Raw genomic sequence first — 144179 nt, forward strand, 5'->3', positions numbered from 1 at the left:
AGCACTTTCTGATCACAGCAGCAGTTATTTTAGTTTCTGCTGAAACAAAGGTCAGACCCAGAACAGATTATTGTGGTATCCTGCAGCAGTAGAGGGTTAAAATGCTCTTCACCAGGATCAGAGTGCGAGCAGGGACTCTGGGAGGTCTAGCATATCTCCTAGCTAAATCATGCAAAGCTCAGTCATTTCCTCTCCCAAATATTTTTCCTTGATGTGACGTTCTCATGGGAACTATTAGAGTTTATGGGATAAATTGAGGTGCCACTCATTTCGTTAGCCGAGTATTAGATTAGCAGGGATACCACAGGGAATGAAAACTGCAGTGAAAGATGTTCCCTGTCAATCATTTCAGCGTGACTGGCACGGCTGAGACAATGTGCCTTTGCTATCTATTTAGACATGATTTCCTGAAATTCTCATTTCCCAAAAGAAGGGAAAGAATTCCCGAAATCTCTAACCTCTCTCCTCAAATGATCTGCCTTTTCTATCCTGTCTTGCCTTTCAGGAGTGGACTAAGAATGATCTGAAGGACATTCTATCCCAGCTCACCCTGCCAGAGTCAGAGTTTCAGGAGAGTGACATTTCAACTCTGGGGACAAAACAAGACCTGACGGTGGAATTAGAGCGATCTGCAGAGGAGCCCAACAGCCTCCCACCTCGAGAGCGAAAAGCAGGATGCAAGAACTTCTACTGGAAAGGATTCACTTCCTGCTGAGGTTCTGCCGCTCTAGTCAAATGAACCCAACCCTGGCCACTCCCGGGTCGCTGCTGCTGATTGACCCCGCCCTCGCCTGTGAGGTCCAATCAGTCGCTGGTTTCTATCATTTAATCATATCGATCAGATTCAACTGTAAGTTTGTGATTGAGAAGAAATAAAGATGAATGCTGCATTTGATTTTACGTTGTGTGGATATGTGTGTAAATGTGATACAACTCAGTCAGGACGCAGCTTCAGGGGTGCCAAAACGTATGGTTTTTAACGCTTTTTCTAAGGCAGTGTGCTAGTTTATCTGCTTTTTCACACCAAACATTAACCAGAAGCTAGAACGCTAGCCTTAAACCTCTCTGGTGAAGGCTAACGCTGTCTAGGGCTGGCTAGTTGCCTAGACAACAACAACAAACAACAGAAACAGCATTCCAGCTCATTTGGTGCTAAAAAAAAGAGAAGAAAGACAATAAAATTTGATCAAATATGCAAATTAGTGAACTAAACATTGCTAATGTGTAGATAAAACAGAAAATAGTCACTGTTTGTCTCACTAAAGGTCACTCTTTACTTGCACACTTTTTTTACGCTACGTAGTTCAAAGCTAAGCACTGAGATCATAAAACATATATTATGGTATGTGTTTGTGTGTAAGTGTGTAAGTCTGGTAATTCTAGCTCCTTTTTACCTGATTAATGAAATCACCGGACATGAGAGACTTATCCCAAGATGGAAAAAGGACGTAAGAGGCGGAGGACAGTTAGCGTTAATGGTCATCCGTAGCAACATCTGGAGCTGTTAGCAGACGTGGTAATGGACCCCGTGAACTGAGCACGAGCGAGGTGTGAGGACACACACATCAGTCTGATGTATTTTTCATTAGCGCGTTATTAGTTGTGAAAGCTGCGCCGGGCTTCGGTGCTCCATCTCCAGAGGCTCACGCAGAGACGTGGAAAAGCCTGTTAGTCAGCAGTAATTGTTATTTAATTATGCTCCTGAAAGCAGCACAAATATTTAAACTCATCTGCTCTGTTTGATTAACAAGCTTGAGCAAAGACTTTGTCAGGCATTAAAATTCACTTTCCACTCACTTGTTTACAAAGCAGAGGTTTTTATCTTTCTTAACCATAGAAGTCTGTGTGTGTGTGTGTGTGTGTGTGTAGGTTTAACGGATCTGAGCATGTCATTTAGACGTCTGTGTCAGTAACACCATCGCTTCTAGACCAGCTCCAGTTCCATAAGATTCTCTGCCTTAAAAGCTCCACATAAGCAGCATGACAGAGGTTTTTATTTTATTAAAAGCGCAACCGCTTTGTTTGTCAAAAAAATTCAGTTTTGTGGTTCCGCAGTCACACCATCGCCTCGTCAGATTCAGATGTTCCATGGGATTTTTTCTCTCTTCTCAGGTCGTGTTTTTAAGCATTGTTTTCATTGTCAACACTGAACTCATGTCTCAGACCAGAAAGTGCAAAACTTCTTTAAAAAGTCGGTGAAGATTGTGTTCACTTTCTGACCTTTGACAGAAAAATACATATGTATATTCCAATGTCAATGAAAAACATAATTACTGATTACTTAGTTAAAAAAAACGTATTCATTAATTAAATAATAATAATAATGTCATAGTAATAACAATATTTAAAAAAAACTGTCTATGGTACAGTCAGAAGTAAGGAGTATTAAAAGGTCAAAATGCCTCTCACATGCAGAAATGTAAATGACCAATCCCAAAATCTCTCTCCTAATATCTCCTCTTACCAGTAGTGTACAGTATTCCCGCATGATTGTTTCCCTGCCTTGAATTCCAGACTCATTAATGCTCTCTTGGACCTAATGAGCCGCACAGCCTATCTCTGCTGTCCACGCTGTCGCTGCAGTAAAATCTCCCTGACAGTTCCGTGTGGATATATGTGTGTGTGTGTGTGTGTGTGTGTGTGTGTGTGTGTGTGTGTGTAAAAAAAACCCACCCTTATTACCTCTGTGACTGCCCCCGTCTCCGTGCGTTACGGTTATGAGGGGAAAATATCTACACGGAAGCCACAAAGCCACTTTCTTTGACGTCTATTTCATATGATAATGCGCAGCTTTCGGGACTTCATTGTGAAGAAACGCTGTCTGTTAGGTCTCATTGTTTAAAAATGTTCGCCTGTGTCCGTCTGCTCAGATGGAGATAAGCCCTTACTGTCCGCCAGCTGTTGAGCCGTCAATCAAACAGCCCGCCGGTAGGCTAATGCTAATGCCATAGTGATGAGTCATAGTTCTAGCATAATAAACGGATGGGTAAAAAGTGTTATTCTTCGGAAACGTCACTAAAATTGGCGATATTGTACAAACACAAAATAAGAACCTATATAAAGTACCTAATTGAGTTTGAATGGAAGTTTTTTCGAACCATTGTGCATGCATACCCATTAACCTCTCTGTGTGAGACTGATTCTTGTGGAGCCATCAGTCTAAGCACGATGCAAGGCATAACTAATCAACCATCACGAAATTAGCCAAACACCACAAGCAACAAACAACCAATCAGCCAGTTCAAAGACAAACAGCAGGACATCCTCTCTACAAGTGTGCATTTGCATGTGTATGTTCTCAATAAAACAGCATGGTGTCAACACACCAGGCGAGTCTATTAGCCCATGTGGCCCTCTTCACGATTCATCCCATTAAACACCATTTACCACTCTTCCCACTGCTAGACCATAATAAGTGTGCGTCTGTGTGCCTCTGCACATGTGTGTTTGTATTTATCCCATTGCAAGGACCAAAGTGACCAAATACTCTTAAAACATACAGGTTAGCATCCTTGTGATGTTATCCTCTCATTGTGAGCATGTGCTACATGATCCTTTTTTCTTTTTTTTATCACATTGGACACTACTTGATACACATCCCAATGACAGAGTATTATCAATAGTCCCCAAAACGATAGGATGGTATTAAGTCACCTCACACTCACACAGAATCCAATGTACCCAAAAAATGAAGAAGAGTGTCCAAAAATTAGAGAATTATAGAGTAGCATTCAATCATCAAAATTATGAGATACAAACCATCAATTGTCCTCACAAGGACAGGTTAGTGTCCAATGTCCTCAAAAGACAGGTTAGTGTCCAATGTCCTCACAGTGTCCTGGTCCTGTCGAGTGTTCACACAATGTCCTGGTTATTACAGTGACAGCATAATGTCCAGTGTCCTCACAGTGTCATCACAGTAGTGTTTAATGATAGAATAGCACCAGATGACTTGACAATGACAGAATAGTGTCTTCACAATTATCCAGTCCACATAATGATCTAATGGTGTCAAATAAGCACACAACAACGTGAAAATGTCTTCACAGTTACAGGACAAGATAGTGTCTAAAGTCCTCACCATCAGTTGATAGGAGACCACAATGTCCTCAAAATGATAGGTTAGTGTCCAATGTGCTCACAGTGATAAGAATCAAGATTCAAATGATGGTATTTAAAACTAATTGTAAAAACACATGAAGCAATATTTTCTTCTGATTACTAAGGTCAAGGTTAGATAATAATTATGCGCATGGAAGGTCCTCACAAAAATAGAAAAACAAACATGTGTGTGTAATAATATTCAAATATTTATAAAATACACTATAATCTTGTAAACCAAATGGGAATAATGCCTTCAGTTAAATAGAATTCAATCCTGCCTGCACATTAACTTAATTTCATCAACAATACTGCATACTCTTAACCAGGAAAACGCATTAGAGAAATGAACCGGGTCAAATGGAGAATTCCGCATTCTGATCTCCATTTAAGTTAATTTGAGCAGTCATTTAAAAAATCACACTTCTCCAGCACCATGCCGAAAGACAAAATGAGCTGTAGCATCATCGGGATTAATAAAACTACATTATGGATTTTCTTTTTTTTTAAATGGACAACTAACAGCGAGTGAACACCAGGGTTTCTAATTAATAATATGTCATATTTACAGCATGTGTACATATCGACCAGCCTAGAGGACTAGCAATATAGCTGTAACATCAGCCTTATGTAAAGCTTTTCTAGAGTCCAGGGTTTTTCTGTCCAAATCACTAGATGAACAAACAGAACTGGTCAATTAAACAAGTGCACACAGTGACAGGACAGGGCGTGAGACAAGACTAGAATCACAACAAAAGACAGATGTTAGACATCATCCCATGACATAAATAAAACACAAAGCAAATGCAGCACTGAGTGGGGCTGTAAACTGCCCCATATAGAGGTGAAATCCATGTCAGGACCCCACTGCTTGAGCAAGTGTGGCCCCTGACAAGAAACACTATAGATGTAAGAAGTTCTTGGACCCTTTGGTCGAATGTCAGTGATTTTCTGGAGGCCTTGAGATAGGCTCTAAGTGAATTCCTCATATCCTCCCAGGCACACAATCCTCAAGACCTCCAACAACTCATGCCCAAAGATCCAGGAAGGGAGGCATAGTCTGAGCAATCTCAGCGTCCTCTGGGAAGATGGGGTGAGGTGAAATGGAAACTGATGGTGCAGAAGAAATTATATCCACTGTGGAGACAGATGTCCTCTGTGAGGCCAGGAGGTGGACCCATGTCAACCAGGCAGGAGACCATCATATCAGCCGGTCAGGATTGAAAGTCGGGTTGCAGAATGATGACATCATCAGCAAAGTCAGCAGGAGGCAGAATGATGTCATCATCCTCAAAGGCAGGTGACAAAGTGTCCTCTGTGGAGCAGGGAGATTCTGACCAGAGTGAGTAGATGCAGCAACAAGGTCCTCGCAGGGGTCAAAATGAAGATCAACAACATCTTGCCAGAAGGAGCGACGATGACCTCGCTGGGGTCTAAACACTATGGGTTTACTTTACAGATAGAACAAAAACAAGTTGTATCAGAAAGACTGGAAATGATTGGAGAAAGGAAGGAAATGCTAATGATCCAAAGCATGTCATTTTTATCATTATTAATGCTGCCTTCACACACTGCTGTCTGTATTATAATAAATATGAATTTCCCACTGCAACGTTGCAGATGAATGACCCCTCATGGCATTGTGGGAAACTTGAAGATTTTTGAAGAAGTTTGATACCTGGGATGGTATCAAAAAGGAGAGTAATGCGGATGTATAAATAAACCTTGTGTCACACCTGAACACAAAAAAAACTTTTATTATTATTATTACTACCTCAGCTTGCACTTTACCTTGATCCTCACCCACATTCTCAGCCTGTTCCTTACCCTGATCTTCATCCAGATGTTCATGCTGATCCTCATTTCGATTTTCATCCAGATCCTCAACCTGATCTTCACCCTGACCATCACTCTGACCTTCATCTTGATTCCTTACCCTGATCTTCATCCAAATCTTCAGCCTGTCCTTACCCCAATTTTCATCCATATACTCATCCTGACCCTTATGCCACATTTCAACCAGATCCTCATCCTGATCCTCATCCCAATTTTCATCCAAATCCTCAACCTGAACCTCACCCTAACCTTATCCTTATCCTCTCCCCAATTCTCAGCCTGTTCCATCCAGATCCTCACCCCTTCCCTAATCCTAATCCTCACACTAACCCTCACCCTGATCCTCAACTTCATCCTGATTTTCACCCTTTCATCAATTCAGTCACCTGCTACTGGATCTTATATATTTACTCATATACCTTATTGCAGTAGTCCAACTAATCCCTGTCCTCAGCACGAGTGTATTATAATTCTTCTGTTTGATAATCTGTGTGAGGGTCTGGAGAGACAGTTCTACAGATGCTCCTCGCCGCTCCTCAGGATTTGAACACAGTCTGTAAAGCTCTGAATTATTTGAACTGGGTGGCTGTTTTATATAACAAATCAAATAGATTCGTTTATTTTTTACCTCATTGCAAAGACAAACAGTGCAGTTAAGGCCCTCAATCATCCCCATAAATCAGTGTAAGCTGAAGTAAGGGCTATAACTTGGCTTTCGAGGATGTGAAGGGCCTGTTGTAATGTTTACACCGATAATAATGCTGAAGCTGTTTAAAACCAGATCATAAAAACCTCATTGCAAAGAAAAACAGGAGAGCAAAGAAACAAAACTTGAGAATGAGCTGAATTTGAGGTGTTCACAGTGTTCCATCAGCTTCATGTTTATACGGTTTTTTTTATCCCTTTTAATTTTTTTTGTATTGATTGAAAAAAAAGAAAAGAAAAACTTCCTTGGCTGTCTTCTTCATTTTATTTGTCTTTTTCTAAGTAGGATTCAGATGGCAGCAAAGTTATTGAGTCTACATTTTAAGTGTGTGTGTGTGTGTGTGTGTAGTAGGTAACAGTCTTATATTGAAAGTGTCAGTAGAAGCTGATTGTGGCTCCATCTCTGAGTTCATTAGGGTTATATTTGACTCAGAAATATCTCTAGTTCAGTCGAGTGTAGTTGCGCATCAGTAGGCGCTGATTGTGAGCGAGGCGGCGTATAAGTGTGTGTGTGTGTGTGTGTGTGTGTGTGTGGTCATGTTTGTCAATAGGCGATGATTCTGATGGCAGGTGCTCTTTTCTCTTTTCACGGCCTCTCTGAGTCATTTCTGAATACCACTGATTCTGCACCTCGCTTTTTTAGATACGACTCACAGAGATGCACAACGCGACGATCGCCTGCTCTCTCTCTCTCTCACACACACACACACACACACAGATACACACACATACCTTGAATTTACCGAGAGTCTGGCTCGGTGTGTTAAAATGTGTTGATTGGTCTCACTGTCTGTAAAACTTCGCAGGTCAGCTATAAAGTGTTTTATCATTTTTTCCCTTTAATTATGTAAAACAGACTGAATAAGATGATGAGTGGAACGCTAGACATGAGAGGAGATCAGAGCGAGAGGATGAGAGAGAGTGACAGACAAAGAAGAGAGAGGGAAAATGTCGATAAAAAGGTTTGATTTCAGTTAGGGACGTGACTCTCCCTCCCCCATGGCGTTATTCATACAAAATGTCTGCGCAGTGGTTTTTTTCCAATTAGCCACAGATTTCTGTAAGGCGAATCGATGATGATGATGATGACGATGATGATGATGATGATGATGATTCGAGGATTGGCATACTTACAGCTTCTCTGACTGTTTTATACAATAAGCATAATCTCTCTGCTCTAAAGTCCTTCACTTCACACTGGAGAAGTGGAAAAGCTCAAAAAGCTCTGAAAGCAGAACACACAAGGTGATTGATGATCGGTGTCGGATTCTTGGGAACACTGAGCTCTGAGCTCATCATCACTCTTCATCAGGAGGAATCTGCTATAATAATTGCTGTTTCTTGTCTAAATCTTAGCCAGATGGTGACAATCAGGTGACGAGCTGGTCATCAGGGACGGAGTTAGAAGAAGTAAGGGTGTGCAGTTAACAGAGGCTCTGACACACACACACACACAATCCACTGTATTTGTATTAAACTTGACACATTAAACATGTCTTTCTCCTCTGTGCATAATATTATAAACAAATGTACTTTTGCTTATTCCATATCAACTGATCAAAAAAGCAAAAAGAAGCTATATATGTAAAATGAAATTTTATTCTTCTTACACTCTTCTTACATCATGTGTTTCAACCTGTGTGTATTTAATGCTGCAGGCTCTCCGGGTTTGATCCAATGCTTGAACATTGTATCTCTCGTGCGGTTTAGTTATTTCAGATGTGTAATTTCTAGCTGTAACATAGGTACATTTTCTTTCCAGACCTTTTTTTATTTTTTTCAAATATAACTTAATAGGGCTGTAAAGAAGACATCCCAAATGTGAAATAGTGAGACACATGAAGAGCAAAACTTTCCAAAAAAAAAAGTTGATTTCCCTATAAAGTGCATGGAAAAGTAGATCCAAAAACTCAACTCATTTCACTACAGAGCACTTTGAGGAAGAAGAGCCTTTAATTATTGAATTGAATTATTATTCCTACACTTTAATGTTTGCCGTCCTGCTCTCTGAGCTTCAGAGTCGGTCTTCCAATCAGAGTTCGTTTCCTGCCGTTTCCATTCCCTTTTCTCATTAAAACTAGGAGCCGTGTCAATACATCAGCTTATCAAATGACTGCGTCGGCTCCTCAGCTCTCGCATCAACATCTTTCAACTGGCCAGAAGAACTCTGTGTGTGTGTGTGTGTGTGTAACCCCTCACTTAACTGCAGTAGTTAGTTTGCTTTTTAACTCCTGATATAATATCTATCTTGCTGGTCACTTAACACTGTATCAAGCATCACAAGTGGTTCAGTTCACACACAACCCTCATGGACCATAAGCCTGCTTGGTCCAGTTCTGGTGAGTTTGTACCCGAACAGTTTCCTGTTTTTGGTCTTCATGGTCTTCAGCTTTGAGGATCAATATGTTGTGATGCTTTTCAGCTCAGCACAGGTGCAGAAAGTGATTATTTGAGTTATTTTGGATTTTTCTGTACTTGTTTTTGCACACTATTCTGTATAAACTCTAGAGAATGTTGTGTGTACAGGAGAGCAGCACTTTCTGAAATACTGAAAGCACCAACATTCCTAATATCCAGTCTGCCATGCCACTGAGATCACATCTGATGTTTGATGTGATTCATGCATCATGCTGCTGCCACATGTTTGGTTGATAGGGTTATAGGTGAAGGAGCTATTTTTCTTTGCTCATGTGTGAACCTTTCCTTCACCAGCCATGTGAGTTCAGGCTGTAGACGATGACTAGTGCTCGATTCTGACACTTTTGCAGGCCCTCCATGGCAATAGCATGCGCACACAATCTTAGCATCACCAATGTCCCTCAAATAATCCATCAGGGCAGAACAAACTGAGTTCTATTAACATTATGCACGTGGTTGCACGCTAACTCAAACACCAGAGCTCCTATCACACCTGTCACTCATGGCAGGAGAAACCGTAGATTCAAAAGTCTTCCTGAAGAAGAGAGTTGAAAAGCTGCAACATAATAAGACAAGATAATAAAGGATAAGATGCCAGGAATTGAAATCAACATCTAATGAGTCTAGTGTATTGCCAAAATATTGCCGCATTAATATGCCTAGTCCAAGTAATCATCACATTAATCACCGCTAATTTGTCTTAATTCAACAATAAAGCTTCAGACCTTCATTATTCAGCGGCTTACAAGCGAATGCTTCTGTTCTCTTGCTTGCAAATTTCAGTAATCTGTCTTTTTAATGACATGAAAAGGCAATATTCAGACTACACTTACTTTTTTCTTTCACTTCTCCCTTAATTGCAAAAGTAATCTCTTTAAAGCAAACACCAGTGGAGTGACTAATAAAAAAAAAAATCCTTATTGAAAAAAGCGTTACAGTCAGTGGTGACAAGTCAAACACACACACACACACAGAGACACACAACACACACACACAGATTGAGACACAAAAGTAATAGCCATACTCTATACTGTGCTGCTGTGAATTTTCTCTCTTCTCAATACAAACCTAAAGATCTGAATTAGATAGAAAATATCCTGAATTTCTTACATCACCGGTTTCCACTCACGTTTCTTTTTCTGAGTATAATCCTCTAGCATGTGTGAGAAATGATTTTCAGCCATATTTATAAATGTGTATCATTTATACTGCTAATGCAATTTGAATTGAAAGGGTTTTCGACGTCATCAAATACACATTATTCTGACAGATCAGCTGATGACGCACTTGTGTCACATTTACTTTGTAAACTGCGAGTCTTCCAGCTCCATCAACTGCACTTCAGTGGATTGAATCTGAAGATTCTGGAGCTGTGCTTAAAGCTGAAATCACATTACTCCCTGGAATCAGAATATATTAATGACTGTTCTGCAGATTTGCCTTAAAAAAAAAGAAATCTCTGTTTTGTGGAGTTTTACATCACTGAGTCGGTTGTTGAACAGCACTCTTTGCTCCGTCGCCATGGAAAACCTAAAGCCTGCTTTATGCCCCTTTTACATTTCTATTGTAAGTGCATCAGTTGGTGCCATGCCAAGCAACTCAGCAGCACTTCGGGGGGAAAAATATCAATGTCTAAGCTTTCTTAGCAGTAATACCACAAAATAGTGTTGCTTTTATAGAGTGATGTGTAAATAAATATCTGGTTTTAACTGAAGATACTGCTTGACTTAGATCAGAATATCTAATAGATATCATACATTAATAACATACAAAATAACAGTCCGTAATGCAGGATACAACTGAGCAGTAGGTTAGGGGTCTGGACCTTCAGCAGTTTGTCACTGCTGGGATTTGACCACATGACTGCTCTGTGATTCAAAGCCACAATCCCCATGCCTCCACAGGTAAAGATGAAAAGTACTTCAGTTGTGATTCAGCCCAAGAATTTCATTTCATTTCATTTTCCCCCTGATTGATGCTGGCCATGCCCACCTCATATGATCTTGTTGTTTCTATCAAGCACTTCCACAGCTTATCAAACTAGATGCTGCCAAGCTAAACATTAAACAGTGTAAATAACTACCCTGCACGGGTCCGTATGTTCTGTTCCCTTCCACATCTTAAACTGGTGCTGTAATTTATGAACATGGCTGACCTTTTCCATTCTTCCACGACCTTCTGAATCCTAACAGAAGCGCGGCAGCCTGCGTGACTCTGCGTGTTCGGGTTTCTATCAACATTCATCATAAAGAGTAAAAAATAGCGGCTCTCGCTGAGTCTTCACTCATGCGCGCTGTCACCGGGTCCGAGAGGACGTAACACTGTTTCCGCGCGCTAATGAACGAGTTTTCCCTTAAACTTCGGATGACGGAAAAACGGAACCGAAAACCTCCTGCTGTAGTACACGCTCACGCAGCAGGGGAGCGCGAGGCACTTCCCAGAACATCCCACGTGTACTCACTCACTCATTCACTCCCTCACTCACTCACTCACAGTTCTCATATCGAATATAACCAATTTCACAAATTTTCACGCAGTAAAAAGGTTATCTGCGATTCACTGACTAAATCCGACACGTATTCATGCAAGCACTAATAAGTTGTGCGTTTTGGTCACGCGCTGAGCGTCAGTCCTCTTATAGGCGTCTTAGTGCTGCTTTAAATTCGTCAATAATTTTCAATATAGTCTCTTTCTCTATCTCTCTCTCTCACACACACACACGTATACATATATAAATATATATTAAACAAGTGCAGGTAAGCGATCATTTGTCTATGTCATTTCCCACGCGCGCAAAGGAAACCCCCCTCTCCTTTGACGTCAGACTGAGAGTTTAAAAAGGTGGGTTTCAGGGGTGGGGGGAAGACCTGCGGCAACTGACTGAAGCAGTAACCCCAAAAACCACAGCAGTAAGAACTGACGCGTCTCTTTGTTTTTTTTCTTCCCTCCAACAATTTTGCACCAAATCTAGATATTTTTTTGAAGATGCCCTCCACGCGGATCCAGTGCGCTCTGGCTCTCTTGGCCGTCGCGCTTGCAGTCTGCAGCGTCTCAGGCGCGCCGTCTGATGCCAAACTGCGCCAGTTCCTTCAGAGGTCGATTCTTGCACCGTCCGGAAAACAGGTGAGAGAGAGAGAGAGAGAGAGGACGCAGTAATATCTTTTTAAAAGTGTAGAAATATGTTCGGGCTGTATTGGAAAGAATGAGTTGTAGAGCTGTCCAAGGTGCTGAAATCTGAGGCGCGCGTGCACAAACGCGTTCAACTGATATTCAGTGCATTTTTTCTGAAAATATGATCACACACCTTCCTTTCTTCTAACAGCGGTCATTCATAGGAACTAAAGTCCACACTGAAAATATAATCTCTGTGTTGGAACCTTAAAGTTTAGATAATTTCTTAAAGATAATAATAATTTGTTGTTTTCTTTTCTTTTCTTTTCTTTTTCTTTGATTTTTTTCCTACGCAGGAGCTCACCAGGTACACGCTCGCAGAGCTGCTCGCAGAGCTCGCGCAAGCCGAAAACGAGGTCCTGGACTCAGACGAGGTGTCTCGCGGCGCGGAGAGCGAGGGCGCGCGCCTGGAGATGGAGCGCGCCGCCGGTCCCTTGCTGGCTCCCCGCGAGCGCAAAGCCGGCTGCAAGAATTTCTTCTGGAAAACTTTCACGTCGTGTTAATCGTTTTGTCGAGATATTATCTTCAAGGTCTATACAAATACTTTTTTCTCTTCCCCATATATATTTTTTGTTGTTGTCCCCCCCCCCGTTGGTTTTCAAGCTCAATCCATCATGTCTACATAACATGTAAATAAGAAAGAAATGAAAAAAGTAAAATAAAAGCTGTTCCATTTATCACGTGTTTATCAATTTAAGGTTTTATGATGCAACGTTTTACGGATGTATGGAAATTCTATTAGAGATCTGTGCTTTAGATGGCAGAAAATATTTTTAATTGTTTGAATAAAATCTATGTTTCACAGCCAATGAATAACGCGGATTTTTTAACTATTAAATGTGTATTCTGTCCATATAGAAAAACAAAAAAATTATCCGGACAAAAAGGTTTAGGCTAAGTTTTGGCATAATATTGTCTAGAGAACTGTAATGACGAGAATTAAATTCCTAAAAAAAGTTTAAGTAAAAGTAAGAGAGTGAGAAGAAGTTTGTGTGATTTGGTGAGTTGATAAACTAGCAACCTAACTGATTTAATTAAGTTAAACTAAACTAGTTTATTCTCTTCTCTACATAGATCAAGTTTGTCTCAGTGCCATAATCATTTACCACTAAACAATTTTCACACATGCCCCTGGAGAAGAGACTTGTTTTTCAGACAGATGATGATGATGATGATGATGATGTAAGGCTTGGATGAAAAACTTAATAGGATATAAGACAGTGTGTATAAGACAATGGCTGTGTCCCAGAGAATTTGTAGCAAAAGTTGGAAAAACATGCTAACATTCTGTAAAAATCAGCTTTTGAACAGGATTTCTACTAAAGCACTTTGCTATCTACTAAATACTTTCCACCAAAATGTTGAGGAAATATTTTTTTATTAGATGGCTGCCTTCCTATGAAGCTAACACTGTCTAAGGGGGCAGTTTATTAAAACAGAGTACACACAAACCCATGACTGGATCAAGCTTTGAATGACAACCAACTCATGACAAGTTTTTGCTTTCAAAATATTTTCCATCTTGCTTTCTACAGATGGAAAAAAGAAAGTTGTTAAATGGAGTAAGTGAAGGAAACGTCCACAACGGTGTCTGTAAAACATTAAACCTCATCATCGTCTCTGCACTCAACTGATCACTCCTCATACTACATTCAGTGACCAAAATAATCAAAGCATTGTACAAAATATTGTATATTGTATTCAATACTTAGATTTGATGGCACATAAAGAGGTCAAGACGTTTATTAAACTTGTGGAATGGCTTGAAACACTGTGGAGATGATATATTGTGCCAGTGCCAGCCCTGTTTCCAGTGAGATCTCAGTCAGCATGTGGAATGAGAGCCAGCTGGCAGGTCAGTGACAAGCTGTTTTGGAGAGAACCATAAACCAGCTGAAGACAGGTTAGCCCACTGGGGAAAGGATGCGATTTATCAAGTGTACTTGAACACAGGAAGAGGAGAGGGTTCTTATATTAAATGTTATCTGAGAAATGGTATAGCAACCTCTCCGGGCATGAGCAGCACTAAGATCAGGGTCACTTGGTTCTCTTGGATCATGGTTCTCTTTTCTGATTAGAACAAACTTCTTGACTTTGGCAAAAAAAAAAGAAGCTAGTTTTGATGGAATTCCAGTGAAACATGGTGGTGGTAGCATCATTTTGGTCAATGGATAAAGCCAAATACAGGACAAACCTAGAAGAAACATAGTACCTGCCCACATGAGACTTGAGTAGATCAAAAGCAACAAGCTTAATGTCACAGCTGAATGTTACAACCAAGATCTCAGAGTGATGAAGATTTGTGGCCAAACTTTAGCTTACTCTATGAGACATGGTGTTTTTGAAATAATTAGAAATAGTTTAATAGTTAGAATTTAGAAATAATTAATGTTTACATTTGAATGGTGATTGTTAAAGGCATTATTGTAATGCCTTACTGTCTGGATGTTCCAGTAGGAGCATAAACAAGCTCCAGTTAGTACAGAATGCAGCAACTAGAGTACTAACTAAAATCAGAACATATGAACACATCACTCCTATCTTAGCCACACTGCATTGGCTCCCAGTCAAATTTTGCATTGATTATAAAATACTATTACTGACCTATAAAGCACTAAATGGTCTCGCGCCACAGTACCTGAGCAATCTTTTTACTCTGATCAAAGGGTGCTGGTTATTTGGTAGTACCTCGAATAGCAAAGGCTACAGCAGGGGGCTGAGCTTTTTCTTACAAAGCCCCACAGTTATGGAACAGCCTTCCAATTAGTGTTTGAGATTCAGACACTTAGTCTCAGTGTTTAAGTCTAGGCTGAAGACATATTTGTTTAGTCAAGCTTTCAATGTATAGTTTTTTAAGTAAAGGAAGTTCCATGGGTATACAATGTTTGGTGTACTGGGATGTTTGGATGCTGTCACCTTACCACCCTCGCAAGTCACTCAGGTTTGCTGACTGTGAAGTGGTTGGACGCTTTATGTCCCGGAAAGCCTTCATGTATTTCACATTCTGGCTCTCCCTTTTAGTTATGCTGTTATAGCTAGTCTTGCCAGAGTCCCTGACTGCACTTTACACATAATCCACATTGTCTTTAAACATCACATGATCATAAGCATATTTAATATCTCTTAATATCTGTCTCTGTCTTTCTCTGTCGAGCTGTACATCCCACTCCCAGTGTTCTGAGTTTCCAGTGTGACCAATGGCTCTACCCCTGTTCAGAGTCTTGTCCCTTGCTGGTGCTCACTGATGCTGTGGATGGATCCGTGTGGACAGCCTGTGACCACAGACAGAGCCACTTGGGGACTTTCACACCGTCACTGATCTGCAGTTATATCTGTCAGCTTGAGACAGCAAGGAATTAGTGCCTAGAATGAACTCAGAAACTACACTGACCTAATAGTTCCTCATAAGCCCTGGATTGCTGAAAGGACATTATTTATAGTTACATTATTTACTGTCCAGTGTCATCCAAATGAGGATGGCTTCTGAGCCTGGTTCCTCTCAAGGTTTCTTCCTCATATCATCACATGGAGATTTTCCTTGCTTGCTCATTAGGGATAAAATTGGGACAAAATAAAAATGCTTTGAGACAATGTTTATTGTTAAAAGTGCTATACAAATAAACTGAATTTAATTTAATTTAATGTAATTGAAAAGGCGATTGTAGTGTGTGTCATGGGTCTATACCACACAACTGTATATTACCATTAAATTTAATGGCAGTCTGCTGTTATTTCACTCAATAAAAGCATAAAATTTTACAATATGTTACAGCATTTTAGAAAAAACAGTATGTTGCTGTTAGAATTTGGCTGTAATATTACAGTAATTGGTTACAGTGTAAATAATATGACAAAGCAAACAGAAGAAATGTGTATTAGTGTGTATTACTTTTTTTTAACTAATTATCTTTTGCCATGTCATTTTAATTACACTGAAATGATGCATGAACAAACCCACATGAAATCTGTCATTATTTCTGACATTTTCTTAAAATGGTTTGAAAAGTGCAAAAGGGAAACAGGTCATTGTATGTTTTCTCTTTCTCTTTCACCTCACACGTGCATTTTACTTTATTTATCTCTTTCTCTCCCACACACACAGGAAACATTTTGTGCTTTGTCTTTTAACTATACTTTTATTTCTACAGCTGTGCCCTCTGTAGTAGATTTCCAGCACCAGTCTCTGAAAAGTCTCTGATCTTCCACAGAGAGTGAGAGTGTGTGACTCTGCACCCGGATCTCAGCACTTCTTTCCTTTAACTGATTGGATATCTTGATGTAAATGTCTGCTTGGAAGAGCTTTCCTAGTCACTAGAAAATCTGAAGAGCCCGATTCCAGCCAGACGATGGACAGACAAGATGCTGAGCAACCGATCAACTCGAGCATGTTCAGCTCTGCTCTTTATTAAGAAATTACAGCATTTGATCAAAATGAGAATTTTGTCCTTAGAACATCATCCCTCATGGTGAAACATGGTATTGGGAGCATCATGTAGTGAGAATGCTGCTGGATGGATAGGGCCAAGGGTTAGAACAACAAATGTGGTCATAATACAGTATAGGTAAGAAAATCACATCATACACTTACTGTTATCTTTGATAAAGGAAAAAAAAATCCTGCATGAGACCTATTTAAATAATAGCCAGCTTTTGAAATTACAACAATGTGTCATGTGCCAAAATCTGTGCTAAACTAGATTACCCATCAGCCCCAGGATCAAGTGAAGAAGGTTGATTCTCATTTCAACCACATATACCTGACGCAGTACATAGTGAAATGAAACAAGGTTTCTCCAAGACCCTAGTGCTACATAACAACATAACAACAACACAGAGCTAAGGACAGAAAGTATGTCCTAGCTGAATAAAGTGCATAAAGTGTATGTGTGTGTGTGTGTGTGTGTGAGAGAGAGAGAGAGAGAGAGAGAGAGAGAGAGAGTTGATACAGTTTCAGTTCTGGGTGTTGAGGAACCTGATGGCTTTAGAAAAGAAACTGTTACACAGTCTGGTTGTGAGGGCCCGAATGCTTCAGTACCTCTTTCCAGATGGCAGGAGGGTGAAGAGTGTGTGTGAGGGGTGTGAGGGGTCGTCCACAATGCTGTTGGCTTTGCGGATGCAGCGTGTGGGGTAAATGTCCGTGATAGAGGGGAGAGAGACTCCAATGATCTTCTCAGCTGTCCTCAAGGGTCTTGTGATCCGAGACGGTGCAGTTCCCAAACCAGGCAGTGATGCAGCTGCTCAGAACGCTCCCAATGGTCCCTCTGTAGAAGGTGGTCAGGATGGGGGACGGAGATGGGCTTTCAGCCTCGGCAGGAAGTAAAGATGCTGCTGGGCTTTCTTGGTGATGGAGCTGGTGTTGAGTGACCAGATGAAGTTCTCTAAACACCAAGGAATTTGGTTCTCTTGACACTCTCCACAGAGGATCTGTCACATGATCATGTCACATGTCCCCTTGATCACTCCCATCTGCTTCCTGCTACTTCTCTTTAGCCTCTCATTAAGTTCTGGTTTCTGTGTTCATGTGTGGACTGGTTACGTGTGTGAGATATAAATAATGTGATTAAAGCATGAGAATAAAAACACGGCATAATCCAGTAGGAATATGATATTTTTTATTTGGATTTATTTATCAGATACATGATATTCAATATCAGGGCAACACTTTCTTGCGTTTTTTTATATATTAATTAGGAGATTACTAAAAACCTCCTTTAATCTTTTTGTTCCTGTGTAAATGGTGATGTTTAAAGGGAAGTAGTCAAAGGTGTTTAACAGATTACATGTGGGACACGTCACTGAATAATTGAATGTTGATGTATTAATATTTCTAGCAAGTTCCACTGTGCTCTTAAGTGTTATGCTATGCTTTTAGGTGTCTGGTCTTCCTCTGGATTTGTTTGCTGAAGTATATTTATGATTTAAAACAGCTGTATAAAACCAACTTTGACAACAATTCAACAGAATTTAAAAAAAAAAAAAAGTGGAGCGCCATATTTCACTTTAAAAAAATGAACACACTTTTACATCTTAATCTACAACACATTCAAATGGTCCCTATTATGTTAAAAAAAACATCTTGATTCTTTTATTTGCCCTAAACAGAAACTCTTTATTAAGATGTCTGCATTGCAATTAGCAAGTGACGTTGTGGGTGGTCTGGATCCTTCAACTAAGTGCTCGTTTACGATATATATAAATGACTGAAAGCATCATGCTGGCTCCTGTACATGTGTGCATAAGCGTTGAAATGTTCCCACTCAAGATTCAGGATTCAAGATTCAAGAAGCTTTATTGTCATTTCAACCACATATAGCTGACGCAGTACATAGTAAAATGAAACAACGTTTCTCCAGGACCTGGTGCTACAGAAACATACAACAACAAAGAGTTCAACATAAAAACAACACCACAGAGCTAGGACAGAAGATTGTCATTAGCCACGTAAAGTGCACATTGTGCAGCTCAAAGCTGTCGATAAGCTCTGCGATAATCATAACAGCTAAATTTCAACCTGCTGAATCCAGATTTCTTACCAGGTGTCATATGTGCACGATTCTAGTGCAGTAGATATTTACATGGAACATCAGTTATGGTTATCTTATTAAAAATGCACACACTTTCTTAATGATATACAAACATTTTGTAGTGCTGCACCAACCGGCTGTTTGGCCTTCCAGGAAATATCCCTATTTCTTTTTGATGTTGTTTTAGGTTTTAAAGTTCAAGATATGTCATTGTGTGCCTTCTAAGCTCCTGGTAGGGCAGTGGTAGCTCAAGTGGTTAAGACTCTCGGTTATTGATCAGAGGATTGGGGTTCGGACCACCAAGCTCCACTGTTGGGCAATTGAGCGAGGCCCTTAACCCTCTCTGCTGCAGCGGCACTGTATCATAGCTTTGCTCTTACCCCAACTTGTGGTGATAATAAAGGCTTCATGCCCTCAGATCTTCTCCTTCTTCTTTTCTGCTCACCATGGTTGCAAAGAGTGAATTATGACCGTTCAACATCTTCTGAAAAAAGCATCCAGTCCTTCTGGCATCAACAACCCAGTCACTGAGGTCATATTTTCCCCCTATTTCTGATCACTGTAAAAATTAACTGCAGCTTTTTTCTTTTTTTTTTTTGTAGTTTTTATGAGTTGTGTCGCTAATTGAATAATTGCATGGGATGTACAGGTGTACCTATTAAAGTGGCCATAAATGTGTAAATACCTGATTTACACATTTACTCTGATTTTTTATTCCACTGATGCAGGCAGTACAGGTGTGTGTGTGTGTGTGTGTGTGTGCATTCAGTCCTACTTAACGTTTCCAGCTGACTATTTTCTTTAATACACTTTAACTCTAGTCTTGTGGTGACGTGACCACATTTGCCTCAATAGCTACTCAGAACACACACAGGCGCAGGCACACACACACAGCCTTTTATTTTTTCGACTTCACACGTCATGGCACTAACATCCGCCGCCAGGCTTTTAAGTGTAATTAGCAAGGCTTCAGCAGATTAAAATAGGGAGCACACGTCTTCTATTAAATGCCTCGCAAGGAAGCCGTAAGAACTCAGCGGCTTTAATCTCAATCTTTAATTCACACAAATTGGGTGATATTGTGCTCGCACCGACTCTTTTCTTCAGCTTGAAAAGGTGGTTACGTCTCGGAGCTTTTCGCTTTCCTGCCTTTCCACGGTTATTTCCTGTGCCACCGGCAATAGCAGAGTTACATAATTCTTTTTTTCTCTCTCCGTCCAAGCCCAGAGACATATTTTACATATTTACCTACATACTGTACATATTACTACTTTCATTCCAACTGTAGCAATAATTCCATAATGACGGTATGAAGGTTCTAGATAAAACTTTCTCTTTTTCTGGCAAGAGTTTTATTTGTTTTTTTATTTGTTCATTTGTTTTATTTATTTTTTTAAAATCTCAAATCAGGTTGTCTGATGTGAAGCATGAAGGTGGTAGCATCGTTTTTGAGCCTTCCCCTTGGCCTCTTGGTTCTGACTAATTCCCTCCTTCACAGGTAACTGCTCTTTAATTGAACTTGATGTAGAATCACCCGGGTGTCTCACATAATAGGACTTTTATTTTTTATTTTTTCAGAACAAAAACAAGCTGACCATTAAAGCAGTGCACAAATATTACACAGATTGGTAGAATGTTGCCCTAAGTTCTGATGGTACAGTAGATTCTCCAGAGTATATAGGATATGGAGGAAAGTTGGAAGTTTCCTTCGAAATTTGGTCGTAGGTTCTCGTAATGCAGTATGCTGGTGACAGGTGGAGGTTCCCCAGAGAGCTGATGCTTCCACAGCAGTATATAAGAGAAAGATGGATGTTGATATCTGGTGGTAGATTCTCCCAGTATACTGTAGAAAGGTGCTAGTCACCCCCCAGTTCTGATGGTAGGTTCTCCCAATGCCATATGCTGGTGATAGATGGAGGTTTGCCAGGGATCTGATGCTTCCAGAGCAGTATGTGGGACAAAGGTGGACGATTCCTCTAACATCGGGTGGTCGATTCAACAAGTATGCTGTAGTTTGCAGCAGAAAGGTGGTAGTCACCCCCCAGGTCTGATAATAGATTCTTCCAATGCAGTAGGTTAATGATAGATGGAGGTTACCCAGAGATCTTATTGAAGATGCTTCCATATCCCCACGCGAAGATTGTTGGAAGTGTAAATGCTGATGGATTCACACACTGTATTATTCAGGACTATGCGGTCTGAGGTCTTCTCTGAGATCTGATGGTTTATTCTCTTGAGATCGCTGTAACTTCCTCTCAGATCTGGTGGTCATTTTTTTTCTTCCATACAGAATTCCAGAAAAAATCCTCCCAGAACTTAGGAGTCACAATCTTTTTGTACTCATGACCATATTTTAAGCTTTCACTGACCAGATAATAACAAAACAAGGTCCAGTCCTTTACTCTTTAAACCAACCGTAAGGGCTAAGAACAAGGCTTGGTCACCAGTTACCCCAGTGGGATTCTGAGAATCTTGCTGTTGGACCAAACTTGTGTAGAATTTGATTCGGTAGTAAGACAGACAACATGCACAAAAGGAATCAGACATTTCTAATATGAAACACTATGTCAGAAGTGTATAGTTTACTAGATATAATACATCAACCTGGTTAAGATTCAGTACAGGTTCAATTTGACTGGATCAAATTATTCCTTGAGATACAGCAGGTACAAATTTGCAGGAGAGATGATCCACTAAGGCAAGATGAGTCCTTTGTTTTTGGGAATCTGTGTATGTTGAAGCAAGAGAAGATTCTGGCAGGTCTGTAGTAGAAGAGAATCAGCTGGGGGAAATTTCTGCTCTTCTCTCTTTTCTCTCTAATTCATGTTCTACCCAAATCCATCTAAACCCCATGGAAGGAAGCGAATCTGTATTTACATACGATTTACATATCCCTTCGTCATAGTAGATTGGCGAGGCGTTCGTGTGAGGAGACGAAGCGGGAGGCGAGGCAGTGATTGCTGAACGCCTCGTTTTTGCACAGTATGTGTGGCCAGTGAAATCTCTGTGTGTTTAACTGATAGAGACTAAGATTGAGAAGTAATGGAGTTTAGATTTGTCCTGATATCTCCTCTCAAAAAATGATTATTACAGAGCATTACCAACCAACCAGACAACCTACACACACGCGCGCTCGCACACGCACACACACACACACACACACACACACTCACTCACTCCAAGGTTGCAAAATGAAAATGAAAATCCATTTATAAGTCTAATTTTGCTTTTCAGCAGCTCAACATTCCACCATGCAACAATACGCACACTTACATATCCACACAAATCTTACAAACACCTACAATATGCTATAAAACTCCCAAAGGAATGGTTAAAAAAGTTTAAAAAAAAAATGGACACATGTTTTTCTGTTTTACTCAAGAAATTAAACATCCAGAAGCAGTTTGTAAGTCTACAAAGCAGTATATAAGGGGCGTGTCTATACATTAAAAATCAAACTTAATACCAAATCCTAAAATGAACTACAAGCCAATAAAAAGATAATATTCTTAATCTTCTTCGTAAACAAAGAAGCTATTTAGCAGAAATCTAAACTTAAAAACAGACCAATGTCATAAAAGTGTTTTTTTAGGTGATATAAAGAAAGAAATGGTTTAATGTTGGTGATTAATTTGAGCTGCAAGAAGCTGCTTAGAACAACTCCGGTGATTTACTTTTTAACCTTTTGTGATTTTGGTCAAAAATGACCCCAGGATTTTAAGATTAATATTTAAGTAGGTTAACTATTATTCCCCAAATTCTGTGTCTATGCTACATTCGAGTCTCAATGCAAACAGAGGGTCTGTGACTGACACATGCTCTTTATTTTCAACATTATTTACCATATTGAAACCTGTTTGCTCAGCAAAAGCACATAAAAATATAATTAAAATAAAATAAAATGAATAAAAATAAAATAAAAAATAAAGGAAAAATAATAATATTTAATTATAAAATATTAAAAATATAAAAATCAGTAATTTCATCTCCTGAAAAGCTGTGAGGTTTCATCCAACATCTCTTCATATCTAACTTACATAGAAGTGATTTCTCAAGGAAACATCATTTGAAAACTTCTGCATGATTAATAAACAAGAAAATTCATAGAAAACAATTGAGTCCTAAATTGCTGTTATTTTTCACTGTACCATTTTCTATTTGCAGATTTTGTTCCTCTAAATTCAAAGTATGCTTTGGAATTTGACTGACCCTCCCTCAAAAAGGTGACCACCACTGAAATTAATCAATCACTCCCTTTAAAGCGAAAGATTAAAACCTGAGTCATCAAAAAAAAATGGAAAAGATTGTGTATTTTTTGTTATGTTTTGTTTTGTTTTGTTTGTTTGTTTGTTTTTACAAAAAAGTGGTTATTAAGGCATCATGTTTTTCCTTTAAGGTGAAAGAGAGGCAGATGTACCGCATACTGCAGAAGTATGGTATAAAAAAAAAGGAAGGAAGGAGAGAGGGAAAGGGAGAATGGGGGGAAGATGGACAGAGGGAGGAGGGAGGGATGGAGGGATGGATCTGTATTGTTATGCTGTCTATGTGAAGGAGGCTGTTATCCTCACAAAAGGAGGCAAAGTCCTTTAAATCAGTTATTCCCAGGACAATAAGACAGCTGCACGGACAGAGCAGATAGCAGAGCCTTTTTAACCTCTTCCACACTGTCTGTGTATGTGTGTGTGTGTGTGTGTGTGTGTGTGTGTGCGCATGTGTGTATGGGCATGATTTGATGCCTACACAATGTTAATCAGCCTGCTTTTGGCCATGGACTCAGTCACCCTACAGTAATCCATATCGACTAAGCGTAAGTTGCCTTTTCGTGGCATTAAAGCCGTTATCAGCAGCCGTTGTTTGCACACTAGCGAAGCAATTATTAGACAAATCAACCCCAGGAAGTGAGAGTATGTAGCTGTATTTGCTTTTCAGAGAAGTATTGACTAGCAGGCAGTCACTGGATTACTAAACTGATAGCATTAGACAGCAGTGACTACATGATTTATTGTACTCAAGTTGCTCATTAATCACAATTAACATAGCAAAATGAAAATGGATTTGTGTGTGTGTATGCTTACTCACTCCTCAATAATTTGTCTGAGAATTATTAAAAGAATTATGTTGAGGTTGATATTAATAATGGCACCCACTGGCTTGCATAAGTATTCACTCACCTTGATGTTTTCCATATTATCCTGGATATGGGATTTAATTAGGATTACAGCTCTGGGGAAAAAAAATAAGAGCCCACTGCCCAATCTCCAGATTTGAACCCTATTGAAAACCTCTGGAATGTCATCAAGAGGAAGATGGATGGTCACAAACCATCAAGCAAAGCTGAGCTGTTTGCTTTTTTGCAAAAAAGAGTGGTATAAAGTTCCCCAACAGCAATGTGTAATACATAACAATAGTTATTTTTTGAATTTAGGAGAAATATTGTCAGCAGTTCACAAACAATGAAACAAAACTGTTCATCTCACCAATACATGTACCTGTAAGAAAAAAACATAAGAAACTGGTTATTTTGCAGTGGTCTCTTATTTTTTTCCAGAGCTGTATGTGTCATGAATCTACAGAAAATAGCCCAGAAATGTAGGCAAAAATATTTACAAATAAACAAACAAAAAAGAAAGGTTACATTTAGTGGAATTCCTTTATCTGGAGAACACCATCCCTACAGTGAAGCACTGTGATGGATGCATCATGGTATAAAGAATGGTTTTAATTAAATAATGGTGGAAATTGGAGGACTAACTGCTCAGGACTAATAAAAAGATGGAGGGCAAATATTTCAATGGAGTGGAGACTAAACCATGAACTGGAGATTCCCCAGTCGAAGTACAGAGCTCAATTTGTTGCAAAATCAGGATTTGAGCAATGTTGCCAAGATGAATTGGTGAAAAATATCAAGATCCAGAGGTGTGAAGCTGCTAGAGAAACCAGGAATTACTTCAGAGAGGTATAAGGTCAGTATGCCTTTCATATTCTAAGGTGGACTTTTAGTCATTGCTAATTAGGGACTAAAAAGTGTTTAATAATTCACTGTGTGAACCATATACTAGGGCCAAGACCAATTAATATCTCCTTCTGCAAACCACTGAGCAGGAAGTCACTGTCTAACCTCCTATATCTACAGTAAGGATTAATGCAAACTGCAGGTACACATCCATTCTTTGGCATTTCTTTTTTAAATTTAAGTAATATAACCACCCGTGGCTTTAATCTATCTGTATAGTGTTTCCACTGAGTCATGCTTTAGACTCTGTTGGGTTTAGATTAGTTCACACTTCAGCTTGGGGAGAAATGTGTCGGAAGATGACAAGCTCGTCCATTTATTGTTCATGTTAGTATTTATTTAGTTGGCATATAAGCTATTTTAACACCAAGATGAACAGTGAGAGTTCTTAAAGCCATAAAAAAAGAAACTGTGGGCATTTCCTGTTACATAGAACCTTACCTTCTAAACAGAACATCAATTCCAATTCTGTATTTAAACACAACTGTGTATTATCGTACCTAATACTGCAATTATTGGTCTCTTTTATATAACAGAATAAAAACCAAAGTATTGTGAATAAATCTTAATTGTGTTCCTTAAAATGAAGGCTGTATTCAGTGTAACTGATACTAGGGTAAAAAATCTAGCTAATGTGTTTGATGGAAGGAGCAAATGAACAAACAGAATGGACCATACATTGCTAGTACTAACTATCCATAACCCCAAAACCTATAGTTTCACAAATTATTCATATAACCTTGCTTCAACCAGGAGATCTGAACCAGAAACCTGCGGCTCGATGAATTTGGTGGTGACAGGCCAACATCTCCCTCTAGTGGTTAGCAAACTAGTAAATGTCAACGCTTGAGAATGGGTTATTCTAAAATTCAGGTTTCTAAAACACACAAGATGTGAAAGCAGGGATTTTTCTACTACTATAAACAAAACAGTAGAGGAACTAGCAGACCTCATACAGTACCTTTGAACAATGAGACATAACTATAACCTTATATATAACACAGAATAAAACCCTGGATTTGATAAAGTCTCTTATGTTTGTAATGACACGAGAAAGCCTTGAGGCATTAACCAGCCAATGGGAGAAGGTTGAGTGTTCAAACTGTGCCAGCTTTCTCTCTTGCAGTTAATCACACCACATACACCACAAACCACCCACAGCCTACAAAACTGTTCCGCCGATAAGCCAATTAACATTTCGTCTTGTCCCGCAGAAGGAGACAGCTGCAGGCCGTGATGGATCACCAAAATGAAAGGGCTTTTGAAGGTCTAAACTGCTCCTCGCTAGCTGTCAGGCATTAATCCTTTCCTAGGGGGTATTCCGTAAAAAGCACCTCTGCAGACAGCACCTGTCATCATAAAGGAGGCCGCAGTGTGATTTGGTCGCGGTTGCTTTAAGAACCTCTGATGGTTTTATTCCAACACCAATCTACGTGACGTCTTCACACCTTATTTTTAATTGGAGCTTCTGGACATCTGCTTGAAGGTTGCATCACTGTGGGGGCCAATGAAGTCTGGGTCTGGGATTTAAAACCAACTGGAGTTGAGTTGATGGGTTTGGTGTTCCCACATTGTCCAAGTTCACCAAATAAGAAGCAAGTTTTATGTAAAAGTGAAATTTATAGAGCAAAATTCACCTTTTTCAAAATTCAAAACACACTCCACATACATTGTCCACATGGTGTAACTTTGACTTCAGGGCAAATTTTAGTGGAAAAAACATTGTGTAGGACAAAAATGTTTGCAAAATATGCAAGTAATTAAAACAAATTGATAAAAATTGTTAAAAATAACAACAGCCTAGATTTTACTGTATGAATGAAATATTTGCTGATTATTAACAAAGCTACGAAAGATATTCAGTCAAGAGAGTCAAGAGCAGTGAGTTATTTTCTTACTGTCTTGTGTATTGTTTTTTTAATTAGCATAATGACTTAGCATATTAGTCTGAGGCCACGTTAAGGCCTAATAGAAGGAGTTAATATACTGATACATCCAGCATCTGTTAATGTTTACTAAAGATATAAACGTCCTTTTCTGTAAACCCAGCATGTAATCCACACACAATGTTTACAGAACAAACTGTAAGACGTGAAAAAGATCAGTATTCACACTGCGGGCTTTTTTTTGCTTGTGCAGAACCTAATGTCAGAATAGCATGCTAGTAAAATTGTTTGAAAAGTTTAAACTAGCATGGCTAAAAACATACACACATAAAATTCCATGATAACGAAGAACTGCAGTGTTACACAAGCATAACCCTGTCTATAGATATACATCCAGAACTACCCCTACGATGTGATTACGAACATACCTCGTGTCATACAGTATGTTGGTAGGAATATAACAGAACTGCCCCTGACAGATTGTGTACTATATCACAACACTACGATCAAAGAAAGATCGTGTAAATTTTGGTCTCACAGAAGGTCTCACACATGCGTTCATTCAAAATCTATTAAAATGAAAAAATTTAAAATATTTAGAATATTTGATAAAGAAAAGCTTTGCTTATTTCACATAACGTTTATAGTTGCTTACCTTCACCGTGGATGAACAGTCATTGGCTGTAAGCTCGGCTTGTGTAAAATGGCCGCAGCAAATTGCTAGATTCAAATCCAGTTCTGCATCACGTGGTAACCTGAATGGATCTTAAAATATTGTACTAAAATGACTAAACACATTAGTGTTGACTTTGCTCAAAATTTTTCTTTATTATTCAAAGTAAACCATACACTCAATATATTATGTAACAACTGCAGATGTAATGCTCAAAGTGAATTTTGAAGTAAAATCTATTCGATTTAATAAGCCATATTTGCTGAGCGCAGAAATCAGTTTTCACAATGTAGTGATTAAAAATATTGATATTTCATTCACTTTAGTGATTTCTTTCCTTACGCAAAAAAGCAGCCGCTTTTTTTCTGCAGATGATTACGGCCTTCAGTGTGGCTTGTTTTTCGTTTTATTTAACCCCCTAGCAATAAAAGTGTGTTATTCCACCTCTTCATTTTGTCTCGGTTCTTTGTAGAATTTTAAATATTTTATAATTTATTAATGATTAATCTATTTATGTGTTTAATGTAGTGCCATCGCCAAAGATCTCTACTTTCCAGAAGAAATAAGTGTGAATCAACTCTGACAAAACTTTGTTTTATTCTAAATGACATCTTCACATACTCTGCTGTTATGCGATATGCAGACGATCCTGACTAAATCAATGAATATGCAAATTAGGATTTGACGCCATCCAGCGTCTTCTTGGAGAGTTTTTTCGGCGTGTATTTGGTACGAGATACTTTCCCCTGAAAATGTTTTTGCTGTCAGGATACATTTTTATTTTCTGCGCTGTTTCTTCTGCTTAATAAACATTTTGAGTAATATAAAAGCGAAACACGAGTTCAGGAGAGTCTCTCTCTCTCTCTCTCTCTCTCTCTGTGTGTGTGTGTGTGTGTATGTATGTGTGTGTGTGTGTGTGTGTGTGTATGTGTGTGTGTGTGTGTGTGTGTGTATGTGTGTGTGTGTGTGTGTGTGTGTGTGTGCGTTTGTGTGTGTGTAGGAAACCCTTTTCACGCACCGCAGCTCATGGATCTAAGACGGTAAAAAGCCTCTACTCTGTTTTTCACTCCAGTTTTGTGTATTTCGTTTCTTTGCGTATTAACAGCTATATAAAGGCAGCAGTTATCGGTGTGATCAGATTTGTTTGCGTGTAAGTTAAAGGGAAAGACGTGTAGAGCTTCAGTGGGTTCACTTTAACCCCGGGGTTTGTTTGTTTTTATACAGAAACTGTATTAAAACTGCGCTTTTTAGTTTAGAATTTAAAATTCATTTTTTAACTTAACATAAACCACTGGGAACGTATTACAAAGTAAACAGTTGTCGTTGCTGCTGTTGATATATTTATTATTCATTATTTATTAAAATTATGAATTTATTATTTGTTTAACGTGTCAGTGATAATAATAATAATAATAATAATAATAATAATAATTATTATTATTATTATTATTATTATTATTATTATAATAACTATAATAATGTTGCTCCTTTGTAGTTAGATGTAGTATGTCGTTGCTGTCGTTAATGCTACTACTACTACTACTACTAATAATAATAATAATAATAATAATAAGAAGAAGAAGAAGAAGAAGAAGAAGAAGAAGAATCAGTATAGCTAATAGCTATAAAAATTTAATAAAAGTTAATACCTATAATTATTAAAAAAAATAATATAGCAGTAGTAGTACTGTTGTATTGTAATTATAATGCATTCTTCTTCCTCCACTTCTTCTTCTTCTTCTTATTATTATTATTATTATTATTATGTTGTTGTTGTTGTTGTTGTTGTTGTTGTTGTTTATGCAGTTTTTCATGCAGTGGGTTTTGTAGATAGATAGACATATAGATATAGAATGAGTAATAATAATAGTAATAGTTTGCATTAACTGAATTATTAATTGATAATATAATCTCTACACACCTCCTCTGTACATGTTTATGTGATCAACATAATGTTTAATGCATTTATTCAGATATTATTTCAATGTGTACAATATTATTTTGACTATTTAACAGAGACAAAGAGTGGTTTTGAGCTTTAAGTTTTTTATTCCATTTGTCATTAGATTCATTGCTGCTTGTTTTGAGTCACTGAGGTTTAAAATACAGACAGAAACTTGATCTTCATTCTCTCCTTCATCTGGACACTAAGCAGGAATGAGCTTTAGATTGGATTGAGCAAGAACATTCTCCTGTTTTCATACAGCATCACAGTGGCAGTGCTTCTCCTGTGTATGAGTGCAGCGTGGGCCCGAGTGCTCCTGCTCTCAGACATGTATGGAACCATGCACTCGCCGGGCTTTCCTGAGCCGTATCCAAAGGACAGTGAGGTCCAGTGGAATATCAGCATTCCGGAAGGATATCAGATTCGCCTCTACTTCATGCACTTCGACATCGAACCATCTTACCTGTGCGAGTACGATTATGTAAAGGTGAGTTCGTTTGGATTGTTTGACCAACATCTATTCAGCATTAGGTGTGTAATGGAATGCTGGATCTCATTAGTGGTTTAAACCAGAGGGGTGTTTTTTTCCCTATCATTAGGAGATTATGAGTTCAAATCCCAACAATGACACAGCAATCCATGGGCAAGAGCCAAAGAAGAAAAACTGGCCATTCTCTTTCATCAGTCAAAGCAACACTAGACAAGTGTGTGTCTGTGAGTTAGCAGATAGCTTTCTACTCCGAATGTGTTACAGTGCCAAGACCAAATTATGGAGGAAAATCAAAGAAACACTGAAAAAATGGGATAGAAATGAAGCACAGTCAGTACCATGTGTGTGTTCTGTCAGTTCCTCGACCTCAGCTCATTACTGCTCTCAACTTTTTTTTTGTATGTTTGGGGAAAAAACACATTGGTACATGACGTTTTCAGAAATAATCAACATTGGGTTAGTAACAAGAACTTTATCTTGCGTCAGGCCGCATTACTCCACTGCATTGTTGATTATTTTCCTATGACAGCATGACACCAGCTCTTTTATTCCTCACTTACATCACAGGGCCTTTTAACCACAGGGGTGATGTTTATATTCAAAGGGTAGAACAACCCACCAAGCTACCCTCTCACTGCCCCTACACTCACACACACACCTCAAAACAAAACAGGTGGAATGACAGTGAAAAATGGTGTTGTGATAAGTTGGTTCTGTGTGTGTGTGTGTGTGTGTGAGTTAGTCATGCATGACCCATCGTTCACTGACGCTTAGTGTAAACACCCAAACGAGGCAGACAGATAAGGGAAGTGTGTGTGTGTGTATTAAAATAACTTCCAATTTGTTAAAATAAGAAGCTTCCAATATTTTTGAATTTTATGGTAATATATATGACTATGTTTGGAATTATTTGTGTGTGTATGTGTGTGTGTGTGTGTATATGTGTGTGTGTGTGTGTGTGTGTGTAGGTGTACTCACAGAGCGAGGAGCTAGCAGTATTTTGTGGAAGAGAGAACACGGACACAGAACGGGTTCCTGCTGACGATGTTATCTTATCACCAGGGAACATTCTCAGTGTGGCATTTCGCGCCGACTTTTCCAACGAGGAGCATTACTCTGGGTTTGAAGCGCACTACAGTGCAGTGGGTAAAAAAAATAAAATCACACACACACGCACACACACACACACACACATACACACACACACACCTTACAGGGTTACAGATAACTGGGCCTCAAATGTGAAATTCCATTTAGTTTGGAAAAACGTTCATATCTTATGAGCCTAAGTTTGTGGACATTTTGATCGGCTTCATATTCATTTCTCTGATTCTGATGTTTCATATTACTGACTTGAAAAGAAATCTGTAAGTTAAGAAAAAGAAATTCCATTAAGACAAAAGTAATGGCACCCCTGTAAAAAAAGTAGCTGATGCTCTGGAGTAGCTGAGCTGCATTACTGAAATATTTAGCGCATGCCCTGTTTATGAGACACTCTTTCACCATTTAGTCTTCTTGTTTTCAGATCTGTTAGCTTTGCCTTTTATGGAATTTTGTGGGCGTCACTATATGCAAATCAGTAGTAATGTGAACACACTATACAGCACTATAAGTGTGACTGGAACTTTTACTTCAGGTTGGCTAGCATGGGCTAACATAAAATGGACAATTATACACATCTTTATGAATGATTGATGCCTCGTTCTTTCTTTGTTCTGATTGTCCACAGATATAGACGAGTGTAGAGATAAAAACGATGAAGTCATGGCCTGTGATCACTTTTGCCATAACTATATCGGAGGCTACTACTGCTCCTGTCGATATGGACACCAGCTTCATTCTGATAATCGAACGTGCAAAGGTATAAAGATATTCTCGTGCCATTAAAATACACATCATTATAACACAAAGCCTTGTTGATTCCTCCAAACCTGAAGTTAAAAGGTTGGTGCATTTAGAGGAACTTGTGTGAGCCAGTCAGCTAATCACGCAGCAGGGTAATGGTCAAGAAAAAAAATGTGATCTCAGTATCATTGGTCCTAAACAGGCTTTTTAAGAAAGTTTACACAGAATGATGTTCTGTAAGACACCTTGGGAATGAAAGAAGTCAAAGGGGAATGGACAAACTGGTTAGCGATGACAGGAAACTGAAATAATCACTACAACCGTGATGAGCATCTCAAAATGCACAACACGCCAAACCTTGAGTCTGGTAGGCTACAAGAACACATCAGCTTCCACTCCTGTCTGCCTGGAAGAGGACTCTATTTAGTCTATAATGAACTCAGAAATGAAATTAATTCCTTGGGAACTCTTGGTTGCACAATTCCACTTGAGCATATTCAGTTACAGAAAGGACATTATCAACATTTACATTATTTATTGTCCAGTGTTACCCAAATAAGGAAGAGTTTCCCTTCCTAGCCTGGTTCCTCTAAAGGTTTCTTCCTCATATCATCTCAGGAGGTTTTTCCTTGCCATCGTTGCCTTAGTCTTGCACATTTAGGCTAAATATTAATTTAATTTCTACAGTTGAGTTTATATTTCTGTAAAGCTGCTTGGAGACAATGTCCATTATTAATAATAATTAGTGCTATACAAATAAATTTAATTGAACTGACTCTGCATTTAAACAGGGAACAGGTTCAGGGCATTATTTTTTTTTAAACTGGTGTACTATTTTTCCAGTGGCCAATTTAAACAATTTGCCATTGATTGTCTTTGAATACCATTGGGCTTAGACTTACACAGTTTTGTTTAATCCTTCTTTGTTTGGGGTATAGCATGTCCAAAAGCTGAAACATTTGTGAGAACAAATCCTATAAGTGTTTAACACAACTACTTTAAGAAATGTTAACTGGCTTAGTTTGACCCTGCTGACATTTAGGATTATCAGGACATGAGACCCAGCTGCTCCCACACAAGACTTTATCACTTTGGTGATTTAGTAAATTAAGTCATGTGTATGTTATGTGGCTTTTTATTCTTTCCGTTATTTTAAAATGTATACCTTTAAGGAATGTATGGTGGTTTTCTATAAATCATACGGATTATCTACCCGCGGTAAGAACTCCCGGAGACCTCGGTTTAATGGGATTAGTTGTTGGAAATTCCTAAATAAGGTCAGTGTTAAGGAAAATGAAAGCAGGGCTGTGATTTAGTTGTGTAACTCGAAGCATGTTGTCGTGTTACTTTAACCTAAAGAGCAGTCGAAATCATGCTAATGTATATGTGGGTTTGTATGGGGTGGACTGTGTGTCTGTTTTATGTCCACACTTTGGCCCAGTTGCACTGATTATATCTGAAAGATAAATGGCAAATGTTTACATTTGAGCTGCCAGTGAAATCTGAGTAATGCCTGTGAACCTCAGTCACCCTGTGAGCAGTGCAGTAGGAGCAGGGAAATCTTGTGATTCAGGGTTAAGCCTTTTGCCAAAGAAATGTTGTTTTTGAGTAAATATACAGTAAACTGACCAATTAGAGTCACTTAGATGGAAAACAGTGGCTCTGTTTCCTTCTAGGCAAACTGGTGGAGCATTCCTGTGTATTCACCTCAACATGTCACCTCATGACCTTTGCCCTATGGACAACCTCTAGACATGGAAAGATGCCACACCCAAAGCTTAACCTGAATAGCTCCCAGTTGCCTGAGCTGGTCAGTCTGGTAGACCACTTTTAGACCATCTTGTTAATGCCATGGTTCCAACATCAGTAAAGCAATTCAAAAATCTTAAACGTTAATTTGCTGGTAAATATGGCCAAGGACTGGACCAGGACTGAAGCATTCCTGTCCAGAGGCATTGGCAAACTCAAAAGGAAGTATTTGGAATGCCTATAGAACAGAAGCCGATCTGTTTGCAAACAGACAGACAGCTCACTGTCCTAACTGGACCACAGACAGGGAGGAGACCATTGCTTCGGGCCATGGTGCAAGACTGGCCGCTGTTGGCTGCTGTTGAATACTTTGGCAGACGTAGCAAAGAGGGTGTAGTAGCTTGAGTAGAGACATTAGACCAGGCCTGGTGTCTCACCTGCAGGGGTCACTGTGGCACAGTCTCTGCAAGTGACCCCAGCAGACCAGTACATCCACAATGGATCATACACGTTCTTATGCTCTACTGTGTGTAAGCAAGAGGAAAGATCTTTTATTATGGTGAATCACTATCCAGTTCAGTTGTCCAGTTTCCAACTGCAGCCTCAGATTCCTGTTCTTCCTTCTCCTGACTGACAGGAGTGGCCTTCTATTGTTGTAGCCCATCTGGCTTAAGTTTCCACATGGTGTGTGTTGTGATATGCTTTTCAGCTCATCACGGTTGTAAAGAGCACAGATTTGAGTTACTGTACCCTTTGTGTCTGTCGGAACCAGTCTGGCCAGGAACTGCCACAATTCTGAACATCTGAGATTGTTTTCCACAAAAATCCCAGGACATCAGGAGTTTTTGAAATACTCAAACCAGCCACCAAGAACCATGCGCCAGTCAAAGACACGTTATAATCTTGTTTGTATGCTCAGTGGAGTGCAGTGACAGCGTGTACACCGAGGCTTCTGGACTGATCACCAGTGCAGATTTTCCCAAGCCATACCCAAAAAGCTCGGACTGTCTCTACCGAATCAACCTGGAGAAGGGTTTCTCTGTCACTCTGGAATTTGATGACACCTTTGATATAGAGGATCATCCCGACGTTACCTGCCCCTACGATCACATCAAGGTGAGGATTTATGTCACATCCTCTAGGCTATGGTGCTAGCTTTCAGTGCTAACACACGCAAGTATATTTACACAGACAAGGCATGAGTCAGTTCTCAGCTGCATTAGTTCTAGAGTTGCTGCTGGTGTGGAATCAAGAACCAGTGATGATAGTGGCTTAGGGGTGGCACCATTTTGTCACCATAATAGTGACTTTAGTGATGCCAGTTATCCTCAAGAATGTTGTTTAAGGAATAACTTAGCTTTGCATGATTACAAGCGTGTGAATTAGCCATTACGATGGTAACAATATCTCTCTTGTATGAACATGGCAGAAGATTGTCCAATCCTGAAGCGTCAAGCTACGATGGCATCTGTGTCATAGCCTGGAGATTTTGAACACTCACTTGATCAGTTTGTTCAGACTCGGGCGTTTATACCTGTATTAAGGACATGTTGAGGTTGAAAGGAGTGTCATGTGACTTCTGTTTCTCTAACTATTAGTTTGCTAGCTCATACTGTTAAGTACATGCTTTTGTATGCTTAAAATCAAGGGGAAGGGGTTTAGACGCTTTTCTGCACTCTTTCTGAGGTTTAGTTTTTAGAGCCATTGACACATAGTCTCCGCTAGATGGCGCCAAAGCTAATAATGATTATCTGTGTTAAATCTATAATGAACTCAGGAAATTATGCTGACCTGTTGCACAATTCCACTTGACTTGATATAGCTGTAGAAAAGGACATTATTTATGCCACCCAAATGAGGACAAGGTTCCCTTCCTCTCCTGTTTTTTTCCTCATATCGTGTTAGTGAGTTTTTCCTCGTCACTGTTGCCCCAGGCTTGCTCATTAGGGATAAATATACATTTAATTTTAAAGTTTGTCATTTTTTTCTAGATTTTTATATTTCGGTAAAGCTGCCTTGAGACAGTGTCCATTGTTAAACACTCTATACAAATGAGGTTGGATCGAATTAAATTAATGATTATTAACAGATGCTGCTATGATGACCTTGGTGACGGTGATGGAATTGATTGATGATGATTTTGTTTTTGCAGATTCAGGCAGGAGAGCGAGTGTTAGGCCCGTTCTGTGGAGACAGATCACCTGGTAGGATCCAGACAGGAAGTAACATTGTGAGCATCCTGTTTCACAGCGATAACTCAGGAGAGAACTTGGGCTGGAAGCTCACCTACACTTCGACAGGTAACAGCATTTGGATTCTCTTAGGGACTAATATGTAGGAAAAATGTTTTAAAATGAAAATTTATTTCTGTTTTTATATTAATGTTGTTGTTTGTAGGCAGTGAATGTGCAGCTCCTATTCTGCCACCTAATGGACAGATTGAACCACTACAGTCTAAGTACTATTTTAAAGAGCATATCACGGTGACCTGTGACCCTGGATACTTACTGCAAAAGGTGATTATGCAGATTTGGTTTTAAAGCCAAACATACAGAACACTTTAATCTTTATAATTCAAGCTTTTTAACAAGTTCTATTTTCACTTCATACACTACCCACAATGCCATTCAACTGCCCTGTAATAGCGATGCAGTGGGATTTAGCCCTTGTGTCATTTCTACCCAAAGGCACTGATGCAGCAGTGCTTTGATTCTTTAGTCTTAGTGATGATAATGCTAACTTCTCCCAGTGCCTACTGAAAAAAGTAGCACCAGAATTATGAATCATATCACAAACATATTTTAGGGTTTTTCTTTAATAAACACCAGACAGACTTACTCAGACTCTCACTGTTCCTCAGGATGGAGAAGAGTTGAAGCATTACCAGATAGAGTGCCAGGAAGATGGGAATTGGAGCAGCCGTGTACCTCTGTGTAGAAGTAAGCAGTTAGTGTGAGTGTGTGTGTGTGTGTGTTTGTGTTCTCAATCAGGCTGTGTAGACATGTGAGCTCTCATTCCAATGCCACAAGTTTGTGGTACAATATTGTTGTTGATGTTTTATAGCCTGGGGAAAACATGGTCAAATTCTGAGATTTTCAACTAAATGTTTACAATAATTCTGAAAACAGGAAACACATTTTCCTGAACAGAAATATGATTCACTTTCACATGAACAAATGTTCTGGCATTTTAAAATGTCCAGTCCAATACAAGGAGCTCCACCTACCTGTACATTTGGAGCCGGTAGGGAAAATAATTAATTACTGATTCATTCAGTTGCTAATCTTCACTACATTTCTTTATAATAATGTCTATTTATAGCTTGTAAGTTTTTAAAACATAACTTTTTTGATGATGATGATGATGATGATGATGATGTGACAGCTTCAGAAGTCTTTTTCAACTGATATCTGATTACAAACTGAATTGATTTGACTTGCGTTTATTTTGCTAGCTATCCAAAAACCATGGGAAATGCTAGTAAGGTTTTTGTGACCAGAGTCTAAATAAAAAACATTTCCACACTGGATTTGATAAACTTTCTGTGAGTTTGTTTTCTTAAAATTGAGACGATTTCATCCAAAATTCATTTCCATCACACACAGCATTAAGAAGTTTTTACAGCCCCTATCATACAGAGTTTTAATCCAAAGCTCTGAAACTGACTTTTATTCTGTACCATTGACTTCCTGTGTATTTATTGAAACCTTTTAAACGATATAGCTTTATGATATATACCATACTCCGAGAAGTGCAAAACAAAATAATAAATAAATCATAAAACATACATAAAATTTTCAGAAAAAAAGAATATTGTTGTAAAGAAATAAAGTTAGATACACAATTTCCTACTTCCTGTGTATCTTGAGTGACAGATGTCTCTTACAATCAACAGTAAGAATTCCATTCACAAACTATACCTACCTTTTCCAGTTTGTGTGAATTGTCATTGTGTTTTCTAAATTGTATTTTGTTTTTTTATTTGATATTTTATTTTTGGATTTCTGATTTTTTTTTTCAAATTTTTTATTTAATTTATTATTGTTTTTGGTTATTTTGGGTTTTTTTTATTTGTTAATTTATTTTATTTTTTGATTTGTGCTTTTTTATTTTTTATTGTTATTTTTGTTTTATGATTTGTTAATTTATTTTATTTTTTAATTTGTTTTTTGTTTTCAAATTTGTTGTTTAATTTCTTATTGTTTTTCTGTTGTTTTCCTTTTTGATTTGTTATTTTGTTTTTTATTTTATTGATTTTTTTATTTGTTTTTTTTGTTTTCTGATTTGTTATTTTGTTTTGCACTTCTCTGCCACCATAAGTATATGTATATATACTTATATATAAGTATATAAGTATATATAAGTATATATAAGTATATACAGCAGTGTACTGCTATGTATGTCTTTACATACATAGCAGTACAATATATTTATGTCTTTACATATATTATATATGGAGATCAGTTCTGCAGTCACGTTCCCCCATTTCTGTAGCCTAAATTGAATCTAAGTTGTGTTTAATTGAGTAATTTCTACATTACACATTTTATTGAGACAGTTTTTAATAGCTGTGTACATGTCGTTAATGTCTCTTCTTCATCTCACTTTCTCTTCCCTCTTTCTCTCATACTGCTCGTCCTGCAAACCAGACAAGGAATCTCAAAGGAGCCACCATTCTGTGGTTTAACTTGTTTTTTTCCCCAGTATATTTGTAAAACAGTAAATTCCAGTGTTGAACACGATGCGAGTCTGGTCTGTTATTTAACCAGTAGTTACAGCACACACTCAAGAGTTCACTAATCCAGTAAACTACCATCAAGTGTCAAAAATGATACAAATAATAAAATGTTAATATGACTGGGATGCTATTCAGAGTGGTGTGTAGTGAGGGATTATATTCACAGAGGGAAAGTTGCTTGGATTCAGACTCGGGTTACGCCCTGACTTTAAAACAACCTGTGTGTAGGTCACGCCTACAAGGATTTTCTTGACTACAGTTTTCATTAGCGACTACACTAAATACACCAAAGATTTTACTCAACAAACATCCAGGGAGGATGGATGGATCTGCTGCTCTGTAAATATTACTGAATCAACTGCTGAACAGGTTTCTCCTTCAAAATAAAATAGAACTAGCTCAGATTGGCTCACGGTAAGCGGACATGGACATGGACATTGACAGAAGCTTCATTTGATGAGAAGGATACAGCAGAATTAGGTATGGTTATGGTTCTGTTTCATTCTGTCCATGGATTAATTCAAAATCGTCCCATCCAAATTCCCACTGGTAATCACTCCCAGCCAGTAAGCAATTACTGATCCGAATGAGTTGATTAATTAGCTTCTTAATTCAAATACATGCAGTCTAACATTATTTATCTGGTGTTAATCCTTCAAAACCTTATGTATTATATTATGCATCTCAGAAAAAAGAAATATTGACACACTCTCTCTCTCTCTCTCTCTCTCTCTCTCTCTCTAGTGATTGACTGTGGTCCTGTAGATGTATCTTTAGGAGACGTGGTGTATGCTAATGCCAGCAACAGTACTACCTTTGGATCCAGGATCCTGTACAGCTGCAAGAGTTCACCTGGAGAACAGAGTTTGTCTCTCACCCTCACTAGAAATGATCAACAAGCAGTTCAACCATTTCTTTTAAACCTTATTGTCTTCCTCGGTCAATACAGGTACATATACGTGTGATTGGAGTGGTGTGTGGAAGAATGAGGAAGGAAACAAGCTACCTACATGCTATCCAGGTGAATCTTTTCTCCGACTTTTCTTCATGCATCTTCAGCTTGTTTGCTTTCTGTGAATGTACTTTATATAGCTGAGATTCTAACATCATAAAATGTCCTCGAAAGTTTAGCATCTTGAGGAATGCCTGTTGATAAACACCAATCGGACTGCTGACTTACATTCGGCCACACCCACAAAACTCCATAAAAGGCATGTCTGATAGAACAACAAAATGACAACTAATTGGTTGAAAAATCTCCTCTAATGTGTAGTGAAATAAATCTTCTTTCTTTATTCTTCCTTTTATTTACTTTCTAATGCACTTGTTAGAGCAATTTGTCATTATTAATGGATTTTGATTAATATGAAACAGTACAAATTGTATAAATTTTGTCTAAATTAGTAAGTCTGAACTCAGGATTTCTCATAGCATTTGTGATTTTTGAATAAATTCCTTCATATCCAGTTTGATAACAGATTCAACTTTGGCACCTTCTTTATCTGGAGATAAAGGTTTCATGATTTTGTGGTTGAATTTTCTGTCAGTATTTTTTTTAAGCTTTTTGGATTCTGTGTGATGTAATAGATCTGTACAATAGCACACAGTCGGATTCTGAATTCCAGTCGCCCAGTACGACAGCTAAAGCCCAAGCAGGTAAGCTAAAACTGTGAATCGTTAAGGTTTATCTATACTGTATGTCTGCTGGTATTCATGCATTTAGGTCTGAAATATTGAAAGTTTGTATGCATTTGATTTGTGTGTAAGCATGCGGCGAGGAGTCACGGCCCTTCCCATCCATCCAGAAGCGGATTGTAGGTGGACGTGCAGCATTGCCAGGTCTTTTTCCCTGGCAGGTGCTTCTGTATGTAGAGGACACATCCCGGGTTCCAACGGGTCGCTGGTTTGGTAGCGGTGCTCTCCTGTCCCCATCGTGGGTGCTTACGGCTGCTCACGTGCTCCGCAGACAGCTCCGGGACATGTCGGTTGTTCCAGTGGCTCCCGAACACGTGCAGGCTACACTGGGGCTCACGGACGTCCGAGATAAATCACTAGCCATCAACCGCTCCATTGAGATGCTTATCCTCCATCCAGAATTTGACCCGCGCAACTACAACAACGACATCGCCCTGGTCAAACTTAGCCAAGATGTAGTACTGACTGAGCTAGTGAAGTCTGTTTGTTTGCCCCCACCGTGGGTCAAAGGTCAGACTCGTACCCCCTTGCCTAACACGCTAGGCGTGGTTGCTGGTTGGGGGATCAACATGCCTAATAGCTCTGCCTTGGACAACGGGATAACCTTTGATCTTGGTGTCGTGTCGGAGGTACTGCAGTACGTGAAATTGCCGGTTGTTGCTCAGGAAGAGTGTGAAGCCAGCTACACCTCGCGTTCTGCAAGCTACAACATCACCGAAAACATGTTCTGTGCCGGGTTCTACGAAGGAGGACGCGATACGTGTTTAGGGGACAGCGGGGGTGGATTTGTAATGAAGGATCCCCACAGTGGGAGGTGGGTGGTGCAGGGTCTCGTGTCTTGGGGCGGGCCAGAGGGATGCGGTAGTCGGCATGTGTATGGGGTGTACACCCGAGTGGCCAACTACGCCAACTGGCTGCACAAAACCATGAACACAGAGTGCTGGTGGTGACAGACGCAGGCATCCGGGGGGATTTTTCAGTCTTCATGTGTATCTTTTCTTTTCTGTCTTTGAGTGTTTTTTTAACAGCTTTTACATTGTATAGGTCACAATTTATATTTCATCGTTATTTATGACTAACTGAATCTATAAACGTTTGGACGTGTATCTGTTAACAGTGTCATTTGATTTTTTAACAAATTTACTGATTTTTTAACTAATTTACTTGTCTTTAACAGAGAGAATAATAAAACAAAATGTAAGATTTTAACTTAATTGTGATTTTTTGCATATTAATAAATTAATAATTAATAACTTCATTAATAAATATTACTTATTAATATAATACCAGAATTTTACCAGATGAGCGCTGGGTCAGCTTCTCCTTCAAACTCTTCAGGACAGAACATTCAGTTAACCAAAATGTTGGCATTATTTTATTTATTTCAAATTAAGAGCATGATAAAATAGATTACATACAGTACATGCACACACACATGAACCTGATTTAGTGTGTTACAGCTTTATTAAGTCGTCTGCATTTATAAAATAATATTTAATACATTGTCTTCTTTCCAGGAAGGTGACAGGCAGGAGAATCTTGTGTTGCTTCATCTGGTTGGGTTTCTGAGGTTGAGAAGCTTTTTAGTGCAATCAATGAATAAGTTCTGTAATTTATCCTCTGGTTAAGAAGTGTAAGACTCAAGTGATAATATTGATCATCTGATTTGGATATTGATCATCCCATTTGTTTTATGTATCAGGTAAAGTCCAGCACAGTGACGTCACCTTCGATGCTGAAGCTCTGAACTCTGAAGCATGTGTTAAAAAAGAAACTTGTTGCTTCAAAACGTTGTACTGATTAATTCTGACAAAAATTCGATCAATGATGTCTGGAAGCTTGATTTCAACATGATCAGACGTTATTGATTTGGAATTGGATTCTAGAGAATAACAAACCCTGGTGAAATTTAGTTTCAGTGATCAGAGATAATTTGTGGTTATGGACCCAACAAAGAAACGAAGGCGTTCTGAAGTTTGGGGAAAGCAAACGATCGGAATGCACTAATGAGCTATTAGAATGATGCACCGCTTCATTCTGACCACTAGATGTCACTAGCGTCACATATTTTTTTTGTTGTTGTTTCTTTAATACATTTGGAAGGAAAGTTGAATTGCTTCAGAAAGCTCTTCATTTCCCCTTACTACTCCAGCACTCTTCAAAACTTTCTCGTTAGCTTATTTTTATTGTTCTTCAGACTCTGGGATTTGACTTTTGTATGTGATTTGTGGAAAAAGAAAAGGGGCGGGGTCAGGATTTTTGGTGGGAAATGAAAAGTAGGCAGGGTTTGTTTTTTTTTTTTCGTTTAGGAGGAGACAGCTACTGCTAAGTAGGTAGTTTGTCTTGTACACATTTCTATTGTCAAGTAGCTTCATGATTTGGGAAGCTGAATCCTGGACGCTAGAAGTCTACAGATTAATGGATGAACTAGTCTATGTGGATGTGTCCTGAAAAAAGTTTAATGTGGTCAGGGTGATGATCAGAATACAAGGTGAGGTCAGTGCTTTTTCTTCCTGTTTATCAGTTTGTGACCTGGTTGCAGATTTATTTTTTGTGAGCCTGTACTTTAGAAATCTGTTTGGAAAACCAGAGGCTTTGATCGAAATGAGGCTCCATTTTCACATTCATGCTATGGTCCAGTCTAGACAGGATGTACCTAATAGAATACTACAGTGGCTTGCATAAGTATTGACCCCCTTATGAACTTTTTCACATTTTGTAGTGTTACATCCTGAAACTGTAATGGACTTAACTGGACAATCTATTGAGCAAAATTGTTTGCAAGTAAATAAATATTCACTCATTGCTGTGAAACCTCAAAGTCTACGGTAATTCTGGGAGAACTAGTTACCATGAGAATTCATGTAATTAACAGAATGTCACATCTTCTCCTTTCGGCTTTTCCCTTCAGGGGTCTCCACAGCGAATCATTTCTCTCCACGTATCCCTATGTTCTGCATCCTCAACACTTGCACCCACTAGCTTCATATCCTCATTTATTACATCCACATACCTCCTCATGATCTCAGTATAAATCTCTCCTTCAAGGATTTTACAGTTTTGTTTTGTTAGTTTTTTTTTTTTGTTTGTTTTGTTTTGGGGGGGGGGGGGGGTTGCAGCAGAAAGTTCTGGAAAACTCTCAATCAGTGATTGGTTTAAAAATATAGATATATATCCCAAACATCACATGGACACGAGTCTGTGCACCAAATATCAGTGAGCAGGTAACGAAGGCATTTATACCAAGAAGCAAACAAGAGGTTCAGGGTAACTACCAGCTGTCTACCACCACCATGCTTCACTGTGTGTGTTCCAGTGTTGAGTTTCTGCCAAGTGTAGCACAAAGATACTCCAATTAAAATGACTTTTCACAACTTTTTCTTTGTTTATTCTTAAATGGTAACCATATAAAAGCATTAAGAACTGCTTTTCAGATATCTTTTTAAAACTTTTTTTTTTTTTGAAAACGGATCATGCACATAAACTGGACATGCTTTTTCTCTCTTTTCGCACATCTATGACATGCAGAACAGCACAGTGCAAACACATTTCTAGTAACATCGAATGACCAGTTGACTCAGTGGACTGAAACGTTACATTTAAGGCAGTACATTAAAACAACACATTGAGCGTAGAGACCCGTGCTCTCTCTCTCGTTCCTTCAGTGACACAAATGAACCCTGAAACACATGTTTAATAGACAAAAACGGCTACGGTGGAGCATGGAACATACTTCTAACATTTATGTGGATCATAAATTGGGTTTTTTAAACAGGATAAATTGATATTAAAAAAAAAGAGCAGGTTTTTTTAGAATAGAATATATTTGGAAATATTTTTTCTACCTCATACAAATCTACAAATCCTGTAGAAATTTCTAACAAGGAAAATTACAGGAGGTGTGTGTGTGAGAGCGATAGGGAGATTTATACAAACAGATTAAGGGTTTAGTTTTCAGTTCAGTTTTACACTATAATTTCTTTTTAAAGAAGTCAACATACTAAGTGTACGTAATTATCTCAAACATTAATCCCAACCATTACTTCCATAACACGACCTCTAAAATGACACACATAGGAAATTTGTATTTAAAGGATTACAAATCTGTATAATTGTGTGATACAAAGACTGAATCTGTGACATAAAGGGGAAATAAATGAAACCTGATTTCTGGTAAACGTAATAAAGGCTGACATTCATCTATAAACCTGTGGAACGTGATCAATTTCTGAACATTTCTTTAACAAAGCCAATGAACACATGAATGATTATTGCATTGAGGATGATTTCTTTTTCTAAGTAATATTTTTGTACATGCCCTCAAAAAAAAAAAAAGAAAAGCGGCAGGTTTTATATTGCACTTGTTGTCTCGATCCATTTTGGTTCCTGTTGCGTCCAGAGTAAAATAGCAGAACGTATAACACCTCAGTGGTGGTACATTAGAAAAGTAACATATAACAAAATAATAAAACTTGTCCCTAAGGCAATAATCAAGTCACACAATCCTTTAAAAAAAATTCAGTAACAGTCTGTTTGAATTGATTGGACATTACGCTCAGAGCGATGACGTGATCGTTTTGGATAAATGGGTTTTAGTGAATTTGCAGGTTAGGAATATTGTACATGTATTTCTGTATTACGATTCAATTGGTGACTTTTTTTCCCCTAAAAAACACATCTCAAGATCAACATCTAATTATTACCTAAAAGGTAAAGCTTAAAATATTCTTATAAAACCCTTGAAGATAAAGGGCACTTTAAACACTTGTATGGTTTATGGCATGTTTCATTCTCAGTATAAAAAGTAGTTCCACTCATTGGATTTAAAGTTTGGAAATGTCCTTAAAACCCCAGACATGCCTTCCAAGACAAATAAGACAAGAAAACAGAGGGGGAAACTGATGTGATCATCTACTAGCAGCAGCAGTTTTCTGCAACAGAAAATGCTAAAACACCAGAATGGTCCAGACAACCATAATGCAAACAACAACAACAACAACAACATCATCAGCAAATAATTATAGTGCTTCAAAACATTTAGGTTGTATTTGAAATGGCTTTCTTTTCACTATGTACAGTGTGCTCTCAATACATAGGTTACAGCATAACGCCAGCGAATAAGCTCCAATGCCATTGTGGGCAAGAGAACAACTATGTGCCTAGGAAGAAGAAACATACTTTTAGGGCATACATATGTTTTTATTATTTATTTTTTATTTATTTTTTAGTAGATGTGTTTTCTTTTTTTTTTCTCCATTTTCTCCCTAGTTTGGTCATCTGTACATTCCCACCCATTAGCCAGCTCTCCCCTGTCTCATGACAGACACCAACCAGCCATGGAAAGGCTTCAAGCTCATAATTTCACAACAATCAGGCAAACGCTTTTCTGTTGCACCACTCAGGAGCCCTTGACAGCTCTTTTTTGTTCCATGAAAATTGTGTTTCTCGAGGCTTACATTATCAACTGACTATAAAAAAGAATGTGCTCTTAAAGATTAGATTGTGGATTTTGCTTTTGAATAAATAGATACTAGGAAAACGTAAACAGCACTGGTGGCACAGTGACACAGCTGGCAGCATTACTGCTTCACAGCTCCAGGGGTTCGATCCTGAGCTTGGGAAAATGTCTGTGCAGAGTATCATACGTTCGTTCTGTGGGTTTCCTCCAGGTTCTCTGGTTTTATCCAAAAACATGCCAGTGTGTGGACTGAAGACCAGAAATTGCCCCTAGGTGTGAATGTGTGTACATTTATGGTGCCCTGCAATGGACTAGCATCCCATTCATGGTGCCCTGTGTTACTGGGGTGATCTCCAAGCTCTACCACAACCCTGACCAGGATAAAATAGTGACTAAAGAAGAATGAGTGAATTAAATAAATAGCAACGGAGCAGTAAAAACATGGTGACTATTACGTGGAAAGTATTACCCTAGAAGTCCCTATTTGTTGAATTGTTCTACCTGTACCTCTCATCATTTGAGTTTCTACCACATGGAAGAAATGTTTTTAAACGAAGCCTGAAAATGAATATAAATGGGATTTCAAGACAAGCAGAACCAGATTATAGAGAGATGCAAATCACTGCTATTGCTAAGACCAAACTATTCAGCAAGTGCCAACCATACCTTCAAGCAATATGTTATGTGGTAAAGCATAAGGTCTCAACCCTAATACTGAAGTACCCTCTATCCTGTCTGCTCAACCACACCCACTTCAACTCAAGAACTGGTTATCATCTGGCTGAATCAGGTATGTTGGGATCATGGACTGCAATGAAAATGTGCGGGACAAAGGATACTACAAGACAAGGGTTGAGAACCTGTATAGTAGAGTGTAAAAATGTTGGACATATGGAATTATGTAGGAAGATAGATAAAAGGAAGAGTGAGTTTTAAGGACTTTTATCTTATTTTGTGAGTGTAGACCATGCAGCAACTCATGGTATGAGGATTTCCACTGCTGCTTTTTGCTAGAAAGCCAAACCCCTACATGTCTAGGGTCTAGGATATAGCGGCAGACCAACGCTCAAGCGTTGTTGGAGTTGGAAGATACTTGCTAGAAGTCAGTGCCTGGATGCTGAAGACACTGCACTAATTCCAATCCCAAATACCAACTTGTTAGAGATGGCTCTGAAATCAGTGATGGGTGATAATGGAGCCAATATGAGAAAGGCCAGACCATAGTGTGCTTTGTGAGTATCTGAACTCGAGGAAGTCGTGTAAATATTAATTTGAGGAGCAGAGCAAATCTGGTTAAAAACAGTCAAGAGTGGCACAAGTATGGTAGAGCTTGGCAAAATCTGTGACACAAGTATGGTAAGAAGGTGGGCGCAAAGGTTTGAAGGGTGATAGTGAGGACTCAGTGGGTAATTCCCTGTTGTGAGGTGAGCCCTTGATTAAAGAACTTAAGGTATGAAAGATCTGAATTTCTTATGAATGTTGGAATAAAGCAGGTACTGGTCAATAGTTGAAATACTTATATATTTAATTCTATATTTAAATGGAATAAATGGTGGCAAGTTTCAAAGGCTTGAGGCTTAGGGAGTTAGTGGAATGTCCATTATTGATGCCGTTACTAGGTAACTAGGTTATCAGAATAAGTAAGAATAAGACTACTTGTCTAAGTATATCCCCAAGGATGGCCAGCAATAATAGTGTGGTAGAAATTGCACAATGGTAATGGATAAAGCAGTATCTGTATAGATTTTAACGGGGCAACACAGCATGCTGGTAGACGAAGCTGGTAGATGAAGATATGCTTCAGTTCTGATGTTCAAGAAACCAAACCTGCATTTCCCAGATAATTTTCTGTAGTAAGGAAACTGATAAAGTCAAACTGGAAAAGTGGTATAATGTGTTACAATGCAAATTACATGTGGTGAGGTGAGGTTAAGGTTGCCCAGAGGGGGAAGACTTGTGTGTTGGGGCGGTTGAGGATGCAAGATAAAGTGAAAACAATTCAGCAGGGAGGGCTGATAGAAGACATTGGTCTAATGGATGAAGAATTACACAGAGGTAAAGGGCCTTTAGTGTTTTCCAGAGAGAGAGAGGGAATGCCAGGATGATGGAAGGCTGAGATCAAGGTGAAAAAGGCTGCAATTGGAAGGAAATGAGCTGTGATGTGTGATGAGAAATGAGATTCCACTAGAAGGTGGAAAACCGCCAGTGGGTCATTGGCAACAGATGTAGTGCAAGCAGGCATGGGGTGATTTGTACAAAGAGGCAAAGAAACCAGCAGCATTGAAGTTGTTATAGATAATTTGGATGGTGCAAAGGCCATCTGCAACTGTCATGTTCACTGGAGGTGGTTAACAGAGGCACAGCGGAGGAGGCAGTAGCAACTGGCAAAGGGGGGTGTTAAGTGGCAAATTTGGCAAAATAATGCAATACAGCACTAAATCCTAACTCTGTGTACTTTAGCTTCTGCAGAAGTAGTTCTGCCTGAAAATCACTCATCACAGAAAATTTGTTATAGCACAACTGCTATCTTTAATCTGAAACCAAGTTTGTATTTCAGCAGACAATCATCCTAAGCACACAACGAAAAAGCAATACTGGAATGTCTTAATGGTGTCCAAACATTTCTTTTCTTTTTTTTTTTCAAATAATACTCTCCATTTCAAAATTTCTGCTTAGGCTTTCTATCACCTCACCCAACTAACCTGACCTAGCTGGAAAAATGTAAGGACAAATATTGCTTTGAGCTTCAAGTAAAAACAAAGACACTTATTGCTATAATTATGCCCAATTTGTCACTGACAAAGGTGGAAAATATTTGTAAAATATACATAAATTATTTATATAATATGTTGAAATTATTCTTTTACATAACACATGGACGCACATATAGAGGTGGGGGGGGCTATTGACATTATCACATATATCATGCACCATGCTAAACTTGGAGCTAATTGTGGAAAAAGGCAAGGCAAAGCATAACAGAGGCTGTAATTGGGACTGTGTACTGATTTAGAATCTGTTGTATTTGTCACCTTGGAGGTGTATACTAGATAGATGGCCTTAAAGTCATAGAATCTGTCCTCCGGTGCAGTACATGTTGTTCATTGAACTAAATTAGCACTGTACACTTTTATACAACCACCCATGCATGTCTTTCAAGTTCTGTCAAATTGTACTCCTACATGCATCTTTATGGGACTAGCCAACAGACAAAAGACGACCAAACCACACAGGTAAAAGCCTAGCCTTGTGCAGGGAATAAAGCCTGCCAAAAGCATGGCTTAGAGCTTAGCTTAGCACACTGTTCATTACAAACAAAAATAGACAGAACTATAGATTTGCTTTATACACAATACTAAGTTGTGATACTGAGTGCTTTTATAATAGATTGAGACACTGGACCAATCAATACCCCACTTATTACATTCTACATTAATGATTCATCATGCTTAAGGGTGCCAGGAGTGCACAGAACAGATTGTGAACTACACCGCAGTTGTTACTCCGTCTACATCAGGGGTGCATGGACTTATCCAGGAAGGGCCAGTGAGGGTGCAGGACTTCATTCCAGCCAACCAGGAGCCAAATAAATAATTAAATAAACTGATGGAATCAGGTGTGGCTCCTGCAGGATTGAAATTAAAAACTGGACCCACACCAGCCCTTTGAGGATAAGATTGGACACATTCATTACTAAAATATGCTGGTGGTGCAGCAGGTAGCTTTCCCACCTCGCAGCTTGGCTATGCTAAGTTACCCCTGTGAGTATGCAAATGTGTGAGGGCACAGTGCCCAGTGATGGATCCACTGCATCGCTGATCAAAACAAAGCTGTTAATGAAGATGAATGAACATGGGTGTTCTCGCTTCACAGCTCCTGGGGCCTCAGCTCCGTTTCATGTGGTAGATTGGTGGATTAGCTATGCTAAAATGCTCCTAGATGTGAACTGAGCGTGTGAAAGTGTGTGCATGGTGGACAGTGTAATATTCCCCACATTGGATAGGTTCAAAGATGGTTAAAAGATTCAGGTCTGTTTCCCATCACCTGCAAGCTGCACCCAGAAGAGCTAATTAAGTAGGTTTGCGAGGTTTCAGCTATATTTCCAATCTAATTACATCTCAAACACTCAAACCACAAAAACAGACCTGAAACATTTGTGTTCTTCTTCTCAGTATGGGAAACAAGGTCAGTGTGTCTCCCCTTTGCAATATATCTTAAAATAGAAATAACTCTTGGCGGCAGTGGAATATTTTTAAAGTATCTCTACTTGGCATAAAAACTATGACCCTGGCAACCCTGTCGTCCCCTGTGTGATACTTACTCAGAAGGGCCTCTATTAGCATTTGTTGCAGTTGACCACTGAGAGAAAAAATAACTGCTAAATGGGGCAGTAGCCGTATGTCTTGAAAGATTATCAAATCAATGGAAGGTCAGTTTGTATCGGTCAAATAGCAACAAATATTTGGTCTCTCTAAAGCAGTAATTAGTGTTTCTAGTGTTTCAGCAGAATTTAAAATCTATGGACCTGTGAATAAGGACTTATAGGTTTTGCTGCAGCTTTGGCTCCTCTGTCCCTATAGACGAGCCTCGACTGGTTTATAAACTCAATGGTTTATAAGCTTTAAGTTTTTTTTTATGAGCTCAAAATTCTGTGTTTAAAATAGAATTGCCCAGGAAGGGTTTATGTTACAGAAAGAACTTCAGTTGCATGATTATTAGAGATAGATGCAGAAGCATTTATAAAGGATACCCCAACACACACAAGGTTTTCCAGGTCTTATACACCTGTTCAAAAGCCTTGATGCGCAGGACCGAATCAACCTCAGCTGGGTGAAATGTGCGACAAACTCCAAAACAACATTCTAATGTGAGCAGATGGCTGTGACATTAACCGCTGCGGCTCTGAACACTCTGGACCCACACTGGGGCGAGCTGTCAGTCAACGGAGAACAGTTCGTTAGCGTGTACTAGTTTCAGAACATTTATCTACACAAACACTGTTCAACATGCAAACATTTTGAGAACAGCATACAAATCCTCCCTCGTTTTGTTTTTTCCCTCTCAAAACTGGCACTCATAAAAATAAATATAAAAATTAGATTACACAATCTCTAATTGTTTTCAATAAAAAAAACAAAACACCAGATGAGTGTTGAGCTGCGTGAGTCGGGAAAATGGCGATAAAAAAACATTGTGAAATAAAAATATATTCAGTTGAACATACCATTAAGCAGTTAACTAACCTAACAGATTTTAAATTAAAATAGGACACATGAGCAGTCGGACTCCATAACAATAATAGTGGTGGAATAAAGAAGAAACCAAACAACTGACGTTTTGTGGGGTTTGAAGTTTCACAACAGCTGTACCTTCAAATAATTACAAAAAAAATACACAAAATCATGGTTTAGCAATGACTAGCTCAGACTCTGGACTTGTTCCAGCATCTATTAGTAACTGTCGTTAAATTAGTTTGAAACTAGCTTGAAAATTTTTATTTTTGGAAATAGAACTGACTGACAGAAAGGAACAAAAAGTAAATAGGTAACTGGCCTAAGAGTCTCTGAAGTACCTTTCTGAAATTTCAGTTTTGGGTTATAAATATACTCAAACAAACTTATGCATATTAAACACATAAATAGGACACAATAAATAAATGAATAGTGCTAATAATATTGAGGATATCAGAGAAGGATTGATATTATGGAGAAAAAAGTTTCTGTTATAATTATCACTCGACAGCAGATTAGTGCTCGATCAGCATATCCTTCAAACTCTGGGCATGTTACAATGGCTTTATTTGATTAATTTTATAGTGAATTTAAAGCTTGATGAAATTGATTCTATTCGATTGAGTATGTCATTGCTTCGTTTAATTGTTATTTCAAAGTTCTGCAGCTTCAGTCCATATTTTCTATCCCTGATTTTTTTTTTTTTTTTTTTTTTGGAGGCTTAAAGGCAAGTGTTTAAAGGTGGTGGTCTGGTCTAAAAACTACACACAGATCATTTGTATACCTGATTTCAAAAAGACACGCCCACAAAATCGATAGACCGTGTGCTTAAAACTATCCTGACTTTGAGTAACTTTTACTAATGTCACTTTTGGATTTTATACTAAATTAATGTTTTCTATCCTGCCTTAAAATGACAGTGAGAATGTAATTCTGGTTTGTTTTTGCATTTTGGTTTAAATCTATAAATGGGAGTTTAACATACTGTACCTTATCCACCATTTTCCTTTTTTTTTTCCTCATATCTTACTCTTCCATCGTTCTTTACGAGACCCCATGTTCAAAGTTTTTGTTCTCTCAAAGTTTTACATAATAAATGTGGGCAATATGAAGCATTCTTCATGCGTTTTTGTGTGCGTCTTACATCTGTTCTCTTAGAATTTGTGAGCAACTTTATCTTTTTTTTCTGTTCATCTTCAGAAAGTGCTCCAGGAAGCTTTGCAAGTCGCTAAGCGTATCTTCGCCCTCGACTCGGTTTATGTTGATCTGAGCCGTCTGTATAGTGTGTAGTTTGTAGTAAATATCTGATCTCCAATTTTTTTACATTCAAGAAAGATCTAGAAGCCATTGATGTGGCAGTAAGCCTCCAGGCTGGAGAAGAGAATGTAAAGAAGCCACAGACCAAAGAACAGCAACGTGGTGATGAGGCGTGGAATTCGAGGACCTCCGAGCTCACCCCCAATGGATGGCCGTCTCCGGAAGAGCAAAACAGCCATGCTGATGAAGGCAAAAATAGTGAAGAGGGTGACGGAGAAGGCCAGGGAGCCAGGTTCCACGTTAAATCTGCCGCCTTTTATTGACCAGTAGACTGCGGCGACTGACCAGGCCACACCGATGCCCAAGAAAACGTTGACCGCATTGCTGCCAGTGACATTACCAATCGATGCATCAGCATACTGGTCTTGTGTGGCAGCCACTTTACTAGCAAATGTGTCTGATAGAGAGGCAGAGTGCACAGGAAAGAAAGTGGGATGGTGTGTGTGTGTGTGTGTGAGAGAGAGAGAGAGAGAGAGAGAGAGAGAGAAAAGGATCAGTGTAGAGGAAAAGAGACATGAAAGAAAAGTTATAGGCTTGAGGTAAATCCTTCACTTCTTCTACAGATACTGAAGAGTCTTTAAATGTCGCAAGGCGGGTCAGAAAGTAGACTAAATAAAAACATAATTTTAGTAAACATTTAAGAGGAATAAAAATTTTTTGGCATTTATGTACAGCCGTATTTTATTTCTAACTAAAGCATATTGCACAGCAGGATTTCCCTGTGGGGACAGAATTATTGGCACCCTCGGTAAGCCAGATGGATGGATATTTATTTTAATCTCACACTGAAAATGTGTGAATTTGTATTAATTTAATAAAAACAAAACTATTAAAAATATATATTTTTGTATATTTTTACTTGAGCAAAATCATGTCATAATTGTTTGTGTATAAATTCATGAAGCAGACACTGAGGCAGGGTTAGAATATAGACAAAATAAAAACAATCCCAAATCATTTTGGGAAATATTTTATGGGCAATTTTTGGCTTGTTTATAAAAATTCAGCAAGTGAGGCATCTGTTTTTTCCAAGCCATCTAGCATATAGAAGTATACGCTAGTCTTAATGCTATTAATCTGTCAGATTCATAATATTTAACGTGTTTGATGTAAAAAAAGACTCACCCGGAATGGAGGTCCCCAGAGCTACAAAAACCACAGCAGTCACTGTGTCCTTGAGCCCCACGGTGCAGCCGAAGTGCGAGGCCAGGTCTCCGATAATAGCGGTCAGGAGGCCGATGACGGTGATGGACACCATGAAGCAAGCCCAGCCGTTCCAGTACTCAGTGGGAGGGACGCATGCAAACACAACCTTCCAGAAGACGGTCAGAAAGTGCATGACGTAGTCAGAGCAGGAAGGCGGATGCTCTCGTCCCTCGACTTCATCTTCTCCGTCTCCTGAAGGACACCAACACACCAACAGGAAGATTAGCAGGTAATGAAGGATTAGATTAGCTTCGATTTCCGGAGAGGAAGAGAGTAAGTGTGTGTGTGTGTGTGTGTGTGTGTGTACGTGCGTCACTGACCTGCACTGACAGTCACCGCATCCACAAATTGCTCCCTCCACGAATGGGTGCCAATCACCAGAGCCAAGTTTGTCTTCTTTATCAGCTTATCTACGGTACTCTAGCAGTGACAGGGAGGAGAAAACTGTAATACGCTCAAATCTCTCACCATTAACATCTACTACTGTGATATAATCTGCTAGTCTGCAGATTCTCTCCCGTTTTACAATCAAACCTAAGAAATAATCCAAACACACAGAATATATATATATATATATATATATATATATATATTCCCTTCCCCTCTCAAGGCTACAGCTAATACGAGCCTATTTATTTCTAAGCTAAGCATATTGCGCAGCAGGATTCTCGCGCTTACACACCACCTGTGGGGACAGTCAGGTCCAGAACTATTGGCACCCTTGGTAAGACAGATGGGTGGATATTTATCTTAATCACACACTGAAAATAATCCGAGACGTGTAACCTTTTTTGTCATTTCAAAAAAATAAATTAAGAATATTTATTTTTGTATAGGTTTAAAAAATGACAATTATTTGTGTATAAATTCTTATAAACATATATAGTGGATTACTTACATGTGGCCTTTTTTAGGCAATACTTAATAATACAAGCAAAATGCCTATTTCGCTGGAAATGATATCTTGAGGTGATTTCAGATTTCGGATCTACAGTACACACACTTTGGCATGTTACCTTAAACTCGTAGGACTCCTCGATGACCACCTCCAGTCTGCTGTGCTCGCCTAGAATCGGCTTCCCCATCTCCGCTATTCTCTTGGCTTCCTCTTCCTCGGCACTGAGCTGCCCTTCCTGCTCCTCTGGAGGGACGGAGACGGAGGAGGAAAGGACAGGGAAATCAGGTCAGGCGCAGAGAGGGACAAATAGAGCGGAAATAAGAGGTGAAAGATGTGAAGACAGAAGGACACGAGGATACGAAGCAGAGGAATAGGAAGAAAAAAACGAGAAAATAAATGAGACATGAGGAACAGGATTTTTTTTAAACAAATGTTCAAAACCAAAGGATGTAATAGAGACATTGCACACATTGGTATTCAGACCTCTGATGTAAGGTCTTATGAAGACTGGGTGGAGTTTACCAGAAAAAAGAGGCGTGGCTTAGTTACAGTTATTTTACTATTTATATTATTTTTTATTATTTCTATTTAAACCATGTTTTATTTCACTCATTTTTCATGAAAGTTAAAGCTGTGGAAGTGAAGATGAGGAGCTGAGAGAGCACTAAAGAAGTACTAAAGCTCTGCTGCATCATCCCTCTCTTGACAGATGGCTGAATTCCACTCTGGCATCAGAAGGCAGTCCAAAGGCATTGTGGCTGATGCAGGAAACAGTTAACTACAGTGCAAAAACATATGCCAATGAAAGGTGTGTGGAAAATAAATTACCTTTTGAGGCGAAGCCTTACCTTGATTCAGCAGCAGAGCTGTAGGAGCGCAAGAGTCAGAAAAGGAAGGATAAGAAGGATAAGGAAAAGGAAGTAAGTTAGTTTTGTTAGTGTATTATTGTTATTATTAGATTATTAGGTTATTGCTATTATTAGTGTGAGGTGCACTGGCTTTATATAAGCTGTTTATTAATTTTTCAAAAGTACATCAAGCACTAATGATATAAAAAAAAAAACGAGTGAGAGAGAGGGGGAGGGGTGGGGGGAGCGGGGTAGTGTGCGTGACCCAAGAGATGTCTAAATTCTATTGATTGTGCTTTCAGTGCCTTAATCTGATGTGGAGTGAAAGTAGCTGAGAGTAGCTCAGAGCTTCTCTCTCTCTCTCTCTCTCTCTCTCTCCTTCCTCTCTCTCTCTCACACTCACACACATACACTCTCTCTCTCATACACAAACACACACAGACTTGCTCACTCACTCTCTCTCTCTCTCTCTCTCTCTCTCCCTACTCACACACACACACATACACAAACACACACACTTACACTCTCTCTTTCACGCACACACACACACACTCTTTCCCCATCCTCTCTCACAAACACACACACACACACACTCTCTCTCTCTCTCTCTCTCTTTCTCTCTTCTCTCCACACCCCCACATCCCTACCAGAGATTCCTCTCTTCATCCACTGAGGTTCCTCAAGGACAATGTAGAAGTTCTCATGTTTCTCATATTCTTCATCGTCAATGATCCTTATTTGAATGGTTTGCCTAAACACAAACACACACACACCACATTACACATTCAGGTGCCTAGACTCTCTAAATGGAGGCTAAATGATGAAGAGCAGTGAACATGTACCTGCTTAATGAGACACTTTGTTCTGTTCTGTTCTGTTCTTGTCGGCAAAAAGTTGCATAAATATTGGTGCAGAAAATTTTGCACATCACATCCATTTATAAATCTACACATTTTTACTTCGCCTTGTGTACAGGAACACCTGTACACCTACAGTACTCATTCATGCAATGATCCAATCAGCCAATCACATAGCAGCAGTGAAATGCGTAAAAGCCAACAGCTTGGGGTAACATCAGATCAACCATCTGCTGCAAGGATTTCTATAACTGCTGATTGACCCCTCCAGGGATTTTCACACACAATAGTCTATAATGATACTGATGGTGCGACATGACACAACATCAAAATTAAAAACAACAACAAACAATCAACAACATCAAAGCCCATGAAACATAAAAACTACAAACTGGTTTTTATTTGCGTATTTGCGTATTTTTTTCATTGTGTTTTAAAATTTGTTGCTGTTGCTTTGTTCATTGTTGTGTTTTCTGGTTTTTTGTTTATTTGCATTTACTATAAATTACTTGTGCACTCGTATTAGGAGATCCAGCAGTGCTTAATAACACAAGATACAAGATCTTCCGATCAGCACATACACATACTCAAACACTCACGTGGTCTGGTCATTGGTGAACTCCAGCTCTCCGCTCGCATCCTCGTAGTCGTCGCCTCCCCCCTGCGCTGTCCCCGGCTCTGTGTGGTACGGCAGGATCACAGTTCCACGAGCTCCCGAGTTCCTCACCACTGTCACCTCCATGGTGCCGACGCTCTCACTCACACGTGTGATGTGTTCGGTAAACGTGAAGATGCCTGCATGGTCATCGTCCAGAATGGTCACTGTGGTGACCAACGGTTCCATTAATCGGCCCTTGGGTGCCTGGCCGACCTCGTCACTTTCAAACATGCCTTCAGCGTCGCCGACTCGCAGGTTTAACAGACGCACAAAGAAGTGCTCATCTTCCTCAAAGATATCGTCGTCTATTATCCCCACCTGAAATATTAGAATGGATTCATTAAGCCTGGTGAAACTTTTTAAAAAAAATGGACTTGATATTTAAAATATCTCTCACCTTGATCTCCTTCGTGGTCTCTCCTGGTTTAAACACCAGCGTCCCCTCGCAGTACTCGTAATCCGAGCCGGCGTTGGCGGTTCCATCCTCGGTGCGGTAGTCCACATAAAAGGTGTTCTCGCCAGTTCCTCCCTGACACACCACGGTTAAAGACACCGTGCCACAGTTCTCCATACACTGGCTGTGGTTGCTTTCGAAAGAGATGCGGCTGCATGTGGCATAATCGTCGTGCTCGGACGCTTCGACATCTTTAGCGACAGTCTTGCGTGCGTGATCCGCCGCATGCTTCTTTAGCACATTGCCTGCTCCGATCATCATACGTGTGGCTTGGACGCGATAGAAGGCACGGCTTTTCTGCTGGTGCAGCAGGGCATAATAGTTAGCGAGCTCCATTAGCTGATCCAGATCTTTTTTGGGATACTTCTGCTTCAAGTCCTTAAGTATGCGAATAACCTGAAGAGACAGAACAAGCAGGTTTGTCCTTCGTTCATCAAAATTGCATAGGAATGACACACGGTATGAAATATAGACATATTTGCGCTTATATTTAATTCTGCTGTTAAATCAGAGTTTCCTGATATTTTATATACAAAATATAAAAAAGACAATAAATTTATACTAGACCTTTTGCTTTCAGTTAGAATGTGTAATTTAATGTAAGAATAAAATAATCAGAAACATGGTTCATTTTAGGTTCATGTTCTCCTTCTCTGTCCAGTGGTTAAGAGGTCACTCTAGATCAAGTATTAAACTGTGTGTGTGTGTGTGTGTGTGTATTTCCTGCTTACCTCTTTGCGGCTCTCGTCCAGATCTTTTGTACTCTCCATGTTAATGGTGGTGCTGTTGGACTTCAGCAGGGTTGCCATGGTGCCTGCACTGTTGTTAGGCCCATCCTGGCAGTGTTCCAGGGTAATAATTCCAGCTGACGCACTTGATGGAAACTTCCCACGCATGATCATATCCCCTCCTTTAGGGGACACTTCCCCTTCGGTCTCCACGACAACCCCTGTCCTCTTGTCAGCTCGATAGCGCTTGGACATGTACTTGTAGAAGAGGAGACGGCGATCAGCGATCCAGGCCAAAATCACACAAACTGGGAAGAGGGACAGAGTGACCAGGGCCTCCCAAACCTTGCACAGTAAAACACACACACATTTGTTTTACTAGGCTTGTGAGGACTTTCCATTGGTAAAATTAGTAATGCAGATAGTTAATCAATTAACTCTGATTCTGGCCCTTATAAGTTTATACATTCTAAGTATATACATCTCTACATATCTGACTCTATCCATTCTGATTTGTTCTTTTTCTACACATCTTGATTCTATACATACTGATTCTGTGGAGTCTCATTCTATACAACCTTGCGTGTGATTCTATATATTATGAATCTATCCATCTCGATTCTAAGCCTTCTAATTCTATTCCTCATTCTGCCAGAAACGCATCCTTTCTCATTTGTACGTACCTCTACCACTCCTGGTGAGATGATGGCGAGTATAAGGTAAAGCCATATGTATGCAAAGATGCTCCAGAAGGCGGTAATGAAGAAGACTCTGAGGTGTTTGATCTTCCTCACCTCTCCATTAGGGATCACCCACACACAGATACCAATGATCACAAACATGTTGAAGGCAGCACTGCCCACGATCGTGCCGGGACCCAGTTCACCTGATTCAAAACCATGCCCGCAAACCTAGGACACGTACAAACATATGCACACACAAACACACTCTGAGTGCTACAGAAATAATCTGGCAACCCTGGAGGCATGCACGACATAATATTGTATAATTTAATTTATTATTAATTTAATTAATTAATATAATGTCTAGCCCAGAAATTTTGAGGGTCTCTGAATATGATCCATTTGCATGCTTGAGTAAAAACACATAACAAAAGACAAACAGTGATGGACATCATCTGGTGACTCACTTCGATGACAGACAGTAAGATCTCAGGAGCGGAAGAGCCCAGTGCCATTAGTGTTAAGTTGGACACGGTCTCGTTCCAGATGCGTACAGTAGCCACTGTCGTCTCTCCACTGGGCATAGTGATCGTAACTTCTTTCTCCTTAAGAACAAAGCTTGTGTTACTACAGTTGTGGTTAAATGGTAAGAAGAAGAATGAAGGATGCAGTGAAATGAAATTTGAAGGCATGGCCAAAGGTTGAAGGATCTGGAGCCAGGGATCATTGATGGAAAGCACACACATTCACAAACTTAACCATAAAAAATTTGTAAAACAACACAGGTTTGATTTTTTAATGATTTCTAATCCCACAATGGAATGTCCCTCAGACATGTAAGGTACTGGATATACTGTTTAGCAATCATTTACCTGTGATGTAATAACCTCAATTGATGCCATAAAGCGATCTGCGATGATTGACACACCCAGGAACATGTACATCAAGGAGATGAAATAGACGACAGCACGAGCAATCTTGTCTCCAAGTCCAGGGTCATCAGGCTTCCACACAGGCAGGATGATACCTGGTTTACACGTCACTGCCTCACCACAACGATTCGAACTGGCATTAGTGGACAAAAAATTATCATATGACTCCGGCACTGTGGGAGAAACTGTCGGCTCTTCCTCTTTTTGGGACTCCGGAGTGCAGGATGGAAGGAGGAAAAGGAGGAGGCACAAGGAGAGCAGGAAAACAACAGAGCGGAGAGAAGATGCCATAGTTTCTCCTTAGGCAGTGACGACGTGTTGTGAAACGGAGACAAAGGAAGCACAGGAAGCAGCCCACCTGAAGAGAGAGGGAGTAACACATCGAGAAGAATACAATGAAAATTAGCAATACCTAATCACAGGTTTAAATGAATCCCAGGTTTGTATTAATGTCCTTGTTCTAACACGTTATCATTTCTAGAGTAACGGTTCTTTCAACCAGGGACTTGGCAAGTCATTTGGTATACACACCCCAAATATGACTCTACAGTAGGAAAAGCTTGTGGCTGTGAAATATGACCCACAAATGTAGAAAAGTGAAAACAACTAAATCGATAAAAGTTTAACTGACAGTGGAGATTAGTCTTGGCAGGAATAGGGGCATGTGATTTACTTTCTGTCTCTTTCCTTTCATTTAGAGTATGTAATAAATTGCAAGGTTACTTTCCTGCGCTCTTTAAGAAGGGGGTTCTTCAAGGGTTCTTGAAGCAGAACCCTTAACCCTTAAAGAACTCTTAGCTACAAGCAGCAGTCTGTGTGGTCCAGGCACCCTTCACAAGCAGTGCTCCCAGGGGTTGGTTCTTGTCAAGTATAACCTAGGACAAGTAGGTTTTCTAATAGCTCAATACTAAACTTCTAGCATGCTAAATCTTTTTAGGAAACCAGGTTACATACATAACCTAGTTCAGTTCCCTTTCGAGGGAACTCGACGCTGTCATGGTTGACGCAATGGGAACGCTTCTTTGGTGGAAGCCATGAGACAGTGTTTACGTTTCCTTTTCAGAGGACCAGGTTACATATGATTCTGAGAGAGTTATTTGCCTCCCAAGTTGAACAACAGAAAAGCATTTATCTTAAATAGTGGTTTCAAGTTAATATCACCCCCTGTGGATGGCCATGCACCTCTACACACATGCTCAGTAATTTATCCTGAGAAGCTTTTCTGGTTTTGTTTGTTTTGTCTGCCCCACTATTAGCAGGCAGCTTTCATATCCAGGGTGAAGTATTTTGACACCAGATTTGTCAAGATATGCCTAAAAACCTAGAAGGTTACTCCACCATCGACAAATTAAGTGGGCCGAACCAAATGTTTCTTAGGGCTTTGTAGTCAATCAATATATCCACATTACATACTAGACCACAGGTTTATCTCAAACCTTTTCCTGCTCTGTCCTTTTTTCATTCCATCCATCCATTACTTATCTTCATGTGTAATTAAGATGGTTGGGTTTTGTAGCCATGCTATCAGATTGCCTTCCAGTTAGGAAATCGCTCTTATTAGAGCAAAGCCAGAAGCCATTTTAGCTCCAGTAATCAGGTCATCAATCACCTGTCTCGCTGTTAGGTACATTTTAAATCCATTCATTCCACCAAGCTGGGGAGTTAAAATCACTGCTTGAATTTATCCAAGAGACATCTGCAGCCACTCAATGGGTGAAAATTGTTTTAGGGTCCATTTATATTGGGGAGGAAATGAAGATAAACTTTATTAGAAATAAATTAACTGGTGTTGCATGAGCACCACAAGCTGTGCACCGTAGCACCTGTTCTATCCAATATGATGGATCATGAGCAGATCAGGTGTGGCCACTTACCCGTCATCAATGCTTGTGCCACATCACTGGTCATCCTACCACTTACCACTGCCCAGTAAGATATACTTACTAGGGCAATTTGAGCCATGTTACTGCCAGCATTGGCACTTAACCCCAAATCCCAAACGACAGATGCTTATTGCTGTATAATGGAGCTGACTGACACCTTGCCCCTAGTGGTAGACCAGGATAACAGGTGACAAACAAACCTAACAAGGCTACATAAAAGTTCTGCATGGCACCCTTAGGTCATGAAGGGCTCCATTTTTCAACCACCACAAGGATACCACTTTCCAGGTAATGAGTCTTATCCTAAAGTCCCTGTCTGATTGCCCTTCCTCCAACCCATGAGACAATCCCTTGATAGCACTCCACTTGCTGTGGGCTCAAGTCCTCCTCAGTATCAGGCCCAACAGTTATTTCCACGGCAAAAAGGGACTGAACCACAGGAGGTCTCCAAGGGGTTCTACTTAACTTATTCTGCTGTTCAGATGAATGATGGTGGGTTTGGGCCAGTTCTTGATTTTTAACAGGTTTGGACTGGCTTTCAAAGAACCTTCCATTTTCATATGTTAATAGTGTCAGATGTAGTTCAAGTGCAACCAAAGAACTAGTTCAAATTGTATTTCAATTAACAGAATAATAAACAGATAATAAACATACTCATTTATCAGATTTAGTAAATGACATGTTTTTGGCAGAAACAAGCTTTGGCAAATTTAGCACTTGAACTTTTTAGCTCATACTAATTTGAGTCCATAATTGCTTTTCCCGAAGTACTGTTTAGGTTTACTCAAACACATTGATGTTGCAAAATTAATCAATTTTCCTGAATAGTGCTGTGGAATTTGCACCTAAAGGTAAAACCTTGCGAATTGCAAATTTATTAGAGAAAACAAGCCAAGTCAGACAGCACAAGCTGTTTGGCTCATGCGAAAGATGCATTGCTTCGCTAACTGAAGTTCATGTAATTTCCCACTCTGGCTGTAGGAGAGGGTGCAGTTACACCGGGGGGGTGGAATCTCACACAAGACTTTCATAATCCATATACTGCACTTGGTTAATGCATGTAATATTTCATGCGTGATAAATGACAACTGGCACAAAGGACACAAGGGCTGCACACTTAATCAAATAATAATTAAGAATGCCATCATGGCTGTCTGAAGTTCAGTACTGAAATGTCAGCATTGCATTTCATCCAGAGGCAAAACTTGTTGTACGTGGTAATGTTTTCACCGACTGCTGATTACATTCTCTGTTTAAGTCTCGCTCAGGACATTTAAAACCCTAATCGGTTTAGCGCTGGTGTATTCTGCTGATCTTATGAAACATTATACCCCATCCTGGGCACTTTGCTTCTATTAATCTCAAGGGTCACTTATAGCTCATAGATTCTCAGGTTTTGGGCCTTTCGTTATGTTAAAGGTTTGATCATTTCTCATAGGTTTCTATTCAATTCATTAGTTATTGCAGATTTGTTTACTGATTTCTATGTTTAATGACACAAACTACAAATAAATGCGGTTTAAACCGGTTTTATTATATTATATTTATATAATTTTATATTTTTATTATATTATATTTATATAATTTTATATAAAGTTATATTTGAGTTGTGATTGATTATAGGTATTAATAATAATCCTGCCTCAGCTGAACAAAGTGCTCCACACTGTTTCAGAAGAATATTATTACGATGCTAGAAGCTTTAACATTTTGAATTCATATATGCAGTCAATATGAAATTTACAGTCACAGGCAGCCATTTCTTTAATGGGATTATTGAAGAAACGAGAAACGAAACTGAATAAGAGATGAATAAGAACATGGCAAGGATGTTGCGAGGCTCTGTTTAAACGGTGACTGTACAGGAGCCGCAAAAACACACTGCCTTATTAGGAGGCAAGGAATTTCATCTATACACAGACTGCAAGAAAACAACTGTCTTTCATTCACAGACAGCAAGAGGAAGGGAGGCATGGAAGGATGGAGGGTGTGACATGCTACAAAAGCCAGATGCACACAGAATAGGTTCATGGAACATGGAGAGTGTGCAGTGTGTATAGTCTATATCCTATGCTGTAGTGTCTCTTTATCTTATAGTCAGGGCTAAACCAGAGGCATTTATATCATTTTCACAGCAACACTGGCTGTTACTGTCTTTGTGTTCTCTGTAAAATTATGTCAAACACACATACACACACACACACACACACTATCAATGCATCACCAGATCTAAGATGGTGTATTAATTCACCCAGGAATCCTTATGTCTCTGAACTGTTTATCACCAACCGACTGCCTGCTCTTCGGCTTCATCTTCACTCAGTGGGCAAAAGGTCAAGACATGCGCATCAACTCTCATTACAGTCCAAATAAGACACAGAGAGAAAGAGAGAGAGAGACAGATAGAGTAAGAGAAAGAAAGAGAGAGACAGACAGAGAGAGAAAGACAGCCTAGCAAATGTTGTTATATTTCTGGGCATGCAGCCGACACAGCAGGGACTTGTAACACATTCAGGTTGTTGTTCTACTTTCTTTTTATTCAAACATTCCCATTTAACACATAATGAAATAAATAATAGAAGCGTGAACCTGAACAACGAACGTTAATATTTATTTGTTGATATATTCATGTTTAAAACTGTACTAATTTAATCACACAGTTCATACTGTTAATAATAATCTTATTTTGCTAAAATTACCTGGAAAGATGTGCGACAAAGTACACGTCATAACCAAACTCTTTGCCCGTGAGTTGATGTTGCGGGTTTAAGAACTTGTGACGACGAAGAAGAAATCTATTTAAAACTAGCGAGCATTATACGCCTAGCATACATTCACCTAGCTTTATCTGCAATGTAAATGAATTACGCTTGGCTTGTTGCGCTAACGGATTTAAGCTATGCTTAAACATGAAAAAACAAAATAATGTAAGTATTTTCTTTTTTTAAAGAAATGAGCTGTACGTTGTTACTTTGGTGCTTCAGGTAAATTTTTTGGATGTCTAATTTTACAATCAAGATCACTTTCAATCCAGTATTAATTGTCACCGGTGTGCATATATTTTTCACAATATTAGCAAAGCTACACTGTCAAACTTTCTAGCATTTGCTTTGATGAGATTTTCGCAATTTTTCACACAAAAATGATCAACTAGCCTCTTAAACAATGCAGTTTTCTGTCTAAAGCGTTCTACTGACTGCTGATTTTATTGGTAAGGGTATTTTTAAAAAGTCTCAGATGCTTCTCAGCTAGTTCGATTGATGAATTGATCAGATGTGGGATCAGTATTCTGTGGAGATCAGTATTAGAGCCACCAACATCTCAGCCATTGAGTAAATGCTGCTTGGAATAATTGAATAGAGAACGCTAGGCTCCGGGCCCGAGGCTCAGCTGGTTGTCACAGCAGCATGTCCCTGTGATGTCTCATTAACACTGGTGTTAGCACGTTAGCTCCAGGGCTCTGAAAAGGGCAGGTTCGGTAATGAGAGATCTCAGTTTCCTGTAAAGGACGCTGTGCCCAATTTAATCTCTTCTCACTTCCGGCTAACGTGGTGACGGAAAGCGACTTTGTTGTCAGGAAATAGAACATTCCGGCGTGAGCACTCTGCTTAACACGGGTCACATGATACTAATGAAATTCATTAAAATACACTTTGCTTTTTTTTAATTACATCCATGAGCTCCCCCAAAAAGGGGATGGTTGAGTGAGCACCAAATCAATTCCATTTAATTTTTGTTCAGCTGAAAGCCGTGAAGAAACCTAACGTCTGTTCAAAACAACGACATATCATTTCTCACCTGTTCAGTTTTCTAGTACTTTCTATCGTCTTCCTGATTACAGTGGAAATCTTCTGCAGGCTGAATATTTCTCTATTGATTACAAATCGATGTAGTTCTTTTTTCAGTCTCCTAACCAGCCCTGATGTCAAACACTTTAAGCTCTCGATGTTAGATAAGAGAAGGTGCGAAAGAGGAAAGTGCCACAGGACTAAAATAAAAGTGAGAGTGAATCTAAAATTATTGCACACAAGATGTACATGATTTGCTTGGTCTGTGTGTGTGTGTGTGTGTTAGAGAAAATGAGTTTGGCTTCATGCCAGCAGGTTGCAGATGGCACACAGCGAGGCCAAGTCTTCCGATCGCAGGTACGATAGATCTTTCAGATATCAATCCAAGAGACAGAAAGTAACACCTGTCCTCTGTATCATCACATTCTTTGTTCTTCTCTATGGCATCAGCTTCTCTAAGTACATGTCATCCCAGTGATATACTTCACTCTTCTAAAATTATGTCAAATTATTAAGCCAAGAGAAGCTAGATTATTTAGGTCTCTCATCCTGAAGCATTCCTCTTTCCTCTTCATCCTACCTCTTTTCCACTATTCATCAACCCCCCCCACTCATCCCAACATCCTCTCTCATTCATCCCAATCCCTTCCACTTGTTGACTTCAACCTTCTCCCTTCCACATTCCATCACCTTCAATCATCCCAAATCCATTCCAATATTCATCCCTACTCCTTCCTCTATCCATCCCAACACCATTCCTCATTTATCCCAATCCCTTCCACTTACTGACACCAACCTTCTCCTTTCCACAGCCTATCACACTTATTTGATCCCATCACCTTCTCTCTTCCCAGATCCATTCCACTATTCATCCCAACACCTTCCTTTATCCATCCTGTCCCCTTCCTCTATCCATCCCAACTCCATCCCTCACTCATCCCAACATCTTCTCTCATTTATTATTTTTTATAAACAACTGCAGCCTCATCACCTTCCTCTTCCCACTTCATCCCACCTCTTTTCCACTATTCATCCAAACCCCCTCCCTCTTTCACTCATCCTTTACTCATTCACCCCAACATCTTCTCTAATTCATACCAATACCTTCCACTTATTGACTTCAACCTTGTCCTACCACAGCCCATCAGCCCACCTTTAATCATCCCAAATTCTTCTCTCATTCATTCCATTGCCTTCTCCCTTCCATAACCCATCACCTTCAATCATCTCCCTTGCCCTACACATCCCAACCCCCTCTCTCACTCCTCCCAACACCGTCCCTCATTCATCCCAATCCATTACACCTACTTATTCTTCACTCATACCATCTCCCATCTTCACTCTCCATCAACCATTCATCCCAACTTCCTTCCTTCTTTAACTGGTAAAATATCTACTAAAACATCTCACTCCTTTCAGATCCTACAAGAGAAATAAATAATTGAAACATGTTAATATCTGATGTTAACATCTGGCTCCAGCAGTCCTCAAGCCTGCATGTTCCTAATCCTTTGCGGGCTCCATCTGTCTCTCTCTCTATACTGATATAGTAATTATAATAACTGTTATCTAATCCCTAATAGTGCTTCATTAGCGGCTATTACAATAGAATCAATTTTACATTCTTCATGCTCTTTAGGTCTGATATCGATCATGTTTTATCTCATTTTATGCAATTTAAGGTTAAGGGCCTTACTCAGGAACCCAGCAGTGTGTAATGAAGCAGCTGTAGGATCAACTTGCAGTTTAAACAGCGTTTAATAGCACAGCCAGAGCAGAATAATCAAAGAATAATCAGAAAAACAAAGCACTAAGTTTAAAGCCAGAGAAATCAGTCCCCAGAACAAACAAATCCAATAAGGGCAAAAACACAAATGCAAAAACGGCTGAAAACAAGCACAGGGTCATGCACAGAAAACACATTAAATAACAATGGAGAACATGGATTGGTACGCAGTAAACCGACAATACTTCGCATGGATGGAGCAGCGTCGTAGCGGTATTTCAGTCTGTAAAACCCAGGAATGTGAACCAGAAGTGCCCCATCATGACCCAGAAGTGTCAATACTCAGGGGAGGGTTCTCTCTGTTGGACAGGAGAGAGGTTTGTAGATGTAATACAGTGGCAGGTTAGTGGACCTCGGATTTGAACTCACAACCTTCTGATCAGTATTCCAGCACCTGAACCACTAAGCTACCACATCCCTGTACTTTTGAATCATTTAAGTTGTTGCTGTATTATTTACTTCATCTATAATCATAATTGTTCAAACTGTGAGGGATTTCATTTTTTTATTTTCTCTCCAGTCCCTTTTTTTTCCAATAGTTAACACACAACGAAATTGCATTTTTTTCCAATCCAAAATGCAATTGATATTTTAATAATCGACAGCAGATCTCATGCCAGTTGAAAATGGAAGGCCAGTGTGGGTATTAAAATGTCAGACAGGTCCACAGTCTTCTGCACCGTGCCAAGATCTGCAGCGGAGACTGACGGTTGTGGTGCCACGTTGGCACGAAACATCCTCCAGTCAGAGCAGCCAAGAAAAATGAGCCAAAAGTGTTAAGTTTTATTACTATATTGTGATAAACGGTTTCAGTTATTTATTCAGTCTGTTGGTTATTACCTAATATTATTCGAAAAATACAAACAGGCTAGAAATGATAAAAAAAATTTCACAAAGGTGAGGAATGCAAACGTCTCTCAGGTGTGAAAATGTCCCCAAGCAGAACATCACAGCAAGACATTACTCAACATGGCAACCGATGACTTTACAGGGCAAAGTATTTCAGAAAACACGTTTTAGCACCTTGTAAAGTCTGTTTAATAATCCGTACAGTATTCACTGTACTTCATACAGCCAGATAACAGCGCCAAGTCATTAAGAGAAATCGATTCTGCTTGAACCTGACCACAATGTACATTAGGGGCAAATGTGTTTTAATGTGCTGTTTTATTCATTGTGGTTAATTAGTAAGCAGCAATTAATATCTAATACTTGCTCATAAAACAGGCTCATGCTGTTTCACTGATTTTGTACGAATGACTTAAATTTTGTACTTTCATTTCATTAATAATGCACAACATGCGTTCAAACAATTGTTACAGAACCTGCTTCATGTCACAGTTCAGACGTTTTGTTTTGTTTGTTAGTGTTGCTCTATTGCGGCCACCTGTTTATGTTAGTTTGCCTATGTAAAGGCTGCTGTTACTTTGCTTTATGGCAAACTCTTACTGTGCACTTTTGAGTCTCCTACTTTTTTTTCCCCCATAATGCATTATTGCTGTTGATGTCTGCCTGAGTTTCAATCTCAGCTTGAGGACTCCAAAAGAAATACTGCACCATCACTTGCACCCTGCCTCCTTCGCTGAGATGAGAAGTGTACAATATAGTCAATTACAGTCTCACTAATTTATATAGCCGTAATAATCCTAGAGTTAAATACTAGATGCATTAAATTCTGAGTAAATACGACACTCCCTAATTTTAGCACATTAGCAGTGAGGATATTATGACTGCAGTTTATTCTGAAGGAATTGTGACTTATATTCCCTCCAGGGCTTCACCCGTTACAGTAAACTCTGAAGAGTTTCCCTCCGAACAGGGGACAAACCTATCAACCGATTTGGTTGTTATAGTTTTTACTGTTTTTAATATTTACATGTAAGATTAGAGGATATAATTATACCTATTAAAATATCATACAAAATGATGCTGGTTTGACTTTGATTTTGACTTCGACTTGTTTCTGCTGGAGCTGTATAAATCCAAAAATAATTCAAAACTGTAAAACTGGTTCTGTCAGCTCTGGCACACACACACACACACACACACACACCAGCACAAGCTCATTCACTTCCAGCAGGCATGAGGGAGTGTTTGCACAACTTCTTTTTGCTCTAATCTCCCACAGTATAAACTACACTGGCATTTGCCAGGCTGCTCTGATGCCAGAATGACACCATGATACCACTGTGTCCAGCCCAGTTCACCCAGCTGAAGGAGGTCAGGATGGATTTCATTGAGCACAAACAAACAAGTCCATTTTCTGCCTTCTGGGATAAAGAGTCTTCAGGAAACATTCCATCGCATGGATTCTTTAGATCTTACTGTTAGTTGAAGGATTGAACAAAGACCAAGATCACATTAGTTCCAGCTATCCTGACTCAGATGGTATATATCAATGACGTGCTTTTTTCTGCTTTTATTTTAACTAGTTCTCAGAGAAAACAGCTGGATGAAGCAGTCGAAGCTACACAGAACCACCTGCCTCCTGCACTTTCTGCTGAAGTGTTTTACTGTATCAGAATCACATTAAACGGTGCTTTGTGACAAAAAAAAATGTAATGTAAGCAGAATTCCAGTTTCCAGTAAACAGTTGAATTAATAAACAGCTTATCTACTGTATATGCTAAAGTTTTATCAATATATGTAAAATATTCCCTGGTAAATGTTCTTCGCCTGCATGAGCAAACATTTCAAATCGATCAAACATTTTTAAATGATTTGCTGTAAATCAGACTATGTCAGAGTATAATGATACTGAAACTGGATTCTCATCTAATCTCTGGTCAGATCTCTGCTTCTGAAAGCATCCTATAGCCCTAGTATCACTCCAGCTATCATGGTGCTATCGCCATAGCAACCGGCAGCAAGTTAACGCCCGCTGGAGTGCAACTTGAGAGACGTGAGGTGAAAGGAATCAGCATCAGGTGCGAACGCAGTGGAAGTGTGTGAAATGCAGAGGGTGAGAAGTAGCTCTGAAGGAGCGAAGCGAAACGACAGAATCAGCAACACACAAGAATCACGCTGAATAATTCAGTCGCACAATCAGGTTATTTTTTTAACATGTGCACTAGCTGTGTATTTAATGGAATAAGGAGCAGATGCATGAGCATCACACACACACACACACACATACACAGTCAGCACCAGTACACATTCATATGAATAAACACATTCTGCAGCACCTCACTGAACAACACATCCATTTATATCAATGCCAGTTTCTGGCTAACTTTTACTCATTAAAACTTTACACTATATTTTATATAAATATTTTTACTCCAATAATGTTTTCAAATCATGTTTGTTCATCTGCTAAATCTATTTTCTTTTCCTTTTTTTCATTATTTTTCTCCTTTTCTTTTATTCCTTTCTCCGCCTTTTTTATTTCCTTCCCTTTTATTTCTTCTTCTCACTTACACGCATATTTATTATTTATGAATATAAATATAAATAAAATTTAATTCCAGTAATCTTATTGTTCTACTTGTTCATAATATAATATAATATAATATAATATAATATAATATAATATAATATAATATAATATAATATAATATAATGTTTATTTAATATATTATATAATATATAATGTTTATGAATGTATTTATTTTTTTAGTGGCAGAAAAAAATTTAAAAAATGGAAAACAAAAGAATAAAATTGATGCATATAATATAAAAAAAATAATAGAAATAATTTTCTTTCTCTTCATTTTATTACCTTTTAATTTTTCTCTCTCTCTAAGGACTGGTTTAAATAGTCCATAATTATGAAACTTTATCCAGCAGGAATAAGTGGTGGAGCTTGAGGTTCTGCCTTTTTGCCCTCAGACTGTAGATCTGCCCTCTTCCTGGTGTTTAGACCAATTATAACTTTTTGTCTTCTTCCTGGAGCACAGCTGTAGCCTGGAGTCAGTCTGTAACTCAAGCAGGAATTGTCACATAATTGGCTCGACCTCTGACCTTCTTCACGCTTCCTTATTTACAAATGTTATTTACGTAGCATTTCAAACCTCTCCGCTGAGAGTGAATGGCGGTTTGAGATTCAGCTCACGATCACCACAGCATCCGTAAATGTACAAAGATCGGAAGAAAACTTGAGCTTTCACGTGTGTTTTTGAGGAATAATCACTCAGAGATCTTTACTGGGATGAAGGTGAGCGGTTTAAGAGGCAGGAGATTTATCTGGAACTCATTCAACTGATTTTAAATCTAGCTAGCTAAATGTGAAAAATGCTGCTAGCTCACTCATCACTCACACACTTCAGTACGTATACAACGTTAGCCAGGAACGGCCTAAAAACTCATTAGCAAAGATGACGGACACTGAAAACTTCCCGTTTACTTTTAAATCACTGTTTAATGATTTAGCTGCGATCATGTTATTAACAATATCTGTTCCAAATGAATTAATAAGTCAGCTAATCGGCTAGAAGTGGACGATTACAAGCACGCTTCTGTGTCAGTTCAAGAAAAAAATGATGGTTTATTAAGATATTTGGATGATTTAAAAGCTAAAATAAGAATAATTTTTAACCTTTCAGAGTTACATTAATGTCTAGAACGTTCATGAGACAATTAGCTCATGTTATCGCTTCCACTATAGCAACTGTAAACATTCACGCAATTGAAGTTGACATAAATAAATAAATAAATAAATAAATAAATAAATAAATAAATAAATAAATAAATAAATAAACAAACAAACAAACAAACAAACAAACAAACAAACCCAGCTTGTTGTGGTTTGAAGCAACTGGAAAGCACAGACTGCTGCGTCTAGAAGAAAACATCCCTATCACATTTACTGTACATTTCTGGACAGAAGTGACAGGAAGCTAACAGTGTCACAGGAAGCACTGATCCTAACTTGACATGAAAAGAAATGGACGGATCCTGACAGCTGCATTAAACAGTACATTGGTGTGAAGAATGAAGACTGGAGGATGAAGCGAAGGGAAAGATGTCACTGAGGATGAGTCAAGGGGATTACTGATGAAGACCAGTGAAGCAGAGCGGCTACAAATTCGGACAACTCCGAGCTATCCACAAAAACAATGCAGCTGATAAAATACACCTAACTACCACGCCTGCCGTAAGTATTTACCCCCTCACATCCCCCACCCCCTGAACTTTACAGCATTGTGTAGTGTTATAACACTGCAACTGAAATGGATTTAACTGAGACGATAACTCGCAAAATTAAATCCAAAATAATTTACTAAAATGGACTAAAAAAATGTCAATTTTGTGAGGGCATAAGTATTCACCCCCCTTCCACCACCATCCTCCCCCACCCCTTTAGCATTTTTACACTTGCATAAGTATTCACACCCTCCTCATCATATGCAAATCTTCCATCTTTTTCCTCAAACACTTCTTCCTCTGAAACCTGAGCTTCCCTACACAGAGTTCCTGAAAGATCTTACCTAAAGAAACCATCATGAAGATCAAGAAGTTACATAAATCCAGGACCAAATTGCTGCAAATCAGGGCTCAGAATCCAAACATCCCATGAAGTGAAATTAAATCCATTATTATAAACAAGTACAGATGCAACACACACACGACTCTGACTCGAGGAATGAGTCAGTGAGTGAGTAAAGAGTCATAAAAGCAGCCAGGTAGAAACCTGTGAAATATGATGAGCTATCTTGTGCAGCTTCATAAAATCCAATCTTAATTCAGATGAACTGTATACAGAGGAAGTGAATATTAATGCGAAGGTGTATAATGGCTCATCGTAGCTAAAACCCCGGATTAAATACACAAATACGGTGAGGTGCACCCGAGTTAAAAGATCAAACGTCGGCTGTAGTGCTCATGACTCTGAAGTGCTGGTGGGTGACGAGGGAATGCTGACAAAGAGCCTTAGAAGAGTCGCTGCTGCTGAGCTGCTTTGTGGTGAAAAGCCTGGCTGTGTATTGAAAACGAGAGGCTTTCATTAGAAAAAGAGAGATTGATGCACGAGAAACTGAGTCTACAGGCAGAGGAGGAAAATCGACGTTTGTTCACAGAACACATAAAGAAAGAAAGAAGAAGAAGCCGTTTTCTTGTTTTTATTATGTAAAGGCATTTTGTGGGATATTTGAGCCCTGTGAAGAAAAATAAAACAAGCCCCAGGACACTGTATTCAATACATAAAGCTGCAGTCGGATGGATATAGCGGCGTTATTTTGATTTTATTTTACAGGATGGTTACTGTGCACCGAGGGGAATAGGGTTAAAGGAAAATTTAAAAATATGCAGAAAGTGAAATGGTCAGGAATTCAGATTTATGTCGGTTTGAAATGCGCTCGCTGTAAATCTGATCAGTATTCATGCTGTTATCCAATCAGCCAATCACATGTCAGTGTCGCACTTCATAATCGCATGAACAAACACACACGCACAAACACACACCGCTTAGGAGGTTTCAACAATATTCACATCATGCATCAGCTCTCGGGTCTCAGTGGCTGGTTTGTGGATTTTTACACGGAATTATCTCTAGAGTTTTACGCAGAGTGGTAACAAAAAACAAAAAACATCCAGTTCTGGTGGTGTGTGACCCGGCGGAAGAATTTTCTTTATTACTTTCTGTATTTTTCTTTTATGTACAGGTTATAAAGGTATGTTTTAACATGATATATAGAATTAAGACTTATTTGGTTTTTTTTTATTGTAGTATTATTAATTTTATTAAAATTATTTGTTCATTTTTTCATTTGTTCAGTTTTTTTAATATTAGTATCATTTTAGACCTCTTGCGTGGCCTCTTGAGGTCCAGGATAAAGGTGATTTAGAAAGAGGAAGGAAGTGAGCTAACGAACAGAGATGATGGTAGATTGAGTTTTGTACCTTTATAAGATTTCAGTGTGAAAGCCTGATAATATGCATGTAAAAAAATGGGAATTTCACATTTTTAGAGTTTAAGTTCTTGAGTAGATCAGCGTAAGGAATCTTTGCTAAAATTCTTTTCTAAAACACTTTTCTTACATGACTAGGACGAGGTTTACAGCGAACACAAGTCAGGACATCAGCTAGCGCTCTGTGTTTCCAGGTGATGCTCATAGTTCCTCCTGCAGTGAGGGATTTACATCATCATCACCTTTAGGAGTCAGCGCTTTCTTCTTACAGAGGATACCTCAGTTGGAGGTATATATATATTCGCTCCACATTCCGGGATGTCTCTGATCTCACCGTCGAAGCTAACTGTCAGTTCCTGGTTTGAATCGCTGGACGATTTTTCTGTCCACTTTCATTTTTGAGTAGATAGAACACTGACTCAAGTCAGTTTTACTTACTGGTGGTGTTAACTACTTTCCAGAAAAATCTGTCAAAGAAAACTGTTTGTGAATTTGTACAAGTCCTAAACTAGAGTAAATGAGGGTTCTGGTTCTCATTCCCTAATTTATTAAAAGATAAGGAAAGCAGATAAAACTTTATTAAACTAGAACTCAGAGTTGGGCTGAGATCAGAGGAGAACGTCCTGAGCAGACAGGAAGCATAAAGTCACACAGTGGACACTCTTTACACCCGTGCTCAGCTGAACAGCATCTCAACATCACGAGGCCATGAGCTACTGCAGGACATCAGGATTCAGACGCTACGTCAAGAACAGATTTAGGACTGTTTAAGATCAGTTAATAATTTGAGATAAATCATTAACATAAACTCATTAGTTTCCCTTAATCTACTCATATTAATGCACCTAATGTATTTTGTGAACAAGTTCCACACACTGTAATACGTTATTATATTAAATTAGGTTAATTTTCATGACGCTGGAGCTTTTTCTTCTGCTGGTGGGCTGGTTAATGAATTTCCCACTTGTTCATCTCCAGTATTGATTCTAAAATGAATAATGAGTTTCACAATCTCACACAATTTTCTCTGGTTAAAACATTGGAAATGATTTTTACACTGAGCTTTTTTTCTAATAACGAATCATCCAGCATGCCCATAGACTCCGAACACTGGCAGAAACATGAGCACAAAGGCATTTTATGGGGCAGTCAGTGGCTGGAGATTGTATTGGGGCAGAAAGCGTAAGCCCCGAGTAATGAGAGCGGGGCATTATGCTTTCACACTGCTGAACTGTTGGAGTAATAGATGGTTATTACACCAGACACGTCTCCACACATCTCAGCAGCACATTAGTCTTTCTGCCTGATTCTTTCACTGCTGAGAAAAAAGAAAGATAGAAAAAAAAAAGATTTGATGTTAATTACATTTCCCTGAATAAGTGATTCCCATTTTAACTCTCGCACACTCTCAATAATCTGCTATCTCGATTATAACGTATTAAAGCATTAAGTCGACGTTCTAGTGCTCGGACACGGAGATCCCTACACAGAACATGGACATAACAATGAAGCTCGCTCTATAAAAACTGAAATCGCTCCACTGCTTTTTTTTTTTTTTTAATTCCGATGCATATTTTCTCCGCAGTCTAACAGACTGTACAACGAACAACGACGGCGATTGAGGACCACAAGAGTCACTGAGCTCTTCCCATGATTCAAGGTCCATAAATAAAAGAACAAGTCTGTTCAAGGATCCATAACTGAAATGAGACTCGAATCTGAAATCAATAACGCATTAAACTAAAGGAAAGCAAGGGGGAAAAAAACGAAGGGAAACAAGCTGAATCGCCCACACTCGATTTAGATTTTATTTGACGTTCTATATTTAGTTCTAATATTTAGTAACAGTAACATCATCATTTTGTAAATCGGGGGGGGGGGGATGACACTGAAGACATTTTGGAAGAAGGCAAAAATGTTTTTTCGTGATTTTTGTGGCATAATGTCACTGCATCTTTTATTTAAAATACAGTATGTGATGCAACTTGCAGTCTTTTTTGGGTTTTTTTGAAAACTTTTAACACCCTCTGAACATCATGAACACACGTCTCATACTATTGATTCTGCGAAATTGAGGAATATTGCACGGTTTGACACACCCACTGTTTCTGCGGTCATCGGTTCATAATGAAAGTTAGGATCACAAAAACAACACAAAAGCCTTTAACATGCTTTATTATTACACACAGTGGCAAATACTTACTCATTACCTGTTCATTCTCTGCAACGTCACTCATTTACAGCTTCAACAAAAAGAATTCTTTTTAAATATACAAATAAAAGGTTATAACACATGTAATAAAATATCTGGCTTGAAGGAAATATGCAAGATTTGGTGAGAAAGACAGGCAGTAAGGGTTAGAGATGCAATGGAGGGTGGAGCTTCTTTCAATTAAAGAAAGAGCAATGAGGCGACGCCAGTGTGATCTTTATAGAAAGATATTGTTGGTGTAGACAAATCTAGCACATTGTAAAATAATTCTTTGGTTATGAGTCATTGATACGTCAGTGTCAATCGGAGGATGGAAGAGGATTTACGCAAAACTATAAAGGTCAAAACTAACAGAATTATCCCCAATTACTCCGTTATTACCACAAGCTCATGGAGAAAAATGTTTCTGTTCCTGAACTGATGACTCAAGCAGAAGGTCATTAGTGGATCTTCTATATCTGTATAAACTGACACACACACACACACACACTGTCACACCGTTTGTTAGAGAATTCAGTCTGGATTTTAATGGAATCGTCTCCTACAGAGTGACAAGTAATAATCTGCACTTATGTGACAGCGCAGTCGGGGCAGGCAGAGGAGATGATGTGCAATCGGACTTATATATATAAATATATAAAAAAGAGAAAGCACATCTCGCTGGCTCTGCGTTACTGAAGTGCTAAGCCTCATTACATTTTATAAAGCGTGTATGTGTGAGTGTGAGAGAGAGAAAGAGAGGGGGGATTAAAGAGAGAAGGAAAGAGAGAGGGAAAGAGTAGGAAAGAGAGGGGGGGAGGGAGAGGGGAAGAGAAAAAAAATTGGAGGAAGAAAGATAGAGAGAGAGAGTAAGAGAGAACAAGGGAAAGAGAGAAAGAGGGAAAGAGATGGGGGATTAAAGAGAGAAGGAAAGAGAAAGGGGAAGAGGGAAAGAGTAGGAAAGGGGGGGAGGAAAAAAATAGGGGAGTGAGAGAGAGAGAGAGAGAGAGAGAGAGAGAGATCTATAAGACCTGATTTATATTTCCACACATACAGATGCACAGTAATACATTTACACTGAGATGGAATAAAAGGCTTCATGGCTTTATGGAATGCTCAGGAGAATTCCTAGGCATTAAATGACATTTTCTCTGTGTGTGTAATTATTCACAAGCTTGTAAATCAGCATGCACCGCTGCCACGCTTTCATTCTGCAAATTTACTGAGTAATACATTTATTAGACAGATCTCTCTATTATCTTGTGTTAATATGAAGCATTAATCAAACCTGCTTGGTTTTCCGTTCTCCTTCCCTGCAGCTGATGTTGACGGTCTACACACCGGAAAAATCACAGGGTTTTTTTGTGACGTAAGACAGATGAAAACCACAATCAGACGTTTCAGATCATTTTCCACCTTTAATGTGAGGCAACAAATATGTGAAAAAATGAAAAAGAAACTTTTTTTTCCCCCTAAACGTTAATGTTCTTCTCTCTTTGGAAAAAGCTGTTGGGAAAAATAGATATGTAGAAGCTACCCATGACTCCTTCTATCCTTTACAAGAGCCTCAATAAAGCCACAGAGAAGAAGCAGTACCATCATGCTTCACATGCTTCACTGTAGCTGTTTTGTTTAGATGCCAAACAGATCTTTAGAATGAACCCCAAAATATTCTACTTTGCTGTCATCAGACCAGCACACATTTTGCCACATGGTTTGGTGTCATCAGGTCACCTTCCTTTACTCCACCACCAGCTACATTTCCCATGACATACCGCGGCCTACAAAGATGTTCGCCCAAGACTTCAACCACAGACCATGTCACAGGGACCATGTCACCTGATTACTACAAGATCTTGTATGAGCTGATGTATCTTGGGTTTGGTTTTTTGCATCCATGATGGTTCCTGAGGTCATTTGTTGCTTATAGCATGCTTGTTCTAGTTTTCTGATGTGTGCTTTCTCATACCTGTTTGCTGTGTTTGATCCACTCAGCAACAGTTGGGGCTTCACTGGATATTTAGTAGCCATAAAGGACCTCAGAACCTCAAGACTTTGGAAACCCTCACTGATAAAACCAAAAACCAAACCCTAGACACATCGACCCATAAAAGGTCTCTATAGTAATCAGGTAAAATGTCCCTCGTGTCAAGGTCCACAGTTGCTGGGGAGTGAAGTCTTGTCTTGGGCGGCCATGTTTGAAGGCCGTGGCTGCAGGAGTTGACCTGACAGGTGTCTTCTAGGTGGACTTTTTATTTTGTTTTGTTTTTTCTTCCATAAGGACTAACTTCCGTACAGACCCCCTACCTCACAGACCAGTGAAGAACACGAGACGAGGAATGATTCTGAATGACGTCTGAACAGCCAGATGTTGCTGCAGCTCCTGTAGGTCCCTCAGCAGCTTCCTTACCAGGTTTTCATCATGTCGTTTAATCATTTCTGGAGGGACGTCCTGTTCTTGCTAACATCTCTGTGGTACTTTATCCTGTTCGAGATGGAAAATGATCTGACGTGATTTATCTTGGTTTCAATCTGCAATGTTAACAGGGGTGTGTAGATTTTTTTCGATCCACTTCAGCTCCAGGGGCTTGGTAACCGTGCTGTTGGCTGCGAGTGTGACGTGAATGTTAATGAGGTTGAGTCTCACTGAAACGACGCAGAGACTGAGAGAACACGTCCATCTCTTTACGATATGAACAAACTGCATCGAGCACATTCCAGGAACCACTTCGCCGTGCATCTTTCTGCATCTCTGTCCCGCATATGGAATATTACGCTGGCCGTTAGAGCTCAGTCTCAGTCCCTGCCGCTTGTCAGTGTTTTTCAGCCCGAGGGGACGGAAAATGTAAGCGACATTTAACTTTGGAGTCTATAAAGTACGGTGTGATTTCAGCCCTAGGTATAATTTATTCATGTACGTTCACGTTCACAAGTCCTTCAGTAAGAACTACTTCTCTGGTCAGGGTTAAGGCAAATCTCTGTGCCTTTTGTGAGAATTTTCTAGCCTCCTGATTTCTTTCACCTCAACATAATCTACTGTATTATAGAAAAGGTTGTGGAATGATTCAGTCACTGATACTGATTCCTCCACCTGAGTGACTCATACAAACCTGAAAAATAACTCAAGTGTTTCTATATTAAACTGTACTGACTGTGTAGTGAGACTGGAGTCAGCTTTTGCTTTAGATTTTACACTGAACTCTGTAATATCATAACCCTCAGTATTCCTGTAGTATATAGTCTTTAGTTGATGGTTATCTGGTACGAGCTTCATTACGACTACAGAATTTTCTCTCTCTCTCAGTGTCCAGTACAGTCCACTGACATCCCTCCTTTAGTATTTTAATATTTCTGCTTTAATCATAGCTCAAATCTATTTCCATAATCTTTACTTAAATCCCACTATTCAGTGTATGACAGAACACTTTAATACCTGAAATCATGGATAATAAATACATTTATTTGGGATTTTTACTTTTTTGATAGGATAGCTGTTATAATATTTCATTTCTTCCTATCTCAATTTTTTTGCGTAATTTAAAGATAATTTGAAAATTTCAAGGTAATTAAGGAAAAAAAAACATTATTATATTATCATATAGTATTATATGATAAAGCCAGGTTTCATTAGGATAAAAATGACAATAATAAAAACAAAAAACATAAAATCCACTTATTAAAATTTTAAACAAAATTAACAACAATATTTTTTTTTACCATTAAACTTATTTGTAAAGCTTTAGGTATAATACTTGTTGTGGTGTATACCTTTTTGTCCAACATTGCCCTAATCTCCATGGTAACAATAACTAAACCACTGCTAACAATGACTTCATACTGTGTGGTGAGGTGTAATGAGTTTTAATTTTGCTATTTTTCCAGTACCTCTATGATCAGAGACACACAGACACACAGTTACACAGACGTTTCACCAGCTGCACTACAATCCCAAACACACAAGTCAGCAAGTTTCCATCATGACCTGGAAGTGATCTGCGATCTGCTCACCGTCTTCAATTTTAAAGGTCACCGGATTCGGCTGAATCTCGCCCAGAGTAGTGCGAAACAAACAAGGAAGGGAGACACGATGCTGACAGCGGGATGAGGACACCCAATCACGATGGCCGACTGGGACACACCTGCTCCCACAGAGACTGGACGACGGCCACCGGGAGCGAGTAGGCGGAGGTGGTGGAGGAGAGCGGACTGAAGCTTAAACTACATGCCATCGCAGCGGGTTTGATTTCTTTAATCCATCACAAGCTGAAGTATGATGAAGAATGAGCTGTTACCAGAAAGGGTTGGGTTTGTAACAAAGAGCTACTGCATCATGAGATACGAGCATCCGCCAACATTCTAGTGGATTCTAGGAGGATGTGAGACTACAAATAATTCTTAAATCTGGTTACTGATTAGTTTTCCAGAACAGATGCTCAGACATTACTAGTTGTAATACCTATCTAATATATAAATCACATTTTTATATTAAAGCATTCATGGTACTATGTTGTTATGACAAACAGAGAAGTAATAAAACACATCATCACTGATAAGGTGACTTTTCTCTCATTTATATCACACACATGGAAGGAGTCTCCAGTGTCAGAGCCTTGTAACAAGTAAATACCTTTTACCACCTTTTTTTAAAATTCATAACTGGACCTTGTTCCATATATATCATACACTATACACACTTTGTCTACTGTTCAGTTAAATATTGCACTGTTCAGTACAACACAATACAACACTTCAGAAACATTTCCGCAGGCTGGTTTCATATCTGAACACACCTGTTTGTGTTGTATTCCTTATGTACATTTATTTTAACATTAATAAGATATCATGCTATAATGGTGTAAGAGTGTGTTGGGGGAAAAATTAATTAAGGGATTTAAACTCCAGGTTTTTTATATGAAGGTGAATCAAGTTGTATATGGTACTTCAATAAAGAAAAGCCACACCCAGACAGTTTATACTATACACACCAGTGTAGGTCATGTGTGTGTGTGTGTGTGTGTGTGTGTGTGTGTGTGTGTGTGTGTGTGAACAATTTGAACAATTTATTTCAAGCCAACCAAGCAAGTAATTGGTCTGATGAGGAAACCCAGCAACGGGTCCCAGTGGAGAAGGAAGAAGACAGCATTGAAGAGATGGACTGCACCACACCCAACCACTGTGTGTGTGTGTGTGTGTGTGTGTGTGTGTGAGTGTGAGTGAGAGAAGCACCTCTTTTCATATCCTTCTCAACCTACACCACAGAGCATTGTAAATGAAGGAGTCACCCAAGTGAGCAAAGACGGAAAGGATTAGAAGCAGAAGGAGATTGTTGTGGTGTAAGATGTGGATGGAGGGATAAATGGAAAGGAGGGATAAATGGAAGGGAAGGAGGGGAGGGGTAAACCCTATCCGCAGCACACTCTATATACGAGGAAAGCCCTCCTGTATGGTGTATCCCCGTCACGTCCCGGTTCCTCATTCAGCACCACCCACCACATCACATCACATCATTGCGCCAGCAAAGTGCGTAATTTCTCATCAGTTATATTTTTGCGCATTTTTAAAAAAAAAAAATCTTATTCATATCCTTAAGCATGAAGATTTCTCGCAGATCCTAAGATACAGGATACAATCCTGTACAAGTCTGCAAGGCTTCTTCCCTCTAAAAGCGGAGTGATCCAGGCTTGTGGAGCCGCGCCGACATTAAATATCCGTCACAGGGATTCAGGGATTAAATGCATAATGATCAGCGTCTCTGCAGCCCAATCTAAAGCCACCCAAACGAATTATTCAGAAATTATTCAACGCGTTCTCTTGCTTTCAGTCTACAGTGAACACGTACGACATGTACAACCAGAATAGGAAAAAAAAGTAATGTGCTAAATATGTAAAGACGCTATAATGGAGCGCGTCTCCAGGCAAACTTATAAACACCATGCAGCACCGGAGTAAGAATCACGCGCACGCACATTACACGCAAATCCCAAGCAAACTGTTGGGTCAGAAATCTAACAAACTTTGCATGCGTCTTAATTTTTGCATTAAAACGCATGAAGATCCAGGTAGTGCTGATGCTCATATCAAACCGCAATATAAACCAAAAAAAAAAATCTTACCTTAACCTTAGGAATATAACGTGCAGTTCAAGGCGAGCGGGAGCACGAGCATGGTGATGGAGCACACACTGAAATACAGCTCCGAGATTTAGTTATTTATTTAATATATATATTTTTTTTTTCCCTTTGATGGTTGCACTCGCTGTCACACTGTTGACACTCTGTGCTTTCTTGTCTACACTGTGGCTCGCGCTGACAAGCATCCGGGCAGCCGAGCACGAGGAGGGAGGGTAGTGGAGCACGAGCACGCGTGCTGAGCCAAGCAAAGTGATGAGCACGCGCATTTTCTTTCTTTCTTTTTTTTTGCCCCTGGATTTATTACGGAGAGACTGAGTGCCAGCGTAATAAAGCGGAATAAATAAATAAATAATTCATTGGGTGCAGAAAAAATACCCTAAACTAATCAGTTTAATGTGTGACTAAGTAATTAAAACCCTTTAAAGAAAATTGCATGGAAAATATTTAGTTTAACATTCAGTTGGATTAAGAGGCCTTGATGCATTCCATGATGAAGAAATGACTGAGTGGTGAATTATGTCCATCAAAACCAATGGGCGGAATCTAACCTCGGAGCCACTCGGCCTCAGTCATGACTAATCGATAGCAGACTGCTCAAGATGGGTCCACGTCAATCACCCTGATGAAAATCCAGCTTAAACTGGTTTTACTGTGTGCGAATCTAGCAGTCATTTTACGATTATTAATCAGTCCCTTAAGGATTTCACTGAGGTTTTTCTGTGAGCGCTTTATTTTGCTGCAGCTCTTTAAAAATGTGCACCTTTTTGCTTTTCTTTTTTTTTTTTCAAAACTACTTGAAATGGCGAAATTGCAAGCACAGGATCCTTCTTTTAACCTCCTGCCAGTGAAGACATATGTAATTACACATGAATGGTAGAGTACTTTGGCTGCACGTTGTGATGACGTCATACCTCAAGTAAATCTGCAGAAAACCTGATGTAATTTTGAAACATTGCAAGAACCTCAGATTATCACAGCATTTGATTGATTACGTGTTAAATTCTCTGATAACAAAATCACCAAACCCTGGGGGGACTGATTACTTGTCATATGAGTTCCCGGTAAGAATTCTACAACCATCTATGAAAAACATAAGACAGTTGATCTCAACTCACAACCCAAGATGATCCTTCAGTGTGTGCGATTGTTCCTGCGACAGCAAAAAAATATCTTACACTGTAAACCCAGCATTAGTCTGAACGGCCGAGCTGATCGATGTGGACAGCGTCTTTCTGAGCTGGTGGATTTCTGAATTATTGATACTAACGTTATCTGGTAGCCATCATAAAGATGGTCTACAAGTTTGACTAGCTCAGCCTGTGGCTTGGCAGCTGGTTTGATTGTACAGTAAAGAGAATATACACATACTGATTCAAGGCAGATTTATGCTTCCATTTGCTAAATGAATGCAGAATCTTCCAACATCTTCTCCTCCTACAGCACTTTATTACAGACTCTGCTGATCAGAGTGAATGGATCAGTGAATAGATCTGTTTAAATAATGAGATGGAGACATCAACGCTCCAAAAGTTCTTATGCAACATAAACAGTTTGGAGGCAACAGTTTAACCAGATTCAGATAATTAAACTCTACACACAAAATCAATGAATCAATTGGAACAGATCCTTCGATCAAGATTGCTCGCTCTCATTAACATGAAGGAGGATGTTAAACATGATGGATGATGCTGACCAGTTTAATTGTTTCATGTCATGCGCCAGTGCATCAGCACCAAAGAAATGAATGGTTAAATAAATAAATAAATTACTAAATAAATACATGCAGTTTAATAAATCTTGAAATTAAATACATTTTATTTTGAATATGTATGTAATTTATATAATTGTTTCATGTTTTAAATATTTCACTGTTCATTTAGATTAAATAATATTATCCCTTTAATCCTTATGACAAATAATGCTGCAAATTATGCAAATTTATCTATCTTTTTTTTTATTGAACATTAGATATTTGTAATTTTGTTTATTATTAATAGTATTAATTATTTATTGATTGATTTGTGGTGTTTTATTTATTATTATTATTTTTATTTTTTTTTGGATTATTTTTTTAAATGTTCAGAACTAGTGTAAATAGAGTAACAAGGCTTCCTCTTCTTGTACAAACCTGCTTCCTTTTTTCCCTTGTTTTCCATCTATGTAGTAATTCGACTCTTCTGCCTCACACTTTAATGACATCCTAGCAGATTTGTAATGTTAGTCATTGGCTTATTTCACTGTTGAATTTGAGAACGTCTGTTTAATCACATGTGTAAACTTCATCTCTGGTTTTAATTCCACAGGCTGCTGCTGCTGATAAAAATCTCCACTCTTTATATAACAGCCGGTTGTTTTTTGTCACTGTCACCCTGCAGATGTCATCGCGTTAGACGTGCAGGTTTCTGTAAAACTGCTTTGTGTTAATGTTTACGTTAAAAAGTGCAATAGGAATCAGTTCATTAAAAAAAAAAAGCTTTTCTACATGGTCTGTGTAACTAAACTTGTCTGAGAATGAGGGGCATTTGTCTGGATGTGTGTATAGTGGAAGTTTTATCCACACACACACACACAGGGAAATTCTTGAGCACACCAAACTACTCCTGAGAATTTTGCATTTACTTTCAGGATCCTTTCATGTCTTCACCCTATGAACTTTTCCCTATTTATGTAGCTGTAATTTTTGAAAGCAGGACACACAAGTACACAAAACTCAAGGTGATATTTATTAAGGACAATCCAAGTATCATCATCCATAGAGAAATCAGAGCGCAAGCAGATACTAACAAAATAGAGCGATTAAATCACAACACAGGGAAAAGTTTTGGTGAGACACCAAAACTAGGACACATTAAACTACAAAACACTTGGGAAATAAAGCATGATAAAAAAAGCAGTGTATAAAAATCCAAAGGATTGAAGGGCAAGACACAGAAGAGGTAAACACAATAGGATAATGAATTAATGGCAGTACAAAAGCAGAAAATGTGAGCAAAAATGTGAAACCAACATGAAAGTCACGCCGGGAGACTGAACTTGTGACAACTGATTGACAATGGGATTTTCTCACAATATCTGTGTGATTTGTTGCAGTACAAGAACCTTTGAAAGCTTGGCTGATACCTGCCCACTGTATCCAATCCCTTCCACTATGCTCCAGAACATCTTGCTTGACCTCCTGTCCTTTATCGCCACTGTCATCAATGGATCCATAGCATCTAGCCATGTAGCAAGGGTTATCCTGTCCTGAAGAAACCTGCTCTGGATCCCTCAGACATCAGCAACTACAGACCGGTATCACTTATCTCCTGTCTTTCTAAAATACTTGAACGCATTGTTTATAATGAACTATCTGTCTATCTCTTTCAGAACAACCTCTAAGATCCCAACCAGTCTGTCTTCAAAGCAGCACATTCCACAAAGACTGCCTATTTGGTTATCGCTGAGAAACTACATGCTGCTAGATCAGCCAGTCATTCGTCAACCACAAGACTCTCATCCACCCTCTGGAGTCTTGGAGTTCATGGAACAGCATGGGAATAATTTGCTTCCTACCTGGTTGGTCACTCATATCAGGTAACATGGAGGGGCTCAACATCTGCTCCACGCAGAGTCTCCACTGGTGACCCACAAGGCTATATACTCAGTTTCTTGGCAAAGTTATATTCTCACATAGGTTCTCTTACCACTGCTATGCCGATGACAACTTATCTTCTCCTTCTCTCCCTCATACCACAGCTTCTGCTCGGATCTCAGCATGTCTGACAGACATATCATCATGGATGACGGCTCATCATTTGAAACTCAATTCCAGCAAAATTGGAACTGCTGGTCATCCCAGGTGATTCATCCCCAGCCCAGGATCTCGCAATATCTCTGAACAACTCCCTGATCTCCCTTTCAGCCACTGTCAGCAGCCTTGGGATAACCACAGACAAACAACTGTCCTTTTCCTCCCATATTACTAATGTCACACGCTCAGGTCAGTTTCTTCTGTAAAACATCAGAAGGATTTGGCCATTTTTATCCACACAGGTTGCTCAAGTGCTTGTTCAGTCTCTAGTCATTTCAAGACTGGACTACTGCAACTCTCTACTGGTAGGTCTGAATGCAATTCATCCTCTGCAAATGATCCAAAATGCACCCCACTGCTGTGTTCCCTCCACTGGCTTCCGGTAGCTGCATGCATCAGATTCAAATCGTTTCTCGTCTCTTTCCACCTATCCCTATCTTCTGCATCCTCAACACTTGCACCCACTAGCTTCATATCCTCATTTATTACATCCATATACCTCCTCTTTGGCCTTCCTCTTTGCCTCCTTCCTGGCAGCTCCATGTTCAACATTCTCCTACCAATATACTCACTCTCCCTCCTCTGAACATGTCCAAACCATCTTTATCTGGCCTCCCTAACTTTGTCCCCCAAACGTCCAACATGAGCTGTCCCTTTGATGTACTCGATCCTAATACTGTCCAGCCGTGCCACTCCCAAAGAGAACCTCAACATCTTCAGCTCTGCTACCTCCAGCTCTGACTCCTGTTTCTTCCTCAGTGACACTGTCTCTAAACCATACAGCATGGCCGGTCTCACCACTGTCTTGTACACCTTCCCCTTGATTCTCACTGATATTTTTCTATCACACAGAACTCCCAACGCCTTTCTCCACCCATTCCAACCTGCCTGCACTCGCTTCTTTACCTCTTTCCCACACTCTTCATTACTCTGGACTGTTGACCCCAAGTATCTAAACTCCTGTACCTTCTTCACCTCTTCACCCTGTAATCTTACTGTTCCACTTCCCTCCCTTTCATTCACACACATGTACTCAGTCTTACTACGACTGACTTTCATTCCTCTTCTCTCCAGTGCAAACCTCCACCTCTCCAGATTTTCCTCCACCTGCTCCCTGCTCTCACTACAGATCACAGTGTTCAAGGAGACTCCTGTCTGACCTCCTCTGACAACTGGTCCATCACCATAGCAAACAGGAAGGGGCTCAGAGCCGATCCCTGATGCAGTCCCAACTCCTCTGTCTGACCTACAACACACCTCACCACTGTCCTGCTCCTCTCATACATGTCCTGCACCACTCTGACATACTTCTCTGCTACTCCTGACTTTCTCATACAGTACCACAGCTCTTCTCAAGTCTACAAACACACAGTGCAACTCTCTGACCATCCCTATACTTCTCCATCAAAATTCTCAGAGCAAAAATTGCATCTCTTGTGCTTTTTCTGGGCATGAAGCCATACTGGTGCTCACAAATTTCCACTACCTTCCTTAACCTAGCTTCCACTACTCTTTCCCATAGCTTCATTGTATGGCTCATCAACTTTATCCCCCTGTAGTTGCTGCAACTCTGCACGTCAGCCTTATTCTTAAATATCGGCACAAATACACTACTTCTCCATTCCTCGGGCATCTTCTCACTCTAAAACCCTGTTTAACAAACTAGTTAAAAATTCCACTGCTGCTCCTAGACACTTCCAGACCTCCACCGGGATGTCGTCAGGACCAACTGCCTTTCCACTTTTAATCCTCTTCAAAGCCTGCCTGACTTCATCCTTTCTAATCTTATCTACTTTCTGTTCCACAGAGTTCACCAGAGTTTTTCCCTCTCATTTTCCTCATTCATCAGCTCTTCAAAGTACTCCTTCCATCTCCTCTATACACTCTCCTCACTTGTGAGTACCTTTCCATCTCTATCCTTAATAACTCTAACTTGCTGCACATCCTTCCCATCTCAATCCCTCTGCCTAGCTAACCTGTACAAGTCCTTCTCTCCTTCTCTAGTGTCTAACCTAGTGTATCACTCATCATATGCCTTCTGCTTGGCCTTAGACACCTCCCTCTTCACTCTGCACTAGCTCCTTGTATTCCTGCCTACTCTCTTCAGTCCTGTCCATGTCTCACTTCTTCTTGGCTAACCTCTTCCTCTGAATACTATCCTGAACTTCCTCATTCCACCACCAAGTCTCCTTATCTTCTTTCCTCCTTCCAGCTGACACACCCAGCACCTTTCTTCCTGTCTCCCTGATCACTTCTGCTGTAGTTTCCCAGTCATCTGGCAGCACTACCTGACCACCCAGTGCCTGCCTCAACTTCTGTCTAAATTCCTCACAACATTCTTCCTTTTCAGCTTCGACCACTTGGTTTTCTTCTCCATCTCTATCTTTGACCTCTTCTTCATATAGACCATCAAAGTCATCCTACACACCACCATCCTATGCTGTCTGGCTACACCCTCTCCCACTACCACTTTACAGTCACTAATCTCTTTCAGATTGCCTCTTCTACATAAGATGTAGTCTACCTGTGTGCTCCTATCCTCACTCTTGTAAGTCACTCTATGGTCCTCCCTCTTCTGAAAATAAGTGTTAATGTCCATCCAGCCATGTCCATCCTCTTAGCAAAGTCCACTACCCTCTGCCCTTCAAGGTTCCTTTCCTTAACTCCAAACTTGCCCACCACCTCCTCATCACCTGTGTTCCCCTTACCCATTAAAATCTGCTCCTATCACCACTCTCTCACCCATGGGAATACTCTCTACCACCTCATCTAATTCACCCAAGAATCTGTCCTTCTCTTCTAACTCACAACCTACCTGTGGGGCATAACCACTAACAACATGCAACATCACCCCTTCAGTCTCTAACTTCAGACTCATCACCCTATCTGACACTCTCTTCTCCTCCAGAACATTCCTCACAAACTCCTCCTTCAGGACCACACCTACCCCATTTCTCTTACTATCTACACCATAATAAAACAGCTTGAATCCTGCTCCTATACTACGAGCCTTGCTACCCTTCCACCTGGTCTCCTGTACACACAGTATATCCACCTTCCTTCTCTTCATCATATCAACCAGCTCTCTACCTTTCCCTGTCATAGTACCAACAATCAGAGTTCCTATTCTCAGTCCTACACTCTTACCTTTCCTCTTCTCTCTCTGTCTACACACTCTCCTCCCTCCTTCGACCACTTCTTCGACCAACAGTAGCCCATTTTCCACTGGTGCCCTGTAGGTCAATGGCGTCGATGGCCTCGATCCGGTATGAAATTCAGAGTACTGATTAAGTTTGGCAATGTTTTACGCCGGATTTCCTTCCTGACACAACCCTTGTGTTGAACTAGTATTAATTGGTAGAGACTTCAAAGCACTCTTGTATTTCGCTCTGGATAAAAGTGTCTGCCAAATACCAGAAATGTAAATGTAAATATCATCTCTGGGAAATCTTTCTGTCAGCTTCACACATTCACATCCTGGTATTTTGGCCAGACTCCAGCTTTAGAAGGCTGGATGGAGACTGTTGGTGTACAGCAGGTTACAAACCGAGTCATTTTGTAAAACTAAATGTTTACTCCATGATTAAAAAAAAGGAAATTTATTCAGGCTTCATCTAATTAAATCCACATACATTTGCATATTTAAAAAAAAAATCCAGTTGCTGTTTGAAATTAGAATTAAAACATTCATTCCAATATGAACACACTCCAGCAAAAAGACTTAAATTTTGTCCAATCAAAAAAATCTAAATTAAACAGATTTCTATGTTGTTTGTCAGTATAAAATCCTTTTAAATCCTATTAAAAAAAAGTTTTGAAAAATTCCTCTGTAATGAATGAGGATGTAAAATGTAATGAATGCAGGTCATCCTGAGATTTTTTATCTAAACAATGTGGGAAATTGTATTTTGAAGTCTTCCATGTCTTTCCACTGTACTAAGTGAGGTTGAAATGGTGATCGATGTGATAGATGTGGCGATTCCAGCTGAAAGCAACATATAGAAGGATGGGGAAAAAAAGAAGAGAAGTCCCAGAAGCTGGGATGTGGAAGGTGAAATCCAAAGGCACACCATCTGAGGTCTCTGTCCAAAAGAGTGCAGGCGTAGAAAAGATACTGAGCAGAAACTCTCAGGACCTGAGATTTATAATGAAACATCAAGCTTTTTAGGGATATATGACATAAAATGACTAACCCCAAGAGGGTTTCATCTACATCCTTCTTCAAACTTGCTGAGCTTTATAAACAGTCATTGAAACACACAGCTACATTTTTCTGACATCTAATTGAGTAAACCTGCTGAAATTTCTCAAAAAGCATTAAAAAAATGATTAATTTCTTTGTCGTAAGAAATAATGAAGTAGGTTCTTACCAGCAAAGCTGATTAAAATATGCATATTATAGGAAAAATAATCCCCCATGAAATGTGACAGTGCTCCTCCTGGTCTCTGCTCCTTGGTCCCTGTTTCCTGCTCCCTGCTACCTAGCCCTTGCTCAATGCTCCTTGCTCCCTGCTATCTTTGTCCCTGCTCCTTGCTTCATGGTCCCTTCTCCTTGGTTCCTGGTCCCTGCTCCTTGGTTCCTGGTCCCTGCTCCCTGCTCATTGGTCCCTGCTCCCTGCTCATTGGTCCCTGCTTCATGGACCCTGCTGCCTGCTCCTTGGTTTCTGCTCCCCACTCCATGTTTCCTGCTCCCTGCATCTTGGTCCCTGCTACCTAGTTCCTGTTACCTGCTCCCTGGCTATAGCCCTGCCTCTCTGCATAGCCCTCATGAGCCCTTCTTTTAATATGTGAGTCTGCAACCTGCCACTACTTCAGCTGTTAATCTTTTATAGTTAATAACACAGGCAGAGGCGTGGGGTGAAAAACGTCATCTCGCATTCATCAGCAAGTCCTTCAACATCTTTCCACTCTGCGTAATTTAGCTTCATAACTGCCACAAGCTAAAGCTAATGTCAATCTTCATCACAGCTTTATTCTAAAAAAGTGCAGTTTAGGTTGATAAGATACTGTAGGCCCTGTGTGATGTTTATGAGATTGTGTTTACCTTACATTTAACATGAAATGCTGATGAACTGAAACAGATCCCGATGAACTAAATCAAGCGTACCTTGTAAAATTGTGATTTTTTAAAGAGGCTTTGAGGCTTGTGTGCATATATGCTATCAGCCAAGGGATGAATTGTGTTCTGTTAGCAAAACCTGTTTACTATATATTATAGGATAACGTTAATAAAACACACACACACACACACACACACACACAGAGACTGAAACAAATGCCCTAATTAAGCACTAACGGTGTCGATGCAGTGGTACAGCAAAGACATTAACCTCAATGTTCCTGCTGTTCCCAGAGCTGAATTAAGACATCCCTTCAGGAGACACTGGAGAGCTTTTCTTCTTGCTCTTTTTGACATTTTTTTTCCAATTCTGCTTCTAAAGTCTGACTTTAGCACAAGCTTTCTATGATTGGTTCCTTCACTGTTTAAGCAACGTTTCCTCATCAAATGGACTCAAAATGTAATGAAAAATATTTATTCTGCCCGAAACCACAGTTTGAACTGCACATTTATTTCCATCTGTCAGTTCTAAAAACCCTGAATGTGTTTCAGAATGGTTTAGAATGACAGTAAAGGTGGCACAGAGTCAGACAGAGACTCCAGCACAGGTTTGCACCAGGATCACATATAGAGCTTGTTCCTCAGTGGTGCTCCTCTTCATCACAGGAACAGGAAATAAATCTCGAGATTTCAGCTGACACACTCGCATATTTATACATGATGAGTATATTCGTGGTTGGATCTATGTATCTAAACAGTTCTCATTATTGTTCCTCACCCTGAGAAGTGAAGCACCATCAGTACAGTGAATCATGGTGGTGGCAGCATCACCACATAGTGAAGTTTTTTTTTTGTGATTCAAAACCAAAACCTTGAACAAGATTTCCATCAAATCTAATCTAACTGTGAATCTGTGACAAGGATCAATAACATACAGGACACTCTTTCCTTTCCCTTAGTCTGTAGGCTAATTAGCTCACAGTGTGTTATTACAGCACATTCTAGCTTAGTAAAACATGGGACCTGGTGCTTTTACTTGCCTGGTGGGCTTGATTTGCCTCCGTATTATTTTATACGGTACCGATGTGTACGACTCATCAACCAACACATCAAGCAAGGGAACAAACACCTAATCAAATTTATACAGTGAATGTAAGAAATCACGGCTCCCTACGGAGGACAGAGCGTTCAGAGCAGTGCTGAGCAGACGGAGAGCTCTGGCAGCACACCACGTATCAGCCTGTAACAATCTGAGAGACAATGAGTCACTCTCTCTCTCTCTCTCTCTCTCTCTCACACACACACACACACACACAGAGAGAGTTAATGTGATTATCACTGCTTACATTTACAGAGTAAACTTCAGGCTTCTCTCTGACCTTTTAGCTTCTATAAAGTGAACAGTGTAAGGGTATGTGTAGTGGGTTGAGTGTGTGTGTGTGTGTGTGGGTTTGTGTGTGTGTGTGTGTGTGTGTAGAGAGAGAGAGAGGGAGAGAGACAGACAGAGTGTATTTATTATTTATTATTATTTGTTATTTTCTCCTTAATGTATTGATATTTCTATCACATTATGCACAGAAATTGCATATAAACATACATGACATCATGGTAGCAATATAGGATCATGTAAAATAAGCAATAACTCTATTAAAATTATTTCTCTTGAAAGAAAAATGAAATGAGAAAGAAACAAAGCCGTATGAAATTTTTCTGTGAGAAAATATAATAAATAAAAACTTCATGGATGAATATTTGGACCTTTTTTCTTCTCCTTTTTTCTTTTTTTTTTTGTTCATTTTCACACACACACAAACACACACACCCACACCATTAGGAAACTCAGAATACATTAAACCCCGTGGTAGGTGAGACAGCGCCCTCTGGCTGCCTGAACACTGAACTCTGCATCGATCCAACAAGATACACTACATTATTTTTATTTGTTCCTTTGTTCTTGGAGGGTGTCATTACTTTTAATTTAATATCACGTTGAAATGACAATATAATAAACCAAAATAACAGATATTGACGTAATATTGACAAAATATTAATAAATTAATAATAATAATAATAATAATAATAATAATAATAATAATAATAATAATAAATGCAAATAGTTTATGATATACTGCTGTGTATCTTGAATTAACATGATATTAAGTCAAAAGATTGAGATATTGAGGCTTATCAAGGCTCATTGATGCACGTGGGGAGCAATGTGTGATCCGATCCAACAGATCTACTGTTGCTCAAAGGTGTCAGAATACACAGTGCATCACAGTTTGTTTTGTATGGGGCTACATAGCTGCAGAACAGTCAAAGTGCCCATGCTGACCAGGTGCACCGCTGAAAGCACCAACAATGGGCACTTGAGCATCAGAACTGGACCACGGAGCAATGGAAGAAGGTGGCCTGGTCTGATGAATTACCTTTTCTTTTACATCAGGTGGATGGCCGGGTGCATGTGCATCACTTACCTGGGCAACACATGGCACCAGGATGCAGTATGGGAAGAAGACATACCGGCGGAGGCAATGTCATGCTTTGGGCTGGGAAACCTTGGGTTCTGCCATCCATGTGGATATTACCATCTATGTGGATATGTGGATATTACCATCTACCTAAGCATTGTTACAGACGATGTACACCCTTTCATGGAAATGGTATTCCCTGATAGCTGTGGCCTCTTTCAGCAGGATAATGCGCTGTGCCACAAAGCAAAAATGGTTCAGTAATGGTTTGATGACCACGACAACAAGTTTGAGGTGTTGACCTGGCCTCCAAATTCCCCAGATCTCAATCCAATCCTAATCCTAATTCTCCCTATTGACCAGCCTCCACTGGTTTCAGATTTAAGCAAATGACAAGCAAATAAATAAATAAATAACCAAATATGTAAAAATTGTCAGAATGAATAAATGTACTGTGCCTAGAGTAGCTATGGAAGTTAAAGATATTTCTTCTAAATGCACTTCAGGTTAGATGCTAACTGTATTTCGTTGCCTTGTACCCACATGTGCAGTGACAATAAAGTTGAATCTAATCTAATCTAATCTAATCTAATCTAATCTAATCTAATCTAATCTAATCTAATCTAATCTAATCTAATCTAATCTACAGAAAGCAGAGCTGGCTGACGTCACTACGCTGCTTTTCAAGAACTACAGACTTCTGAGGAAAAGGGTATAATTTTGTTTCTAATCTTGTAATTTTATGTTGTAATATTTAATGTTAAATATGCATCACCCTCTGTCTGTTTTGTATCATTGTGTAATGTATTTTTGGGTTGTTGTTGCTTTATTTTTTGCTGTCTAATGTGTCAATTCCTGCTACAGCTAGGGGTTAACGTCCAAGATTGCTGGTGTCTCCCACTTGCAAAACTTTTGTGCTCTGCCGACCCAGAAGAAGAGATAATGGATGCTGCGGTTGAAATGGGAGAGCATCTTGGTATGGATAACATAAACAATATTTTAGGAACTTCACATGTTGTAATTAGATCATGAACTCTGGACTGTTGCACAGACCCAAATCCTTACATGCATGTTTGGTCTTTCATCTGCAGACTCCAAAGGACTGACCTATGCTGCACAGCTGTGCTACATGGCTGCAATGGAGGAGCTGCAGATTTTACAGAGATACAGCTTTGAGCTCATTGGCTGTGACAGGTATTGGGTGTGTGTTTGTGTGAGAGCGCATGTGTATGATTATTTTTTCGACTTGCTACTGAGACATGTTTCTCTTTATACAGTCTGCCAGTCAGCCAATCAGCTTTGAGGGAAGCGATCGAACAAACTGAGGTGTACGAATACATATGCTCGTTGACCACAGGGCTTCCCCAGCCAAACTTCCAAGTCAGACTTTCTCTTTTTCTTTCAATTTAATATTCTTTTTACCTCAGTCAAATTTAAACATGAACCTTTCTGTCTTAGATCTTCAAGTGCTATCACGCCAGCAAGCTAGCTGAGTTTGGCCTTTTCGACCAAGCCTTTGAGTACTGCAAGACCACAATGGAAATGACCATTGCCTTTAAATACAATTATCAATATTTGTAAAACAGTTCCAAGGTTTTTAATGCAAAGTATTTAGCCAGTTTACTTTCCCTGTCTGTCTTGTAACTGTCTGAGAGGCTACACCAAGGGATGGGCAAAGAACCAGAGTGGCTGCTAAACCTTCGTCAACTGCAAGCAGACAAAGTGTTTAAGATGAAGAACTCCGAATGTGGCCTTTTGACTAGTGAGATGTTCACTCTCCAGCGTCCACATCAGGAAGTGTTCATCCACCATTTGGACATAAAATTGAACTTAAAGATTCACAGTTACGAATTTACAGTAATGATTTAAAGTATAGTAAATATTTATGGCACATGCCTGTCAGATATTTTACACATTACACTGGGCCAGAATAGTCTAATCAGTTCATATATTTGCATATAAAGTTTATTAAAATGTTTTAACCTAATATGGTCATATTTACATTAGTCTTTGGGTAAGAGACAGGGGGGATCATTAAAGGAGACATTAAATATGCAGAGTCTGTAAGCTTAAATGTGTAAGGTGTAAATTTATTTCTTGAGGGTTCTCTTGTAAAAACAATTGATTTATCACAAAGAGGGTGGAAAATGTGTTTCAGCAGGTAGTCATCTTTATGGTACCTTACTATACTCTGAGACGTTGACACACTTCTTATTTGTTACTGAATGACTGTATATTTATTTACCAGAAGTGTTTGAGTCTCTGTACACTCCGGGAGAGCTTCTGGGTGAAGGAGGCTTCGGGAGTGTCTTTGCAGGAATCTATAAGGCTGATGGAAAACAGGTAACGGGACTGCATGTCTACAGTTAACTTGCACTAAACAACACAATGCATCACAACTTGTGTGCTGTATACGTCTTAGTGAGGTTTTCGATAAGAGTGTAATTACGTGTTGTATATGTGAACTGGTTGCCATTAAATATTTGGGGAAGGAAATGAATGAGGATTTCATCACCATTGTAAGTAAACTTCCTTTACTTCTGAGATTTTGCACAGAAGTTATGTGTAGAATTGTGTCAGTTGAATTGTTCCATGTAACATCATAACAAATAATCCATAGTAGATACCCGAGTCATTACTAATCCAAGCCTTTGTACTGTAACGTTTCTGTTAACCGTAATTTAGATGTAATCACTCCACACCCATGCTAATATTTCAGCCTGGAGAGACAAACAGCCTTCCTCTGGAGATTGCATTCATGAAAATGGTGTCCAAGCCATATCTCCATGAGAATGTTCTGGAGCTGATCGAGTGGTTTGAGATGTCAGACCGCTACATCTTTATCTTGGAGCGACCCAGCCCCTGCACAGACCTCCGAAAATTCCTCAAAGGTCAAAAAGGTCGACTGTCAAAACCACTGGCACAACACATCATGTGTCAGGTGGTTAAGGCCGCTCGTCACTGCTGTGACTGTGGTGTCCTGCACCGTGATATCAACCCGGAGAATATTCTCATCAACACGGACACACTGCAGCCGAAACTGATGGCTGACTGGCTGTGGTGATTTGCTGCAGGACATCCCCTACAGATATTATGCAGGTAAATACATCATGGGTATTAGAAAGAATAAAAAAATGCAATGGAGAACCATTTTTGTGACATTGCTGATGGTGCTCCTTCTCTCTTTTTTACTCAGGAACTAGAGCTTACTTCCCACCTGAGTGGATATGTGAGGGAGAATATTTGGGTGTTCCTGCTACAGTCTGCAGTTTGGGAGTTCTTCTGTTTGACATGGTGTGTGGAGACCTGCGCTTCCAGTGCGAGGACGACGTCATTGCCCGGGACATGCACTTTGCTCACGGGCTGTCTCAAGGTGAGAAAGTCCAAACCCATCAAGCTTCCTCCGAAATCCTCCGCCACAAATGGTTTGAGGATCCTCAGAAGAATATCAAGGTGAGACATTAAGAAGAGGTGGCTTAGTGGTTAGCACCTCCAGCGTCCTGGGTTCGAGTCTCGCTCCCACTCACTGTGTGTGTGGAGTTTGCATGCTCTCTGGGTGCTCCGGTTTCCTCCCACAGTCCAAAAACACACTCCTAGGCTGATTGGCCGTAGTCTGTGATTGTGTGAGTGAATGGGTGTGTATGTGCCCTGCGATGGGTTGGCACTCTGTCCAGGGTGTATCCTGCCTTGATGTCCAATGACGCCTGAGATAGGCACAGGCTCCCCGTGAGATCGGATAAGCGGTACAGACAATGAAATAAAATGAAAACAACATTGAGAAGAGAATAGACCTTAATAAATTGAGCAAAAATATGCTATAATAGTCTAGATTATATGGCTTGTACTGCTCAGTAACAGAGATGTGTGCTTATCTAATTATATTACATTACACAAATATATTCACATCGAGATTAAAAAATAAAACAGATTACTTTTTTATCCGTTATAAAATAGTTTTCAATGAGATAATATATAAGTAAAAATAAAAACCCATTAACACAAAGTAGTCTGTGGCTATAGAAATGTTAAACTCAAAATAATGCTAACAAATATATAGAACACGTTAATTTACTTCTTCTAGACCTTTTTGCAGTATCGAAAAGTGAAGAAAAGTGAAGGTTTATATTGAACTAATTTCTGAAGATGTCATCTGTTTGTAATCATTGCATGCAGTCAAATATTAGGCATATCCAATAGGATAATAAATCATATTTATGACGTGAATTTATTATGGCCAATACTTTTTTTGTACAGAACCTACGTCCTCTTCTGGAGAGCAACATTACACCATGGGGTATGTTAGAATCCATAAATGTCCAGAAATGTTACTGTAATGTCTTGCTAGTAAAATAACTCTGAACTCTAACTCTAAAAAGTTACTGTGGATTTTCTTAGTTCAACTTGATTTAAATGATCGTCTGTCTTTTTAACAGAGGTGTTTGAGTCATTGTACACTCCAGGAGAGCTGCTGGGTGAAGGAGGCTATGGGACAGTCTGTGCAGGAGTCCCTAACGCAGATGGCGAGCAGGTCATTTGACTGCACATGACATCTGTAGTTAATTTGCACTAAGCAACAAAATGCAGTAATTGAAAAGCATTAAAAATGATTGATATCCCTGAGGTTCAATGAAAGGGTTGAACAATGACACTTGCTTGATTGTCTGGGGAAAAACTATGTCAGAACAGCAGAATCAAAAATCATAGTTCTTGCAGGGAACTGTTTAGTAACTGAGTAACAATGTAAATGATACCACTGCAATTTATTTGGAAGCTTAATCTTCTGCAAATGCTGAAAACTTGTCTAATTCAGGTGTGTTTTCAGTCAACATAAAGAAACTGCCAATCATCTGCAAAGTGAGACTTGCAAATGGGAATATGAGGCTACGCAGGTCTGAAGCCTTATTCCCCAATGGAATAGTTTCATTTTATTTCTGGTCACTACAAATTGTGAATTGTATGTATATGTTCTGTTCATGTTTTACCAATATGAATGTGGATGTTTTTATATATCTGAACAGGTTGCAATTAAATATGTGGGGAAAACTCCGGACGATAAATTCATCACCATTGTAAGTAAACTCATTCCTACTAAAATAATCCTAACCAAGTTACCTTCAAATTTGAGTTCAGATTCAGATTGTATTCCCTATCATCCATAACAGATATGTGAATCATTACCAGTTTAAACCTTCCTATTGTATCATTTCTGTTCCAGTAGTTTAGAAGAATTCACTCCAATCCAGGGCTAACTGTATCTGTTCAACCTCCTGTGGAGGTTGCACTAATGAAGATGGCATCCAAGCCACTTCGTTGTGATAATGTGCTTGAGATGATTGAATGGTTTGAGATGTCCAATTGCTACATCTTGGTCCTGGAGCAACCCAGCCCCTGCATGGATGTCCAGCAGTTCCTGAAACATCACAACAGCCGACTGTCAGAAGCACTGGCTCAAAAAATCATGAGCCAGGTGGTTAAAGCTGCTCGCCACTGCTGTGATGCTGGTGTTCTTCATCGTGACATCAGGGTGGAGAACCTTCTCATCAACCCTGACACGCTGGAAGTGAAGCTAATTGACTTTGGCTGTGGAGATCTGCTCACTCACACACCCTACACAGAATATGAAGGTAAGTGTATAACAGGTACGAGATGCAGTGCAGAGGTTTTTTTTTTTTTTGCAACGGTGCTCCTTCTCTCTTTTTTTCTCAGGCACTTGGTGTTTCTCTCTACCTGAGTGGGTTTGTGAAGCAGAGTATTTGGGTTGTCCTGCCACCATGTGGGGTTTGGGAGTTCTCCTGTTTAACCTGGTCTGCGGACAGGAAGATGTACTTCGTTCCCGGCCTGTCTGAAGGTGAGAACATGTAGAAGCATCGCTATTTATAACTGCTGAAGTTGTACAACTGGCGTTACAAGTTGAATTGATTTTTTAATATGATTAATATGTATCTAAATGTCAAAACATTATCTAAAACATTTCATCACTGCACACACAGGTTGCCAGAATCTGATAAATTGGTTTCTGGACCCAGAACCTGAATGTCGGCCAACATTTGAAGAAATCCTCGGTCATGAATGGTTTCACATGTCAGGATATGAGTGAAGAAAGAAATAAACAAATGTATATAGAAATGTATAAATAAACAAATAAATTATTGTTTGAACAAATGAATTCCATTGCAGCACTATTTTTTTCTTCTTTAGCCATTTGGATGTCTGTTTGCTTGTGTGCTGTGCTTGGGATCATTGTACTGTTGCATGTTCCACTTTCACTCCAGTTTAAGCTGCTGGAGATATTCCCTTATATTTGGGTTTAAAGGTAAGATCAACTGAATAAACAGGTGGGATTAGCTGTAACTCCTCGATTAGAATGAAAACCTGCAACTACTCCCCCTGTGGGTGACTGGACACCCCTGGTATAAAAGACTGGGTCACAGCTGCACTACAGGGTCTATGTTAACTTCATCACATCACTCTGACACCTACTGGCTAATTAATGCTGTTAAAGCCAGAAATGTGATGGTTTCCCTGGAATACTCTTTGTTCATTCATTCAATACAGGCAAATATGACAAATTAAGTTGCTGTTTACATTTTAAAATAATTCTGATAGCGATAAACACACTGCTACATGAGCAAACAACACACTGTATTTATCAAATTAATGGTCATGTGCTCTACTCATTGAGAGAGAGAGGGAGAGAGAGATGTCTCTCATTCTCACAAATTATTGAAGATAAAATGAAATATGTTCCTATAACCAGTTTGGAAATAGATGTATATTCTTCCAGTTTGCATACATTTCATGGTGGGACCAATGTGGGTGACAGCATGCCCTGCACTTCGATGACGTCACTTTGGCCATCTTGGAAGTAGCATTTCCGGGTCATTGGCCATTTTCTGCTCCCCTGCACTATATAAGCACGCTTCCTACAAGACTTCCCTTGCCAGAAGGTCTTCTCAGTTTGCCTCATGCTCTGTGTAGTCATCCTACCGTGTTCCTGTTCCTGCCCTGTCTGATTCAACCCTGTTTGTTCCCATTGTTGTTTTCTGCCTGATCTGTATTGCCCTGTTTGTCTGTGCTCTGGATTATTGGGTTGCTTTTGACTCTGATTTCTGCCTGCCCTACATTGCCCTGTTAACCTGTGCTATGGATCATTGTACTGTTTGTGACTCTGCCTCCTGCATGTACCACTTTGCCCTTTGCCTGTGTGTCATGACATTGAACTTGTCCTCACATTGAACCCTGCCTTCCCTGTTTCATGCCTGTACTCATTAAAGACTGTAACAGGAGTACAAATAGGCAACATACATAAGACCCATATTAGTCCCACTTTATGAAGCCTATGTGGGATATATTAAGGCCCAGTGTTGGTTTATGATTCGGCACTGGACTTGCCTATCTTGGTATAAATGTGTTGAAAAAAAAATTGTTGTTCACAAATTTGTAGTTTACAGTCAGTATGAACTGCATTGAGGCATAGCAGGAGGTTCCTGCAAAGAAGATACAGGTAGAAAAGAACAGTACACCAGCCAGTACCATCCAATTACTGTCTCAAAAAGTGATAATTGTGATTCTTCTCCATCCAGTGGGTGGGGGAAAACCTCAACTAGCACTTTAAAACATAATATTGCATTTCCTTATATGAACTCAGGCTTAAATGGGCCTTAAACGATCCATATCTACAAAATATCTGTTTGCAACCATCTCCAAAGCACTTAAATAAACAGCGTGGATCATTTCTGTGAAGCCTTCGATAAAGTTCATACCCCTGAAAGATTTAACCAACTTTTGACAGAAATTGCAACCTAACAAGCTCAGGTAAATGTAGCTAGGTAATGCTCAACACAATGAACGCTCCATATAAAACAGCTACCTTGAAGTTAACTTTTAAGTTAACTGAGTTACCTTTAATTTAACTACCTTTAAGTTTCCGCAAGTGCAACACAAGACTGAAGACAACACAGTATTCAAAAAGATATCCTGTAACTTAACCTAGCAAATGTAAGTTAACGTTATAACAAACTGAAAAAAAACAAGTGCCAGTAAAAGACAATTTACCTCAAAAAGAGGTCCCCACGAAGTCCCCAAGAGTCAAGAGGTGCAATGTACGTATTCCCACAGACACTGTTGCCAATTCTCACGAGACAAATAAGCAACCCCAAAACAAGCCCAATGTTATTCGATTATCGATTATCATTGACTGATTTTCAATATAAAAGTGGTTGTGGACTTGATGTTTTTTTACCTTTTATCACAGTCTTAGATTTGTCAAAGATTAGTAACTGCAGTGGGCAGCACGGTGGCTTAGTGGTTAGCACTGTTGCCTCACAGCAAGAAGGTTCGAACAGGCAGGGGCCTTTCTGTGTGGAGTTTGCATGTTCTCCCCATGCCTGCGTGGGTTTACTCCAGGTACTCCGGTTTTCTCACACAGTCCAAAAACATGTACATTAGGTTGATTAGTAATTCTAAATTGCCCATAGGAGTGAGTGTGAGTCCAGGGTGACCTGTCCAGGGTGTACCCCTGCCTTTCGCCCAATGTGTGCTGGGATAGGTTCCAGCAGATCCCTGTGACCCTAATTAAGAATAAAGTGGGTATAGACAATGGATGGATAGTAACTGCAGTATTAACCACATACATGGTTAAAGTGTACGAAATGGCTGTTTGAAGGCATTCCCATTTTCAAGTTGGAACAATTTAACTCTGGGCCACAGATGCTGGGTGCGAAGAAATGGCGCTAACTGCGAGTTAAAATGTCGTCGAACGTTCACTTTCCGTTAGCGGTGCACGAGAGTTTCTTTCTTCTCCCCACTACTGAATTAGCAAATTATCCTGTGCTCTTAAGCAATATAAAAAAAAATAGGTTAGCTGCCAGTTAAAATGGCTCCAGAAGGTTATTTTCTGTGAGCGGTGCACAACAGTTTATCACTACTCCCATATACTAAAGTGTTAAAGTGATTATCACTGCTTACATTTACAGAGTAAACTTCAGGTTTATCTCCCTGACCTTTTAGCCTCTATAAAGTGAACAGTGTATAGGTATGTTTAGTGGGTTAAGTGTATGTGTGTGTGTGTGTGTGTGTGTGTGAGAGAGAGAGAGAGAGAGAGAGAGAGAGACAGAGAGAGAGCGAGAGTGAGAGAGAGAGACAGAGAGAACAGAGAGAGACAGAGAGAACAGAGAGAGACAGACTCTGTCCAGAGCAGATGTGCTTATAGACAATGAACTGATGAAATAAAATGTGGAAAAAGTTCATATTAGAGTTTCTTTATCTGGACACACTCGTCTCACTGAGGTCTGACCTTCACTTCGCTTCACACTCAGGAAGTAGCCTAGAGCAATAAAAAAACCAATATTCTAAATATTAGTTAGATTGCAGGCTTATATAAGACCTTCACAAACCAGACACCGTTTTGATGCTGTAGGTAAAAGTGTGGTGAAGATACTCTCTTCCATTCTGATCACTTCATATTTAACAAACAATAAACAAGGACTCATGCAGTTACTGAAAATACAAAAGTTTAACTAAAGTTTACAATCATTTCCAAGTACAACTTCCTACACAAAAGCCTTTAAATACTGGAGTTATCTGCCTGTATACACATATCATGATCAAAAATAAAATTTGTTTCATATGATTTAAATCTGAGAATTACAGAGAATTAGAATAGAGAGATATCATATCAAATCAAATCATATCATATCATATCATATCATATCATATCATATCATATCATATCATATCATATCATATCATATCATATCATATCATATCATATCATATCATATCGATCAGTCCCTCCAGGATTTCGCTGAGTTTTTTTGTTTTTCTTTGTTGTGACTGGAACTGCTTGATTTTGTGGCTTTTTTGTTTTGTTTTGTTTTATTTCTCATAAAGCTTTTTGAATTGGTGAAATCACAAGCACAAAATTTCTTCTTTTATAATACGGAATGTTTGCGTTTGTTTGTCTGTTTGTTTGTTTGTTTTTTTAATGAAATACTCAGCGCAGTTTTTTGTCGAAATTACCATCACTGCAGTCTGGGGCATGTGTTAATGGGGGAGTCATGTTGAGGAAATATATGAGAATTCAAGGAGGAAGTGTGTTGAGAAATGTGTTATGGCTTTGGAAAGTAAAAACGTTATTTCTTAAAAAGCGTGCCAACAAAAAAAGTGTGGAAAGCTTTATCATTTCAAATGCTTTGTTCAGCACTGTGGCCGTTAAAAGATGTGGAGTTGATTGACAGCTGAATAGCGTAGAATTGCAGGAACAAAAGTGACACAGCTATGCCCTGATGTCTGTGTCTGTGTGTGTGTGTGTGTGTGTGTGTGTGAGAGAGAGAGAGAGAGAGAGCTCCCCTGCAGAGTGAAAGGTTGTGTAATGTGATAATGCCACATTCCAAACACATTTGCCACGCGACAGCAGCAATATGATCTACGGAACTGAACAACACACACACACACACACACACATTTACATCTGATTGCTCTATCTCATTTCACAATCTCTTCCATTCTCTGCCTTTTATCTATCTTTTTTCTCTTTCTTTGTCTTCTTAACGTTCTCTCCCACTGCTCAATTTGATTCAAGTCAGCAGGAAAGAGTCCAAGTTCCAGGGCTTAGTGAATCAGCTCTGATCGTGGATTAGATTCCATTTATTTATTAAGTTAGTTAATAGTATTTAATCCAAGATTTAGCTTAAGCTTGATTTTCAAGGCCACTAGATGGTGTGCTGACATTGTGCTCGAAGGATTTTACACACTCAATTCAATTAAATGCACAGAATACAGACACTTCAGTTCCCGACTGATGAAATAGGATTTTCTTCTCAGTTTATATTTTTAAAGAATTTGGGCTATGGATCAGAACAATGTGAGTTCAAATCCCAGCACTGTCAATCTGCAAATGCTGGGTCTGTTCTCCAAAGAAAAAAAAGCATAAGCCAGATGAAATGTAAATAATACACTGAATATATCAGATATTATACACCACTTAATAAAACAACTGTTTCTGTACTTCCATAAAGCTGCTTTGAGAAAATGTCCATTCGTTAAAAGCGTTATACAAATACATTGAAATTAATTTGTAGAAGTAAAAGGGAAATCTTTTATAGTTCGGATCTAATCGACTAAACTAACTTAAAGCAACAGGAAATCAAGCTGCACTTGAATATTCCTAGGATCCGCTGTAGAGTAAATGAAGAGCTGAACGCCAAAGGAGTTGTATTTCTGAATTCCCACTATTCACTATTCAAAAAACAGCAGGAGAGATTTCTGCTAATATGGAGCTAATGCACAATGTAAAATCCCAGAATGTAACAGGACTGACGCGGAAGAGCTGTCGGAACAATGCGCTAATACAGTGCACACCTACTGTACTACATCCGCCATGTTGGCATTGTTATGTGACCTGCGATGTTATGATAATTGCAAAAACATCAGTTTACTCAGATGTTGTTGAAGCAGTACAGTTCAAAGACACATATCAACTCAGTTCAACCTCAGTTGACTGAAACTTAAATACGCTGCCTTTTAGCCCATTTATTGACATTGTTCCTTGTGGCTAAGTCATACTTGTTTAACAACATCTGAGCCTGCACAAGACTATACCATGACCTGTAAAAGTCTCAAGTCTCTCGAGCCCGTTGTACTGGCCATGGGTAGAACTGTTGATAAACAGACCAACAGGAAGGCACAAGGAGTTATGTGGAGGATGAGGTTCAGGTACAAGATAAGAAATTGACCTCTCCATAAACACCCCAAAGCCTAAAGAAAATGTTGACATAGAGGAGGTGCCTTATAAGGCAAATCCCCAGAGACCAGGGAGAAAGAAAGAGCAGTTCAACAGGCACAAGGCTGAAGAACCTACTCCAACTACTGGCCAAAAGGTGGAGAGTTAGGGGATGGGCAGTAGGAGTAGACAACGGATAGCAGAGATCCTCTTTCTAACCGTAACCCTGAGGACACTGAAGGTCAAGGTCAAATGTGGAACATCTACACCAATTCCTTTTGGATTAGTCCATAACGTAGGACTCTAATGGGATTGTGGGGGTCTAGTAACAACCTCCTGACATCTGTATAATTTAAATAGCTAAAAAAGTATCAGGCTTCACAACAAATTAACTTCTTAACTTTATAAAGTCTGGTCAAGAAGTCAAGGAACTGACTGCTGGAAACCTTGAAAGCAAGACAAAACAAGGTATACTGAAATTCTTCCAAAGAGAAGGAGCAAAGTCCTTGGTGCGGATGTACAGAGAAGTATTGTAAGAAAAAATAAAACTTTAATAACATTAGGACACTGCTGGCAGATCTCAACACCTGAGAAGGAGACCAGATCCTGTTCACAGATACCTTGAAGAAGCAACTGAAAGCCCAACAGATGTCACCAGACAAGAGAACTTATTTTGGTAATCCCCCAAACCACAGGACCAAGACTATCCATGAAGCAGCCATCTGTCCATCACAGAAGAAGAAGGGCAAGAACTCACTTCTAATGTGTGGAAGCCAAGTCAGCTTAAAAGAGGCATAAAAACTGGAGGATGTGTTGTTAAGTTTCCTCACACTATTCAAAACTGTATTTTGGAGCTTTGAGCTTTGGCAGCTGCTCAGCTGTAAACCTGCTCAAGACAGTGTGACCCTCAATAAATGTCCAAAACCTGTTGAGATTTATAAACACAGCCACCACCTGTCAATCAAGCCTAAAGAGGCGGAGCTGGTGTACTCAAGTAGCTGTAATTCCTGATTGGTCATATGGATTTGAACCAAACTTGAAATACACGTTCAGAATAAGGCTCTGAGGATATCAGTAAAGGCTGGGGTGTGGTTATCGATAAGGGGTGGGGTTGAGCTCAAATAAGCTGTTTCTTTCATTACGCCCAATTCAATTTGCCGTCAAAGTGCTAAAATATAACTGGATTTCATTTTTTATTGGTTATTTAAACTTGATATGCACACTCATCTATAGTCTCTTCATTATTTTATTGATCTGGACAAGAACTAGACACTCAGGATCCTGTTCATGATAAGTGCTTGGGCCCCGCAGATCGCTGCTTTTTTTTACTCTCCACCACTATTCCTCCCATTCCACCTGTCTTGCCTCTCTTTCCACACCAGTTTTACTTCTTCCTCTCCTGCATCAGATTATACCATGAAATTTTTTAGGAGTAGCCATGTGATGTGAAAGTGTATGTATTTTAATTTCTGTGAAAGTAAACTTGGTTTGCAGAATAATTATCAGTTTGGTTCAGATCGTTGTGTTAATTGGTTTGGAAACAGTAAACATCTTGGGTAGATGATTAAGGAAATTGAATATGTGACTGATTACTAATGTCTCTTGGCACCAAAACAGAAAAATAAAAATCACTTCAGTTACATCACATATTCTCATATACAGTATAGCATGTGTTTTCTAAAGTGATCTGAAACAAATATAATAAAGGTGATAAAAAGCTGTTCAAGGAAATTAGTCTTACACACAGACACACACACACACACATGGTAACATCATGTTTTATGTCCTCAGTGTGTCCAATGTGCATGCACGTGTGTGTGTGTGTGTGTATGTTTACACTAGTCTAGGTGAATAGATCCACATTAACCATTAAACCATCCTTGGCTTGCATTTCTGCACTCACTGGCTTATACATGACATATTACTGCAGACCAATTATGGAAGACAGTAAGAGGGCACTCTTAATTAGTGGCACGCTCTTCTTGGTCAAATTTTAACTTCCTTATCTCTCTCTCTCTCTCTCTCTCTCTCTCTAAAAGAAAACTATTCTAAGATAAGCTAGTTTATAGCAGAATTTATGTTTCTCTGTAGTCCTAGTGAAACCCTCAGTGGTTCAACAGCAAGCCCCATCTATAAGGTGTGTCATAGGTATTGTGTTTAAAGGTTAATGGCGATAGTTGATATACAAGTTTTTTGGAGGCTGCACGTTCTGTTCTTGGATTACAGTTTCTGACTCCAAAATCCACTTCTTCTCTATAGTTTAAGTAAGTATCTAGAGGAGACATATGCATTGTGCTGTTGTTATCACTTCAATGGAAGTTGTACTGCGGTGCTGAGGTCCATGGTTCAGGCCCCAGCTCAGGTTACTGTCTTGCTGTGTTGAGTTTCTCCACGTATTCACGTGGGTTTTCCCTGGTTTCCTTCCACCTCCCAGAAAACACGCACTTTATACATACATCTGTGTGTGAGAGAGTGTGTGTGTGGGTGTGTGGGTGTGCACAGATGAAAATGAAGCAGTTAATAAGGATAAATGACTGCGGTGTGAAGGTACATCTTCAGAATGAATTGTTTCCAACAGATTCATCAGAGTGGATTAAAATGAAAAGCGAATTAAAAACGCTACCCGATTAAACATCCGTTTCATTCAAGCAATTTAAAGGACGACTTCATTAAAACAGAACAGATTAATTAAAACATGAGCCAGGCTCTTTGTTTATCCTGCAGGATTTTTCATGTAACCACAAAACCACACAGAAGGTAAAGGGGGCACAGAGGGGAGGAAGTAACAAATGTGCTTTGATTAAAAAAAAAACACACACACACAATGGTGATGGATTAAGCGTGTGGATTAAAAACCCTGATGTGATTAAAAATGAAAGGATCGTTCTAATTGTCTGTCACTGAGTATTTTTATTGCTTCCTCCCTTGTTCATTGCTCATAGCTTGTGGGGAGGTTGTTTAGTTCAAACTTTATAAAATCAGGGGTGTGCTGTTGCAGGAAACTAATCAGTGACCATATGGTGTAGCGGCACATCCCAAAATATTTTATTTATTTTTTTAATGAACAACGTTGCGCTTTTCTCACACATTGGAAAGAAAGAAAAAAAAAACAAGAAACCAGAAAGTACAAGTAGTCCTGAAGCCTGAAAACTGACACTGGAGACTCCTTCCATGAAAGTTACATAAAGATTTCTTTACAGAAAACTTCAGTGTATCAATGACTATATGGTTATGACATTTTCATATAGTCTTATTATTGACTTATTATTATTTTTCTCAAAATTTTGCCAGGAAATTTGCAGTGTTTTTTCTGCTTTTCTTTGTTTGTTTGTTTGTTTTTGTAGAAAGCTACTAGAAATGCTGAAATCACAGTGACTCTGCGATGTTCCATACAAGTGAATGGAAGAGTTGTGATGATGTCATATCTCCACCCAAAATCTGCTGAATATTTGAGTCATTTGTGTCATTTTGTGAGTCATCAAAAGTGCAAAATCCTCCAAATATCACAGAGTTTGCTTATTTTTATGTCTGTTTCTGCTGTTACAGTGAGGGAAAAAATTATTTGATCCCCTGCTGATTTTGTACGTTTGCCCACTGACAAAGAAATGATCAGTCTGTAATTTTAATGGTAGGTTTATTTGAACAGTGAGAGGCAGAATAACAACAAAAAAATCCAGAAAAACGCATTTCAGGAAAGTTCTACATTGATTTGCATTTTAATGAGTGAAATAAGTATTTGATCCCCTATCAGTCAGAAAGATTTCTGGCTCCCAGGTGTCTTTTATACAGGTAAGGAGCTGATATTACAGTAGGAGCACTCTCGGGGAGTGCTCTTAATCTCAGCTCGTTACCTGTATGAAAGACACCCTGTCCACAGAAGGAAGCAATCAATCAGATTCCAAACTCTCCATCATGGCCAAGACCAAAGAGCTGTCCATGGATGTCAGGGACAAGATTGTAGACCTACACAAGGCTGGAATGAGCTACAAGACCATCGCCAAGCAGCTTGGTGAGAAGGTGACAACAGTTGGTGCGATTATTCCCAAATGGAAGAAACACAAAAGGACTGTCAGTCTTCCTCGGTCTGGGGCTCCATGCAAGATCTCACCTTATGGAGTTTCAATGATCATGAGAACGGCGAGGAATCAGCCCAGAATTACACTGGAGGATTTTGTCAATGATCTAAAGGCAGCTGGGACCATAATCACCAAGAAAACAATTGGTAACACACTACGCTGTGAAAGACTGAAATCCAGTAGCACCCGCAAGGTCCCCCGTTAAAGAAAGCACATGTACAGGCTCATCTGAAGTTTGCCAGTGAACATCTGAATGATTCATAGGAGAACTGGGTGAAAGTGTTGTGGTCAAATGAGACCAAAATCCAGCTCTTTGGCATCAACTCAACTCGCCGTGTTTGAAGGAGGAGGAATGCTGCCTATGACCCCAAGTACACCATCCCCAGGTGACAGGACAACTGCACCGCATCAAAGGGACGATGGACGGGGCCATGTACCGTTAAATCTCGGATGAGAACCTCTTTCCCTCAGCCAGGGCATTGAAAATGGGTCGTGGATGGATATTCCAGCCTGACAATGACCCAAAACACACTGCCAAGGCAACAAAGGAGTGGTTCAAAAAGAAGCACATTAAGGTCCTGTAGTGGTCTAGCCAGTCTCCTGACCTTAATCCCATAGAAAATCTGTGGAGGGAGCTGAAGGGTCAGCCACAAAACCTTAATGACTTGGAGAGGATCTGCAAAGAGGAGTGGGCCCAAATTCCTTGAGTGATGTGTGCAAACCTGGTGGCCAACTACAAGAAATGTCTGACGTCTGTGATTGCCAACAAGGGTTTGCCACCAAGTACTAAGTCATGTTTTGCAAAGGGGTCAAATACTTATTTCACTCAATAAAATGCAAATCAATGTATAACTTTTTTGAAATGTGTTTTTCTGGATTTTTTTGTTGTTATTCTGTCTCTCACTGTTCAGATAAACCTACCATTAAAATTACAGACTGATCATTTCTTTGTCAGTGGGCAAACGTACAAAATCAGCAGGGGATCAAATAATTTTTTCCCTCACTGTATGTCTTTGAGGGACTGATGACGCATAATAACCACACGTTAATATATACACTAAACATCCCAGAGACCTTCTGACCAGTCAGATTTGAGGATCCTACAGCACGTCCTACAATAAGCGCTTTGACACGAATGTTAACTGCGGAGTGAAATGAAGCTTTGTGTGGTTCTGACTGGTCAAAGTGCCACAGCAACTCAGGCAGAAGTGACATAAGCTGAAGGACAGAATGTTGAGCTTACTGACTGTTTTGTTTTGTTTTGTTTTGTTTTGTTTTGTTTTGTTTTGTTTTGTTTTGTTTTGTTTTGTTTTGTTTTGTTTTGTTTTGTTTTGTTGAAAACGAAAGGGTTACAGCTAATGTTTCTTTGCAATTCAGAAAAAACACACTGCTTAAGAAAGGTCAAAATCCTCAGCGCCACTGCCTGGCTGTGGTTCATATTCGTTTGCTCATCATCGCTGTCATTCCTGAGACCTCGTGATACAACACACTCCTCGACCCTAAAGGTCAAGCAATTGATCCAGATCAGATTTTTCGGTGCTCTCAACAGATCCTTGTAAAGGGTGGTGTTGTGTTTATACCTTTACGAGTCCCATTTGCAGCCGGTGACAGAACATATAATTATATGCTGATCGCATCATAATGAGCTGCAATATGAGAGGACGGTGAGAGCCGAGGAAGTTTCAGCTTCATCAGTCATCTAATGACCTCTTTATGACCCCTTTTGTAAACCTACAGGGTTCATCGAATCCTGAGACTCTCTCTCTCTCTCTCTCTCTCTCTCTCTCTCTCTGCTCTCTTCTTCTCCTTCCTCCAATCTGGTGGGCATCTGCAGGGGGATTAACCGTGTCATTAAACACAGACCACTCACCCGGTTCCTCGGCGGCTAGCTTCAGCGCCCCAACTTTCCCTGCCATTCCCAGTCCCCTTGGGGACGGAGTGGGTAGTACCAGGCTGAGTGAGGGAGGGATAGAGGGCTGGAAGCATCCCGTTTTAGATCTCCCCCAGGGAAGATGCGGCCCGTCTCAGACCCACAGGGCAGATCAGGGAGGGAGACTCTCCTGAGACCTGGAACCTCTGCCCCCCCTTCCCTTCTTTTGTCTTTTAGAGGCGGGAGAAAGAGAGTGGGAGGGAAAGAGTAAGGGAAAGGAGGGAAAGACTGAAACAGGTGTGAAGAAAGAAATGACAGGTTAGGGTTGACATCTAGATAGGAGTATCGAAAGAAGAATAGAGGCTGAGCTGAGCACTTTTGAGAGGGTATTTATTGTCAGATGTGCAAGAGGAGCGATTTAGATTCATTTACACACATCACTTTTTTAAGTTTTTTATAAATCAAATGCCTTCCAGGATGTTGAAAAAAGAAACACAATGCACTTGAATTATCGTTTATTAATGATTTATTTCGGCTAAGCATCTAATAGGACAGAATAGAAAAATTAATCGTGTTAATCAGTTAAATTACTCCAGAGCCAGATTTAACAAATAATATAACCAATATTTCTTCGAACATATCACATAGAATTCCTTCACATTTATTTCAGTTTCATGGCCTCATATTTATTGACTGTCAACTCTAGAACTGTATTATTTATTTTAAATAGATTAATAATTTCTCCGTCACATATTCATTTTAAGAACACTGTTTAGGCACCCAGGTGAAATTCCATCCACCTTGTGAGTCTCTGCGTGTAAAAGCTTGTCCTTGTGGGAACGTGTGGGTCTTGACACTGTTCTGTGGACTCAGCGACATGCTAAACGCTAAGTCCATTCTGCTGCGCATGGAGAACAGCATGCTCTCGTCCCCGGGTGGTCCGGAGAAGCCGTGGCTGAGCTCAGGTTGGTGTCGCACTGAGCTCGGGACATGTGAACGCTGAGGAGTTGACGCTGCTTTGGGAGGGGTGAAGTGTCCGTTAGGGATTTCGATACCTTGAAGTGAGCCTGTAGATGTGACGGTGTACATCCGTGATGTACCAAGAGTCAGATAGTCTGCGCTTTCGTCCATGCTGTGGCTGAAGCCACATGATGACTCGATGGCACTGCTGTATTCACACTGGCTGTCCGAAAAAGGGCTGTACATAGTGCTGTCCTGCAGCACAGGGCTGAAGTGCTCGGTGCTCTGTGCCGGAGAGCTGAAGAAAGTTGTGTTTTCTGTTGTAGGGCTGCTGAAGCTGCTGTCTGTGTTGATGGTGTCCTCATCCTGCAGTCCCAGTGTTTCCAGAACCCAGGAGTCCAGCGGGGGCGTGGAGGCCACCTCGTCAGCGGAGCAGAACTCCAGAGAGAGGTTACGGCATGTCCGCTTCCCCTCACCACCCTGCAGCAGCCGGCTCACATTGAGGAAGTCTCTCTCGTCATGCAGAGCTCTCTTCCTGTGACGCACTTCTGTGTTCCTCTGAACAGAGAAAAGCCTCTACGTGAGACAGAAGATGAACAAGTTAGTGACCGAGACAGACCTGAAAACATAAAGTTTAAAGTGCAAGTATTCTCAACATACCTTCGACTTGTCTTCAAGTGACTTCACATATGATGAGTTTAGAAACTCTTTGAGTTTGTTATTCTCCTCCTGGAGTCTCGCGAGTTCTTCTTCTTTCTGCATCAACGTGTCCTGAAGCTGATGAGAAAACTAGAGTTAGAATTCAAACCCAAGATTCTACATGATACACATGTCGCTCTGTTGTGTCGTGAGGAACACAGCATGGTGAAACAGACCTGCTTGTTCCTCTGGAGGTGAGGGGACAGCTGGTCAGGCCAGACGGAGTCATGCAGAGTGCCATGAGCTGGAACCAGCTGTGGAACTGAATGAGGCAAAAGAGGGTAGGGTTAGAATCATATCACTGTGATTTTCAACAAAATGCAAAAATCTGAATTTAAATGATATTGCTTGGAATTTGGATACCATTTTTAAAAAATCATGGTTTGCAAAAGAGCAGTCTAAAATCTGAAAATTAAGGATGTGTGATCAAAATTCAAAAATGAATAATGCAGATAATCAACTTCAAAAAAGAATTCAGTCCATTTCAGTCTTTTTTAGAATCACTTTTAAAATTGCTTGCAAACTCAGTCAGATGAAGATCCAATCTTCCCTCTCTCCTTCTCCCTCTCTCTCTCTCCCTCTCTCTCTCTCTCTTTCTCTTTCTTCCTCCCTCTCTCTCTCTCTCTCTCTCTCTGTCTTTCAACCCCCCCCACCCCCTCTACTCCCCCCTTCTCTCTGAGTTACTCACACACTAAAGCTTACATGTATATGTAATATAGAATATATACATTCTAAAATTTCAAAAAATTGATTGGATAAGTCGATGGGGTTCTGTGTTTGACTGCTTTTGCCTGCAAAGTTATGTTATTTTGAAAGTGACTCTAAAAAAATGTTAATTCTGTCTGAAATTGATTATACACACTTGTCATTTCAGAACTTTAAAAACACTTGAGATTGTTTTTGATTGTTTTTGCAAAGCACAAAATTCAATTTCAGACAAAATGGAACAAAATCTATGACAGTGAATCAAATGAAAATCTTAAAAGTTTGACAAAAATCTTTCAAGAATTTAACTGATTTTTTTCTTTGTAGAGGAATCTGGACAGTGAACAATTAAATCGAACGAAATGAAGATTATTGTTTCATTCCTCTCTACAGCTCCATACCAACCAGTCAGTTTTTACTGAACAAAGTTAAAGGTTACGAAAGATATGTTTTAACATTACAAATAAGATTCATTAAGATTTAACAGAGTTTAACAGAGTGTTCTGTGTGCGACTGCTTCTGCCTGCAGTCGCAAATCTTTAAAAAATGTCTTTAGAATTTGAATTGTTCTGTCACAAAAGCAAGGAATTTGGTTTCAGGTTGGAGATTGCTTTTTTAGTTTGTTTGTTTTTGCCTAAGCACAAAATTCATTTTCAGATGTTATGATACGAATTTCGAAATGTAAGTGTTGGTCAAACAAAAACCTTAAAAAGGTGACATTAATGAAATTTGCGTTCTAGAGGAATTCAGAAACCCGATAAGCGCTGGAACACTTGGACTAAACAAAACATATCTGCAACAAACAAAGCAAAATGTAAAATAAAAAAAAATAATATGTAAAATATAAAAAAAAAAAATAAAAAATTAGATTTTTTATTTGAATTAATATCAACGAATAAAATTTTTTTCTAATTCCTAATATCCCTAATGTTTCTAATTACTAAAAATTCTGTGTTTGACTGCTTTTGCCTGCAAGTTAAGATATTTTAAAGAAATTTTAAAATGGAAAAAAAATCCACAATTTCAGTTCAAAATTCAATTTCAGAGATTAGGATACAAGATCCAAATAGGTTTTGTAAAATTCTAATTTTGTTATTCATGATCAAACTCCATGACTGATGCAGTATTGTAAGCATTCGAAATAATAATAATAATAATAATAATAATAATAATAATAATAATAATAATAATAATAATAATAATAATAATAATAATAATAATAATAATAATAATAATAATAATAATAATAATAATAATAATAATAACAATGATGATGATGATGATGATGATGATGATGATGATGATGATAATAATAATAATAATAATAATAATACAGAACAGAGATATAAAAACTAATTCCTCGATGGATGGAGTAAATCTGTAACTCTAAACTAGGCTTTATATCCCTGACTATTATGATAAAAGATCAGTGAAGCACAATGGGAGATGAAAATGAACTTCGAGATGGTGAAGCTGAGCGCGTGAGTGGCGGGCAACTGCCGGGGGAAAAAAGGGGGGAAGCTCTCGCGCCTGACATCCCGCAATTTTTGTGACACTTACGCTCGCGCGGGCAGCCTGCGTCGTCCAAGCGACCGGCATCCCAGAGGGAGACGAGCGTTGCCGTGGAAACGTCAACAGTGGCGCGAGCCGACGTGGAGGCGGAGTAGGCGCAGTCGAAGCGCGCGTCTCGGCAGGAGAGGATGGAGCTCTGTTGAAAAAAAAAAAACGGGCAAAAGCGCAGCAACAAGTCAATCAGTGATTCATTTACACTCAGAGCTTCTGCTTTTAGAAGAGTTTAGAATCAAGAGTGCACAAATATCTCTAGAACTTCTACAGAACCTCTACATTGCTACTAAACAGTTTTGTTGTTGTTGTTGTTGTTATTTGTTTGTTTGTTTGTTTGTTTGTTCAACAATAGTCACAGGATTGTCACCTTGAGTGTTTTTCTTTTTCAAATGATCTCTAGCCGTGAAAGCTGCTCAGTTTCCTTTCAGACTCAGAACATTACAAAAAAAAACACTTAAACAAATTTAAATCCAGTTTAGACTATAAAGAGCTTCGACTCTGATCATGAGATGATTTTTTCTGTTGATTTGTTCTTCACAAGTCCATGATGACGGAAGCCTTTAAACTAAATGCTGTCAGTAATAAAAACTTACATGAAGCATGTCACGTTACTCAGCTTTCGCCTGTGCGTTAGACATGTCCTGTAACCTAACACTTGGGCTCTATGTCCAGCAGCATGCACACCAAACTCTAAATTCAGCGCATAAAGCAGCATGAAACCAAGTGCAAAAAAAACTTTGTATGAGAGTGTAATTTTTCTTTTAAGTAATTAGGCTTTAACACTCACCATTTCGCTGGCAGGACGTTAGGAGCAAGGCGCGAGCTCGGAAGCGCGATTGAAGTCCCGGGAGCTCGCGAGAAAACGTTTGGGGAGGTGGAGGAAAAGAGAGGGAGAGAGCGCGCGCGCTAGCACGAAAATCAGAGTTTCATTCTAGCGCCCCGATTCAGGTGGCAGAAGCGATCAGAGAGGTCACGTGACGTGCTGTGCCGTTGCACTCCAGATGCGCAACAACTGTCCTGGGCCGTGTTCTGCGCTCCGAGAGAAGGAGGGATTTAACGTATGGCTACGAGTGATCCTGCTGCAACCAGAGTGCGCGCGCGCGCGTGTGTGTGTGTGTCCAGGATGAAGATGGTAAGACACCAATGCGCACCTGTTGTACTGCACACTGACGAGTCGTTAATGTGTAAGCCCAGTAGAGACAGTTCAGAGGCGTGATGAATTCATGTAGCTGATCGGGTGAGGGGTGGAAATGCTTACTGCCACCCCCAAACTCAGGGGTAAGTGAAATGTGCATTCCTTCGAGTCACACATTAACATTAACATTACTTTTGTGCGCAAATGACAAGCATCTCTGCACACATGCATGCTGCTACGACACATTTCTGTCTCCACTACACACTTCTCCATCTTCTTTTGTGCCCACGTGCAGATTATAGTGTAAAGGAGGGTTACCTTACATTGCAAATGCGTTGGACCAAAAATAATAATCATAATAATAAAATTAGTAGACAAATGCCGCATTTATTAACACGTTTATTTATCAGCATTTATCTGAAAACATAAATTATAAGTGCATCCTACCTTGTCGCTGTGAAACCCAGGAATTAGGCTCTTTTGGAAAGAGACAAGTCTAAAAAATGTCTAACTTGCAACTAGCTGAGTCAATGGCCCTTTGAATGTTTCTGGAATTTTCTCAGAAGGGTTTCTTTGGTTGATTTTGTTGGTGTCAACACATCCAACATTTATCCTTTGTCTTGTTTCATTAGCGTGCACAGCCCTGTGTGTACTGTACTGTAAACTTTAATTAAAGAAATTGCAGTGCTATTGTGTGCAGCATCGTGGTCTCATGGTTTTGTTCCAGTGTGCAGAACTACAGAGGAATGACAATACAAACCCACTTGACTTGTAGAACGAGGAAAAAGCAAGCAAACTTTACATATAGACCAAAAGAGTCCTGAACTAGACCCTTATCATTTGTACCTGTTATATACATACATACACACATAATTGTACTTTTTTAAGGTAAAGCTTTACACAATATGCACTATTCTTTGTTAGCTTTCCGATCGTCTCAGAGGCAACTAGGTAAAAGACAGGTACTAAAGATGCACATGTGAAGAAACGGTACAGTTTAGTCCCTTTTGTGTAAAGACACACAGTACATCACATCTTTTTCCATCTCTTGTTGTACACTTGGATTCAAAGATTCAGGATTCAAGTTGTCTGTGCGTATTCATTATTTGAGGGAAAAGTTTCATACATGCTCCCCATTCCCCAAAGCATGCACCTCTATCTCTCCTCTTCAGCCATAAAACACAGCTGCATCTCACCTTATCAGTTCTTCACAAAACCCACCATAAACATTCTAATCATCATTCTTGTCCATATTGTCTGAATTGCATGACATTGTTCGATATATATCTACAAATTGACTTGTATATTTATTATAAAGGGTTTGTACATTTGTGTGTTTGTGTTGTGTATGTACGGGTTGTTTACTGAGGACCGAGCACACTGAGGATGAGGACTCCATCGTGTCTCTTTAAGTATTTTTACTTGCTTGATCGTTAAAGCTATTAATGCCAACGTCTTGGTTTCTTAGGATGTGAAGAGACGGTTGGCTTATCCATGAAGATCCACCGAACCAAACAGAGCAAGCAGCATTGTTAGCTCAGATAGGTTTCTCAACAATCTCATTGCTGAAGTGCAATAAACATTTAGAGTTATGCAAATCACACACACACACACACAGACACACACACACAAATATCTGTTTTAATATACTTATGAAGATCATTGGATATTATGAGGGCCAAGATATACAAGCATGCATGCACACACACACACACACACACAAACAGATCTGTCTTCATATACTTATGAGGACCTTACAGGGACTAAGGCATAAGAACATGCGCACAAACACACACACACACACGTCTGTCTTAAAATATTCATAAGAACCAAGATATACAAACACATACACACACACACGCACAAACACAAACACACACAAATCTTAAGTCTTAATATTCTTATGAGGACATTAGGATCTATCCAGGATCTATAACTTTAAACTGACAAGGTTTCACATCCTTTAATGTAGATTTCTGGGCTTTGTGGATATTGAAGGATTGAGAGTGAAGAGATTTTGAGAGAAAATGAGAAGCTTGAGAGGCAGGGCAGGAAAAAGGGGCAGGAGAGGCGTGGGTGTTAGTGTTTATTTCACCTCACTCGAACAATTAAACAATGTAGTGTTCTTCCTCTTTTCACCTGATACCCTGTCCTCTGTATGCAGTGGGTAGATGTGTGGGCATGTGTGGGTGGATGCGAAGGTGTGCTTGCTGGTGTGGATAAAAGATCTAGTAACGCTTAAAGTTAATACATATTGATGTATAGATGCTCAGGCTTTTGAGTAATAAATGGCCTCACTTCACTTATTCTTGTACCGCCCCATCAGCTTTACAGTTTTAGTGGCATGATATAATGACAACGTATAAACAAACAAACAGAACAGTGTTCCACTTAACACATATACATCGTAGCTTGGGTTTTTTAGATGACCAAATGGAGTTTTATTCACTGTCTCTGTGTCCTTGTGGGGTTCTTCAGGTTCTCTGTTTTCTCCAACCTCCCAAAAACTGGTGGATTATCATCTATAAATTACTCCTAATCCAAATCATGGTAAAACAGCTTTATGGTTACACTGGTAGACCATCTTGGCCAACTTGGTCAAACCATGGTGTGAATGAGTGTGAGTGTGTGTGGTGGCCTGTGACGGACTGGTGTTACCTTCAGGTTATATTCCCACCTTTTGCGGAGTGTTTCTGGAATAGTCATCAGATCCACCGAGGTTACAGGAGTTGAGTGAATGAAGCCTATACACTGCCCGTTTGAACACTGTAACTTGTTGTGGACTTACACATCTATTCCAAAAAGCTTTGAAGCTGGTCTGGCTGTTTGTGGTGTTGTAGCCTTACAAAGACACTTTTTTTCTATAATGTCTTTTAATGGATTCCAAATCATCAGAGATTTCTGGTACCGGCTCCTGAAAAGGGTTTGCCTACAGGGTTCATGCTCTCAAAGTGTTCCTTTCATCTGTCAACATTATCCCCGGTAGAGGTCAACACTCTGCAGCACTTGCTTAGATCAGCTTACTTAAGCTGTCCTCATCCCCTCCTGAGATACCAAGATGGTTTGGAGGAATATCTTAGATGTCATTTAAAAAGTCATTTTCCATGTCCCTTTTGAGCTCCTCCCATGTCCAGGATTTTGCTTCTGTAACACTTTTGCCCCTCCTACAGTAAATATACTCTATTTGCATGAGGAAGCCCTCCATGAGCATTACTCATGTATACAGAATGATAAGGCAGGTCACCAATCATACAATCAAACAAATATAAAGGCCAAAGTGTTAAACAAACAGGGTAGCATTAAAGACTTCCTGGCATCCCTGGGATTTATCTGGGCCTTATGTCATAGGAAATCCAATGCCTTTCAAAAAGTGCCACCATTTCCCAGCAGAGCCACCATTCCATTTGTGCACAGGAAAATCCAATTTAGACCAGCATGGATTCTTGGTTTAGCTCATGTACTGGTTAGGTTTAACTGGACAGAGCTGAAGAGCTGGGTGAACTGGTACTTCAGCCTAATGAATCTGGTTATGATCTGGTGTAACAGCCTGGTGAAGCTGGTGAAAGCATGACTAAAAGTGTACCAGCCTGGTGAGGTGGTGGTTCCATGGGGAAACTGGTGGGCCAGTTTGAAGAAGCTGGGAAAAGCATAGCAATAATGTTGTTAAACTGGAGGGCTAGTTTGGTTAAACTGGTGTACCAGCTTGGGTAAACCAAGGTAAAGGTGATGTAACAGCTTTGTAAAGCTAATGGTTAAACTAGTGTAGCAGTTCACACCTCTGTGAGGTAACATACACATACTGTGATACTTTGATGCACTGTCAATTTCATTAAAGGTAACAATTTTTTTAAATTTATTTACATTATTTACTTTATTTGAATGATTACAAAGTTAAAGAACAAAATATTCCACCATAATCTTATTACTACTGATGAACCTTTTCACCTGTCACTTCACTCCATTTCATTCACAACCATGTGATAATTTATGAATTAAAAAAATCAGCTTATCTTATCACTCTACAGAACAGAGATTTCGACGAGCAGAAACCAACACAATGCCGATTCTGACCTGTTCAACCAGGCTAACATACAAGATTAACCAGTTCAAGATCTAACCTGGTCTAAACTGGATTTTCCAGCAAGGATTTGGATTTCTGGGACATATTCCTGACAATTTGGCAGTGATTTATTGGTGGTAATTAATAAACAAATATTTAATAATAAAAATACAGATTCTTTTGCAGTAATAATAATTAAAATATAGAATTTGAAGCCAGTTTGGGCAATCAGATGATATCATTTTAAAATTGTGATGAATTTTGTCACTTTTCTGAGAAATCGCAGGTAATCAATGTCAAATAATTACGTACTCTGACTGGAAACAGCTGATCGAATTTTAAAGTTTTTGTACTAAACATTTAGAAATTGTAAAATCAACTTTTTATTTATTCTCAGAACTGTTTCTTGTATTTATCCTTTGCAGTTAAAGTAATTTATTTCAGCTTTTTTTAGTAGTTTATCATAGTTTGGTTTTGGAATTTTACTGGAAGTTTGTTAGCAAGTACAACTAAAAACTTCTACAGCCAAAATAATGTTTATTACACACACACACACACACACCGGATTTAAACAATATTAAACTTTTAAATTCGCTCTTCCTCGGTAGCAAAATGACGTTTGCCCAACTTCTGTTTGATGTGGCTATGTCTGCCCCATGTTAGTTTCTGCTAGACTGTGGGTCTGACCTGTTAAGCCTACAGAGAGCTGCTTTAATTAAAGGCAGAAATGGCAGCTTGGGTAATTAAGGGCAGAGCTGTTTGTCAGGTGCCCCATTGTGATATGAATGGTGGTTTTTCACTCCCCACCTTCCCTAATGCTCCAGCTTACTCCCTCACTGTCTGTCAACCAGCCTGTCTGTCTGTCAATCTGTGTGTCTTTAAGGCCTGGATGTTAACATGCAGATTAAAATCAGAGTAAACTAGTGATGGTGCGCTCGGATTAAAGCTAACCACAATCACGGATCAACTGATTGATGCTATTCTTTAGTCCAAATCTTAATATGACACATTTTTTTGAGGTTTGTGAAAGTCTGTTGCTCGGCTTTAATGATGTCCTGCTTGATTTTGGGTCCCACAGAAACTTTTTCCAATCACCCCCCCCCTTTTTTTATTTCACCTAGATGCTTTCCTACTACACACACTCTTTACTCTTTATCTCCCAGCTCAGTCCCAGTTCTCCCTCCCTCTTCTCGGAGCAGTTGGGCAGTTAATTGCTTCCACTCTGGGCTGGTAATGAGAGTACAGGTGGAGATACCTGGGCAACGAACCCAGCGCCCAAACCCCCCAGCCCAGCTGTCCTGCAGCCTGGGCCCTTTCTGCCTTAAACACTCCCACAGAGAGCCCTAATGACCAGCCGAGCCTGTTCGGGGTTTGTTGGCCAACAACCAGCATCCACTGGGGGCCTGCAACCTATGCCTCCTATGGACTCAATGACTGTGAATAACATCTCAGTGTAAAAGTCAAAACAAAGTCATCACTCTTGACTTCTTCACAGGGGTCCTCTTTTTTACCCCTTTAACTTATCCTCCCCCTTTTTTAAACCCTCATCTTATTATTAACACCATCCCCCTTGGAGAATTACACTGGAGATTACACTCCAGACGCGTGGAGAAGCAGACTCAGTGGCCTTACTACACGCGGCAATGCTAAGCCTCTTTTAGGTGAACAATAGTCTCCAGCAGAGCCTATCCTGCCAATTAAGCCCAGGGCTCTCTCCTGCTCTCCAGGCTGCTCTGGCTGCTGCACTCCTCGCCTAGTCGCGTCGCTTCGGCCCCCCGCCAGCTTCAGGCATGCTCCATACACACACCTCAGCTCTAAATACGCTCCTTTTGTGTGTGGGAAGGAAGGACATATTGGTTTGGGCAGGACGCGTGTGGACCCCCAACAGATAGAACTTACCGCCAAGTGGCATCAAAGTGCCGCCGGATAACTCCAAGAGATTTCCTCACCTCTCCTTCTGCAAGTTCATGTTCCTTCTTTACAAAACACTTCCTGGCTGTATACAAAATAGTCATTTATTTATTTTGCGTGATGGTGTAAAATGATCATGTGCTCATTTTTAACAGCATCTTTCAGTGCAGATTAAAATGTAATGAATTCTGTAGGAGAGGTCATGTGACTCTGTGGGTCAGGAAGTTTAAGTAAGGAACGGGATCAATCAATCAGTCAATCAATCAATCTTGTATCTGAGTGGATTGTCTCCTGGAAAAATCTGTGCTGGTTTTCACCTGAATTTTGGATATTAATCAAATGAGTCAAAGATCTGAAGCAGATCTGAACTTTCACTTCTGTATAACTAAACTCTAACTTTACACACATGACCCTTAATGAAGCAGACATCATAGCAATGTCCTGTTGCTCAAAACGCATTTTAAAAAAAGGGATTTAATCATCTACACATTTGCTGCACACTTGTTTGATGATGCTGGGGTAAATAATATTTCATTTTTATATTTTTTCCCAAAGAGTAGAAAAAAAGTATAAGGTAATCCTGCAAGGCTTTTGTATTTACAGTGATCCCAGTTTCTGGTAGTCGGGAAGTTTCTGTAGGTGTGTGTGTGTGTGTGTTGTGCGTGTTTGCAAAGCACGAGTAAAGATTACAGAAATGCGATCCTTCCTGAACCCTGCCACTTTACTTACATGGCAGTGTTTCATTTCGCCCCTTTGTCAGTGAGACCATTAGATGGTCAGTGAAAAGTAGGATGGCGATGGAATGTTTAAAGCCTTCCTCCTCGCCCAGTCACTTTCAGCGGCTTCAATATAAACTTTACCTGCCACCCCAAAGACAGCTCATGTGACACCCAGTGCCATGCAGCACGCCCTAACTCCCACTCACTGCAGCTCGGGAACAATAGACCTGCCGCCTAAAGATGACCTCATGTTCAGCCTGTCTGTTGAATGACAGGCCACGTGACCACAAAAAAAATCCCTCTGGACAAAACGTTGTACAGGAGCGTCAGAGCGTGTGCAATAAACACAGTAAGTGACGGTCGATGGAGCAGAAAGAGAACAACGGATTCGTTTTCAGACGGGGAGTTCAGCGGAAATTTGCGAAGGTCCAGTTTCATAAGATTCCTTGCTTGTGTTCACTGGAATCGGTCATGGAGCCTCAACAGGTTCACGTATTGGTGGTTTATATTAATAATTCAGTGAATGAGCTGCAATTTGGTGACCTAAAAATTTTTTCCTCCACATGGGGCACATCACCTGCCAGATTTTTCAGTAACTGATTATTGCCCACATGATTCAATATATAATACAGCAAAACAATGTTCACGCCGTCAAACAGCTAAACTTCTTCAGACGGGTGCGTTGGGGTTGAAGTGAACATGCAGGATTGGGTTACGTTCTGAACGAGAGGCATTTCTAATAGCTCTAATAGTTCTACCTCTGCTGTTCTCTCTCTCTCTCTCTAAAAAAAAAAAAAATATGTAATATGTTCTGATCCGCAAAAGAATGTTAAACACTTGCCCTAAAAACGTCCTGTAAATATTAGCCTGTAAAAACGTACAGTAATTTACCAGCCGCAGAGTTCAGTAGAATTTATATTTACAGTGGTGTTCAGTGACACACAGCAGGGGTGTTAAATAAATAGAGCAGAAAACTTGATTTGTACAAAAATGCGTGTTGGTTATAGCAGATTTCTCAAACCTCTTAAAGATCATACCCCCCCGCCTCCTTTTTAATAAATACATCAGAAACCGCCCTTGTGTGGATATGGTTTCTATTCATTTCATCATTTAAACCTCTTCTTTACAGTGTGAAAACTTCGTCTCCTCACCAGCATCAGGTTTTGTTTTTCTCTTTCTTGAGACAAATATATTTATAGCTTTATATAGTAACGTTACAGAGGAGCCACAACTCCACCAAAATTGTATTGAAGTCTCCTGACACTGGAGACTGCTTCCTTAAAATGTAAGCAGAAAAACTCACCATATCAACATATTTTTCATCACTGAAGTACAATAACACATATTCATGCTTGTATTGTATTGTATTGTAGGTTATGTGGCTCGTCCTTCATGCAAGAGCTTGTTACTATGGAAACCATAGTAAGACATTAATATAAACCTGTCATTTATGCTCCTGTCAGAGAGAATATGCTGCTGTTAGAGAAAAGGAATCTGTAATGTACCACTGTGGTTTAATAACAACAAGAAATCACAATAAATAATACATATGTACTGTAGGTGGTTCGAGATATATAGATAATAAATTAAACAGTATAAGAAACTGAGAGAAAGAGAGAGAGAGAGAGAGAGAGAGAGAGAGAGAGAGAGAGTGTGTGTGCATGTGAGACAGAGAGAGAGAGAGAGAGAGAGAGAGAGAGAGAGTGTGCGTGTGAGACAGAGAGAGAGAGAGAGAGAGAGAGAGAGAGAGAGAGAGAGAGAGAGAGAGAGAGAGAGTGTGTATGTCCTGTATATGTGTGTTGTGTGTGTGTGTGTGTGTGTGTGTGTGTGTGTGAGAGAGAGAGTGAGTGTGAGAGTGAGTGTGTGTGTGTGTGTGTGTGTGTGAGTGAGTGAGTGAGTGAGTGTGTGTGTGTGGCAGGGATATCAAGGACAGGAATATTTCAGTCTTGAAGGTGTGAGGACATTTTGAACATTTTAACAAATCTGGATAAAAATCTGATTTTTTAAAATACTTTTTGCAGTTAAGGTTTACATACTGGCACAGCAGTAATTATTTAATAACATCCTTGCAAGGAAAGTACGACTGTGTATGTGTGTGTGTGTGTGTGTTAGGAGGTGTGTGGTTGCACATATGCATAAGACCTTTGTCCAGTCGCTTGCTTTGAGGGGGCCGTGGCAAGAGCCCAAGTTTCAGCTGAGACATCACAACCATCACAACAATCCAGACCAAAACACAAGCAAGAGCCCCAATCTAAGCGAATGAATGAATGAATGAATGAATATTTTCCCCTGCATTCCAGTTCCTCAAGTTTTACATGGTAACATGTGCTGATTTAATGATTCATGACTGTGACATTTTGCTTGTCACTCACACACACACAGTTACATCGGCGTCACCTCTAAATGCATCACACTGAATTCTCATTCAGTTAAAAGTATAAACGTTAACCATATGTAAAACGCTTGCCTCCACTGCGTCAAAAACCAAGTGAATCACATCATAATACATCATAATGCAAAGCGAAAAGAAAACGAACACAAAAGCAGCTTGAAGTTGGGCAGGAATGTGTGTGTGTGTGTGTGTGTGTGTGTGTGAGAGAGAGAGAGACTCAACATAAACAGTGCCAACCTTTGGACAAGAGCCAAGCCTGGAGGGGTGACACTGCAGAAAGAGGGTCCTTATTGCTTTCTATTAAAAAAAAGAACCCAGAAGCTGAAAAAGTCACTCACAATACCCCAAATACCCAAATGTCCAGATTTTTAAATTCACATGGATGATTCCAGGATCAGTTTTTCATGATTTGTTTGCAGCATTTTGCTTTTAAGCAAGTTAAAGTTTAGAGGAGTTTTTTTTTTTTTTACATTAATTGTCATTAACTAGCATCACCTCTGTCATTACAGACATTCTAATGATTTACTCATTTTAAATTGTTAGGATTAATAATAACATTATCATTCTGACCTCGTTATCACAAAATTCAATGACGCAACTTCCGGTTGAACACGTGACTTGATCAACCTTACAAATATCTCACAGGGTGAACGTGTTGATTGAATATGGTGTAAATTAAAGCTGCATTTTCTTTTTTTAAAAAAAACCTATAAATGAATAAAGGGATGTTGAAAGAATAAGATGTTAAGTGAATTCACAGGTTAATAAAGTGATTTTTATTAAGAACCGCTTTGTTTATTACGTGCATTAGAAAGTGAAGTGGTGTAATAGTGAGCTGGTGCTGGTTTTATTCACATTTTAAGTTGTTTATGTGAAACATGCACATCAGGACAGTTTGTATGTCTTTAAAATGTCTTATCCTTTATATTTTACTTCACGTGCAGATTTATAAATGTAATATCAGCACCAGACGGTTTTGAAAGAGGAAACAAATGACTCAGGGCTAGTTTTCTGATTAGCAGACGGATGTGTGATGTCTGCTGCCATCTGCTGGGCAAAACGTGTATTGACACTATTCTTGATTTTCTGGAGTCTTTATTATTCCAGGAATCCTGGAGCCTAAAACCAGGGGCATAAGGTGGGGGTACATCCTGGACCATCATAGGGCACCATCATACACTCACACACATACATTCAGACAATTTAGAGAATAACATAATTCATTCAGATGTACTCAGAAGACATTTGTGGAAAAAGTATGAGTAAAACTTTAAAGAAACAGTGAGGCAGGACCATGGGAGAAGGGCGGGGTTGTTACACACACCACTACACACACACATATACCTACTATCTCACACAGCCTGCAATCATGAAAGTGCTGACTGCTCTGATCTGTGTCTCTCTCCTCCTGTGCCTCTCTGGTGAGTATCAGCTTATAAGGAAACAGCACAAAAATAAAGACTGGGCTGTTAATCAAGAAGGAGCATTAACTGAGATAGACCCCTGGCATGATACAAGATAAAAAAAAAAAATATTTCAGTTGAAGATTGTTGCCGTTTTAACTCTAGTAGAGTAACCGCTTGAATACTTCATTATGACTAGCATCAAAAATGACTGCTTAGTGAATTTTTCTATCCAGACAGAATATCTGAGATCATTTTTTACATTGCTGATTGAGATCTTAGTCTCTGTTACAGCTGCTATATAGTTTCTGGTTTATCGAAGGTTATATTTCTTTGATATTCCCAGATGGCAAATAGGAAGAAGAGCCAGGAAAAGTTTCTCTTTGAAAAGAAACATTAAAATGAAGTGAGCTCAGAGTGTCTGCTTTCTGAAAACATGCTATGACACAAATAAAGGCAGCTACAGAAAGTGAACAGGTGTCAGTCATCAGCGGCGTTCCCACCTTCTGTGTTCATGATATCCATGAGACATGTTAGTTAGGTCCTGTTATCACTTATGGCTCTAAAAACTCGTCCTTTCGTTCTCTCTTGAAGTTAAAAAGAAGAGAAACACGGCTGGGTTTGAAATATTACTGAGTAATTCTTCTGTCCTGAAGACTTTCCTATGAACGAGTGAATTAAGTTAAGTTGATTAAGCAAAACAAGCTAACTAAACTGAGGGGGGATTGAGCTAACAAAACAAAGTGAATTAAGCTAACAAACCTGAGTGTACAGGCAGAGCAGGCAATACTGAGTGAACCAAGCTAACAAAAATGATTAGCCTGAACTAAAAAAAAATATGGAGTGGACTGATCTAAAAAATACCAAGTGAACTTGGCTAAATAAACTAAGCTTAACTAGCTAACAACACTGATGGGGTTGGATTAGCAAAACTGAGTGTTCAATGCTAATAAAATATAGAGCTAATAAGGTTTGTGCTTCTAGCCTAGAAATAGCTTTATAGAGAATACACATTTCTGCCATTTCCCAATTTTTTATTCACAAGTAATCTCTCAATAAATCTGTCTGTGAATTCTGCTAAATGAAACTGCTAACTGTTTACTGGAAGATGTGAAGATGTCACGTGTCTTATAAAGCAAGAGAACATGGTTTATCTGTCCAAGCTGTTCTGAACTCTGTGTATTTTGTCCGTGCAGCTGTCATATCAGCGGATGAACGATCACAGCCCAGAGAGGTAATCTCTCAAAGTCCTCTCGCAGTGATAATTGATATTGTAAAGGAATAAAACACTTCAGGACGTTCTGTTAGAGCGGTGTGATGGAGCCTGGCACGCAGCTCGTCCTGAAAGTGTTTTATTCAGCACTTACACATGATTTAATGTCTTATTTATTCAAGTGCGACACTGTGATGTCTAACAGGCCGAGTGTGAAAAGTATCTGACTTCATCATGCACCCGTGAATTCGACCCGGTGTGCGGTGACGACGGAGAAACCTACTCAACCGAGTGTGTTCTCTGTGTGGAAAATAAGTAAGTGACAAATAATTTAAGTTAGTTAAATAAATGAGATGAGAGGAGTTTATTTTTAATGTGTGTGTGACTTCATTTTGCACTTCAACGCGTTTCATTTTGCTTGTTTTTGTGCAGAAAACGAAACCAGCATGTGAAGGTGATGCACAAGGGAATGTGTGAAAATTCTTAAATCTGCCACAAAGAAGAAAACCAGATCTCATCACTGTTTATTAATCATAACAGCTCAACATTCCAAACAAGAAAAAAAAACATGAATTTCATGTGACTAAACTGTCAATTCTGTTCATGAACGATTAAACGATAGAAGCATGATGTTTGTCTTGTTTCTTTAAGAAAACTGGTGTGAAGTTCTGCCTAAGTGTAAGCTGTAAGTGGAAGTATCAATTGTAGATTATACAGTAAAACAGAAGCTGATGGAATTACATTAATGACATGTTTGAAAGTAACTTTTGTTTCAGGTTTGAAGCAACCACATCGTTTTACCTGAAAAACATCACTAATCTCTGTATGTTTGCAGTATTTACCATTAGCTAGAATTTGACTAGTCAGCTACATTAGCTACTGGAATGGATGCTAGTATAGCCCTAGTCTGAGAAAATAAGTTTTGTTTGAGTTTTATATTTCGGCTTTTTTTTTTTCTTCTTTTTTTTTTAAATGATCCCTAATGAGCAGACCAAAGACGAGGGAAAACTCCTCGTCCTCATCTGGGTGACATCTGAAATGATTCCATTTTTTTTTGCTCATGTTTTGCTTTTCTTGTATTAGACTGAAGTTAGCACCGGTTCATTGGTGGAGATTTGAGTGTGAACTGTTCTTAGCCAGTTAACGTTAACAATGTAGACCCTGACCTTTGACTACATTAACCTTGATGAAGAGAATATCTGCACTTGCGATGCAGTTTCATAGTTCACCATCTCTCACAGCAAAAGTGCTTGATGCCAAGCTATGGAAGATCAGAGTACTGTGACTTTGGAGATGTTTCAGAAGACATGCTGAGGGACAGGTTGGTGTGTGTGTCAGCAGCAACAGCATCAGCATCAAAGGCATTTAAAAAGTTGTTCACCAGCAAGTTCCTAAAAGCAGCTGAATGTCACCAGTGTGGTGGACATTATACATCACACCCATACCACTGGGTGACCATCACACCTGACCATCATACCCACAATCCCATTCCATCATCTGGTCTCAGTGTTTTATAGAAACTCATCCGTGTCCTCATCACCGTGAGAAGACAGCGAAGCACCAAGATCGAACCAAACTGAGGGAAATCTTAGAAAGGAGTCCCTACCAGCTTGCAAGAGACTGAAGGTTAATTTTTCGACAAAACAAGAACCCAAAAGCTACTGTGGAGACTGTTAGAATTTTCAGTCTAATTAAGAACCTGTGGCTTGAACATGTGGCATCAACATCCTCCATCCATTCTGACAGAGCTTGAGTAACTCTGCAGAGAAGAACGAGCAAACAAGATCACGATCCAGATGTTGCTTTCCCATAATGCTGGTGACCCTAGCATGATAAATCATCAGGTGAAAAAACTATCCTAGAAACTATCCAAACTGACCTGTGATCTGTATTAAAGCTCGGGTTTGATTTATTTCCTGCATAAATTTTGACCTTTATTTGTCTTGATGACATTTTCTCTGATTTATTTCCTAACATTAGTCTCGTGAAGAGCTTTGGTTAAATTTCTACAAACTGTGTGGGAAAATGTAAATATTCACCTGTCTAAAGGTCAGTGATCACAGTGTAAATATACGGTTTTAAAGTCTCCCAGCTGCTGAACTGTGAACTGAGGAGAAAAAAAAACCATTTTTTACATGGGATTGTGACACAGTGAGTAAACGAAGGTATATTCCGTCGATTACATTTTTTATGAGGTGAGAAATTGATTTAATTAATGTTGAGTCACTGAATTGATCTTTTTCTACAAACATTTAAGGTTTAGGACTATAATCCTAACGCGTCCGTTTCTTACAGAAGAGTCCAGATGTCTGAGTCGGTGTTCTGTTTGGTGATATTTTTATTCACTACATACACAATCAGTCTTCAGTCAGCAGGTACTTTATACATTCAGGAATCAGCGTCTGTGTTGATGTTAGCTCTAGCGTTCAGTGAGTGTCCTGTTGTGTGTCAGTGTTTCTTAAGCACAGGGACGCTGTACGGATCCTGAGGCACCGCCGAGCCAACTACTTCCTGGAAGAAGTGATGCCCGGAGATCTGGAGCGCGAGTGTTACGAGGAGATTTGCTCAAAAGAGGAAGCTGCAGAAATATTTCAGAGCAGAGAGAAAACAGTACAGTGACCGTGTGTGTGTGTGTGTGTGTGTGTGTGTGTGTGTTGTTTATAGAATACTCTCTTAATGTCGTGTTATTAATTTTTTTTCTGTTCTTTTTATACAGACAGAGTTTTGGTATAGATACCAATGTAAGTGTGTTTAAATTTTTAATGACACTGTATGTTTTAGGTCTTGTGATATCAGTATCATGATATGTGTAATCTGTGTGTGTGTGTGTGTTGTTCAGCTCAGAGTAAGTGCCATGAAAACGTGTGTTTTAACAGAGGAGTTTGCACCATAAGTGAAGGACGTTACAAGTGTGTGTGTCCGCCACATTACACCGGAACACACTGCGAGACAGGTTCGCTTATACTCTCACTGTATACTGTACACTCCTGAGAAACTGCTTCCAAGCAATAGATGTAGATAAATTAAATGTTAGAAAGTTACACTCAGCTCTCCGATGCTAAACTTAACACCACGAATATCTTTTACACAGCTATACACCGTGCATCTGGTGAACTGGTCTCCATTAAATAAGACACAAGACACAACGCTGCAATAACACAAATCATCATCCTCTTCAATAATTCCTTATTCAACATTTCTGCATGTCATCATAAAATAAATACCACAACATGAAACATGTGAGCAGGCAGCAAATATCTAAACAACAATATTTTTTATATTACTCTGAATTACAACAGTAATAATCTGAACATCAACCTATGTCAGAAAATCCTAAAAGATTCCAACTAGAATTTGTATAAAATTTTGGAAACTTTCCTATAAAATTCTGGGATTTTTTTTTTTTTTTTTTTAAAGGGATCCATTTGGATCTATATGGATTTTTAAGAATCCTAAAGATGTACTCTGTTCCAATACACTCAGTAAAGATATGATTTCCTTTTGTATAAAATAGCAGAAGAGCTGTGATAAGATCCTATAGCAGAGCAACCTGAAACTCCGGATAGGATTTTTTGGGGGGCCAAGGAAATGGTTTCTAGCTGCAGTCACTAATTCAAAGCTTGATTTTATTTTATTACAGAACAGAATAAAACTGTTTCAAGCTTGAAATCAGTAACAAAATCTAGAGACTGGCTCAATACATCGTATTGTATCTCATGATGAGAAATATTAGGTAAATATTTACATAGATCAATATAAAATATCAGTGCAAGGACAAAACCTCATTATTTTCCATTAAAACCACACAATTATTGTTTTTCTTATAAAACCTGCCCTTCAGTCCTCTTAATTTACACTCAGTCCTGCTGTAGGTGCTGCTTTAACCAATCATCTGTAGACTCTTAGTAAATCAGCTTGTTAGTGATTTTCACATGAAAGCATTTAGAACAATAAGGGTGTGTGTGTGTGTGTTTGTGTGTAGAAGTGTTTGAGTGCGAGTACAAGAACGGTGGGTGTTTACACTACTGTAGAGACGCACAACCGGTCGGCTCCAGCGTCACCTGCAGTTGTGCTGATGGATATGACCTGGAGGAGGACGGAAAAACCTGCGAAGTGAAGGGTAAATAAATAAATAAACAATACATGAAAACAATTATCATACCCGTAAGTCACCTGATAAACCTTCACAGCACAATACCCGTGTGGAAAACAATGGACTCAAGGCTTTCTACTGCGCTCCTTACCGGATGATCTAAACCACAACCATACCTCAGAAGACCCCAAACACTACCTCACAAACAACACACAGTTCAAACCAAACCACACCCACTCTCTGGAGAACGCCACCCACCCGCTCTACAACATATCTGCGTCTGATGACTCGGATAGACGAATTGTCGGTGGCATGCTGCAGCGTCAGGGTGGAAGTCCGTGGCAGGTGGGTGGAGCCTGTCAGTCATGTGATCATGAAACTATGAGTGAAAGTGTAGCAGTGTTGAATGCACTGTGTATTTTCTAGGCTCTGCTACGCAATAAAGATGAGAATGGTTACTGTGGAGGAACGCTGATCAACCTGCGCTGGGTCATTACAGCGGCTCACTGTCTCCAGGAAACACCTGATCATGTGACCCTCGGTGAGCATCAATCATCACAGACGTCATGTACACCATGTCATTTGAGGGCTCTGAGTTTTTGGGGGTTTAGGTTTTCTTGGCTATGGATTTATTGGAGTTTAGATACTGGGTTTTGATTTCCTTGGTTGGGTTTGGACTCTGGATTTGATCGCTTTGGGTTTAGGTTTTCTTGGGTTTGGGTTCTCTAGGCTTTAGATACTCCAGATAGATTAGGTATTTTTTAGGTTTGATTTCTCTGGGCTTGGACCCTTCTGGTTTGATTTCTTTCGGTTTTGGTTCCCTGGGTTTGAATTCTTTTGATTTGGGCTCTCTGGGTTTGATTCCCTTGGGCTTGGACCCTTTGGGTTTAATTTCCTTTGGTTTAGGTTCTCTGGGTTTGATTTTTTGGGGCTTGGACCCTTTTGGGTTCGATTTCTTTTGGTTTGGGTTCTCTGGGCTTGATTTCTCTAGGCTTGGACCCTTTTGGGTTGGATTTCTTTTGGTTTGTGATTCTGAGTCGAATTTTGCGGTATTTGGGATTCATTTCTTTGAGTTTGCGTTCTTAAGGTTTCAGGGATTGTGTGTGTGTGTAGTTGGATGGGTGTAAGGAACAAACTCATTCTATCATCTGTTTGGTATGTGTGCAGGCGACTATGATAAATTTCGTCCTGATGAAGGCGAGCAGAAGATCAAGGTGGAGAAGGTTGTCGCTCATCCCCATTACCACGACTACACATTTGACAGTGACATCGCTTTGCTGTACCTGGCCAAGCCGGTGGTGTTCAGTTCAGTCGTCTCCCCTGCATGCCTTCCGAACGTTCAGCTGGCCAAGCGGCTGGAGCGACCTGGGGAGAACGGCCTAGTGAGCGGCTGGGGTGCGACTAGCTACCTCGGCCGTGCTTCTCGCTTCCTCATGAAAGTGTCACTTCCTGTAGTGGACCAGAAGGACTGTATGGATTCAACAGATCAGGTGATCACTGATAACATGTTCTGCGCCGGATATCTGCATGCAGAGAAAGATGCGTGTAGCGGTGACAGCGGTGGGCCGTTCGTGGTGAACTACAGGGGGACGTGGTTCCTGACCGGAGTGGTGAGCTGGGGCGAGCAATGTGCCGCCGACGGAAAATACGGGGTGTACACAAGAATCAGCAACTTCCTGCACTGGATAGGAGACGAGATGAAGAAACACGAAGAGACAATCAACAAGAACAACAAACAAACCAGCACCAATTCGACCCTGCGCTCTTATTCATAACCTAATTCTAATCATATGATAACTGGATGTTTTTAGTTACAATTTTTTTAATGAAGACATTGGAGCTTTTCTGTTTTGTGCAAACTGTATGGAGAAAATGTTCACTCTATTAACCTGTGATCCTATAGTAAAGTTCAGGATCAGGAACCATACACAGGAAACACTTCGAACATCAGAAATACTGAATTATGAGTGAAAGCAGTTATTAAACCCTTTTACACCACAGCACTGTTGAGTTCTTGATTCTAATTGGTCCACACACACACACGACACTTACACCCAACACTTAACTGAATTAAATCCATTTTATTGTATTAGCCAAGAAACATCAGTGTGTTGACCTATAGAGTTATAGATACATTACATTACTCAGATATGTAAATACGTCTGGATTTTAGCTCCTGGTGAGCTCCACAAGTCTTTAAAGGCCAACAATCTCTGTTTATTTCAGTAAGTTAAATACAGCAGCACGGTGTGTGTAGTATCACCGATTCAGCAATCCGTATGTTTGGATAAATCTAATGAGCTGGATGTTACTGGATCGGGCTGTTAGCTGTGAGGTTACAGTGAATGTATGTAACAAATATTTCTCTTTTTTTTTTTTTTAAATGTAAATATGTAATAAGTTTTGATCGACATATTCACTGCAGACATAATAGGCGCAAAAAAGTCATCTCATACACCTAGAAGGTCAGAATGATGTACCTCAGCAGTACAGACTAATAAACTCACATTAGACAACTAAAATACATACATAAAATAATGTATCATATAAAAAATAAACATATTAGTCTAACTTGAGACTGAAGAACAACATTAATGTAACATTTATATCGAGCTCCATCTGTAGGTCAGATTTCACCGCTCAGCTTCCGAGTCAATTAGTTTCAACTAATTGATTAGTTTTTTTTCCCCAAAGTCCGGAGTTTAAAAAAGTGTTTAATCCACAGTATCAGTGGTGATTAGCTAATACGAACGACAGCTAATGAGAGCACATAAAAATATACACCCACTAACCTCTTTATTAGGAACAAGCTGCCCATTCGTGCAATTATCCTAATAACCTAATGAACTGGTCAGTACGTGCTTATGATCTGAATATGAAATGTATTTTTTTATCAATACAGTAATCCCTTGTTGGTCCCCGTCAGTCACCAGACTCATTCAGGAAGTTATTTGACCTCTTTAACCCTGAAATCTACCCTGAACTCCTTAACTCAGGACCCTTAACACTAAACTCTAACCCGAAACCTTCAAACCAGAACTACAGCTGAATCTGTCCGCTCAGGGCAGGACACCTCACTCCTTCTGTCCTCAGCTCGTCTCTGGTGTCTTTCCATCCCTCCATTCTTCCTGTGACTCGTCCTGAGCGTTGAAGCATCTGCGGGTCAGTTGCTCTGGATCATGAGACGCCATGTTGCTGAAATCACGCACAATGTCCTGAAATGTCTCATCGTCTCCTACACAAAGAGACAGACGGAGAAGTGAGTTTTGAAATGAAGAAGAAAAATAATAAAGCATAATAAATAAAAGCCAAATAGAGCCGAAATAATTAGGGGAAAATAAAGGCTAATTTAATGAATTAATAATTAATAAATATAGCCAAAGAAGCCTAGTGACTCAAAATAAAGTCAAATAAAGCCAAAATAAAAATAAGCCCAAAAAGTCAGATAAGACAGTCAAATACCTTCAGCACCCACAAACAAATAAACACAAATAAATGCAAATAAAGTTAAATAAATTAAAAGAAAAGCAGCCTCTCCCTCATCCAAAATTCTAGCCGAATAATCAAGTTTGAACTACTGCTATCTGCAGTGACCCCAGTATTACCATTGGTGTGTGTGTATGTGTGTGTGTGTGTGTGTGTGTGATGTATTATAAACATTCTTACCCACTGATCCAAAAAATCCTTCAGACTCTCTCATTTCTTCATTCATACGGGCCATTCTCAACCTGCAAAACACACACACACACACACACACTGAGCATGTTAGCATGACACAAATGTGGTGTGTTCATGGATACACAGAGTGCAAGGGTACACACTAAAATAAGCAGGTCCACTAGAGGGCAGATGATAAAAACCTAAATAAAGGTCTTGCATTTCACTGCAGGAAAAAACTGAGAGAATCAAAGAACACGGAATATCTTCCATTTGTTAGCGCAGGCACATACGCGCACGCACGCACACACACACACACACACACACACATCTGCTGTACTCACAGAGTAACGATGTCAGCATGAGCCATTTCTACAGCGATACTGAGGGGGTCCTTTCCCTTTTCATCTGCTGCGTACTGATTGGCTCCTCTCTTCAACAACAGACACACCTGCCTGAGTGGACCAATCACAGCAGAGCACATCACTTCCTGTTAACAACTTTGCAATATGTGTGTGTGTGCATGTATGTATGTATGTGTGTATGTGTGTGTGTGTGTGTTACCCTGTGTGTCCCCGTGTTGTAGCCGTGTGTATGGCTGCATGTCCATGTTGGTCTCTGTGATTGGCGTTTGCACCATTCTGCAGCAGGAATTCACATGCCACTAACGAGCCCTACACACACACACACACACAGTTATGGTCAATCTACATATCACTATAACCATTTAGGTTTTGATCATAAGGAGGCGGAGCTTACTCCAATTGCTGCACCAATCAGAGGCGTCCGTCCTTCAGGGTTAGTCCAGTTCACGTCACCTCCCTGAGCCAGAGCCAGAGCCATGGAGACAACATCACCACACAACGCCGCATCATACAGTCTCCGCCCTGCCCACTGCTGTACTGACTCTGTGGAAATACACACACACACACACACAATGATTTATCTGTCAGTGTAACTGAATTACATTAGTGATTGAACTGAATGTTGTGATGGTGTGTGTGAGTCACCAGTGAGATGAGGGTCAGACCCCTGAACAAACTTCTTCTCCACATACTTCTTTCTGATATACACCTCCTTCTGCTGCCTGAGACACACACACACACACACACAGATATGCTTAAGTGTTGAAGTGTATGTGTGTGTGTGTGTGTGTGTGTGTGTGTGTGTGTGTATACATTCTTACCGAGAGCTACCAGAGTTGGGTTTCTCCATCTCAGACAGGTGACATTCATAAATTCCATTGATGACATCATTACCCAGAACACACAACAGCTGCACACAAACACAATAATTTAAACACATTAATACAGATTTCCTAAAAATATATGCAAGCAGTGTTTGGGTTTGTGTGTGTGGGTGTGTTTACCTTTAGCTGTTCAGGGTCCCATGAATCCAGAGTGAGAGAGCGAACCTTAGACAGATGTACACCGAGACTCCTGCAACACACACACACACACACACAGTGTGTTTAACAGAAAAGTGGATCTCTCTCTCTCTATCCCGCAATCTCACACACACACACTATGTGAGTTTGTTGATCAGACATTACCTGTGGATGCCAGAACACTCGATGCAGACTGTGATTCCGAGGTTCACGCTGGCCCAGCGAGGCTCCGCCTCCCCGCAGTCACAGCAGCGGAGGTTACCATGGCTATAGAGGACCGTGCTAAGAGGACCAGGTAGAGGAGCAGAAGCAGGAGCAGGAAAAGAGCCATCCTTCATGCGCACACACACACACACACACACACACACAGTTCATTCTCAAAACACACTAGGGTCCACAATAAACATCAAAGTGCTCTGTGTGCATGTGTGAGAGTGTGTGTGTGTGTGTGTGTGTGTTTTCAATACCTGCGTATGTTCAGACTGCACTCTATCTCTATATGCCATGTCAATACGGCTCTGCACTGCGTTCATCCACGCCATCTTTAATTCCTCCGAATCTGCCTGTAAAACACAGCTCCTTAACACACACAAACACACACACACACAAACACACACACACACAAACGTCATACAGTGTTACATGTGCTTGTGTTACTCTGTCTATGAGATTTTGTGTGTGTGTGTGTCTGTTTTCTAAGACTTTGTGGGTGTCTGAGACTGTGTGTGTGTGTGTGTGTGTGTGTGTGTGTAAAAGAGTTACTTCTGCACAGAGAGCAGCTCAAAACAGAAACGACGATCGACCGAGTCCAGAGATTTTACAGCACACAACCGGAGATCATCAAACAGCGCAAGCGGCTGCTCCTATACACACACACACACAAAACCATTTCTAGTGTATCCACTTTATGTTAGATTTGAATAAAATCACTCCACACTCAATAACACATCAGCTACGATAATCTCCCGACACGCTGCAGAACCACACACACCTAACAGCCATAACATACAACACACATTAACTTACACATCTAACACACACAACACACATTAACTTACACATCTAACACACACAACACACATTAACTTACACATCTAACACACACAACACACATTAACAGACACAACACACACTAACACACATTAACAGAGACAACACACACTAACACACACATCTAGCAAACTAACCAGTGCTCACACATTAACAGAGTGTGTACCTTGTGTGATTTGGTGTAAATCAGCTGATTATGATTCACTGAAAACCAACACCTGATTAAACACAGAGACACAGATACAGTCACTCAACACATCTCTCTCTCTCTCTTTCATTCTCTCTGTTCATCCATCTCTCTCTGCATATTTTTGTCTTTCATTCTATCTCTCTCTCTCTCTCTCTCTCTCTCTCTGAGCATTTCTATGTCTATCACTTTCTCTCCATTTGTCTCTCTTTCTGCATCTGTGTATTTGTCTATTTCATTCTGTCTGTCCATCTGTCTCTCTATCTCTCTCTCCATCTGTATTTTTGTCTTTCATTCTATCTATCCATCTCTCTCTCTCTCCATCCATCATAGCATTTCTATGTCTACCACTTTCTCTCCATCTGTCTCTCCCTCTGCATCTGTATATTTGTCTGTTTCATTGTCTGTCCATCTCTCTCTCTCTATCTGTATTTTTGTCTTTCACTCTATCTATCCATCTCTCCCTCTGCATTTCTATGTTTATCACTTTCTCTCCATCTGTCTGTCTGTCCATCTCTCTCTACATCTGTAAGTTTGTCTCCTTCGTTCTATTTGTCCATCCTTCCATCTCTCTCTCTCTCTCTCTCTCTCTCACTCTCTCTGCATGTCATTGCATCTCTATGTCTGTCTTTCTATGCCTTGCTGTGTGCCTCTCTCTCTTTCTCCGTCTCCCCCATCTCTTCACAATCTCTCTCTCTCTGTGTCCCTTTCTTTCTCTGTCTCTCTCTCTTTCTCTCTCACTCACCTCTTCCATGTTTTGTTTTTCTTCCGCGAGCGTTTAAACAGATATCCTTCAATCGCTCCTGAACTGAACAGCACAGGCTCCCCACAGGCATCCTAAACACACACACACACAGAACTGTTATAATGTAAATGTACAGTGTCGTTATTACTGTATGTTGATAATTAAATAATACACAATAATTTTAATACACACTAGAGTTTTTTATAACAATGTCATAAGGTTATAGCTCATTATAACTATCAATACTGTCCTTATTACTGTTAATATGATGCAATATTATATACAGAGTGAGTCACTGACTCTCTGCTGGACGAGCAAGTGCTGATGTTCCAGGTTCTTCTTTCTGTTCACACATTCAGCTGAGAGTCCAGACAGCTGTGGACACACACACACACAAACACACACACAAACACACACACAAACACATACACAAACACATACACAAACACATACACACACACACACACACACATACACACACACATACACACACACATACACACACACATACACACACACACATACACACACACACATACACACACATACACACACACACACATACACACACACACATACACACACACACAAACACACAGTTAAAGCATGTTTGCTAGTGCAGACTATAGATTAAAATTGTGTGTGTGTGTGTGTGTGTACCTCGGCTGCCATGATCTTCATGGTGGGCTCCAGATCTTTTAGCAGATCAAAGCCCTGATGAAAAAATGTGTTTTGTGCGTGAAAAAAGGAGAAAACCTAAAAACAAAGAGAAAAAAGAAGATGAACCATGTCAGTCTGAAGGTCACAAATCTAGTCATCGACTCTGCACATAAACATTGGGGTCAGTACTTACTGAGTTCAGCATGTCCAGCTTCTGTTGAGTGAGGAAATTATTAAGCTGAAATAAATGAAAATAAAAATCATTCTGTTTGGTTTGTTTTAAGTAATTTTCACTACACACCATTTGAGACACACAGCTCATGATAAAATAAACAGTCAGGAATCATACTGGTCCCCTTACATTATTGCTCTGCAGTACACACTACATTAATGTGTGACACAGTGCTCCAGTGTGAGTGTGCGTGTGTGTTACCTGTAGGCAGTAATCCAGGTTGCAGTGTGTGTAGCACTTGCGTGTTGCTAGCAGCAGGTGTGTGTGTCGCTCTGCTTCAGCCACTTTATGCTGTGGAACCTGAGCGCTTTTAACCAGCGCTGTGTTCAGCTCGTCTCTGATCCGTACACACTCACAGCGAGCAGCACGCAGAGGGGGGAGGAATCTGCACACACACACACCCACACACACAGAGAATACATATCATACACACACAAATTATGCATAAACAAAGAGTGTGTGTTATACATACTGCGTCAGTAGATTTGTGAGCTGTTGTGTGATCGCTCTCCGAGTCTGGTCAAGCAGCATCTAAACACAAATACACAACAATTACTGACCCACTCACTGAGATGCTATCTTAGATGCTTGAATGCTGCAATAAGATATTTACAGACTCACATAGTGTTTAGATTTGAGAAACATAGGACTCACTGTATGGAAGTGGATCATCTCCTGCAGAGCTTGATTAAACTGCTGCAGACAATTCTACAAACACACACACACAAAGGGTAAAGGTTCAGTGGTCGGTGCGTGTTTCATCTATACATTACTGGAGAATTAGGGAATAAAGACACGCCCAATGTAGTGCTTTACATTAGTTTGTAGGAAGGGCTACTAACATTAAAGAAAACACTGATGGACACACATTCACACACACTCACCTCTATAGCAGTGTTGTTTTTATGGTGTGAGGTGAGCTCACTCAGCGCAGACAGGAAGAGTTGATTAGATGAACAAAACACCTGACCATCATCCACCATCTTATTACACAACCTTATCACCTACAGAGAGACGAACAAGGACGGGAACACAGGTATAATGTAATACACGCTTATGCTGTGTGTGTGTGTGTTATTGTAAGTAAACTGTACCTTCTCCATGCGACTCTCCACCTCCTCCAGATCATTCTCACAACGCTCCAAAGACATCCTAAAATGATGTGAAAAACAGGATCATGACTTCTCTGATAACATACAACATTTAGGATTTTTTTTTGTCAGACACTCTGCCTAAAGACCTCGTCAAACATCTCTGAATTAACACACTGGCTTCTACAGGAAAGTTTTAAAATGTTTAAACATAAGTTGTAAGAATCTCAGTCAACAGAACTGACTGAATAAATGAGCGATTCATTCGACACAGCTCATCAGAGCAGAGAGATGAGGCTTCTGTTGGTGTTGTGAGAGACTTTTAGCTCAGACACAGAGAGGTTTGAATTATATTGGTAGGAGAACGTTGGACATGGAGCTTGAGTGTATTGGTAGGAGAATGTTAGACATGGAGCTGCCAGGCAGGAGGCAAAGAGGAAGGCCAAAGAGGAGGTATATGGATGGAATAAATGAGGATATGAAGCTAGTGGGTGTAAGTGTTGAGGATGCAGAAGACAGGGATAGGTGGAGAGAGATGTTTCGCTGTGGCCACCCCTGAAGGGAAAAGTCGAAAGAAGAAGAAGAAGAGGAAGAAGACAGAGAGGTTTGAATGATGGTGATAATCAGAATGAGATGAATGTATAATTCTTTAGGATTTGGCCATAATGCTGTTTTTCCACAAGTAGATTAGGTTAAAAATGCAGAGAGATCGACAGACAGGATGCTGTTCAGTGGAACTGGAATTATATATATAGAATAGAAAGAAGCCTTTATAAAGCTTTCATTTACCTTAAACTGCATAGTTAAGTTTACAGAACTAAATAGAGGATCAATCTATCTATCTATCTATCTATCTATCTATCTATCTATCTATCTAGCTCTCATCTTGCGCATGCGCAATGCTGTATGTACCTGAACACCGGAGAATCCCGGATGCACTCCTCGAAATCCAGGAGGTAGTCCATGCCGTGTTTTACAGCTCTAAGGGCGTCTAGTTTCTCTGACTGCGTTTCCTTCTCAATCGGACACTAGCACATCATCATTAATACTTTACTTCTTAATTAAAATGATTGAGATGTTGTTCTCAGATGAGCGACACGGAAATAATGCGCGCACCGAGTCTCAAATCCGGGGCTGACGCGCAGTTTCAGAGATAACGGCGATCATCTCAGCGCACATAACGGAAACACTTTCACATCAACTAAGATATGACGGTGTATAACGCCTTCACAGCGGCCGCGCAGATGACCGCCGGGTTAAAACCGTATAAAACTCATAAATAACGTTGATAATAATTATTCTTGAGTAGCCTGGAAGCCTAGCAGCTGTTCTCCTGTTACACACACACACAGTTTTTCCGCACAGCCGCGGTGTGAAGCAGCAGGTGACCGTTTCACCCCCTGTCACAATAAAAGTCACCCCTCATCCGCTTCCTCTACAACTTACAGGAAAACACGACTAGTTGTGATGTCTTTAGCAATACTTTTTTGCTAGTTTGTAAACTAGAGTTTTATTTTTGTTGTATAATTCAGTGAGTGGTTCTGTGCTGCGCTGACGTGACATTATTATTAACGTAGCGTGTTTAAAGGTGCAGTGGTCATTTATTTTATTTTTTATTCTTTAATTGTGTAAATAATATGGAAGATGTGTAAAAAATGTATTCGTAATCATGTTTATGTCATTGGTTAATCTTTTGCATTAAGCAAATTTAAAATGCTGAAAAAAATCCATGCTGGGAATGCTAGTTGGTGTTTAGAAGCACAGCATGATGCCGGGGGCGTGGCTTCATGAAAGTGGGCGGGATGTCGGACACGACGAAACTGTTGAGACCAATTGTTTTAAAAATGACAGAAAAATCTTACTCGAACCTTTAATAGAGAAAAATAGGATAGACAATCAACTGACACTCAAAGTCATATTAATGAATAAATTAAACACTACATTACATTTAAATAAAAGATTAAATTTTGTGGAACCAGACTTTTATCTTGCTAATATCCTTGAAAAGATGGAGCCAAAAACCAGGCGATTGTGGGCGGAGCAAAGCCAGGTAGCAGGTTTTTTTTTTTTTTTGCTTTCTAATTATTATTATTTATTGATTTTATTGAGAAGCAAGCTAAAGTTTAGTTTGGTGTTATTTAATATTTGACTTTTTTTCATTTCGGTTTTATGAAAAAGAAGAAAATGTTGACATGGATGGTCCTTTCCATCTAATAATGTAATAAAAACAAACACAGCATGTCCGACATTGGCAAGATTTTTATTTGATGGAAAATCCCCACACTGAGTGATTTCACTGTGTGAAAGTCTTTTAGAAATGTTCGCTCTGAAATGAATAAAATGCAACAAGAAGTCTAAACACTCAGCTGGTGTGTGTGAGTGTGAGAGAGAAATGTGTCAGAAGTCAATGGAGATCAGGATGACCGTGACGTTGTCTGCACAGCCTCGCCTCACAGCCTCAGTAGCCAGTTTCTGACATGCAGCTTCGTAATGCGCTTCTTCCACAGTCTGCCCCTCCTTCATCTCCACCGACTCGTCCTGTATAACAGAAGCAGAGAAGGGAAATAACGGGCATACAGTCAGACATCACTTCAGATAGTCTGGTTTTAGTTGAAGCTTCAGTGTAAATAGTGCTGACCCAAATGCCAAACCTAGCACAAAGTCTGGCCTAAATGACCAAGTCTCCTGCACCATCATCATCATCATCATCATTAACCAGTCCCCAAAACCTACACCTTCATCATCATCATCATCATCATCATCATCAATAACCAGTCCCAAACCTACACCATCACTAACCAGTCCCAAACCTACACCATCACCATCATTAACCAGTCCCAAACCTACACCATCACCATCATTAACCAGTCCCAAACCTACACCATCACCATCATTAACCAGTCCCAAACCTACACCATCACTAACCAGTCCCAAACCTACACCATCACCATCATTAACCAGTCCCAAACCTACACCATCACCATCATTAACCAGTCCCAAACCTACACCATCACCATCATTAACCAGTCCCAAACCTACACCATCATCATCATCATCATTAACCAGTCCCCAAAACCTACACCTTCATCATTAACCAGTCCCAAACCTACACCATCACCATCATTAACCAGTCCCAAACCTACACCATCACCATCATTAACCAGTCCCAAACCTACACCATCACCATCATTAACCAGTCCCAAACCTACACCATCACCATCATTAACCAGTCCCAAACCTCCATCATCATCATCATCATCATTAACCAGTCCCAAACCTACACCATCACCATCATTAACCAGTCCCAAACCTACACCATCACCATCATTAACCAGTCCCAAACCTACACCATCACCATCATTAACCAGTCCCAAACCTACACCATCACCATCATTAACCAGTCCCAAACCTACACCATCATTAACCAGTCCCAAACCTACACCATCACCATCATTAACCAGTCCCAAACCTCCATCATCATCATCATCATCATTAACCAGTCCCAAACCTACACCATCACCATCATTAACCAGTCCCAAACCTACACCATCACCATCATTAACCAGTCCCAAACCTACACCATCACCATCATTAACCAGTCCCAAACCTACACCATCACCATCATTAACCAGTCCCAAAC

General features: G+C 39.7%; 9 protein-coding genes across 18 annotated transcripts in view; 5 read left to right on the forward strand and 4 right to left on the reverse strand.

The window, feature by feature from the left end:
- Positions 1-900, forward strand: part of sst1.2 (somatostatin 1, tandem duplicate 2) — a 1344-nt gene extending 444 nt beyond the window's left edge. Inside the window, exon 2 of the mRNA XM_058413382.1 lies at positions 506-900. Coding sequence (XP_058269365.1) covers positions 506-715 — 210 coding nt within the window. The 3' untranslated portion in view covers positions 716-900. The remainder of the gene's footprint in view (positions 1-505) is intronic.
- Positions 901-11931: 11031 nt separating this feature from the next.
- On the forward strand, positions 11932-13035 carry sst1.1 (somatostatin 1, tandem duplicate 1). The gene is made up of 2 exons (XM_058413383.1): positions 11932-12183; positions 12528-13035. The coding sequence occupies exons 1-2, from the start codon at positions 12046-12048 to the stop codon at positions 12732-12734; spliced, it is 345 nt and encodes a 114-aa protein (XP_058269366.1). The 5' UTR covers positions 11932-12045; the 3' UTR covers positions 12735-13035.
- Positions 13036-28250: 15215 nt separating this feature from the next.
- Positions 28251-40920, forward strand: masp1 (MBL associated serine protease 1). Of its 2 annotated transcripts, XM_058413363.1 has the most exons (12): positions 28251-28367; positions 29534-29759; positions 30731-30908; positions 31492-31623; positions 34276-34472; positions 35509-35656; positions 35754-35872; positions 36217-36295; positions 38839-38958; positions 39044-39115; positions 39682-39750; positions 39862-40920. In XM_058413363.1, the coding sequence occupies exons 1-12, from the start codon at positions 28354-28356 to the stop codon at positions 40737-40739; spliced, it is 2232 nt and encodes a 743-aa protein (XP_058269346.1). In that variant the 5' UTR covers positions 28251-28353; the 3' UTR covers positions 40740-40920. The 2 variants fall into 2 exon arrangements, with proteins under 2 accessions (XP_058269346.1, XP_058269347.1); XM_058413364.1 differs by lacking the exons at positions 38839-38958; positions 39044-39115; positions 39682-39750; positions 39862-40920 and adding an exon at positions 38006-38098.
- A 1357-nt stretch (positions 40921-42277) lies between these two features.
- slc8a2b (solute carrier family 8 member 2b) lies at positions 42278-81844 on the reverse strand. Of its 2 annotated transcripts, XM_058413361.1 has the most exons (13): positions 81669-81844; positions 59000-59417; positions 58595-58732; positions 58128-58355; positions 57448-57789; positions 56660-57112; positions 56204-56580; positions 55395-55498; positions 54748-54765; positions 54018-54142; positions 53322-53421; positions 52921-53193; positions 42278-52192 (listed from the first exon to the last, which is right to left on the reverse strand). In XM_058413361.1, the coding sequence occupies exons 2-13, from the start codon at positions 59348-59350 to the stop codon at positions 51816-51818; spliced, it is 2886 nt and encodes a 961-aa protein (XP_058269344.1). In that variant the 5' UTR covers positions 59351-59417; positions 81669-81844; the 3' UTR covers positions 42278-51815. The 2 variants fall into 2 exon arrangements, with proteins under 2 accessions (XP_058269344.1, XP_058269345.1); XM_058413362.1 differs by lacking the exon at positions 54748-54765.
- Positions 81845-111067: 29223 nt separating this feature from the next.
- gmnc (geminin coiled-coil domain containing) lies at positions 111068-115685 on the reverse strand. The gene is made up of 5 exons (XM_058413377.1): positions 115392-115685; positions 114599-114746; positions 112510-112595; positions 112295-112411; positions 111068-112210 (listed from the first exon to the last, which is right to left on the reverse strand). Exons 1-5 carry the CDS (start codon positions 115392-115394, stop codon positions 111434-111436), a joined length of 1131 nt encoding a protein of 376 aa, XP_058269360.1. The 5' UTR covers positions 115395-115685; the 3' UTR covers positions 111068-111433.
- Positions 115686-126123: 10438 nt separating this feature from the next.
- On the forward strand, positions 126124-128067 carry LOC131367832 (trypsin inhibitor ClTI-1-like). The gene is made up of 4 exons (XM_058413385.1): positions 126124-126242; positions 127421-127458; positions 127643-127752; positions 127870-128067. The coding sequence occupies exons 1-4, from the start codon at positions 126191-126193 to the stop codon at positions 127922-127924; spliced, it is 255 nt and encodes an 84-aa protein (XP_058269368.1). The 5' UTR covers positions 126124-126190; the 3' UTR covers positions 127925-128067.
- A 1408-nt stretch (positions 128068-129475) lies between these two features.
- On the forward strand, positions 129476-133530 carry LOC131367825 (coagulation factor X). Of its 5 annotated transcripts, none has more exons than XM_058413366.1 (9): positions 129476-129632; positions 129733-129812; positions 129890-130047; positions 130154-130178; positions 130277-130390; positions 131420-131557; positions 131628-131875; positions 131957-132071; positions 132698-133530. In XM_058413366.1, the coding sequence occupies exons 1-9, from the start codon at positions 129628-129630 to the stop codon at positions 133303-133305; spliced, it is 1491 nt and encodes a 496-aa protein (XP_058269349.1). In that variant the 5' UTR covers positions 129476-129627; the 3' UTR covers positions 133306-133530. The 5 variants fall into 5 exon arrangements, with proteins under 5 accessions (XP_058269349.1, XP_058269352.1, XP_058269351.1 ...); XM_058413369.1 differs by having other exon boundaries at positions 129485-129602; positions 129695-129812; XM_058413368.1 differs by having other exon boundaries at positions 129490-129602.
- Positions 133531-133591: 61 nt separating this feature from the next.
- zgc:162872 (BAR_ACAPs and ArfGap_ACAP domain-containing protein) lies at positions 133592-141928 on the reverse strand. The gene is made up of 22 exons (XM_058413365.1): positions 141452-141928; positions 140543-140600; positions 140333-140452; positions 140103-140156; positions 139921-139979; positions 139650-139833; positions 139410-139454; positions 139217-139312; positions 138857-138931; positions 138557-138648; positions 137791-137842; positions 137337-137437; positions 137042-137153; positions 136740-136906; positions 136557-136626; positions 136374-136462; positions 136198-136274; positions 135947-136095; positions 135752-135861; positions 135532-135642; positions 135197-135258; positions 133592-134765 (listed from the first exon to the last, which is right to left on the reverse strand). Exons 1-22 carry the CDS (start codon positions 141502-141504, stop codon positions 134620-134622), a joined length of 2082 nt encoding a protein of 693 aa, XP_058269348.1. The 5' UTR covers positions 141505-141928; the 3' UTR covers positions 133592-134619.
- Positions 141929-142757: 829 nt separating this feature from the next.
- ilkap (integrin-linked kinase-associated serine/threonine phosphatase) overlaps positions 142758-144179 on the reverse strand; it is a 10935-nt gene continuing 9513 nt past the window's right edge. For 3 of the 4 annotated variants that reach the window (XM_058413376.1, XM_058413375.1, XM_058413374.1), the window contains exon 10: positions 142760-143077. In XM_058413376.1, the coding sequence (XP_058269359.1) occupies positions 142937-143077 (141 nt within the window). In that variant the 3' untranslated portion in view covers positions 142760-142936. Of the gene's footprint in view, positions 143078-144179 lie in introns of all 4 variants that reach the window. The other variant, XM_058413373.1, reaches the window with a different exon arrangement.

Source organism: Hemibagrus wyckioides, linkage group LG17 (genome assembly GCF_019097595.1).
Source record: "Hemibagrus wyckioides isolate EC202008001 linkage group LG17, SWU_Hwy_1.0, whole genome shotgun sequence".
In the NCBI taxonomy this organism is placed as follows: Eukaryota; Metazoa; Chordata; class Actinopteri; order Siluriformes; family Bagridae; genus Hemibagrus; species Hemibagrus wyckioides.

Excerpts from the sequence above, each read along its gene's own strand:
- sst1.1 (XM_058413383.1), top strand. The coding sequence starts at position 12,046 with ATGCCCTCCACGCGGATCCAGTGCGCTCTGGCTCTCTTGGCCGTCGCG. Across the intron at positions 12,184-12,527 it reads TTGCACCGTCCGGAAAACAG|GAGCTCACCAGGTACACGCT; the intron begins GTGAGAGAGAGA and ends TTTCCTACGCAG.
- masp1 (XM_058413363.1), top strand. Across the intron at positions 31,624-34,275 it reads TGATAATCGAACGTGCAAAG|TGGAGTGCAGTGACAGCGTG; the intron begins GTATAAAGATAT and ends TTGTATGCTCAG. Across the intron at positions 39,751-39,861 it reads GACAGCTAAAGCCCAAGCAG|CATGCGGCGAGGAGTCACGG; the intron begins GTAAGCTAAAAC and ends TTTGTGTGTAAG.
- slc8a2b (XM_058413361.1), bottom strand. The coding sequence starts at position 59,350 with ATGGCATCTTCTCTCCGCTCTGTTGTTTTCCTGCTCTCCTTGTGCCTC. Across the intron at positions 58,356-58,594 it reads TCTTACTGTCTGTCATCGAA|GTTTGCGGGCATGGTTTTGA; the intron begins GTGAGTCACCAG and ends TACGTGTCCTAG. Across the intron at positions 53,194-53,321 it reads TGCGGTGACTGTCAGTGCAG|GAGACGGAGAAGATGAAGTC; the intron begins GTCAGTGACGCA and ends GGTGTCCTTCAG.
- gmnc (XM_058413377.1), bottom strand. Across the intron at positions 112,596-114,598 it reads CGCAGGCTGCCCGCGCGAGC|TTCCACAGCTGGTTCCAGCT; the intron begins GTAAGTGTCACA and ends TGCCTCATTCAG. Across the intron at positions 112,211-112,294 it reads CACTTGAAGACAAGTCGAAG|AGGCTTTTCTCTGTTCAGAG; the intron begins GTATGTTGAGAA and ends TGTCTCACGTAG.
- LOC131367832 (XM_058413385.1), top strand. The coding sequence starts at position 126,191 with ATGAAAGTGCTGACTGCTCTGATCTGTGTCTCTCTCCTCCTGTGCCTC. Across the intron at positions 126,243-127,420 it reads TCTCCTCCTGTGCCTCTCTG|CTGTCATATCAGCGGATGAA; the intron begins GTGAGTATCAGC and ends TTGTCCGTGCAG. Across the intron at positions 127,459-127,642 it reads AACGATCACAGCCCAGAGAG|GCCGAGTGTGAAAAGTATCT; the intron begins GTAATCTCTCAA and ends GATGTCTAACAG.
- LOC131367825 (XM_058413366.1), top strand. Across the intron at positions 131,876-131,956 it reads AGGGTGGAAGTCCGTGGCAG|GCTCTGCTACGCAATAAAGA; the intron begins GTGGGTGGAGCC and ends TGTATTTTCTAG. Across the intron at positions 132,072-132,697 it reads ACCTGATCATGTGACCCTCG|GCGACTATGATAAATTTCGT; the intron begins GTGAGCATCAAT and ends GTATGTGTGCAG.
- zgc:162872 (XM_058413365.1), bottom strand. The coding sequence starts at position 141,504 with ATGGACTACCTCCTGGATTTCGAGGAGTGCATCCGGGATTCTCCGGTG. Across the intron at positions 139,455-139,649 it reads ACCTGGATTACTGCCTACAG|CTTAATAATTTCCTCACTCA; the intron begins GTAACACACACG and ends CATTTATTTCAG. Across the intron at positions 138,649-138,856 it reads ACTTGCTCGTCCAGCAGAGA|GATGCCTGTGGGGAGCCTGT; the intron begins GTCAGTGACTCA and ends GTGTGTGTTTAG.